At 45.2% G+C, this 144179-nt stretch overlaps 2 protein-coding genes across 2 annotated transcripts; both read right to left on the bottom strand.

The window, feature by feature from the left end:
- Positions 1-7978: 7978 nt before the first annotated feature.
- LOC136631926 (uncharacterized) lies at positions 7979-14447 on the bottom strand. The gene is made up of 2 exons (XM_066606419.1): positions 12713-14447; positions 7979-9285 (listed from the first exon to the last, which is right to left on the bottom strand). The coding sequence occupies exons 1-2, from the start codon at positions 13842-13844 to the stop codon at positions 8687-8689; spliced, it is 1731 nt and encodes a 576-aa protein (XP_066462516.1). The 5' UTR covers positions 13845-14447; the 3' UTR covers positions 7979-8686.
- A 29894-nt stretch (positions 14448-44341) lies between these two features.
- On the bottom strand, positions 44342-142868 carry LOC136631925 (uncharacterized). The gene is made up of 27 exons (XM_066606418.1): positions 142832-142868; positions 122626-123861; positions 122342-122365; positions 122204-122251; positions 120496-120516; positions 119285-119314; positions 109307-109354; positions 109162-109215; positions 105818-105847; positions 98502-98549; positions 98339-98392; positions 94631-94660; positions 92196-92243; positions 92036-92089; positions 86692-86721; positions 75533-75580; positions 75373-75426; positions 67511-68737; positions 67399-67428; positions 60174-60203; positions 59346-59390; positions 58328-58372; positions 57461-57505; positions 56443-56487; positions 48810-48866; positions 44825-44875; positions 44342-44681 (listed from the first exon to the last, which is right to left on the bottom strand). The coding sequence occupies exons 2-26, from the start codon at positions 123590-123592 to the stop codon at positions 44853-44855; spliced, it is 3135 nt and encodes a 1044-aa protein (XP_066462515.1). The 5' UTR covers positions 123593-123861; positions 142832-142868; the 3' UTR covers positions 44342-44681; positions 44825-44852.
- Positions 142869-144179: the final 1311 nt, after the last annotated feature.

Raw genomic sequence — 144179 nt, 5'->3', positions numbered from 1 at the left:
ATTGCTGTGTCGTTCCCATCACTTTCTTGAATTACCCAGATTTTCACAAATGAAAACCTTAGCGAGCATCGGCGATATACAAAAATGCTCGAGTCGCCCATTGACTTCAATAGGGTTCGTTACTCGAAACGAACCCTCGAGCATCGCGATAATTTCGTCCCGAGTAACGAGCATCCGAGCATTTTGGTGCTCGCTCATCTCTACCTGTAAATGTCCAAAGACCACTGTAATGCCAAATCCATTAAATGATGGGGATAACCCTGTACAAAGTAACATCAGCTGTAATCCACGTGAACCCACCCTGCCACGACACATCAGGTAGTGCCCTAAATACATGATTGGTATCCTGCATGTATCCCAGTAATGAGGGAATAAAGGGTTGGAGCTGACTGTCAACCCGTGAACAAATGGGTTCATTCAATGGAAAAGACCTCCTTATTTAACTTGGGGAATGAGTGAAAAATGGGTAGAACGGGGTGCTGCGCCTCAAATTCATCAGCTTGTTTTTGTGTAAGTAGACCCAAACTAACACCTCTGTCTATTAGAGGAAATAAAACTTTCTTCTATTCTTCAGCGGGGTCCCATGGAGCTCATAAGTAAGCACATCAGATAACATATGGAGATTCCAACATCTGTATATAATGGTGTGAATACCTACCACAGCACCACCCTTATGTGCTGACATATGACTACGCCATTCATTGATTTAAGTTCATTAAGTGTCTTTCTCTCCCCAACAGAAAGATCATCACAGCCCTGATCAGGAGTGCTTTTATAAAGCTGTATTAGATCCCTTTCAGCGTATTCCTGGAAAGAATCCAGGACAGGTGGACGGGAATGGACTGGTAAAAACCCAGATTAGCAACATGAAAGGATCTGGCATGACTAGTAACATAGCTTGAAACAGATTAACTTTGCAGATGTTGCAAATTGGAGATCTGAGCTTCAAGTTTAGTGAGATTGTTTTACATTTTCTTTTATCCAAATCATCCATGTACAGACATGGCAAAAATAAAAATGACATTTAACAAGTTATGACAACTAAACTGTAATGTAATTACTATTTACAATTCTGTAATTAGTTATTATCATGCGCCAGTCATGTTAAAGGGACCTGTCACCTACCTAAAGCACCATGAACTAATTGACAGTGCTTTAAGGCAAGATGACGGCGCTGGGTTCTGCATTTTTTATTCTCATCTGTTTTCTGTTTTCCAAGGTGCCCACCACTGAGGTTCATGGATTAAAATCTGACTTTTTCAGAGTCCTGTGTGTGTGATCACCTAAAGACTTGTACAGGAGCGCGTGCGGGAACTCTGAAAAGAGTCATAATTTTGTCCGGCACATGGACTTCAGCAGCGGGCACCGCAGGAACCAGGAAGCAGGTGAGTAGAAAATGCAGCACCCGGCTTCCTGTCACCTTGTCTAACTGCACCATAAGTTAGTATATGGTGCTTCAGGCAGAATCAAAGCTTATCTCAAAACAGTAGATTTAGGAAATTGTGGGAATTAAGTGGGATGGAGGAAAGACGATAAATTTAATTTTCCCCATGAAAGGTTTTTTAAAGCAGGATAAGATGGATGAGATCGCTGATAGATACTCCAAGATTCTGGATAGCCGAGGGGTAACATTTGGGCCATTTGATTGTCAGCATAAACGAGTTACTAAAAATCATGTGATTCCATACCGTAAGTAGTTCAGGCCAAAGGGCCTGAGAGAGCAGGGTGAGGAGGTGGCACGTCGGACCGGCTCAGAAGAGCACAAGAGGATCCTCCGGTGGGCCAGGCTCTGACAGAATAATAACAGGGTCTTTATGGTCTAGGAGCAATCTATTCCACTTGGAGGTGAATTTACAGCCAATCACCAGTAGTGTCTATTTCTTATGAATGGAATTAAAAGTGAGCATGCAAATATTCTTTATAGATCGATCGCGGGCACTTGGCATCACTCGCCCCACTGGGACCAAATTTAACGCTGGGAGTTGGTGTATGACTGGAAGACGCTAAAGAGCACATTTAACAGACATTTTATGCCAAAAATTGTCTCAAAAATTGCAAATTTTGTCGCAAGTCATGTTTAGCATTGAAATTGGCAACTTTTACCTTTTCTTAACATTTTTGAAAATTGGATGGAAAAAAAGTCGAGGGATCAGTGAAAGAGGAAGGGCCTCACACGGCCCATCAGATTTACTAGAAACTGGTATAAATTATAGTGGAAATTTATGGACTTATGGTGTACATTTCCATTTAGGTGTACATGGAGCCCGAGATGCGATGTATTCCTCTTGATATATTAGGCACATCTTAATCCAGTGCCATGCCTGAGCCCTGACAGCGCCGGAGAGGCGAGTATATATGTTTTGTTTTTTTTACACTATCTAAGGATGATTTTTAAGAAAGGGCTTATATTTAAAACTAGAGATGAGCGAGTATACTCGCTAAGGCACATTACTCGAGTGAGTAGTGCCTTAGCCGAGTATCTCCCTGCTCATCTCTAAAACTTCGGGGGTACGGCGCCGGTGACAGGTAAGTTGCGGCGGGGAGCAGCGGGGAGTGGGGCGGAGAAAGGGAGAGAGAGATCTCCCCTCCGTTCCTCCCCGCTCTCCCCCGCCGCTCCCCGAATCTTTATAGACAAGCGGGGAGATACTCGGCTAAGGCACTACTCGCTTGAGTAATGTGCCTTAGCAAGTATACTCGCTCATCTCTATTTAAAACCCTTTCCCAAAAATCACTGCAGGGGTTTCCAGCAGCCCATTGCTTTCAATTGGGCCATCGGCAGCAGCAGCGGCCCCATTGAAGACAATGGACACTGACCTATTTTGACGCGTGTTTTGGCACGTCCATGGATGCGCAGTTTTGTGCGCTCCTATGTGCGCGTGAATGCACGCTTGTCTAAATGAGCCCTTATGCCGCTTTCACATACGGAGTTAACAATGAGTTTTCGCTGGTGGCATCACTGAAAATTCTTCAGCATTTAGGCTGGGTTCTCATGTGGCATATTCCTGGCGGGAATCTTGCAGATTGGCTGCAGCAAAAAAAACCACGAGATTTCCCCCGGGAAAGCGCTGCTTCAAAACCCGCGGCACTCAGCCACGGGGTTTTGGAGCAGCTTGGCCGCACGCTTTTCTGTTGCGGCCGGCGTTCCAATAGATGAGAAAGTGGTCACAACGGAAAAAGAAAAGAATGGAAATACTGTGACTGGCGAATCCGCAACGCAATGCCGGCTTTGCCGCGACGGATTAACTGTCCTGTAAGGACGAGATTTTTGAGAAAACTTGTCCAAATGGCTGTCTAATGCAGGAATTAGCGGCTGCAGGCGGATCTGCCGCAGTGAAATTACGGACAGAAAACGGGGCGTCTCTCTCTGCAGGGGGAGGAGACTGGAAGAGTCGGGAGCAGTGCACTGAGCTCCCGCCCCCTCTCTGCCTCCTCTCCGCCTCCTCTCCGCCCCTCTGCACTATTTGCAATGAGGAGAGGCGGGGCGGGGCTAAATTTTGGGAATTAGCTCCATGCGTAATTGAACTCTTTAAAAAAAAATGGCTGTATGGCAGCTTCTCCGCAATTTAAACATGCCAAATCCGCCTTATTTAGGTGTGATTTGTCTACCACAGATTTCTAGGAAAATTGCTGCACCGATTCAGTTGTGGAATGCCTGCAGCGATTTTGCCATGTGTGAAGGTATGCCAAGAGTTAGGGGTCCCTCACACAGCCTTATGCTATTTTGGTCTGTGAGATACGCAGCATTTTCACGGACCAAAACTGCGTGTATTTACTTTGCATTTGGCCTTTCTTGCTTTTTTTTTTTACGTGCGTATTCACTTTATTTTGATGCACATGACACGCGTGTGTGCGTATATTCTGCGCCTGCAAAACTGCGCACACATATGTCTTTCTGAAGCCGCCCTAAGCGTTTCTTCAATAAGAGCCATGCCTGCTCTGTTGGACCCCGTCCATATATGCAACTTCTCACCCGCCGGCCTCGTGTTTATCGTCTGATCACTGTTTTTAGAGAAGAGGTCGCCTTGTAGTCTGTGATAATGAGACACATAGCCCTGCATAGGAGCTGTATACAGTAGATTGTTAGACTAGATGGAGAGTTGCTTCATTTTCTTAGTTTACATATAATCGAGCAAATCAGGTAAAACAGGATTAATAAGATGCCTTAATATTTTAATACATTTCAAGTGTCTAGAAAATGTGATTACGCAGTTGTGCCACCTAGTGGTCATATACCATATACTGTGCAGCAAACTTCTCTTAAGGTGAATGTATTGTCTATATTTACTTTAGTAATTAAAACCAGGTCACAAAACATTTTCCAGCTTTTTAATCTGTTTTTATTTCCCAAGTAAAGTCTGTACCTGACTGCGCCGCCATCTTCCCTGAGCTGCAGTTTACAGCTGTTTGTGATATGCTTTACAGCAGCCCTACGATCCACAGAAGTAAAATACAGGAGGGGTCTCAAGGAGAGAGTCGAGGAACCAGATAGTGTTGTGGGCATGCTCTGGGACTTGTGTAGGGAGGCGGAAGAGATAGATGACTATCAACTATAGACTTCTATGGGAGAGTGTTGTGTGCATGCTTCATGACTTGCACAGGGCGTCGGAAGAGATGAGATGACTATCGACTGTTAGGTTGTGCGTCTGCGACTTATGGTTCTACAGGTTTCCGTGAGCAAAGGTTCACAGGTGAGGGTTATTTGAGCTGGCTGGGTGTGGTGTTTCTTCAGCCAATCCCCTCTGGTCTGAAGCAGTTAAATATCAGCATCCCTTGGTACTAGATGGTCATTTTACTCTGTTGTAAACCCACTCAGAGCTGGCGTTATGCATGCTTGTCTCGAGTGCCTCTCACCTTCCCTGAGGATCGTCTGGACACCTGTTGTCCCTCCCCTCCTTGCATTCTGGGGTACGTGCATCGAGTAGTGTGTAGTATGTAGTAGGTTCTGCCTGCAGACATCTGATGTCTTATGGGTGTGTCAGATGGATGACGCCTGACACTGTTCCCTGTTATGTCAGCACAATGGCTGACTCTATCCCCTTGGTGGGAGGACACTTGGACTAACTATAGTTTGCTTCCTTAATGCATGCGAGTTCTGGGTGGGATTCCTGTTCTATGTGGTATGCATATCCTTGTGTGTTGGTGTGAACAGCGATCTGTTTTGTATGTTTGTGCAAGGGCCAGACATGAAGTGTGAACTTTCGTGTTCTGTGTTTAGTGTGTGCGAACAGTGTCATATCCTGTGTTTTGTACTTATCTCCAGGTTCCTAAACAGGGATAGCCAGGTCCCAGATGAAGACAATGGGGCTATCCTTATCCGGACAATCACCCTGCTTTTAGGCAGGGGTTCCCCACTTTCCCTGATTAGTAAAGGACATGGGTCCTTCAATTTTTACCTGGAGTGGTGCAATTGGTCTAGTCAACATGATGAGAGCTGTTGCGGTTTTATTAGGACACAGTCTTGTGTCCATGCTGAGGCGTGCCCCATGGATGTAATAATGACTTTATACTTGTACAGGAGAGTGTTGTAGGCATGCTCTGTGACCTGTGCAGGGAAGTGAAAGAGGTGAGCTGTGACCATTACCTATGACTGCTATGAGAGCACTGAGATCCGTACAGGGAGAGAGAAAAAGTATGGCCATAACATTCAGCTGGGAGAGTGTTGTCAGCATTGCTTGAGCGAGCATTGCTCTTAGCAAGTACCTGCCCGCTCGAGAGAAAAAGTGCGGGGGAGCGGTGAGTAGCCGGCAGTCAGCAGGGGTACCGGGGGGGGGGGGGGAGGGAGAGAGAGATCTCCCCTCCATTCCTCCCCGCGCTCTCCCCCGCAGCTCGATGCCCGCCGCCGGCACCCAAACCTTTTCTCTCGAGCGAGCAGGTATTCGCTAAGGGCAATGCTCGCTCAAGCAGTAAACAACCAAAGGTCAGAGGAATCAATAACTGCAGTATCTGGAGAACGGAGCATTTGGGGAATAAACATCTTATGGGTGAGTGCAGTGTTTTTGAACAGATGGAAGCACCCTTTACCATCTCCCCATTGTGCTCTGATTTCTCTGCGCTTTTCTCTGTTGCTCTCCTCCTTAGACTGTTTGTTAGACAGTCAGTACGTAAGACTCTCTGCCATCTGCTGGGGAAAGGTGAACATTACATGGGAGATACCCTCCTATATCCAGCAGATAGCAGACAGCTTCAATATCTGCACATTGTAGTACATAGTATAGGGTTTTCATGCATCTGCTAGGATGAGTGGCTTCAATATGGTTCTTATAAAATGACACAGTGGAAAGTGATAAAAAAATAAACCGTTATACTCCCTGCTCGGATCCCTCGCCGCTCCAGCACCACCATTCTCTTCCTCACTTGCGGTCTTGATTTGTCCGCAGCGGTGACGCTCCATATACACATCTAGTTGGTGCAGCTAATCTCCGACCCTCATTTTAAAGGTTATTTAGCCTAATGAGGTCTGGATGTGTTCTATGTTTCCCAGAATTGCGCAGAGTATTGCGGATTTGCGCTCCTCCCATTGACTACTACGGGGACCTTTGTTGCAAATACACAAAAAGAGCAGGTCCTTTTTTTTCTTATACGCACATAAAATCATTCACGTGAAAGAGCAGATTGACATCAATGGGTTCCGTTCTCTGCGTATTGCGCACTCACGTTTTTTAGGCGCATAATGCGGACTGCTTAACACTATTGATTGATTTGCATTGGGGTATTCAGACGTGTTTCAATGTGGCTTTTAGATGCAGTATGTCCTATTTTGGTTCGTATTAAGGCAGTTTCACATGTGCTTATTTGCGCACGCAAAAAAAAAAAGACGCAGAATGCTGTATTTTAGTGCGCATTTGCGGACCAAAGCATCTATAGGAGTCTACGGGGAAATGCGCAAATACGCACCTGAGATCTGCGCAATTTCACGGGGAAAAGAACACCAGGGACTAATTAGGTTAAATAACGCGAGAGAAAGACGTTTACATGCAGCAGTGGGGAGGTGCGTGTCGGGGGTCAGAATCCAAGATGGCACCCGCTCCCTGTGCTGGCCGCATCCTCTGGAGTAAGTGAAGAGACGGCCACATAAAATGACATGGTGGGCTGGATTCAGCCCGCAGGCCTTGAGTTTGACACGTGTGGGCTAAATTATCTGCCCTCATACAGACAGCACAGCAGAGTTCCACTGACTAGAGCTCCTCACAGGAGCTCAGCCATCTTCTCCCTCACAGCTCTGCACAGGGGGCTGTCCTGTGACTGCCTGCAGCCCCCATCAGTGCACAGCAGAGCTGGATACATGGAGCTTCTCCATCAGCAGGTGGGCAGCAGAGGGAAGCCAGTGCCAGGGCATGAAGCCGGGGTGACTACCAGGGACTCTGGGTGAGCGGACATGTCTGTTACACATGGGGTGGAGACACTGGAGATGGAACAGGTCTTATACCAGCATGAAGCCCCTTGTCTGAGGACACACAGCGAGCTCTACAAATATGGCGCTGGTCAATTCCTTTATCTTCTGGCCACGTTCACAAGGCCGAATATGCCTCAACATTCCAGGCAGTGATCTGTGGGTGAGGGCTTGTTCTGGCGGACATATTTGAGCGCGCAAAACACAGAGAATAGAACCCTTTGATTTTAATGGGTTCCTTCTCATTTCCTTTTTCGGATTTATTTCCCTATGTATTTGCGCACCAGGGGCCCATAGAAGGTAATGAGGGGTGCGCACGCAATACGCAAGGAAATGCGCGAAATACAGCACGAAAATGTGGGGAAAAAAACATAGCTGGATAAATTCTCCTCAGTGTATACACGTACATGTGAGGTAAATTCTCCTCAGTGTATACACATACATGTGAGTTGTAGTCTCCTCAGTGTATACACATACATGTGAGGTAAAGACTGGGGGCATCAGCCTGACTGACGCTCCCTTACCAACTAACCCAAAAAACTTACCAACAACTTCTTTAGTGTCAAATGTGGGGTAGACCACAGCTTTATTAACGCTTTAACCTTTCTACCTATTATTTCTAAAACTCGCTAACCCTTCCCATGCTACAACCCGCTTAACTTAACCGAATTTTAACTTTAAAGTTCCACTGGACGTTTGTAAGCCCGCTTTTCTTGGGCTTGTAAACCTTCCTTCTATCCAGCATGGAAAGTTCAGGCCAAACCAGCTGTGACAACTTCCAACGAATAAAAGTCCTATAAAGTCTCTCCCTGCCCAATCCCCGGGCGGGTGGGTGGGTGTCTTGTCCGGCTCCGTCCTCTCTTCTCCACGCTTCTTCACTTCTGCTCCTCTTCCTGTCTTCTTCCCCCCCTTTCCGCTCTACGCTCCTCCCCCCTCTAGCTCGCTATTAACATAAGCTCCGCCCCCAGTCACCTGCAGCTGCGTTAATTACTATGCTGCACAAGAGACTGGGGGCATCAGCCTGACTGACGCTCCCTTACCAACTAACCCAAAAAACTTACCAACAACTTCTTTAGTGTCAAATGTGGGGTAGGCCACAGCTTTATTAACGCTTTAACCTTTCTACCTATTATTTCTAAAACTCGCTAACCCTTCCCATGCTACAACCCGCTTAACTTAACCGAATTTTAACTTTAAAGTTCCACTGGACGTTTGTAAGCCCGCTTTTCTTGGGCTTGTAAACCTTCCTTCTATCCAGCATGGAAAGTTCAGGCCACGCGGCATGCGCCGTATACTTCACGGCGCATTCCGCCCCACCCCACGAACCCGAGCTAACGCAGCCTCGACTCCATCCTGCAAACCGGACAAAAAAGTGTCCAAACCAACTTCGTTCAGGTGTACCCCGTCACTCCTCAGTGCACCTCTCTCTCTGTCCTCCAACTCCCAGTGGCGTATAGCAATCCCACCCAGGGAATGCACAAACTTTGAAATCCTTTGGTTGACAACCTTTCGAACATTCTCCATTGCTTCGGGGCTTCTAGCCCCCCTCCAACATCTCCTGGCGATAATATCCGACCAGACCAGCACAGATTCCTGAAAACACTCCCTAAAACGGAGCATGTCCTGTTTTATCAGGACGAGTAAATCGCCCAGCTTCAATTTTCCTAGGTCGTTCCCCCCGGCGTGCACGACCAGAATGACTCGCCGGGGGGTCCACCTGCTGATTTCCGTAACGATTCTCAGCAAACTGGGCCACTGTAGGCCTCGAATTCCATACCAGTTTACCACCGTGTCCGTCATTCCCAGACTCCTTCCTAGTGGCCGAGTTGCTGCCCTCTTTTCGGCCCAATACACAAAGGAGTGACCGACAATCCATATTTTCCACGGTTCCGCAGCTGAAAAATAGAAACAAAGAAACAGAAAACCATACCGGCCAAAAACAAAGCAAATTCACCAAGACATATTCCTCACCTACGCGTTCTTATAATACTAGGTCCGGTCTAATGTAGGATTTATAGGCCTGCGACTTCCATCTACCCAGACGTTTTACGTCCTCCTCTTTCCTACCATGTGCGTCAGCCATGGTTGCCGCCCCTATTCTAAACGAATGCGTACCGAATTCGGCCGCATTCGTACCTGCCGCGTGTAGGGCTGACCGGAATACCGCCGAAAATTGGAACCGGGTAAGGGGGGTGCCCGACGAATGGACAAAAAATTGATCACAGATGTTACGCGAGCTCATATACTCACGTACCGTGGCTACCGGGCACCACTTGGAGCCAAGGCTGTTAATTGTTATCCATTCGCCTCTGCCGTACAGGTCCGTTTTGGACTTTCTAATGCATACCCGCAACGCCTCTCCCGATGAAACAACGTCGCTGTGGCGAAGGCCGCCCGGCTTGTTTTTACTTGCCGGGACCAACTCGCCGATACGTAATGCCGCGAAAAACGCCACCGAAAAGGCTGCACTGAATAGCAACGCTTCCGAGCTGTTGTCGCAAACACTCTCTAATATTTCTAATAGCCTTATTAACAGGGAAAACGTGATCGGTCGTCGTTTGTCAATGCGCGTCTTCTCCTTTTTCCAACCGCGTATTATTTGGCGGAAAATAAACTCCTTCATGACATCCGCCTTGCCGTGCAATTTTAACAAAAACGCTACGCCGGCTAAATGTTTCTTCGCTAATCCGACGGACCGCTGTTTTTCCCGCAAAACTGACAGCATGTCCAGCGTGGCTGCCCGCGCCTTGTCGCCGTCGACCACACAACCGCCTGACAATGAAAGCCAATGTAACCAAATGGAATTATAACTGTTCCACGTCGCACGCGTGACCGATGCCTCCACCAGCTTCAGCAATCCTGCTCTGCCAGCTTCCATAAGTGAGGGGGGCATCGTGCCCCCTCGGCCTCCGCCTGGGGGTGACTGTCCCTGAACGCCTCCATCTGTAAACGAGAGAGTGCGTCAGCCGCCCCATTGTCACGACCCGGAACATGCCTGGCTCGCAAGTAAATATTGCTTTGAAGACATTTCAAAACCACATGTCTCAACAATGCCAGCACGGGAGGAGAAGCCGCGGTCTGTTTATTGATGACATGTACCACCGCAGCATTATCTGACCAGAAACATACCTTGCGGTCCTGAAGCTCAGAGATCCACAATTCCAAAGCTACCACCAACGGAAAGAACTCCAACAGTGTCACGTTTTTTGTCCACTTTCTGTCCAGCCAACTCTGAGGCCAGGGCTCCCGGCACCAATGGTTATTAAAGATGACCCCAAAACCTCCTGATCCCGATGCATCCGCAAACAGGCATATGTCGTTTCCGGTCACCTCCTCCTTCGGGCATATCACCTGCCCGTTGAAGGATTGCAAAAACACCTTCCAGATGTGCAGGTGTGCTCTTATACCCTGCGTCACGCGCACAAAATGGTGGGGTTCCCGAACCCCCGCCATGGCTAAAGTCAGTCTTCTCGAGAAGACCCGCCCCATGGGGATGACTTTACACGCAAAGTTAAGCAGGCCTGCCAGCCTCTGGATCTGACGCAGGATGACCTTCCTGCAGCTGGACACTTCATTGACCACTTGGTGTAACCTCGCTATTTTCTCAACTGGTAGCCTAAAAACCATCTCCTCGGAGTCGATCTCGATCCCGAGGAAAGTGATCCGTGTTAATGGGCCCACCGTTTTCTCTTCTGATAACGGGACCCCCACCCGACGCATGAGAGACTGGAAAGTTTTGAGCAAAAATACGCAATCGCCCGATTTTTCCGGGCCCACGAACAAAAAATCGTCTAAGTAATGTATCACCGATGAGACGCCCGTCTCGTGCTTGAGTAACCACTCCAAAAAAGAACTAAACAATTCAAAATAGTAACACGAAATCGAGCATCCCATCGGTAGACACATGTCTATGAAAAATTGATTTTTAACCCGGCACCCCAGGAGGTGGAAACAATCGGGGTGTACTGGTAACAAACGGAAGGCGGACTCAATGTCCGTCTTCGCCAGCTGGGCTCGCTTGCCCGCCGCTCTAACCAAACGCACCGCGCAATCAAATGACGTATACGTCACCGCCGCCTGCTCTTTCGATATACCGTCGTTAACCGAATCACCGGCAGGGAAAGAAAGGTGATGAATTAAACGGAATTTACCGGTTTCCTTCTTAGGTACCAAACCCAAGGGGGAAACCCGCAAATTGGTAAAGGGCGGTGTCTCGAAGGGGCCGGCCATGCGGCCCAGCTCCACTTCTTTAAGCAACTTTTCTTTAACCAAATCAATGTTATCCAATGCCGATTTTAAATTCGGGGAAAACATCGACGCGGGGGAAAAAACGAACGGAATCACAAAACCTTCAGAAAAACCATCCTTAAGCATTTTTGCCGCCTGCTTCCTGTGGTAACTGTCTAACCACAGATGCAGGACCCGGCTTTTCACTGGGGTGCGGTGCTCCACCGGCACCACCCACTGTGGCAGACGCTCTTTGTTTTTTAAAGCAGCGAACTGCTGCATGCTGGCCACCGCAAACCGAGCATTCATGTCGGAATTTGCAGGTGGCGTAAAATCTGCAATGGCCCTCGTTATAGAGCCAACATGTGCCGTTAGGTCTCTGTGCTGCCGCAGGGGGCTGTTGCCCGCCTCCCGCGGCTCCCGTCGGAAAGGACGTTCTGGCGGGCCGTTGTGCCAGGATCAGCTGGATCCACACATCGGTTGCTTTTGTGGCCCAGCTTATGTGGCTCATTCCCGATACCCGCCTTCGGAAATCCTCATCATAGCGCCACCAAGCTGACCCACCGTGCAGCTTATAGGCGCTGAATATTGTATTTAAATAGACCATCAACTCCGGTCCTTTACCCGGCTGATGCTGACACACCACATGAGCCAAAACCAAATAAGCTTGAAGCCAATTGCCGAACGTCTTAGCAATCTTCGGCTTCTTTTCTGTACCACGTTCAGACAACCGCTCCTTGTCGACCATAACGTGGTCCACCGACAATAAGGACCAAATATCCACATATACACCTTTTTTGATCCGTTCCATAACATCATCCGCCAAACCTACCCCTAACGGGGCAACACCGCAGAACATCGAATCTGCATATCTTAAACCTTCCGTTGGGTCACCCTCTGTACACAACATTGAGCTTCCAGACACATTACTCACCGGTGGGCCTCTGCCCCCCGGTGAACCACAGGACCCTGCAGGCCCTTCTTGCGGGTCCACCTTGCTCAACAATGACCTTAAAACCGTTACTAAATCTTGTTTGTCCGCGCCCTTCGCGGGATCCATCACATTACACCAAGCATTATGCAAAGTCAACTCACCAGCTCGACCGACCTCCGGCAACGCCAAGGGTGATGTCCCAGCTGTATTCCTCCTCCGGATCCTGTGGTCTGGCGTGGGCTGACGACTGTCCTTTTGCGTAGCCTCCTGCGCCCTCTGCTGATGGGCCAAACCAGGCTGGTGTCCGCATGACCGTCCTTGCGAGTGGCCTTTACTTCTGTAGCTCCTGTAGTCTTTTGAAGTTTGCTTGGCTTGTAAATCGAGTGGGTGCCGACGTTCTTCTGAGTCCCGTCCATTTTCTTCTGAGCTGCTCCTATCTATCCTGCTATCTCCCCTTGCCCTGCCGCTGCTGCTACTTGAAGCGCTGCTCGCCTGCTCTAGCTGCCTAGAACGCCTGGCTTCTTGTCTTATCGCCCTGGCTCTGTCCCTGCGCCTACGCCTAGCGCCCTGCCCTTGGCGGCTACTGCTAGCGTGGTTGTCAGATACTTGGGACGAATAACCCAGCGTTTCTTGCAGCCGTGGGTCTAGGTATCTCGGGTTAACGAAACACCGGCGCTGCATGACCGTAGCGGGTGGCTGCAACAGTGAATTGTGTCCGCTAGGCCTTTGGGTGGGGTATACCACCTCCTGCTGTCCCGGATATAGGGAAGCCTCCTGTCTATGACAGAGATGGTAAGCAGACATGCTGCGACTATGTCCAGTGTGGCTAGCTGCATGGGGGCCCGGGGTCGGGCTACGTGACCCCGAAAAAGAGCTACCCCCTCCTCTATGTGCCCTCCTTGGAGCTAAAGTGGCAGGGCCTGGGCTGCTTACAGGGCTGCTGGCAGGGGTGCTAAGGGGGGCTGCTGCTCGTGTGATGTTCACCCTTCTACTTGCCCCCCCTCCTTTCTGTCGCCTACCTTCCGCTGCGCTGCGCTCTGGCTGCGATGCTGCATAATCCTGGCGGGGTACGCGCCCTCCCCGCGTGTTCCCTCTCTCCTCTGTCCGAACTGTAGACTTGCCTCTCCTTCTCTGCGTTGCCTCGCGCTCCAGCGCTAACTGCCCTGCCGTTGTGGGGGCTGCTGCTGCCGCTGCTGCTTGTTGTAGCTCCTCTCTTCTGCTCCCGCTCGCCGGCGGTGAGCGCTGCCTCGTGGCGGGCCGTTTTCCCGCCACACGATTTGAACCGGGCGCCATCTTGTTTCCGGTGCCAGCGGCTCCCGCCGCTGTTTCTTCTCCTCTGCTGCTCCTCCGTCCGCGCCGCTTGTTCGCTGGGCTCGGGCTGAGCCTCGCTGGCGGTTGCTTTCTTCTCTGCGGTCTTCCCGCCGCTGCTCCTCTGCTTCCGGCGGCGCTTCACTGGCTCCGCTCTGCTGCGTCCCGGATTCTTCCAGCTCGGCTGCTCCCGCGGTCGTCCTGCAGCTCGACAGAAGTTCTTCGAGCCAGCCGGTGCCGTCCTGCCTGACCGCCGCCTGGATTCTCGCCCGCAGGTCCTCCATTGTCGTCTTCTTCTTTCGCTTGCCGGCTCTCTTCTTCTCCGCTTCGCCCGATGTCTCCCGACCTCCGCTGTAAGTCTTCTGGTTTTCTTCTGCTCCTCCGCTCAGCTTGCTCTGTTTTTAGAATTGTAATCCACGAGTTTCTTCTGTCTTGTCCGGCTCCGTCCTCTCTTCTCCACGCTTCTTCACTTCTGCTCCTCTTCCTGTCTTCTTCCCCCCCTTTCCGCTCTACGCTCCTCCCCCCTCTAGCTCGCTATTAACATAAGCTCCGCCCCCAGTCACCTGCAGCTGCGTTAATTACTATGCTGCACAAGATTCTCCTCAGTGTATACACGTACGTAGGAGGAAGATTTTCAGTGTGTACACGTACATGTGAGCTGTATTCTCCTCAGTGTATACACGTACATGTGAGGTGAATTCTCCTCAGTGTATACACATACATGTGAGTTGTATACTCCTCAGTGTATACATGTACATGTGAGTTGTATTCTCCTCAGTGTATACATGTACATGTGAGTTGTATTCTCCTCAGTGTATACATGTACATGTGAGCTGTATTCTCCTCAGTGTATACATGTACGTGTGAGTTGTATTCTCCTCAGTGTATACATGTACATGTGAGTTGTATTCTCCTCAGTGTATACATGTACATGTGAGCTGTATTCCCCTCAGTGTATACATGTACATGTGAGCTGTATTCTCCTCAGTGTATACACGTACATGGGAGGAAGATTCTCCTCAGTGTATACACATACATGTGAGGTGAATTCTCCTCAGTGTATACACATACATGTGAGCTGTATTCTCCTCAGTGTATACATGTACATGTTAGCTGTATTCTCCTCAGTGTATACATGTACATGTGAGGTGAATTCTCCTCAGTGTATACACATACATGTGAGTTGTATACTCCTCAGGGCGCCCACCCACTGGCAATTTTTTTTCCCTGTGAAATTCGCAGCATTTTTTTCTCTGCAGGGGTCTATGGGACTTGTAATGTTAAAATCGCGATCGCGCAAAATTGCGATTTCGCGGTAAATTGCGATTTTGCGCGATCGCGATTTTAACATTACAAGTCCCATAGACCCCTGCAGAGAAAAAAATGCTGCGAATTTCGCAGGGAAAAAAATCGCCAGTGGGTGGGCGCCCTAAGTGTATACATGTACATGTGAGTTGTATTCTCCTCAGTGTATACATGTACATGTGAGTTGTATTCTCCTCAGTGTATACATGTACATGTGAGTTGTATTCTCCTCAGTGTATACATTTACATGTGAGCTGTATTCTCCTCAGTGTATACACGTACATGGGAGGAAGATTCTCCTCAGTGTATACACATACACTACCGTTCAAAAGTTTGGGGTCACATTGAAATGTCCTTATTTTTGAAGGAAAAGCACTGTACTTTTCAATGAAGATAACTTTAAACTAGTCCTAACTTTAAACAAATGCACTCTATACATTGCTAATGTGGTAAATGACTATTCTAGCAGCAAATGCCTGTTTTTTTTGTGCAAAATCTACAAAGGTGAATAGAGGCCCATTTCCAGCAACTATCACTCCAGTGTTCTAATGGTACAATGTGTTTGCTCATTGGCTCAGAAGGCTAATTGATGATTAGAAAACCCTTGTGCAATCATGTTCACACATCTGAAAACAGTCTAGCTCGTTACAGAAGCTACAAAACTGACCTTCCTGTGAGCAGATTGAGTTTCTGGAGCATCACATTTGTGGGGTCAATTAAACGCTCAAAATGGCCAGAAAAAGAGAACTTTCATCTGAAACTCGACAGTCTATTCTTGTTCTTAGAAATGAAGGCTATTCCATGCGAGAAATTGCTAAGAAATTGAAGATTTCCTACAACGGTGTGCACTACTCCCTTCAGAGGACAGCACAAACAGGCTCTAACCAGAGTAGAAAAAGAAGTGGGAGGCCGCGTTGCACAACTAAGCAAGAAGATAAGCACATTAGAGTCTCTAGTTTGAGAAACAGACGCCTCACAGGTACCCAACTGGCATCTTCATTAAATAGTACCCGCAAAACACCAGTGTCAACATCTACAGTGAAGGGGCGGTTGCGGGATTTTGGGCTTCAGGGCAGAGTGGCAAAGAAAAAGCCATATCTGAGACTGGCCAATAAAAGAAAAAGATTAAGATGGGCAAAAGAACACAGACATTGGACAGAGGAAGACTGGAAAAAAGTGTTGTGGACGGATGAATCCAAGTTTGAGGTGTTTGGATCACAAAGAAGAACGTTTGTGAGACGCAGAACAAATGAAAAGATGCTGGAAGAATGCCTGACGCCATCTGTTAAGCATGGTGGAGGTAATGTGATGGTCTGGGGTTGCTTTGGTGCTGGTAAGGTGGGAGATTTGTACAGGGTAAAAGGGATTCTGAATAAGGAAGGCCATCACTCCATTTTGCAATTCCATGCCATACCCAGTGGACAGCGCTTGATTGGAACCAATTTCGTCCTACAACAGGACAATGACCCTAAACACACCTCCAAATAGTGCAAGAACTATTTACAGCAGAAGCAGGCAGCTGGTATTCTATCGGTAATGGAGTGGCCAGCGCAGTCACCAGATCTGAACCCCATTGAGCTGTTGTGGGAGCAGCTTGACCGTATGGTACGCCAGAAGTGCCCATCCAACCAATCCAACTTGTGGGAGATGCTTCTAGAAGCGTGGGGTGCAATTTCACAAGCTTACCTCAACAAATTAACAGCTAGAATGTCAAAGGTGTGCAATGCTGTAATTGCTGCAAAAGGAGGATTCTTTGACGAAAGCAAAGTTTGATGTAAAAACAATGTTATTTCAAATACAAATCATTATTTCTAACCTTGTCAATGTCTTGACTCTATTTTCTATTCATTTCACAACGCATGGTGGTGAATAAGTGTGACTTTTCATGGAAAACACAAAATTGTTTGGGTGACCCCAAACTTTTGAACGGTAGTGTACATGTGAGGTGAATTCTCCTCTGTGTATACACGTACTTGTGAGGTGGATTCTCCTCGCTGTGGATACGCGTACGTGTGAGTTGGATTCTCCTCGCTGTGGATACGCGTACGTGTGAGGTGAATTCTCCTCTGTGTATACACGTACTTGTGAGGTGGATTCTCCTCGCTGTGGATACGTGTACGTGTGAGGTGGATTCTCCTCGCTGTGGATATGCGTACGTATGAGGTGGATTCTCCTCGCTGTGCATATGCGTACGTAGGAGGAAGAGTCTCCTCGCTGTGCATACGCGTACGTGGGAGGAAGGGTCTCCTCGCTGTGCATACGCGTAAGTGGGAGGAAGGGTCTCCTCGCTGTGCATACGTGTACGTGGGAGGAAGGGTCTCCTCGCTGTGCATACGTGTACGTGGGAGGAAGGGTCTCCTCGCTGTGCATACGTGTACGTGGGAGAAAGGGTCTCCTCACTGTGCATACGTGTACGTGGGAGGAAGGGTCTCCTCGCTGTGCATACGTGTACGTGGGAGGAAGGGTCTCCTCGCTGTGCATACGTGTACGTGGGAGGAAGGGTCTCCTCGCTGTGCATACGTGTACGTGGGAGAAAGGGTCTCCTCGCTGTGCATACGCGTACGTGGGAGGAAGGGTCTCCTTGCTGTGGATACGCGAACGTGAGAGGAAGGTTCTCCTCGCTGTGTGATGCCACCCTAAGGACGGTTTAGACAACCTTTTACGCTATTGTGCATACTTCAGCGCAATGTATTTGCACAGTTAACAAGACTTGATGAGGTAAATTTGCACGTATGTCTGCACTAAGTACTGTGTTTTTGCACATTTAGGGCAAGTGGAATTGCGTTATTGCGTGGATATTTAGTTCGTATTTGCGTACCACCTATAGACTTCCATGCGGCCCTTGGTGCGCAAACACCTATGATAATCCGCCCTATTTTTTTTGCGCGTATGGGAAATGAGTGCAAAAAAAAAAATCGTTCTTGAGAAGGAACCCATTGATGTTCACGCATATTATTCTCTGCGTATTGCATGCATATATTACACCTGCAAATATGGTCATCTGAATCCGCCCTAAATATATATGTGAGGTAAATTCTCCCAAATGTTTTGCCCGGACCCGAAAGATGTGTTAGAAGACTTATAAACTACAGTATAATTTCTCAGGTTCCTGTCTTAGGGTGGCTTCAAATGGACGTGCATGCGTCCGCAATAATCAGAGAATTGAACCCATTGATTTCAGTAGATTCACATTCTCTTTATGCACGCACATATTTTTCACGTTCGTCTAGCCCCACCCTCTCCCCGCTCTTGGGGTAGCCCTATAGCCACCCCCCTCTTTCTCCCTGCTACAGTGGAATCACCCCATAGCGGTGGGAGAGAGAGAGAGAGAGAGAGAGCGCGAGAGATGAAGGAAAGCTCCAGGTGAGCCTCCTTCTCTGCGGGCTTCCCTTCATCTCAGCAAGGCTGGAGGGATAACCCTAGAGGCGAGACATTGGTTCACCTGCAGGGGAGAGTAAAGAAATCCCCAGCAGCCAGGGAATCCCTTATTCTCACTTGCTGGCAAACCCTGGTCTCATCACTGCTGGGGATATCCCTCCACCTCCAAGGAGATAAAGGGAAGCACCGCATAGAAGGGGGTTCCCCCGGGCCTTTTCTTCCCCTCTCTCTCCTTCCGGAGCAAGAGTGTTTTTTTTTAAAGCACCGCGCAGCTCCCAATAGAGTAAATGGGAAATTCCACCATTAATTAAGCTCATGCCTTGATTATGGGAAATCGTCCACTCCCACTATTTTTCACGCAGGCATGTTTTGGTTGCGTGGCTAACTTCGTCAGGAATTTCCTTCTTGTGTAAATTAGTGATTGGCGGTTGGTGGTTGTTGTTTTGCTTTTTTTTTTTGAAGTGAGGACTGTTACCAAGTCATCCACGGGCACCTTGGTCAACCGTGTACAGGAGTACCAGTCAGCAGTGGCCCGACACAGTGACCTTTTTTTCAATCATGTGTAGTTTGTAAACCTGCACCAAAATTCATGTGCGACTTTTCACAGCAGAATAAGTGAAAAGGGTTTGCCTTCTGCAGCAATTCTGCTGGCTGTGAACTAATCCTAAGACTTGGGTCACACAGGACGGGAATGCTGCGGAATTTCCATGCAGACTCTCCGCATGCATTTTTTAAACTGAAACTAAGCACGAAGTGAATGAGGTTTGCAAAAAAAATACTCATTTCGCAGGCACCATCCCTGTCTCTCTCGCTGCTCTCCATGTGCATTGGCAATTGTCCTTGTCATCCTCAGCGCTGAAAGAGCACTCTATTCCTGGTAACGTGGGTTGAATACCCTGTCTCCAGCAAGAGAATGCTGTGATTGGCTCAGGCCCGCCTGAGCCAATCACAGTCGATGCTTGATGAGCCAATCTCAGCTCTTCAGTGAATGACCTCATAAACCCCTTTCATGTGGCAACCTCTCGTCATACAGTGCGGGCGTCAGCTGACCCGCGGGCAATAGCCGCTAGCGGCCGCGCGGCCGATCGCGGCTGTTAACCATTTAAATGCCCCGAACGCCCCCCCGCGTGGTGAGATCAAAGGAGCTGTGCACGTGTCATGGCAGCCAGGGGCCTAATGAAAGGCCCCAGGGCTGCCTTAAAGGGGTTGTCCCGCGCCGAAACGTTTTTTGTTTTTTTTTTCAACCCCCCCCCCCGTTCGGCGCGAGACAACCCCGATGCAGGGACCTAAAGAAAGCTTACCGGAGCGCTTACCTTAATCCCCGCGCTCCGGTGACTTCTATACTTACCGGTGAAGATGGCCGCCGGGATCCTCTCCCTCCGTGGACCGCAGCTCTTCTGTGCGGTCCATTGCCGATTCCAGCCTCCTGATTGGCTGGAATCGGCACGTGATGGGGCGGAGCTACACGGAGCCCCATAGAGAACAGGAGAAGACCTGGACTGCGCAAGCGCGGCTAATTTGGCCATCGGAGGGCGAAAATTAGTCGGCTCCATGGGAACGAGGACGCTAGCAACGGAGCAGGTAAGTATAAAACTTTTTATAACTTCTGTATGGCTCATAATTAATGCACAATGTACATTACAAAGTGCATTATTATGGCCATACAGAAGTGTATAGACCCACTTGCTGCCGCGGGACAACCCCTTTAACAGGCTGCTTATGAAGCCATCCCCCTGGGGTGGCTTGAAAGACTGCCTGTCAAAAAGCAGTATGACGTAATGCTATAGCATTATCAAAGCATCGCATCTTAAAGTCCCCCAGCGGGACTTCAAAGTAATGTAAAAAAAAATAATCAATAAAGTTTTTTTTTAATTGAAACAAAAAAAAGTTGTAAAAGTTTAAATCACCCCCCTTTTGCCATATCTATTATTAAAAAATCTAAATAATAAATTAAAAATATCTATTTGGTATCGCCGCGTCCGTAAAAGTCCGAACTATCAAAGTAGCACATTATTTTTCCCGCACGGTGAACGTCGTCCGAAAAAAAAAATAAAGAACGCCAGAAATGCACTTTTTTAGTTACCTGTCTCCCATAAAAAATGCAATAAAAAGCGATCAAAAAGTCGTATGTATTCCAAATTGGTGCTATCAGAAACTACAGGACATTATGCAAAAAATGAGACCTTGCTCAACTACGTCGACGGAAAAATAAAAAAGTTATCGAGCGCACAAAATGACAGCAGAAAATAATTGAAAAAAATTTTATGTCTGAAAAAAAAAGAGGAGTATAGTAAGAAAAACCTATACAAGTTTCGTATCATAGTAATCGTACCGACCCATAGAATAAATTTATCATGTCGTTATTGTTGCCGTTTGTGCGCCGTAGAAACAAGACGCACTAAAAATGGCGAAATGTCGTTTTTTTTTCCATTTTACTCCACTTAGAATTTTTTAAAGGTTTTTCAGTACATTATATGGTACTTTAAATAACACCATTGAAAAATACAACTCGTCCCGCAAAAAACAACAAGCCCTCATACAGCGACGTCGATGGATAAATAAAGAAGTTACGATTTTTTTAAAGGGGGGAGGAAAAAACGAAAATGGAAAAAGAAAAAGGGACGCGTCATTAAGGGGTTAAATGGCTGTGTTTGGCTCATCAAGCGCCGTCTGTGATTGGCTCAGGCTGCGGTGCTGAGCCAATCACAGCATTCTCTTGCTGGAGGCAGGGTATTCAACCCACGTTACCAGGAAGAGAATGCTCTTTCAGCGCTGAGGACTACACGGAAGACTGCCACAGTGCCTGGAGAGCAGCAAGAGGGACAGAGAAGGCGTCTGCTAGGTAAGAATTAAGAAAATGACACTGCCTCTTTTGGGGCAAACATTAATATAAGACAGTGTCTTATCTTCAGGGAAACACAGTAGCACAGCACAATGTAATATCACTTCAGGTTAAGAGTTGGGCTAAAGAGTAATGGTCTGTTTACACGAGACAAGCTGTTGGGTAAACGATACTTGACACTTATCTCAATGATGCTCGCTCCTATGCTGTTAAACAAGAGCAAGTTTCACTAGCATTGCTCAGAGCGCTGTAGGCGTACAGGCGGAGTGATCCGAGGAGCGCTCTTCCCCCGCCCTCCTCCATTTACTGTAAGCTGACTGTTGATCAAAAGTGATTGACTGCTGTTTATACTGAATGGCTTTTCATTCAGTTTTCTGCATGTAGAAACGGTACGACTGAACAACTCTCGTTCAGTCGCTGCTTGCGATTACATGGGATGAGTATTACTCAAATTTGCATGGGAGCTTGGGAATCTGAATGATTCTGAATGATATATTATCCCATGTAAAGGGCCATAACCGATCTATACTTTCACATGTAGTGGAAATGCTGCAGATGTTCTGCAGCAGAAAATCCGTGGCAGAATCCGCAGAATTTCTACATCAAAAACTGCATCCAAATTCGCACCATCAATGGAGCTTGTGTAGGTAAAAATCAGTAGCGACTCTGCAGTTGAATCCAAGTCAAAAATCGGTACCAATGGTTTTGGATGAGTTAATGCTGCGGATTTTCTGCAGTTGAAAATCTGTGGCAAAATCCGCAACATTTCCGCCCTTTGTGAACATACTGTAAAGGATTTTTCCAATACTCTAATGTTGATGACTTATCCTTGAGGTAGGTCATTAATATCAGAACTTCCACCTATTAGCTGATTTTTAGAGGTAGGAATGATTAGACGCATGCTGTGGCATCTTCAGACAGTAGATCGGTGGGGTCTGTCCTAAGGCGACATTTGCTGCACAGTACAGATTTAGGCCTCGTTCACACGGGCCCACCATCGCCATGAGGAAATCGTAGCGATATTGCATCGCTGGTCCATGCGATAACGCTGCAGTTTCTCACAGTGATACCATGACTTTAAATCACATGCAAGAATTTTTGGGGGAGGGGGGCTTGAAATATAAGCCCTACACTGAAAATAAGCCGTACCTGAAGAAAAATATTTTAAAAAGTATACATCACATGGAAGAGCTGTCTATGACTCCGTTGCGGCTTCTCCCCGGGACCCGACACTGGTCATCTTCATCTCTTTTGGCTAGGGATTGAAAAAATCCTGTCCTCCTGGAAGTGCTGGCTGTGATTGGCTGACGCTTAGCCATTCAGAGCCAGCACTTGATGAATGGCTGGAATTGGTTCATCGAGTGCTGGCTGGGATTGGCTAAGTGTCAGCTAATCACAGGAGGCGGGGATTTTTCAATCCTCAACCAAAAGAGAAGAAGACCAGAATCGGGGAGAAGATGTGGCCAGGCTGACAGCGCTTCTAAGGTGATTTATACTTTTTAAAAAATTTTTCCTTCAGCTAGGGCTTAGGTTATGGCTTGGGCAGTAGGATTTCCTACTGTCAAAGTTGCAGCGCAACACACAAAAACTGCGTTTTCATGCGATGCAACAAAGAGGAAGGCTCCATAGAGAAACATGGGCTTCAAAACCTCACGAATCGTGTGCATATTGCGGGACTTGCGAGGTTTTTGTGTCAGGATGTTGCATGCTACAAAACATTGCATGTGTGAATTAACCCATAGGAAAGCATGGGCTTCACATACATGTGATTTGTAGCAACGCAACAAAATCGCATGACTTTTTCGCCCGTGTGAACGAGGCCTTAGCAAAAGTTGACTAGACACTCAATGGGTTAGGCAACATTCACATGGGGGAGCGTGATGTGGGCCCTAGATATTCCGGCCTGATATTGCACTAGTCAACGCGCATTTTCCCTGCAGATGCCTCTCTTCACTTCTGTGAAGTGCCGATCTTGTTTCAAGTGCTTCGGAGGATCGGCAAGTGTTTCCCATTGTTTTCAATAGGAAACATCACATCGCGCGATATGCATGTGTTTGAATGTCCCATTGAAAACAGTGGATGATGCGTTCCAAGGGACGCGAAAAATAGGCCATGCCGCTATTTCTATTACCTTGCGGCATCACTGTGAGAGAAAGCATTTCTGATGTGTATGACTTGATTCAAAACAATAGAGCTCATATTCGTGCAAGTTTTGTACATCTTGCAATGCACAAGACTCGCATAAGATTCACGCTCGTATGAATGTAGTCTTAACTGTATGAATAAGCATCAGTAAATATATTTGCAATTTCACGTTAGAGTTTTGCATCATTTTCTCTGTATGTTGGATGGATTGGACCCCTTTACTTTTCCTATTTAGGACCTAAAGAATGGTCGTGCCAAATTTCATGTTTGTACGACACCGGGAAGTTACATTACATAGGGGTGCCAATACTTTTGCACTTAGCATTGAATAATCAACTTGTGACCCCTTTACTTCTCCCATTTAGGACATAAAGAATGGTCATGCCAAATTTCATGTTTGTAAGTCACCAGGATTGGAGTCCGTTGAGTCAAGTCATTGTAAGTGTTTGTTGCTACATATTGTACTTCATGATGTACTAAGCTGCAGTTCTACATTCTTCTATAACTCTGCAAGTTTATATTACATATATTACGTGTTTTTATGTATTATGCATTTGCTATATAAGAATGATACTGTCATGGATATCACACAACTGAAATAAGCAGTGCAAAACCGAAAAACATGGATGGAGCTTGCCTTCAGGGTCACTGAGGGTCGTAAAGGACTAAATAGTTAACAACATTATATAAGAAAGGTAGATTTGTGAATCATCAGCATAAAGGTAGTACTGAACACCATGGGATTTTATATACAAGTCTAGCTCAAAAGGTGTAGATTGATTTTGATTTTTTTTTTTCCACCTGAGGGGCTCCAACATAGACTGTGCAAGTAACTGAAGTGATGTGCAATTAGGAAAGGCCAGAGAGGAGGCCTGCAGGGCGATGGATGAAGACTGGACATGACGGGGTTAACTGGAAGTGGGAAGGAAGGGGTTAACAGGAGGGGAAAGGGGCGGTGTTTGGAAGTGCAAGAAAGGAAAGAGGAGGAGAAACAAAAGAGCGGGAGCCACAGTTGTAATAGGAAGACAGAGGAGAGAACATCAAGCGTCAAGAAGCAAGAGACAAGGAAGCTTTGAAGTTAGAAGAATAAACAGAAGCCCCACTCACGAAAACCTATGGAAACCCTCATCAAGAAAATCCGGGAAGCAGCATCGGAAAGAGAGACAGCCTGGATGGAATGCACGCTGGAGGAGGCCATTGTAAGAGGGCAGCAGCCTAGTCCAGGAGCACTCTAAATAGGTTCAGGGGAAGCACCTGCAGGAGCACATGGAAGAGAGATGAGAAGGGGATGCACGCCGGTACACTACAGCCCTGACGTCTACCTCTAACACCATTGCCTGTTGCGCAGCCCCTCTTGTCCCCCTTCTTGATGATTGGTTATGCATTGGTCAAGAAGGTTGCGTACAATTCATTATTTAAGTAATTGGTTATCCAGAAGTCTATTCATTGCTTAGAAAAATTGTAATGCTTTAGGTCTAGCCAGCTCGCGTTCTGCATGCGGTGATGCAGTTTTTTGGATGATTCTTTATGCTCTGGTCGGGCCTGCGGTTGGCATATATGTTGCTATGCCAACTGCGGGTCTTGCATGCTGATTTCCTCGTTACACACTATCCAGACACAGCTACAGCGGTGAGTAGAGCAGGGACCTAGACCCTGCAACCGAGCCACAAGGGCTCCATGGAGTATGCTTTCAAAAACCATGATCTAGAGCAATCTAAAAAGTTTAAGAAAACTTGAAAAGGATAAACAGGCTCTGGAAACTGAACGTAATGAGTTGACCAATAAGGTAAAGCTACTATTTCAAGGCAAGAGTGACTCTAAACACAGGAGGACAAAAGGTAGAGGCTCAACTTCAAGAACTGCAAATAAAAATCACTGAAGGTGACAGATTACAGACAGAGCTGTCTGAGGAGACAAATAGACTGCACATAGAATTGGATAATGTCACAATACTGCTTTCTTAAGTAGGCAACAAATATATCCAATTCACCAAAGACTTTTTTACGTTGGAATCTCAACTTTAAGAGTCTCGGAAACCTTTGCAAGAAGAAACTCGTCAGAAGCTTGGCCTTAGTACCAAACTGGAAAAAAAGGAAGCGAAAAGAACTGTGTTCCTTGAGCAACTAGAGAAAAATGAAGAGCGAAAGAAAAACTTTCAAAGTGGATTTCAACAATTCAGACTCAAATGGCAGATATGACAAGAACAGGGTGAATACTGCACCCATGGACTTTGTTGACGAGCAAAACAGAAAACTTAAAAAAGAATTAGAAGCTATAAATCAACTGTATGAAGAAAAAGCAGCTGCTTATGATAAACTAGAGAAGACTAAAACTAGGCTTCAGCAGGAAGTAGAAGAAATGAGTGTGGATCTTGATCACCAACATCAGATTGTGTCCAACTTGGAGAAGAAACTGAAATTTTATCAGTTTGATCAGAAAACCATTTCTGCTAAATATGGAGAAGAATGTGGCCGTGCTGGAAAAGAGACTCATGAAAAACAAACCAGAGCGCTTTCCTTGGCACGTACCCTGGAGGAGGCCCTTGGAGTAAATTGCGCACAGAAATACAGGACTTGGTTAGCACCAAGAAGGATACCAAAAATAAAGTTCTGGAACTAAAAAAAGTTCACGAGTGTGTTCAAACAGCAAGTGGAAGATAGGAAGACCCTGATGGGGGATCTTAGAGATGAGTTACAAACAGCAAAGTATGCCAGGTTGTGCTTAGAATTGAGCTGGTTGGCTATATGTAAACAGTTCATGAAAAATGAAAACAATCTTGGTCTCTGCAAACCATAGTAGAAAAGAAGCTGCATGAGGTGCAGGAGCAGCTGAAGAGTTGCCAAGGAGTTGGAAGACACTAAGGCATCCAGAGATGATATGAGGACTCAGATTAAAGAAGCAGATGAGTGATGCCAGTCTGCAGCTAAAAACTACAAACTGTGGACAAAGCTGAGGAGCGTTTGAAGCAGAAAAAACTGTAGGAAGTGGGTAAAAAAGACGACTTCAACCAAAAAGGAAAGGAAAATCGCTTAATTGAAAGACAAGAGAAAAGAGTATCTACAGAACTGGAAGCCTAAGGCTAATTTCACACAGGTGAGTACAATATTGTGTCGTGATTCATATCCCAATATCGTGCTTCTCAACATGCATTTGTCTGCGGATGCAAAGAGTTTTTACGACAAAACTGCATTGCGTCACTTCAGGGAAGTAACAAACCTCCGGCACTGCGGACAGCTGCGGCACAGGATTGCCCCATTGTTTTCAATAGGGAAACCTGTAATCGCATCACACCGCGTTCACCTCGCATGTGGTGTGATGCTACCAAGCCTCCCCATTAAAAACAATGGGCTATGCAATGCGCGGGCATGCCCAAAGATAGGAACGTGCCGTAATCTGATTCCGGCATCGTGTGCGATGCGTAAAAAAAAAATTTGCTCGTGTGTATGACCCCATGCAAAAAGATAGGGTTCATATTAATGCAAGATTTGTGTGTCTGACAATGCACGAATCTCACGCGATTTTTCTCAGCAGTGTGAAAACAGCGTAAAGCTGAAAATGAGTGAAAGACATGGACAGCGTTAGAATTTGTAAAAGAGAGAGCTGGATACTATGCTGGAAATGGAAACTTCTAGTACTCTTAAGCAGGGCTCACATGACTGTATCGTAATACGCAGTGTAAAATTTGCAGCATTCTTGAGCGTGTATGTTTGCGTATGTACTGCGTATTTTATGCATGCAAAAATGAACGCAAGCAGAAAATGATGTCAGATGTTGTCCAACTCCATGGAAACATCCTTTTAGCGCTCAAATGATGACATAAGCGCCATTTTCTTGTGCTTTCCTGTGTTGGTGAGAGTTTTTAGCGGCGCTCTAAGAACAATGACGTCATTATAGGAAGATTCTTTCCTGGCTTGCCTGGATTTTCCACTTTTGCGCAGCCATGTACGATGCATCAGAGCAATGAGTCTGCCCATATTAAAAGTAGCCATGGTATTAGTATGGCCTTCAATATCCACAGACACCAGCTTGGATTTGTGCGATGCCCCCTAGAGGCTCCCGCACTGCCTGCCTACAACTTCCTGCTTCTTTTTTAACATCCATCACGTCTCCTAGCAAGATGTGCAAAAACAAAAGTTTCCAATACGCAAAATAATTGCATATGATTTGCGTTCGGTAAGTACCTGTAGAGAATAGGGCGCTTATGGCAATAATATGTGGAAAAATAGAACATGCTGCGATATGCATTAAATATATGCAAGTGTGAGTGAAACAATGAAAAGCAATGCACTTTCGTTGATACCATTTTGCATGTATTACACGCATGACATACGGACTGAAATAAGTTCACCTGCTGCTTCGGAAGTGCAAACTAAACAAATACTCCTGTAGCAGGTGAACCGGTGAGGGAGACTCAATCTGAAGTCTCTGACGTGGAAACGGAGGAGGTTACAGGTTCAGTTAAAATACAGGATGATGAAGGGGTCGGTACGTCTGTAACTGAAGAGCATATGGAAGAACTTCCTACTATTAATAAGGCCGGGCACCCACAACTGTAATTCCCAGCATGCCCCCGCGAGAGGCAGACATTGACATTGCGTACTTGCTGTGGACACCCATCATCAAGTACTTTATTGCCATATATGAGCTGCAACATGACTGCCTATGGGAAATTGGGCCCACATGCGGAATACACGCTGTGAGCCCGACCTAATGTACACACAGAAAAAAGTTGTTTTGAATGGTTATAAAATGCTGACACATAGAAATTCCCAAGCTTGGAGTCTTGACCTAGCGGGGTTAGGTCCTGTAAAAAGACCTATGGTCTTTGTCAGAGGGGAGCTTTATGTGTAGTGTAGTATGAAGGATGGCCGGCAGAGAAGATAAAGCCTCCAAACATACTGAACTTTGTGGTTACTCCCTGGAATGGATCCTTGTGAGACCTTGAGAGAGAAGACCTGAGAGTGAGCTAATGCTAGCTGAAAAAGCCATGAACCTGAGGTAGTTGACCAATAGGTTGAGACTGTGGATAGGTAAAAGTTGCTAGACACTATGTATTGGAGGCACCTTCCAGTATGTAGAGCGAGAATCTTTGTTATTTAGTGGTCAGATAGCCAGGAATGTGTTTGCAAATACTGTGTAAATAAGACCTACCCCTGAAGGTGAGCCCTACCCTGATTTTGAGGGAGGCTTGAAATATAAGCCCTACCCCAAAAATATTCCCTAGCTAGACTACATAAAAGAAAAAAAACATATATACATTACCTAGCAGGCGCACTGTTCTGCGAAGTTCCATAGCTTCGCCGTGCATCCTGTATGCCTCGGCTGGCACTGTTGGGGTCACTCTTACTACTGAGGCTACTGTGGGGGACACTATTGTTACTGAGGCCACTGTGAGGGTCACTATTACTACTGAGGTCACTCTGCACATTGCAGCATACCTCAAGCTGACTCAGGGTATTCTTACACATGGTGAAAACGCTGCGGAACGTCCGCAGCAAAAATACAGTAAAAATCTGCACTATTGCAATGGATTTTGACGAAAATTCTGTTGCGTAGCCACAGCTGATTTCATACTATACGGTGCTCCCCCTCACCTCCTTCGAAGGCTTCCAAATGTCAGCACTCCCCAGCTTATGGTTCCCAATGGCATGGTCATTTAATTTTTTTTCAATTATTTTCTGACGCCATATTCTGCGCGCAGTAACTTTTTTATTTTTCAGTCTATGTGGTGGAGCAAGGGCTCCTGTAGTTTCCGTTAGTACCATTAGTATTTTGAATACACATGACTTTTTGATCGCTTTTTATTGCATTTTTTCTGGGAGACAGGGTAACTGAAAGTGCATTTTTGGCGTTCTTTATTTTTTTTTTCGGACAACATTCACCATGCGGGGTAAATAATGCACCACTTTTATTGATCGGACGTTTACGGCTATGGCAATACCAAATATGTATTTTTATTTTATAATTTTCATTTTTTTTATTATAGATATGGCAAAAAGGAGGTGATTTAAACTTTTACTCCTTTTTCTTAACAATCAATAAATCTTTATTGATCTTTTTATTACTTTTTCTTTTACATCCCCCTGGGGAACTACAACAGGCGATGCTTTGATCGTTCCTGCAGTATGACGTAATGCTATAGCATTACGTCATACTGCATTCTGACAGGCAGCATATCGTGCCATGCCACGGGGATGGCTTCAGAGGCAGTCTGTCAAGGCAGCGCTGGAGCCTTTCAGAAGGCCCCCGGCAGCCATGACACCTTCACGGCTCCCGGATCTCACCACGGGGGGGGGGGGGGGGCGTACGGGGGATTTAAATGCTGCTGTCAGAATTGATAGTGGCATTTAAAGTGTTAATAGCCGCGATCAGCCATATGGCCATTTGCAGCTATTGCCCACGGGTGTCAGCTGTAATAAACAGCTGACGCCCGCTCTGTATGAAGAGAGGTCGCCCCGCGCTCTTTCTTCATACATACCCCGATGCTCCTAGACGTAAATGTACATCCTGGAGCCGGAAGGTGTTAATGGCACTTTAAAATATACAATAATAATTAGCTAAAACTTCTTTGCAAGGCCTCAAAAGATTGAATGCATCTGTTTACAGATAAGTCCCCTACATATTGTATACCATGCTCTTCAGTTGGCCCACTGTCTTAACTGGATAGAAAACATCCACTGTCCATCTGGTACAATACACAGAAAGCTGTTATTAATTTAGCCTTTCTAGAAGATAAATGGAGACCACCAGTAACAATACTCAAAAAGATGGTGGAAAAGACATTTCTAAAAAATCTAACAAATTTTCTAGTAATGTGAAGGTCATTACTTGTATATGTTGATATGTGCCATTAACTATGGGCAATCTTTTATGGTCCTTAATCCCTTCAAAATGCACATGGCTATAAAACAGCATAGATCCAAATAAAATCACTATTTTGGTATGTCTTTGTGTCGCTTGGTGTTTTAAGTGTTTTAATCCAACCATTTTATGTCTGTACCTTATAAATGCTTCTTCATATATATCCTATTACTGCTGGATGAAGAATTCTAAGTAGAATCGAAAGCTTGCTGTAAAATCATCTCTTTTGTTAGCCATGCAAAAATGGATCATATCTACAAGCTATCTTTAGTTCCCTTACTGAGAACAATCACATTTACTGCACTGGCTAACACAGTAGCAAACCTTTTGGTTTATTACCAGTCACAGTCTTCTGATATCCCAACAACTAAGAATGTTTGGAATGACTTGGTTGGGTTGTAGTCACTTTGGTTGGTCAACCACCCTAAAAACACAAAACAAGTCCACTGTCCACCTAGTAGAGTGCACAGAATGCAGCTTTACATTGAGACCATTTTAGAAGTTAAATGGAGACCTATGGTAAAAATACTCAAGAAGAGTTTTCCCTAGTGGCCAATAAGATGGAGTAGAGAAATAGTTCAAAAATCTAGCAACTTTTCTACTAATATAAAGGTCATTACTTGTACATGTTGATTTGTGCCATTAACTATTGGCAATATCTTATGGTCTTTAGCCCCTTCACATTGCGCATGGTTATATAACATCATAGATCCAAATAAAACCACTATCTGGTATGTCCTTGTGTCACTTGGCAATACAATTTATGTTCAAATATTACCATGGCAAGTAAATTCCTGGTGAGAATAGGGAGGGGGGACGATGCAAGGCAGGTTGAACTTTAAACTGAGGCAGTCAACGTCTATATGACTACTTAACTAAGACTAGAGATGAGCGAACGTACTCGCCCGAGCTTGATACTCGTTCGAGTATTAGCATGTTCGAGATGCTCATTACTCGTGACGAGTACCACGCGATGTTTGGGTTACTTTCACTTTCATCTCTGAGACGTTAGCGTGCTTTTCTGGCCAATAGAAAGACAGGGAAGGCATTACAACTTCCCCCTGCGACGTTCAAGCCCTATACCACCCCCCTGCAGTGAGTGGCTGGCGAGATCAGGTGTCACACGAGTATATAAATCGGCCCCTCCCGCGGCTTGCCACAGATGCATTCTGACATAGTTCAGGGAAAGTGCTGTCTTGCTGGAGTTGCTATAGGGAGAGTGTTAGGAGTTATTTTAGGCTTCAAGAACCCCAACGGTCCTTCTTAGGGCCACATCTAACCGTGTGCAGTACTGTGGAGGCTGCTTTTTGCAGTGTTGCACTTTTTTTTTTTTTTTGAATATCGGCCGTGCAGAGCATTGCGCCCTGCAGTAATTAGACATAGTGCAGGGCCAGTAGTGGTGAGGCAGGGACAGAAGACATATATTGTGAGGCAGGGACAGAACACATATATTGTGAGGCAGGGACAGAAGACATTAATTGAATATAGGCAGTGGGCCTTTGCAAAAACATTTGGGGAAAAAAATCTATTTGGGCTGCCTGTGACTGTCCTCAGTGTTCTGGGTCTCTGCTGGGTGTAGTAGTCCTCCTAATTCATACGCAGCCAGCTAAGTGTTACAGCAGGCTTGCGCAAAATTATTTCCTGGCGTTCCGTGTTGGCTGTTAAATCACTGCTGTATTCCAGTCCACAGTGCAACACTCTGCAGTTAATTGACATACTCCAGGGCCAGTAGCGGTGACGCAGAGAGAGAAGAGATATATTTATTGAATATAGGCAGTGGGCCTTTGCAAAAACATTTGGGGAAAAAAATCTATTTGGGCTGCCTGTGACTGTCCTCAGTGTTCTGGGTCTCTGCTGGGTGTAGTAGTCCTCCTAATTCATATGCAGCCAGCTAAGTGTTACAGCAGGCTTGCGCAAAATTATTTCCTGGCGTTCCATAAGCGAAGTCAGCCTCCAACCACAGGCCAATAAGCGGCACATTTAATTACAGCGTTCTGTTTCTGCACTACTGGTAAGACACCATGCTGAGGGGTAGGGGTAGGCCTAGAGGACGTGGACGCGGGCGAGGACGCGGAGGCCCAAGTCAGGGTGTGGGCACAGGCCGAGCTCCTGATCCAGGTGTATCGCAGCCGACTGCTGCGGGATTAGGAGAGAGGCACGTTTCTGGCATCCCCACATTCATCTCACAATTAATGGGTCCACGCGGTAGACCTTTATTAGAAAATAAGCAGTGTGAGCAGGTCCTGTCGTGGATGGCAGAAAGTGCATCCAGCAATCTATCGTCCACCCAGAGTTCTGCGCCGTCCACTGCTGCAACTCTGAATCCTCTGGCTGCTGCTCCTCCTTCCTCCCAGCCTCCTCACTCCATTACAATGACACATTCTGAGGAGCGGGCAGACTCCCAGGAACTGTTCTCGGGCCCCTGCTCAGATTGGGCAGCAGTGATTCCTCTCCCACCAGAGGAGTTTATCGTGACTGATGCCCAACCTTTGGAAAGTTCCCGGCGTCCGGGGGATGAGGCTGGGGACTTCCGGCAACTGTCTCAAGACCTTTCAGTGGGTGAGGAGGCCGATGACGATGAGACACAGTTGTCTATCAGTGAGGTAGTAGTAAGGGCAGTAAGTCCGAGGGAGGAGCGCACAGAGGATTCAGAGGAAGAGCAGCAGGACAATGAGGTGACTGACCCACCTGGTTTGCTACGCCTACTGAGGACAGGTCTTCAGAGGGGGAGGCAAGGGCAGCAGCAGGGCAGGTTGCAAGAGGCAGTGCGGTGTCCAGGGGTAGAGGCAGGGCCAGACCGAATAATCCACCAACTGTTTTTCCCAAAGCGCCCCCTCGCGCCATGCCACCCTGCAGAGGCCGAGGTGCTCAAAGGTCTGGCAGTTTTTCACTGAGAGTGCAGACGACCGACGAACAGTGGTGTGCAACCTTTGTCGCGCCAAGATCAGCCGGGGAGCCACCACCACCAGCCTCACCACCACCAGCATGCGCAGACATATGATGGTCAAGCACCCCACAAGGTGGGACGAAGGCCGTTCACCGCCTCCGGTTTGCACCGCTGCCTCTCCCCCTGTGCCCCAACCTGCCACTGAGATCCAACCCCCCTCTCAGGGCACAGGCACTACCGTCTCCTGGCCTGCACCCACACCCTCACCTCCGCTGTCCTCGGCCCCATCCACCAATGTCTGTCAGCGCACCATCCAGCCGTCGCTAGCGCAAGTGTTGGAGCGCAAGCGCAAGTACGCCGCCACGCACCCGCACGCTCAAGCGTTAAACGTGCACATAGCCAAATTTATCAGCCTGGAGATGCTGCCGTATAGGGTTGTGGAAACGGAGTCTTTCAAAAGTATGATGGCGGCGGCGGCCCCGCACTACTCAGTTCCCAGTCGCCACTACTTTTCCCGATGTGCTGTCCCAGCCCTGCACGACCATGTCTCCCGCAACATTGTACGTGCCCTCACCAACGCGGTTACTGCCAAGGTCCACTTAACAACGGACACGTGGACAAGCACAGGCGGGCAGGGCCACTATATCTCCCTGACGGCACATTGGGTGAATTTAGTGGAGGCTGGGACAGAGTCAGAGCCTGGGACCGCTCACGTCCTACCCACCCCCAGAATTGCGGGCCCCAGCTCGGTGGTGGTATCTGCGGCGGTGTATGCTTCCTCCACTAAAGCACCCTCCTCCTCCTCCTCCAACGCAACCTCTGTCTCGCAATCAAGATGTGTCAGCAGCAGCAGCACGTCGCCAGCAGTCGGTGTCGCACGGCGTGGCAGCACAGCGGTGGGCAAGCGTCAGCAGGCCGTGCTGAAACTACTCAGCTTAGGAGATAAGAGGCACACGGCCCACGAACTGCTGCAGGGTCTGACAGAGCAGACCGACCACTGGCTTGCGCCGCTGAGCCTCCAACCGGGCATGGTCGTGTGTGACAACGGCCGTAACCTGGTGGCGGCTCTGCAGCTCGGCAGCCTCACGCACGTGCCATGCCTGGCCTACGTCTTTAATTTGGTTGTTCAGCGCTTTCTGAAAAGCTACCCACGCTTGTCAGACCTGCTCGGAAAGGTGCGCCAGCTCTGCGCACATTGCCGCAAGTCCCACACGCACGCTGCCACCCTGCGGACACTGCAACATCGGTTTCATCTGCCAGTGCACCGATTGCTGTGCGACGTGCCCACACAGTGGAACTCTACGCTCCACATGTTAGCCAGGCTCTATGAGCAGCGTAGAGCTATTGTGGAATACCAACTCCAACATGGGCGGCACAGTGGGAGTCAGCCTCCTCAATTCTTTACAGAAGAGTGGGCCTGGTTGGCAGACATCTGCTAGGTCCTTGGAAACTTTGAGGAGTCTACCCAGATGGTGAGCGGCGATGCTGCAATCATTAGCGTCACCATTCCTCTGCTATGCCTCTTGAGAAGTTCCCTGCAAAGCATAAAGGCAGACGCTTTGCGCTCGGAAACAGAGCCGGGGGAAGACAGTATGTCGCTGGATAGTCAGAGCACCCTCCTGTCTATATCTCAGCGCGTTGAGGAGGAGAAGGAAGATGAGGAGGAGGGGGAAGAGACAGCTTGGCCCACTGCTGAGGGTACCCATGCTGCTTGCCTGTCATCCTTTCAGCGTGTATGGCCTGAGGAGGAGGAGGAGGAGGATCCTGAAAGTGATTTTCCTAGTGAGGACAGCCATGTGTTGCGTACAGGTACCCTGGCACACATAGCTGACTTCATGTTAGGATGCCTTTCTCGTGACCCTCGCGTTACACGCATTCTGGCCACTACGGATTACTGGCTGTACAAACTGCTAGACCCACGGTATAAGGAGAACCTTTCCACTCTCATACCCGAAGAGGAAAGGGGTTCGAGAGTGATGCTATACCACAGGACCCTGGCGGACAAACTGATGGTAAAATTCCCATCCAGCAGCGCTAGTGGCCGAAGGCGCAGTTCCGAGGGCCAGGTAGCAGGGGAGGCGTGGAGATCAGACAGCATGTACAGCCCAGGCAGTGCAACAGTCTTTAAGGGCCTGGACAGTTTTATGGCTCCCCAGCAAGACTGTGTCACCGCTCCCCAGTCAAGGCTGAGTCGGCGGGAGCACTGTAAAAGGATGGTGAGGGAGTACGTAGCCGATCGCACGACCGTCCTCCGTGACGCCTCTGCCCCCTACAACTACTGGGTGTCGAAGCTGGGTTTCACCTGCCCTCTTGGTTGGGCATGGGCAATTTTTCTGAGGTACATTAGTACTGTTGGTACACCAATTTTTGGGGGCCCTCGGCTACAGTGTAATCAAATTAATTTTTAGCCCACCTGCATTACAGCTGACGTTACATCAGCTGTGTTGGGCACTGCAATGGCATATATTTATGTACCGTCGGTGGCTTCCTGGCACCCTCCCATGCTGTCCGTCCACACGGAGTTCTAACTGCATGTGTCCACTTCTAAAGAATCCCAGTCTGACTGGGGCATGCAGTGTGGGCCGAAGACCACCTGCATTAAGCGCGACATTACCTCAGCTGTGATGGGCACTGCAATGGGATATATTTATGTACTGCCGGTGGGTTCCAGGGAGCCACCCATGCTGTGGGTGCACACGGAATTCCCATTGCGGAGTTGTACCTGCCTGTGACTATTTATAAAAATACGCGGTCTGACTGGGGCATGCAGACACCTTGACAGAATGAATAGTGTGTGGCACCTTGGTTCCCCATTGCTATGCCCACGTGTGCAGCTCCAGATGGAGGTGGCACAGGATTGGATTTCTCATTGCTTCTGTACAGCATTGTGGACTATCGCCCCGCCTGCCTAGCCGTGCCAACCCTCTGCAGTGTGTGCCTGCGGTTCCTCCTCATGGCAGACGCACTTATAAATAGACATGAGGGTGGCGTGGCATGAGGGCAGCTGAAGGCTGGGCAGGGACAGTTTGGTGTGCGCTGTGGACACTGGGTCGTGCGGGGGGGGGGGGGGGGGTTGGTCAGCATGTAACCCAGGAGAAGTGGCAGCGGAGTGTCATGCAGGCAGTGATTGTGCTTTGTTGGAGGTAGTGTGGTGCGTAGCTAAGGTATGCATTGCTAATGAGGGCTTTTCATAAGTAAAAATTGTTGGGAGGGGGGGGCACTCTTGCCGCTATTGTGGCCTAATAGTGGGACCTGGGAACTTGAGATGCAGCCCAACATGTAGCCCCTCGCCTGCCCTATCCGTTGCTGTGTGGTTCCCATCACTTTCTTGAATTGCCCCGATTTTCACAAATGAAAACCTTAGCGAGCATCGGCGATATACAAAAATGCTCGGGTCGCCCATTGATTTCAATGGGGTTCGTTACTCGAAACGAACCCTCGAGCATCGCGATAATTTCGTCCTGACTAACGAGCACCCGAGCATTTTGGTGCTTGCTCATCTCTAACTAAGACCCTTCACAGTTACAGACAATTAACATACAAAACCTTATTAAGTTTTTGATTCAAATAATTACTGGGCCAACAAAATCAGACAAACAAAAAAAGACGCCAAGCATATATCCCTCACAGCTCACTATATTAATTGGAGCCAGATAGGTCACTATCCATATAGGGATATTGCTTGTATCGGCTTGCCTCATGCAGAGCTTGTTGTGGCAACCCAAGGTCAATGGAGACTTTAGAGTGGATTTATCCAGACAGAAATGGTTGGTGTATGATGTCCGCAACAGCTCTGTTATTTGAAACAATGAAGCAAGTCAAATAAATAATAAAATTCCTTTTGATCCAAAAACTGCCAGTAAGGAAGCAGAGATTAAATAATAATCTGCTCAAAGGGTGTGAGGTAGCCAGACTAGCAAAGAGGCCTGTCTGTTTACTCAAAAAACTAGTTCTAAGTTCCCACAGGGGCATAGGGTGTATAATGCCTCACTGTTGGAGATGTGGGAAGATCCAACTATTGTTTTAATAAGCTGATCCCACTAGTAATTGTTCGAGGTTCGACCCGTTTCTATATCTAATGCAGACATTTCATCAGGAACCACCAATCCCAATGTTGAAATACACAATGGGTTCAGAACATTGACAGTTAAATTTTAGGGAGAGCTGCCATTAGTAAATGCGCAGCAGGGATATCTATACATTACAGGCTTAGGTAACTGGCCTGACCAGCTAGTTTGTACAATGTATCAGGGTGTTAAGGACCTAGTGCTACAGCCAGGGCTGCAAAAAACAGCTTGCAGCTGTTAATTCACTTAGGTCACAGAGTGGCCTATGCTACACTAGCTTAGATGACTAGCTAGTTAAGGTTCTAAGACTTGGAGGCTAACGACCTATCCCAGCAGCTGTGGCAAAGTACAGAGTATGCTGCCATTGATTCTCTTAGGTCACAGCACCTTCAGATGGTTGCTGTCTAATGCTACCTAAAGGCTAAGTCTCCTGATTGAAGATGTGTAGGTAACTGCAGCTAGAACCATATAACCTAAATTCCCCTACGATCAATTTTCAATTTCCCCTTAGATATTCAGAAAAAAGTAAAAATAAAAAAGAGTGAGAGATAGAGCCTTTGGCCTTGATGGTAGACTGAAAGTAGACCTTTTGTTTGAGTGAATGGGAATTTGTGAGGTTTTGTGAATAGATAGGACCTTTATTTTCTTTGTGACGTCGTTAGGACACAGGGATAAGCTATTTCTGTAGCACTAACAAACTCACTGGTGCATAGGAACATATTTACCATGAGGCAAGTTCAGTCTTTCGCCTCAGGCAGCATCCCACACGTCTTCCAAGGGAATGGTAATAAGGCAAGGCAAATAGATACTGGCTGGATACGTGCTAAGTATTGGGAGGGACCTATAGTCACTATCATGTAATCAGCTCTTTAGAGGGGCGGTACCGTGGCAAGGCTAAGAAAGGCTGACTGGATATAGAAGTATTGGGAAGGACCTGTGGTGATATCATTATCATGATGATCAAGTGGCAGAGTTCAGCAGTGTAGATGACAAGTGAAGGTGAAGAGCCTACAATGATGGCACTATCATGTGATCAGGATGCAAAGCTCAGCAGTGTAGACAAAAATGCTAATGAAGGACCTGCAATGGTCATGTGACACAAAATAGCATATAGCCAAACTGCAGCAGGTGCTATGGAGCACAGAAGATCAGGGGGGGGGGGGGGGGGGGGGACTCTGGTACATGTGATACCCAAGTAAACCTACTGTATATAATTACAGGCTAAAACTTTCAATAGTCTGTAGATCCAGTAAACTGTTGCCTGAACTTGCTGAACCACTGTAGTATGATTGTTAATTCATCATTGTCTCCAAAGTTCCATATGGACTCTCTTACAACAAAGCTAAGCATCCCGAGGACAGGAACAATTATGTCACTTATAGTTAGAATTGTTGAGTTGTCAGCCAAGTTAAAGTGAAGCTTAAAGAAGTTGTCCTCTTTCTGCTACTTTTTATTTAGTAATAGAATAGGAAATTATAACATTTTCTAATATACATGTATTTAAATATCTGCTCACATCCCTTTCTTAGGCCGGCTTCACAGGAGCGTGAATATTCCGCAGTGAAGCCCGTCACGGCGCCCCCCAGAGACCCCATACTTACCAGCGGAAGATAGCGTGAAGACGCTTCCCCGCCCACCGCCGTCGCGTCATGTGACACGCCCACCGCGTCACATGACGCGGCCGGCCGTGTCACGTGACGCGCCGGCCGCGTCATATGACGCGGCGGCGGTAGGCGGGGAAGCGTTTTCACGCTATCTTCCGCTGTGTTACAGCGGGAGATAGCGTGAACGGACGGCTTCCATTGACTGCAATGGAAGCCGTCAGCGCGTACACCAGCGGCAAATAGAGCATGCTGCGGGTGAGGACGGGAGATTTCACGGTGCGAAATTCCGTGGTGGAATTCCGCATCGTGAGCATTGTGCTATTAGGTTCAATAGAACCTAATAGCAGGGGGCAACGCAGCGGATTTTTGCCGCAAATTTACGCGTCGTAAATCCGTTCGTGGGAAGGAGGCCTTATACCAGTGTAGTAGCCCTTATCTACTGGACTCTCCATAGTAATGGCCGTCAGTCATGTGACCCCTGTTATTCAACTAACACTAATCAGGTATCTTACATGTGAACCGTAGATTATTGAGCAGCAGAACTCACAGTATTACTTGCTGCAGCGTCATAATGTCTGTCAGTGTCTATGGAGATGCAGCTCTTATATTCTTCTCTCTGTTTCCTCTTTATGGTGTTTGTTTTTTTCCAGTTGACTTTATTAACAACAACATGAGAAGATCACATAGAGACAGTTGCGTTTGTCTTTTTATATTAACAGTAGAGATGATCGAGCACGCTCGGATAAAGCGGTTACTCGAGTAAGCATTGTTCTTCTCGAGTAACTGCTTACTGGTCCGAGCAGACTTGGGGGAGGGGGGTGAGCGGGGGGGGGGGGGGGGGCGTGTTAGCGGGAGGTAGAGATGATTTCATTTCATTACATTTTTTGTTTGCCTTGAGGGCCTCAAAAGTTATCAGGTCTGGTTATGGTCTTCAGGAAATGGGCAAAGAGCTATTGGCTCCTGAAGGGCCAATTTCTGCCCTTATCTACTAATATAAAAACATTTGGTAGACCTGGCTTCAGAGGGAATGTAGAACATCAGAGACCCCCTGGGGTGGAAGTGTAACAGCCTTTGCTGGAGTCTACTTCAAAGGCATTTCTGCACTCAGCTTTCCTGGATGCTGAAAAGAATTTAACTCTTACACAGGAGTTTGCCAAACCACATGGAACTATGGTTGCCACCTCATCCTGCATGGGCTAACATAACAATGGACGCTGAGACACACAGAATGTCTGACAGGCTAAGTTTTTACAATATCTATCTAACAATATATATATATATATATATATATATATATATATATATATATATATATATATATATATATATATATATATATATATATATATGTCTATCTCTCTGGTATCTATCTACCTGTCTAATATCTATCTATCACTTTATCTAGTATGGACAAATTCAATGGGGAAGCATGTCAACTCTGCTCTCCTAGTATCCTGAATGTCCGTTGTTTGATACTGGATAGCTGGGGGGGACACTTTATTTATCTATTTATATTACACTCGCCACCTCCCGTGGTAACCTGTTCCACTCATTGATCACCCTCACTGTCATAATGATTTTTTCTAATATCTAAATTATGTCTCCTTCCTTTCAGTTTCATCCCATTGCTTCTAGTCTTTCCTTGTGCAGATGAGAATAGGGCTGATCCCTCTGCACTGTGAAAGCCCTTCAGATATTTGTGGACCGCTATTAAGTCTGCTCTCAGCCTTCTTTTTTGCAAGCTAAACATTCCCAGATCCTTTAACCATTCCTCATAGGACATGATTTGCAGACCGCTCACTATCTTGGTAACGCTTCTCTGAACTTGCTCCAGTTTATGTTTTTTTTTTTTAAGTGGGGTGCCCAAAACTGGACAAAGTATTCCAGGTGAGGTCTGACTAAGAAAGAGTAGAGGGGGATAATTACCTCACGTGATCTAGACTATATGCTTCTCTTAATAAATCCCAGAATTGTGTTTGCCTTTTTGGCTGCTGCATAACATTGTTGACTCCTGTTCAGTCTATGATCTATTAGTATACCCAAGTCTTTTTCACATTGCTTAGCCGAATTTCTCACATACTGTATGTGCTTTTTTTCATTTTTCTTGGTGTATGATGAACTCTGGTTCATGTTGAACTCAAGCCCCAGAAAAATGATGTTCTAACCTGGTATTCTGGAAGATTTGTGGTGGTTGACTATCCACCCAAAACTGAACAGAGTGTTTAGGGTGATATGTAGGCTCTAGAGATTAGCTGAGTTAGATAAATCCTTTATTAGATAAGGTCCTTTATCATCTAGGTGGAGAAGCACCGTCAGCAAAGCCAGAACCTTGGAGAAAAGTAGTAAACCTGATGCACTTGATGTAGGGGAATATGGAGGTAAGTATCCTTGGGGAAAAGGATTTGTTTTTTGTATAGCGCCATCTTGTTCTGCTTTCAGGTAATTTATTTATTACCCCCCACCCCAGCAAGCTGTGTACTCATTTTACTGACCTGAAGGATGGAAGGCTCAGTCAAACCTTGAGCTGACTACCTGAACCATTTGGGGATTGAGTGAGTGCTTAGGATTGAATATTGCTGTCTTAACACACAAGGCCCCTAGTAGAAATGAACGTGGGCATCAGACCTGGCTTTAGGTGTCTTGGGGTCACGAGCCCATGGGCGCCAGGTGGGTCGTGGCTTAAAAGAAGGACCCTGCCTGCAATCCTGCAACCTTCAGTTGCTCTCTGAGGCTCGAGGGTCAGCCAGCAAGAGAGGGAAAACTAGACCTCTTGCACTGGGCGGTTCTTACACTCCTGAGTCTGTTTTGGGGCAGGAAAAAACTCTTGCCTCCTGTTGCGTCCACTATGATTACATCCAATTTGGCCCCAAAGAGTTTGGACCCAGCAAAGGGCAGGCCAATAAGGGCTTTTTTGGATGAATCCTCTACCTCACATCATTTCAACCACAGGGTGCGATTTGTAGCGACCGAGGCTGCAGAAACGCGGGAAAAGCGTCTTGTACTATCCAGGAAAGCCTCACAAATGAACTTCCTGACCTGACCCATCTGGGAAGCCAGATTGCCATGTTCCTCCACAGAGGTTCTAGACTGGGGGCATCTGCACATCAACCTGGCCCTATCTGTTGTGGCCTTACCCACCCAAGTGCAGGTGAACACCGGTCTGAGGGACGACTCTGTAGCCCCGAAATAAGTCTTGGCAAGGGATTCAATTTTCCTGTCCCGTGGATCAGAAAACACAGCTGCATCAGGAATGGTGGTTTGTTTTGATAAATCAGACACCAAAAAATCTACTACCAGAGGTACCAACCACCCTTTTACCAGCTCTTCCGGGAAGAAATATGTTGTATTGAATTGGCTCGGGAGGTACAAGGTCTGTTTTGCACATTCCACGGTGTTTGAAAAACCTCCGCAAACTCTGCATGACACCGAGGGCGTCTGAAAGAAAACCCAGTCTTTGTGACAGGCAGAGCCTGGTTGAACACTTGCAGCACCTCTGTGATGACTGAAATTAAGCTGTCCACCCTAGAGGAGAGCCCAGATACCTGTTGTGCCTCCACATCCGAGTTAGAGGAGGACTCAAAAAACTGCTCCTTTGCCCAACTACTACCAATGAGGAACCCCTGCAGCTGACTCCCTGGTATGGCTCATGAGGATGAAGCTGGAGAGCCCGATGACTACCTCAAAAGAGAGCATCTGTGTCTCTTAGGTGGGCTACCAGGTGACGGGGCCCACCATTGACAGCCCTCCTCGTCGGAGACTGGTTTGACCGATGGGACTGCTAATTGGTCCAATCGGTCCAGGATCGCCACGGAGGACCTGGACAGGTTCGCCACTGCCTGAGACAGGGGAGCACCCATTACGGTTCACTGACCTGCAAAGGTTGCATGGAAAAAGAGCCTGCTGCCACAAAATATAGGTGCCATAATGGTGTGTGTGTGTGGGCGGGGGGGTCGCAGGCACCGCTAGTGTTGCCTACTTACCGGTCTTTTTCCTCCCTTGAAGGTAGAGAACAGGTTCTCGCTGCTTCCAGCAGGGTCCCCCTACCCACACCTCATGAACCCCAGAGCGTGAAAGGAGGGGCTCCAGGAGGACCCTATAGCTGGTGGATCACATGCTGGAACCTAGCCATGCCATGCCATCTTGCCTTCAAAGGCAGGGGAGGCAATGGGCAGTAATCCGCTGCACCTTCACCCTCCTTGTATGGGGGTAGAAGGGAGAGTAATATTACTCTCTCAACCTCTTTTGAGCATCCCAGGAGAACTGCCATCCGCTTGTCCATCTCATACAGACACTAAGCTAAAAACTGATTTGCTGAGTGCCTGCAGGGGGTATATAGCAACTGGGAGGAGCCAATTCATTTTCTATTTAGTGTCCATCTCCAATTGGCAGTTGCTGTATACCCATGTTCAAGCTACGTCCCCAATGATACGAATGAGAAAAATTATTTCCCACCTTTTTCTCCACTTTTCAAAAATGTCTTGAAAAATGGGCCTGGCTTGTTGCTTGGTCAGAATTTAGAGACATTTATGAAATGCAATGTTTTAATAGTCGCTAAATTTGTTGCAATCTCACTCCAGTAGCTGGGAACGTACAAAGTGACTCCAAATATTTTGGCATATTTAAAGATGTGATACATTTATCAATATAGGGTGACATTTGAGAATATCTTTGTTGCACTTTAAACTGGAGATAGGAAAGCAGAAAGTGTCATCAAAAAATTCCCCTGCTGATGAATTCCCTCCATTGAGTAAATTATATCAAGACAATGGGGAAAATTTATTAAAACAATCTAAAAGAAAATGTTTTCGCTGCCCATTGCAATCAATAATGGAGCATCTTTAATTTCTTACAATGGCCTTGAAAAAATTCAAGCTGCGCTGTGATTGGTTGCTATGAGAGATAGAGAAAGTTTCATTTTAGACAGTTTTGGTAAAGCTACCCCAAAGTGATTACATAGTTGTGCCATCTAGTAGTCCCATCCCATGTACTGTGCAATAGTACATGAACCAAAGTGGCAGCAAACGTTTGTCAAAGGTGGTTAAGCACATTTACCACGTAGAGGACATGACATGTGTAACCATTCACTATACAGTAATACAAGAGCTGTGAATAGAGGCAGAACTTGGGACTCCTAGGCTCCAATTAAAAAATCTGTACCAAAGCCCTCATCTAATAAGTGTCATTTATAATACTGGTGTCATATATGATAAAAGGGCCCCCTCAGTAAACAGGACCTGGGATTTACTTCTCCTGTACCTCTGCACCCCTATGAAGTTCTAAGCTCTTCATGAACAAATAAAGTGGAGCTGTGATCTCATTGTCTTACATGTATCTTTCATTCAAGTACTTTACATACAGTTCCATCATGATGTGGGGAAAGTAATCACCGCAAGGAACACAATTCATTTATTAGTCTACAATTTTAATATATTTTGCTGCATCAGTTATACTATTGCTACTATTATTACATTACTTATTGCTATGTAGAATATATTCTCATCCAAGATCTGATTACATCATTGTGTGACGACAGTCGTTATCACCAATTTATCAGGAAAGTGAAGATCAATTATTGCATTATTATAGTGAATATATATTTGTGCCCTCCACCCAGTTTGTGTCTGTGTTGTTGATTTCCAGTGATGACGTTCCTCTGATCTCTCGGCTTAGACCAGGAATTACACTTCTCAGAGTCGTTGTAGTTCTTGTAGTTTGGAAGTTGCAACACAGAACCTGCGGTACAGAGATAGTGATTAATGTTATATTTATGTAGGTGAGGAAAGACGGGATCTCAATATTAAAACAACCAAGCTGAAGGATTCTATAACGATGGAAGGATGGATAGATAGATAGATAGATAGATGTATTATACTCACATTACATTATTCCCAGTTCCACTAAATGCTAGTCATCTTCATCTCGAAAAGCTACAATACAAAACCAAGTCATGTGATCTCATGAATCAAAAGTCTCTTTACTTTTCCTATAGTGACTGATAAAGTAGAAGGAGCTTAGACCATACATGACCTCCCTCCCTGTTCTCTATTTAGGGTTTACACTAGAAGGATTTACAGTAATTGAGGATTCGTATGAACACTGATAGAGTGGCTGCAGGCTGGGGAGGGGGAACTGCAGACCACTGGAATCTGAGGAAGATGCAACTTTCTCCAATGACATATGTAGATGTAACAACCACTGAGAGAATGCGCATGGTACAATATTGAATGTTCATATTACATATGCCCTAGTCTACCATCAAGACTACGGGTCCTGCTTTTCTGTTTGTTATTTTAATGGCTACTGAGATATAGGTAGAGTGATCGTGCTATCTGCTAGGGAGGGAGACTATGCTATTAGAGGGCCAGAGCTATTGTGTTCCTTAGGGGTCATTTTAACAATTGCTATGGCTACGTTGAGGACTCCAAAACAATCTAGTCTCATGTAAAGACCTTAAAAAAAAAGCTGCAACTCATACTGCGGCTCCAGATTTATGGGTCTGCATCCACCTCCTGTTAATTGCTCATTCATATAGTGACGAAGAATGATTGGTTAGGCAGCTTTACTCATTTGGACAAGTCAGGCTAAGATACGTATTTGCCTTATTGTCGTAACCCCTGTACCGGTGGTCTCTCCTAATATCGTCTGCTTACCCTACCCCTATCTCAGTATATAACCTCTGTCACCAACTGCAATATCCTAGCAGACTGGTCCTCAGACATTAATCCTTGAAGAGCTATCTTTAAATTAATGTTCAGGTCTGATATAGGGCTCTGCTATTGCAGTTATATTCCCTTTTAGAGGCTCTTACCACTAATATTGTGTTAGCTTGGTATGAGTTGTCGTCTATACAGTTATAGGCTCTCACTATAGGCTCCTCAGTTCCTGATGAACCGCAGGCTTAGCGGAGAAACACGTTGAACCTGAACTTTTATAAACTTTGAATCTTCAACTTGAGCTACTACAAACCCAAACTTTTGAACCTGGGCTTTTACATCTCTTGAACATTAAATTTTGGGTCTGACTTAAGATCTTCATCTTAAACCTTTATCTGAGAGTATACCTGCATATCAGAAGTTATTTTTACATAATTTTTTTTATTTATTGTAGAAATCCACCAGTATACCCACCACTTATGTCTTCGCCCCAATTTACTCAGATGATCGCTCAAAAGTCGCTCAAACGACAGTTTGAGTGACAGTTTTGAGTGGTCATCTTTGCATAGTCTATAATAGCTACTTAAGAGCTATGCAGGGGGAGTTGGAAATTGCCATTATTGCTCGCGTCCCGTTGTAAACTACCAGCTCGCGTCCCGCTGTAAACTACCAGCGCGACACGAGCTGAAAGAATCTTATCAGCGCTGTCGAATGTGATAACAGCCTGCACCGCTGATAAGAGTTCATCGCTCAATTCAGGAAAACTAAAAAACTAGAACTGAGCGAGGAACGACTCGTGCAGGAAAACTGCACATTGTCCATGCATTTAGATGCAACAGTTATCACTCAGAAGACAGCTTTGAGCTCATTTTGAGTGAGAATTGTTGGGTCTAAATGGGCCTTTATACAGCTCTATACACTAAGCTATTTAGTGTGGACCATACATATGGTCTGGGGACCTGGTCTGACAGTATACACTACCGTTCAAAAGTTTGGGGTCACCCAAACAATTTTGTGTTTTCCATGAAAAGTCACACTTATTCACCACCATGCGTTGTGAAATGAATAGAAAATAGAGTCAAGACATTGACAAGGTTAGAAATAATGGTTTGTATTTGAAATAACATTGTTTTTACATCAAACTTTGCTTTCGTCAAAGAATCCTCCTTTTGCAGCAATTACAGCATTGCACACCTTTGACATTCTAGCTGTTAATTTGTTGAGGTAAGCTTGTGAAATTGCACTCCACGCTTCTAGAAGCATCTCCCACAAGTTGGATTGGTTGGATGGGCACTTCTGGCGTACCATACGGTCAAGCTGCTCCCACAACAGCTCAATGGGGTTCAGATCTGGTGACTGCGCTGGCCACTCCATTACCGATAGAATACCAGCTGCCTGCTTCTGCTGTAAATAGTTCTTGCACAATTTGGAGGTGTGTTTAGGGTCATTGTCCTGTTGTAGGATGAAATTGGTTCCAATCAAGCGCTGTCCACTGGGTATGGCATGGCGTTGCAAAATGGAGTGATAGCCTTCCTTATTCAGAATCCCTTTTACCCTGTACAAATCTCCCACCTTACCAGCACCAAAGCAACCCCAGACCATCACATTACCTCCACCATGCTTAACAGATGGCGTCAGGCATTCTTCCAGCATCTTTTCATTTGTTCTGCGTCTCACAAACGTTCTTCTTTGTGATCCAAACACCTCAAACTTGGATTCATCCGTCCACAACACTTTTTTCCAGTCTTCCTCTGTCCAATGTCTGTGTTCTTTTGCCCATCTTAATCTTTTTCTTTTATTGGCCAGTCTCAGATATGGCTTTTTCTTTGCCACTCTGCCCTGAAGCCCAAAATCCCGCAGCCGCCTCTTCACTGTAGATGTTGACACTGGTGTTTTGCGGGTACTATTTAATGAAGATGCCAGTTGGGTACCTGTGAGGCGTCTGTTTCTCAAACTAGAGACTCTAATGTGCTTATCTTCTTGCTTAGTTGTGCAACGCGGCCTCCCACTTCTTTTTCTACTCTGGTTAGAGCCTGTTTGTGCTGTCCTCTGAAGGGAGTAGTACACACCGTTGTAGGAAATCTTCAATTTCTTAGCAATTTCTCGCATGGAATAGCCTTCATTTCTAAGAACAAGAATAGACTGTCGAATTTCAGATGAAAGTTCTTTTTTTCTGGCCATTTTGAGCGTTTAATTGACCCCACAAATGTGATGCTCCAGAAACTCAATCTGCTCACAGGAAGGTCAGTTTTGTAGCTTCTGTCACGAGCTAGACTGTTTTCAGATGTGTGAACATGATTGCACAAGGGTTTTCTAATCATCAATTAGCCTTCTGAGCCAATGAGCAAACACATTGTACCATTAGAACACTGGAGTGATAGTTGCTGGAAATGGGCCTCTATACACCTTTGTAGATATTGCACAAAAAAACAGGCATTTGCAGCTAGAATAGTCATTTACCACATTAGCAATGTATAGAGTGCATTTGTTTAAAGTTAGGACTAGTTTAAAGTTATCTTCATTGAAAAGTACAGTGCTTTTCCTTCAAAAATAAGGACATTTCAATGTGACCCCAAACTTTTGAACGGTAGTGTATATATTGTATATATCTATCCTTTCGAAGCTTTACACTAAAGGAAAGATTTGTACTCCAAGAAAAAATAGCTTAGAACCGTGTCTGAGTGTATTTATGCTATTTGTTCGTTTGGTCTATTTAGGTGCCCTGTTTTTTAGCCATTTAAAAAAAAATAGTTTTATATATTTCCATGTCTTTTCTGTGCAGGTTCATATTACACTATTTGTGTTGTGCATTCACCATTGACCTTGTATTGTAGCGACTCTGCTACATAAATTGCACATGAATGTTTGATACATCTGTATTCTATGTATTCAAGTGCCCTTCTGCTCTGCTTCAATGAAAACAACAATTATGTTGCAGAGATCATTTTTTTTAGCTATTTGTAACAAAGTGATCATTCTATCATCTTATTGTGGCAAATAACAAACTCAATTCTGCTTCATTCAGTGAACTCTGCCCTACTAGATCAGAGCCTTGGGACATGACATCCACAGCCAAATCAGCCTATTTCATTGAGATTTCCCCATGTTAGAATCCTAAAATAGGTGACAACTGATACAATGTTCTGTGGACAAGCGGCCCACCATGGCAGATGTACAGTTTACACATACACCACTGCTTTATACTTACTTGCTTTCATTGTGGACTTTTCTGAGGCCTTTGGTGGAACTGTTATTAAAACCTTTTCTGAAATAGAAATTTTACATTATGAGGTATCTTATAAGGGGACAAGATATGTCATAGCTGAGGACTATAGCAGAGAGAGGATACGGATGCGGCTTAACTCCTTGACATGTATGACTTCCAGCATCTGGGTTTGCTGGAAGTCATAAAATTTGCTATTGTTGTAATTATACTGACTTAAAGAATAAAGTTATCATGACATTTTTGGCACAGTATGTATGCCATAAAAACTAGACTCTCACAAAGATGGTAAAATTGCATTTTTGTCCCATTCCAGTCAAAGTTTTTCAGCACAGTATATACATCGCAAAAGACAACTATGTTGACATAAAAAACAAGCTTTTGGTACTTAACGTACAATCTCTTTGTTATCTCTGTCATTGGAGGACACAGCTTAAGACCTTGGGTATGGCTACTAACACTAGGAGGCGAACACAAAACCGAAAAAGTGCACGCACCATTCTGACTAATTTGTATGCAAGAAATAGAAGCAGCCAAGTAGGACACTGTTAGAGCAGTCTGCTGGGATCTGTTTTACTACATGGTTTCCAGTAGCTCAGCTCCACAGGTGCTGGTTGATTGAACTGGCTGGGTGCGGATTTCTTCAGCCAGCCAATCCTACAGGTGTGTTGCTCCTATATTCCAGCTCCTCCTCTTCCCTCCGTTCCTCCCCGCTCTCTCCCGCTGCTCCCTGTTCCGCGGCGGCCCCCGAATCTTCAGGGACGAGCAGGGAGATACTCGTCTAAAGCACATTACTCGAACGAGTAGTGCTTTAGCTAGTATACTCGCTCATCCCTAGTCATATTCCATTGTGCCTCTGCAAGTTTGGGTTCAGTTGTTTTCTTAGTGTAGGGAACCGTGAGACGAGGGCCCTTGAAGTGGGCTTGTAGACTTAAATATCTTGGCCAAAATACGAACCAATATCTTGTATATTCTATAGTTATTCCATCTGGCTAGGTGTGCAGGTATGCAGGTGAGTGTTTTAAGTGCTTGTCAGTGTTTGATATATATCTGTTTCTGAGTTATGTCTGTATCGAGTCCAGTACGGCATTTCCATCTGAATTCACCTGTTCGGCGTGTATGAGGTCCGTTTCACAGTTTGGTCTGAGATTGCCAGTTCTTGGGTGTAAAGGTTTGTAACCGAAGTTACACGGATGATGTGTATATCTGTGCTGTGTATGTGTTCTGTGTGCTAGGCCGTATGGATAAGTCTCATGCATCCTTTTGTCAGTCTGCGTTATCCCTGTTTTCTGTTCTAAGTGTCAGAGCAATGAGTTGTCCTTTTGGTCATTCCGGCACCTAGCCTCCTGTTGCTATTTGCAGCTTTGTTGTTTAGTGGACTGTGGCCTGTCAGTTCAAATTGATTCTGTTCTGTATATTTGTCCGTGTGCCTCTGTGCTGGGCCTACATAAGGCCTTCTGATCCTCTGTCTTAATCTTTATATTGTTGTGTCTCTGAGGATTGTTGTTTCTCTATCCTGTATTGACATCTGTATCCTGTATCTTTGTCTGTCTGTACCATTCCCTGTCCTGTTATTTGCTAGGTCCCTGCTCCATTTAGTACCCATCTGCTATCCATGGGTACTGTCTCTGCCCCAGTTTTTGGCAGTACCTCCTGCCTGTTGGCATGGTGCTTCTGACCCCCATGAGTCAGCTGCCAACCACAGGGGGACTACTCCAAGAGTTAGCAGCTCTCCACTATAAGGCCAGATCCCTGTACGGGGGTTAAATGGTAAGGAGAACACCCTCAGTCTTAGCCTAAAGTCAAACCTATTGGTTGGCGCAATAGGTCCTCACTTGCTGCTTCGTAACAGATACCACATGACAACAACATTAATAAAAAAACGGAACACTTCATAGCACCATGTGCAACTGCAAATAGAAAACTCTCTGACAAGGAGGAAAATAATCAATAAAAATACTAATAACAGCATGGGTTGTGTGCTGTGTCCGCCAATGAATGAGACGAGAAAAAGATTTTATGTTAAGTACAAAAATCGTGTTTTCTCATCTGTATCTTAGGGGGACACAGCTTAAGACTTTCGGACATTCCATAACATTCTCTCAAGGGTGGGAAAATTATAGAAGTATGCATGCAGTCAGTTTATAGCTGTTGGTAAAACTCTTTGACCGAGTGAGGCGTCTGTGGATGCAAGGTATGCACACAGTAAAACTTTGAAAAGGTGTGCAGTGAGGCCCATGGAGCAGCTTTACACACCTGCATAGTTGAAGCCCCATTACATTCCCATTGGAAACCCCATGAGGCCACCATTGCCTAAGTAGAATGTGCTGTAACACAGAGTGGAGGTGCTTTGCATTTAGGATGGTATGTCTCTATCACTGTTGACTGGATACCACTAGAAACTACTACCTTGGACACCGCAAGACCACAACTTGGGCCATCAGGAATCCCAAGCAGAGAGTCAGAGCATTTAAAAGATGCCATCTGAGAAAGGTAGATCCGCAAGGGTAGCATGAGATCCAGTTTGTGGAGAGCACATTTTCTCGGATGAACTGCAGATGGACAAAATAAAGGCAGAACAATATTTTCATTGATATGGAATGTTGACACCACCTTAGGTAGGGTGGAAAGAAGGCACAGGATGTAGGACCACTTTGTCCTGATGAAATACGGTTATTGGAGGCTTGACTTATAAAGCTGCAAGCTCTCAGACCTGTTGGATCGATGTGACAGCTACCAAGAATAACACCTTGCAAGTCAATAAACAAGTTGGAACTTCTCTTAATGGTTCGAATGGATGAGACTGCAATGCATCCAGTACAAAATTAAGGAACCAAGGAGGGACAGGTGAACGGTATGGAGGAGCAGCATGAACAATCCCCTGTAGAAAAGATTGGATAGCTTACTTTGAAGCCAGTGGACATTGGAAAAGCATGGATAGTGCAAAGACCTTGCTCTTTAAAGAACTAAGATTCAAACCCATATCCAAACCCTCTTGTAGGAAATTTAGGATTTGGGATAAAGAGAAGCAAATAGAATGAAAATTACACTGTACACACCAGCTAAATACATTTTTCAAAACACGATAATAAACCCAAGAAGAAGAGTGTTTCCTAGTCTTCATCATGGTTGTAATAACAGCTTTCGTAAATTCATGGGCTCTCAAGACCACGGTTTCACCCTCCACACCATTAAATGAAGCATAGGCAAATTCGAGTGGAAGAGAGGACCCAGTTAGAGTTAATTATCTCAAAGAGGAAGACAACATGTAAAGTCGATGAGCATGTAGACTAGTACTGCATACCACGCAATGCGGAGCCAATCTGGGGCGATGAGAATCACTAGTAGGCCTTTCATCTTGATCTTCTTGAGAAGTCATGGTATTAGTGTTAATGGGGAAAAGACAGAGGGAACTGCAATTATGCCTGTGGAACTACTAGAGCATCTTCTGCTCAAGCTTGGTCTTCAGGTGTGGCCACAAAGATTGGCAGCTTGCGATTGATTCGGAGGTCGATTTCTGGATGACTCCACCTACAACAAAGGTCCCAAAAAAGTTTGGGATGTAATTCCAATTCTCCTAGGTCAACTATCTTCCTGCTAAGGACGTCTGCTTTCCAGTTATATGTGTCCCAGTATGTTGACTACAGAGAGTACTGGAAAATACTCTTCATCCCCTCTTTGATGATTTATGTATGCAACACCCAAGGAATTGTCAATTTGGACCCGCACTAATAGTTCCATCAGCTGGAGTCCAAAGTGAAGAAGGGACAAGAGTATGGCCTGAAGTTCCAACACATTTATCAGTAGTTTGATCTCCTTTGTGGACCACAATCCTTGTGCCAAGAGATTCTTCAATGTACCCCTGAAACTGGAAAGGCTGGCATCTGCAGTGAGTATTTGGCATTGGAAGATCATAAAGGAACATCCTAGATGGATCTGCAGGGACCTCAGCCACCAAAGCAGAAAGTACTGAATGCGCAGAGGTAGTCAGATCTTCCTTTCAAGGGAGGTCACAGACTTGTCCCATTTTCAGAAAATGGTCCACTTGAGAGGCCGTGTGTGAAACTGGCTGCAGGCACTCATCTCCAAGGAGGAGACCATTAGCCCCAGCAAACTCATGCAGTGACAAATTGTCTTGGGATTCAGGGTTTTCAAAGAATATACATGTTTCTGAATTAGAAATGTTTTTGATGTTGGCAATAGTACATGAGCTTGATTCATGTTGAGACGATAGACCCAGAAAATCTAGCCATTGTGACAGTGTGAAAAAAGACTTGAAATTATGGATGATCCACCCAAACCTGGAAAGCATGTCCAGAGTGATGTGGAGACTCTCCAGGCTGGTCAATACGGTCAGGGTTTGTATCAACATTTTAACCAAAGTGTCTGAAATATAGGCAAGTCAAGCTTCCCTGAATAGGGATAATTGCCCAACCACCACCCTGAACTGATCACGTGGGGCCCACGCTTCATACAGAAGCTTTTGTGAATGGAATCTTGTAGGACAGGATGGTCTCCTTTCAATTGAGGGCCTTTGCTTCTACTTCTGCATGGGTTTTTTTAATATCTGAGTTTTGGGGGCTGGAGCTGCAAAAGGAACGAAAACAAGTTATTTTCCTTTGCAACGCTTTTGTACATCTAGGTCTGCTTTGGGACGAGATTCTTACCCCCAGTAGCCTCCTAAATAATTTAATAAAGCCTGACTCTAAAAATTCCTGATACAACAAATGGAAGACCTGTTAAGGACTTTTTACCAAAGCCACCGACATGCAAGCTAGGAGTATAACCATATCCAAGAAAGCTTCACATTTAAACTTCCTTGCTTGAACTGCTTGTTGTGCCATATCTGCTAATTCTTCCAGAGAAGATCCAGAAAGAATACCTTGTCTTTGTTGCTTAGCCCATTCAGTAAATGTCCTACTGACCCAAGTAGAGGCAAAAACTGTCCTGAGTGTTGATCCCACAGCCTCAAATGAGGTTTTGACTAGTGATTTTATCTTCCTGTCATGAAATGTCTTGAAAAGATGAAGTATCAGCCATAGAGAGAGTAATGTTTTTTGCCAAATGGGACACTGGTGAATTTACTGCTTACAAAGACGACCACTTTTTTACTAAACCATTCAAAAAGGATACATAATATTGACTCCTTGTCGATATTATGTAAAATGAACACCACGGACAAAAACTCCCACTGATCATGAAAATTTGTTGCACCCGTCTACCACAGCTGGCTCAATAAAGAGATTCAAGTGTCCGATCTAAGGGAAGGGACTTAGCGGGCCAGCGAAGAAACCCTTGCAACCAAAACACAAAAATGCAACCATAAAATCCTGCTGGGATTTGTAGTAGCCAGAAAAAGAAGGGAGGGAAATACAGGCAAGAGGAAGAAGATACTGACTTCTATACAGGAGAAATACTTATCTCCTAAGAGAGGAAAGCACATGGAATCCTTAGTTCAAGCTGTTTGCATCCCTGTCTCACCTGCATTAAGTAGGAAGGGAATGCTCTGCTATAAAAGGGGATTGTGTAGCGGGTTGGTCACGTCCAAGTTAAAGGGGTTGTCTCGCGAAAGCAAGTTGGGTTATACACTTCTGTATGGCCATATTAATGCACTTTGTAATATACATCGTGCATTAAATATGAGCCATACAGAAGTTATTCACTTACCTACTCCGTTGCTGGCGTCCCCGTCTCCATGGCTCCGTCTAATTTCGGGGTCTTCTTGCTTTTTTAGACGCGCTTGCGCAGAAGGGTCTTCTCCTTCTGGTCGGTCCGGGCATGAGCGGTGTTTTGGCTCCGCCCCCTTCTACGCGGCATCTCGTAGCTCCACCCCGTCACGTGTGCCGATTCCAGCCAGTCAGGAGGCTGGAATCGACAATGGACCGCACAGAGCCCACGGTGCACCATGGGAGAAGACCCGTGGTGCATCGTGGGTGAAGATCCCGGCGGCCATCTTGGAGAAGGAAGAAGTAGGAAGAAGGAAGAAGTCGCAGAGCGGGGATTCGGGTAAGTAATATTTTTTTTTTATTTTAACACATCCCTTGGGTTTGTCCTGCGCCGAACGGGGGGGCTTATGCAAAAAAAAATAAAAACCGTTTCGGCGCGAGACAACCCCTTAAGACTTGGATGTGCCCTCTTTTCATCCGGGGTTAGGACGGACAACAGCATGGTTAACTCTGTTAACTCGTCCCCCTCACTAGGGTAACTGGGAGATTACCGATTCCCTGCATTCCCTGAATCCAAGAGGTAGTTGAGGAGTGGCGAGAACAATGTCTACCTTTTACGGACACTAAGCTAAAATGTTAGAATAATGCCTGCAGGAGAGGTATAGCTAGTAGGAGGAGCTAACACTTTTTTGTTTAGTATCTGCCTCCTATTAGCAGTAGTGTATACCCAAGGTCTTGAGCTGTGCCCCCCATTGATACAGACGAGAAATAAAAGAGTTATGACTTTTTTGAAAGTGGGAAGAAGAAACCGGAAATATATATATTTTTTTAAAGCGACCTTAAAGGATTAAAGGTGATGTGCCATGATTTCTCGTTATCTCCTATCCACAGGACAGGGGATAGCTTGCCGATAAGTGGGAGTATGACTGCTAGGACCCCCACCAATCCTAAGAACTGAGGCACCACGCACCCCACCATGTGGACAGCAGGGGTCACACATGAGTACTGCCTCTCTATTCACTTCAATGCAACCACTGCAGATGGCCAAATTCAAGTGCTCAGCTCCAGCATTCTAAATGAAGTTAAAACAACAGCAACACATGTGTGACTGCTACTGTCAACATTTCGAGATGTGCCAGAGCCGTGTTCTCAGGTTTGATTGGAGACCCAGTGGTAAGCCCTACAACCATCTGCAAGTTATCCCCTATCATGAGATAGGGGATAACGTACAATCAGTTCACAATGTCTTAAACCTCTTAACGCTACAGGTCGTACAGTTACATTCTGCAGGCTCAGGGTGTATGGAGGGGAATAAAAAAAGTAATAAAATTTTTAACCTCCCTTTTTTGCCATACTTATAATTAATGAATCTAAATATTGAAACAAAAAAATATTTATTATCAATGCATCCATTAAAAAGTCTGATCTATCAAAGTAATGCATCATTTACCCCACATAGTGAAAAAAATATAAACACCAAAATTGTGTTTTTTTTGGTCACTCTGTCTCCAAGATAAAGGATATTAATAAGAAATCAAAAAGTTGTATCTACACCAAACTGGTACCAATAGAAACTACAGGATGTCCAGCAAAAAATTAGCCCTCGCACAGAATGATAAAATAGTTAGGGCTCTCAGAAAATGGTTGAAGAAAATAAAAAAAAATTAAATATCTAAAAAATAAAAGTAGTACAGCAAAAAAACTATAAATTTGGAATAGTGATAATCGTACTGACCCATAGAATAAAGTTATCATGTCATTTGTGTTGCAGTTTGTATACCGCAGAAACCAGACGCACCCAAAAATGTCACTCCCCTTAGAAGTTCTATGTCTACATACCATTCAACCTATGTCCAGACTATGTACAGTGACAACTGATACAATGTTACGTGGACAAGCGGCCCACCATGGCAGCTATACAGTTTACACGTAGACCGCTGATTTATACCTACTTGCTTCAAGTGTGCCTTTTCCTGAGGCTTTTGCTGGACCATGTTCTGAAACAGAAATTTTACATTATGAGGAAATTTAGAATGAATTAGAATTTAGGTACAAAGGGATATGGTGCACCATAGCTGCGGACTACAGCAGAGCCTAGCTTAACTCCTTGGCATTTTTGGGCATACATGTACAACCTCCAGCATCGGGGTTGGCATCAAGCAGTATCGAAGCTGATTCCTCTCCAAACATGGTAGGTGACAGCTATTTCTGACACATAGCGGCAACAGCTGCAATCAGAGCGAGCACTGGTGGCAACTGTTAACCCTTTAAATTCCCCATTTGGTGTTTAGGAGTCTCAAAGGCCCCCACCCTCCCATGATGAGATCGCAAGGGGACATTTGCTTGCCATAGGGCTACCATGAATGAATGCCTATAAGGAGCACCTGGCCCATCTTCATAAACTACGGTATTACATTATACTATATGAGCAATCAAACAATCACAAATTCAAGTTCGAAATGGGGACGAAAAAATAAAGGAAAAATTGGTTTCCATCAGCCATGTCTTTCTTCATCCCAGCAGGTAGCACAGTAGTGCTGCAGGCTGCAGCTTGATGTCCTCAGATGTCAGCAAGGGGCCATGATGGAGTAACAACAGTGGCCTAAACAAATTCCAGAGGACTTCCTGGGACAGCACAACAGCTCCAGAATTCCAGGACTGTCCTGCTGGATCCAGGACATTTGGGAGCTCTGGTATATACAGTCCATATACAATCTATATACAGACTATATGCTACATATATACCATCAATATATAACATATACAGAATCAATAAAGTCTATATACAATGAATGTACTATCTACACATACCATCTATATACAAAGTACATACTAACTACTGTCTATAGGACATCTATATTCAACCTATGTCCAGTCTATGTACAGTGACAACTGATACAATGTTACATGGACAAGCGGCCCACCATGGCAGCTGTACAGTTTACACGTAGACCGCTGCTTTATACCTACTTGCTTCAAGTGTGCCTTTTTCTGAGGCTTTTGCTGGACCATGTTCTGAAACAGAAATTTTACATTATGAGGAAATTTGGAATTAATTAAATTTTAGGTACAAGGGGATAAGGTGCGCCATAGCTGCGGACTACAGCAGAGAGGGGAAACGGATGCGAGTAGAGATGAGCGAGCACGCTCGGTTAAGGCAGACACTCGAGTGAGCATCGCTCTTCTCGAATATCTGCATACTCGTCCGAGCAAATGCGGGGGAAGGGGGGGCGACGGCAGGGAGAGTGAGAGAGAACTTTCTCTCGGCCGCCCCCTCCCCCCCATTCACCCCCGCCTCGCCACCGTATTTGCTCGGACGAGTATGCAGTTACTCGAGAAGAGCGATGCTCGCTTAAGTATCTGCCTTAACCGAGCGTGCTCGCTCATCTCTAGCCGCGGGCTGCAGCTTGATGCCCTTAGATGCCAGCAAGGGGCCATGATGGAGTAACAACAGTGGCCTAAACAAATTCCAGAGGACTTCCTGGGACAGCACAACATCCTCAGAAATCCAGGACCGTCCCACTGGATCCAGGACATTTGGGAGCTCTGGTATATACAGTCCATATACAATCTATATACAGACTATATGCTACATATATACCATCAATATATAACATATACAGAATCAATAAAGTCTATATACAATGAATGTACTGTCTATACACGGTCTACACATACCATCTATATACAAAGTACATACTAACTACTGTCTATAGGACATCTATATTCAACCTATGTCCAGTCTATGTACAGTGACAACTGATACAATGTTACATGGACAAGCGGCCCACCATGGCAGCTATACAGTTTACACGTAGACCGCTGCTTTATACCTACTTGCTTCAAGTGTGCCTTTTCCTGAGGCTTTTGCTGGACCATGTTCTGAAACAGAAATTTTACATTATGATGAAATTTAGAATGAATTAGAATTTAGGTACAAAGGGATATGGTGCACCATAGCTGCGGACTACAGCAGAGCCTAGCTTAACTCCTTGGCATTTTTGGGCATACATGTACACCCTCCAGCATCGGGGTTGGCATCAAGCAGTATCGAAGCTGATTCCTCTCCAAACATGGTAGGTGACAGCTATTTCTGACACATAGCGGCAACAGCTGCAATCAGAGTGAGCACTGGTGGCAGCTGTTAACCCTTTAAATTCCCCATTTGGTGTTTAGGAGTCTCAAAGGCCCTCACCCTCCCATGATGAGATCGCAAGGGGACATTTCATTGCCTTAGGGCTACCATGAATGAATGCCTATAAGGAGCACCTGGCCCATCTTCATAAACTACGGTATTACATTATACTATATGAGCAATCAAACAATCGCAAATTCAAGTTCGAAATGGGGACGAAAAAATAAAGGAAAAATTGGTTTCCATCAGCCACGTCTTTCTTCATCCCAGCAGGTAGCACAGTAGTGCTGCAGGCTGCAGCTTGATGACCTCAGATGCCAGCAAGGGGCCATGATGGAGTAACAACAGTGGCCTAAACAAATTCCAGAGGACTTCCTGGGACAGCACAACAGCCCCAGAATTCCAGGACTGTCCTGCTGGATCCAGGACATTTGGGAGCTCTGGTATATACAGTCCATATACAATCTATATACAGACTATATGCTACATATATACCATCAATATATAACATATACAGAATCAATAAAGTCTATATACAATGAATGTACTATCTACACATACCATCTATATACAAAGTACATACTAACTACTGTCTATAGGACATCTATATTCAACCTATGTCCAGTCTATGTACAGTGACAACTGATACAATGTTACATGGACAAGCGGCCCACCATGGCAGCTGTACAGTTTACACGTAGACCGCTGCTTTATACCTACTTGCTTCAAGTGTGCCTTTTTCTGAGGCTTTTGCTGGACCATGTTCTGAAACAGAAATTTTACATTATGAGGGAATTTAGAATGAATTAGAATTCAGCTACAAGGGGATAAGGTGCGCCATAGCTGCGGACTACAGCAGAAAGGGGAAACGGATGCGGGTAGAGATGAGCGAGCGCGCTCGGCTAAGTCAGACACTCGAGTGAGCATCGCTCTTCTCGAATATCTGCATGCTCGTCCGAGCAAATGCGGGGGAAGGGGGGGCGGCGGCAGGGAGAGTGAGAGAGAACTTTCTCTCTGCCCCCCCTCCCCCCATTCACCCGCGCCTCGCCACCGTATTTGCTCGGACGAGTATGCAGTTACTCGAGAAGAGCGATGCTCGCTCAAGTATCTGCCTTAGTCGAGCGTGCTCGCTCATCTCTAGCTGCGGGCTGCAGCTTGATGCCCTCAGATGCCAGCAAGGGGCCATGATGGAGTAACAACAGTGGCCTAAACAAATTCCAGAGGACTTCCTGGGACAGCACAACATCCCCAGAAATCCAGGACCGTCCCACTGGATCCAGGACCGCTGGGAACTCTGGTATATACAGCCCATGTACAATTTATACACAACATATATACTATCAATATATAATATATACAGAATCTATACTGTCTATATACAATGTATACACTATCTATACACAGTCTATATACAATGTGTACACCATCTACTCACAGTATATATTCCATGCATATACAGTCTAGATACTATCTATATATGATCTAGAGTCAGTCTATAGTATATACAACTTATATACAGGGTTACTACTGAGAGCAGATGAAGATTACCAATAATCGTCTTGAATGAAGCCTTCAGTACTGAAAAAAAAACAGGTTGTGTTCAGTATTTGTGAGTCTCTGCCGTTTTTTGACTTCACCTGTCTTATATTCTATACTTGGTGTGTTCTAACTCTTCACTTCTAGTCGTTAGTGTAGCGTTGGCTCCTACATTTCCTTCCCGTCAGCTTTTCCTAGATTTTCATACCTTTACTCTTTCTATTTCAATAAGTATAGTTCTCACTTTGGAAACCCTTTCTGTTCTTATAACTTAATAATAATAATAATCTATATTTGTATAGCGCCAACTTATTCCGCAGTGTTTTCAAGCATGGGAGAAACGCTAACAATACAGCAATTAGAATGTGCAATACAATCAGTTTGAAACAAATGGGGTGTGGGTGGTACAGGAGGTACAAGTGGGGCGGCGGGGGGGGGGGGGGGGCATGGGGAACACAGGCAGTCGGGGATTTCATGTGGAAAACAGTTATTAGAAAGCAAACGGGTTTGGGTGGTAAGGAGGTGCAGGGGTAGAGGTCGTATGTGATAGGCAGGGTGGAAGGTGTGGGGAGCCATAGGGAGGGGCGAGGGACTAGGTAAGGGGATTTGGTATGCCTCCCTGAAGAGGTGTGTTTTTAAGGCGCATATGAAATTCCGTGCATTCATCCGGATGCCTTGGGATAGAACGTTCTGGAGGACGAGGGCTGCTCTGGTGAAGTCCTGTAGGCTTCCATTTTAGTAAACACTGTATGTTTATTATCAAAATGCTAACGACTACCTGTCTGTGAGTGATTGAGTGATGAGTGACTGTGTGAGTTACATGAGATGTTGTCACTACGATGTGATCAGACACTGGGGCTCTGAGCTCCACCCCTGATCACATGATGGTGATGTCATCACAGGTCCTAAAATATGCAGATCATGTGATCAGTCACGTGTGTCACATGCATGTAGCAGAGCTGTACTCTCTGTAAAGTATGCGTAGCAGAGCTGCGTGTGAGTGACATGCATGTAACAGAGCTGTGTGTGACATGCATGTAGCAGAGCTGTATGTGTCTGTGACATGCATGTAGCTGAGCTGTGTGTGTGATGTGCATTTAGCTGAGCTGTGTGTGTGATGTGCATGTAGCAGAGACTCCAATAAATGACACCTCACAAATGTAAACATACATAGCTGGCGGTGCATATTGACAAACAACATTGAAGCATAATCCTCATCAAGTGTCCTAATGCTGCCAACACTAGTCGAGCCTTCATCTAATCATGAAGCATTTTCCAGTGTTGGACAAGCCGTTGCTGTCGTGCAAACATGTCACCACAGAAGGTTCAACGCTGCTGTGAAGCTAATGCAGCTTACAGCTTACTATTTGCATACAAATATTCTGACCAACTCCAATCCCAATCACAGAAATTACAGATGTAGCAAAGCTGAGTTGTACTTATTAGTTGATTTTGTGAACAATGATGAAATCATGTGAATGTATGTTAACTGACATAAACAGCTCTGTAGTATCTGAGAGCCATATTATTCCTAAATACCGATTCAGTTGATTATTTTCAATCACCCATCTCATAATCATTACCTGCCATGAAATGTGTTACATTAACTACTAGAGATGAGCGAGCACCAAAATGCTCGGGTGCTCATTACTCGGGACGAAATTATCGCAATGCTCGAGGGTTCGTTTTGAGTAACGAACCCCATTGAAGTCAATGGGCGACCCGAGCATTTTTGTATATCGCCGATGCTCGCTAAGGTTTTCATTTGTGAAAATCTGGGCAATTCAAGAAAGTGATGGGAACGACACAGCAACGGATAGGGCAGGCGAGGGGCTACATGTTGGGCTGCATCTCAAGTTCCCAGGTCCCACTATTAAGCCACAATAGCGGCAAGAGTGCCCCCCCCTCCCAACAACTTTTACTTCTGAAAAGCCCTCATTAGCAATGCATACCTTAGCTAAGCACCACACTACCTCCAACAAAGCACAATCACTGCCTGCATGACACTCCGCTGCCACTTCTCCTGGGTTACATGCTGCCCAACCCCCCCCCCCCACGACCCAGTGTCCACAGCGCACACCAAACTGTCCCTGCCCAGCCTTCAGCTGCCCTCACACCACGCCACCTTCATGTCTATTTATAAGTGCGTCTGCCAGAGGAAAAGCAGGCACACACTGCAGAGGGTTGGCACGGCTAGGCAGTGACCCTCTTTAAAAGGGGCGGGGCGATAGTCCACAATGCTGTACAGAAGCAATAAGAAATCCAATCCTGTGCCACCTCCATCTGGAGCTGCACACGTGGGCATAGCAATGGGGAACCTATGTGCCACACACTATTCATTCTGTCAAGGTGTCTGCATGCCCCAGTCAGACCGCGGTTTTTTATAAATAGTCAAGGGCAGGTACAACTCCGCAATGGGAATTCCGTGTGCACCCACAGCATGGGTGGCTCCCTGGAACCCACCGGCGGTACATAAATATATCCCACTGCAGTGCCCAACACAGCTGATGTAACGTCAGCTGTAATGCAGGTGGGCTAAAAATTCATTTGATTACACTGTAGGCGAGGGCCCCCAAAAATTGGTGTACCAACAGTACTAATGTACCTGAGAAAAATTGCCCATGCCCAACCAAGAGGGCAGGTGAAATCCATTAATCGCTTTGGTTAATTTGGCTTAATTGGTAACTAGGTCTGGAGACAGCCCAGTTAAAATAAAAATTGGTTGAGGTGAAAGTTTCAACGCTTTAATGAGCATTGAAACGTATAAAAATTGTTTACAAAAATTATATGACTGAGCCTTGTGGGCCTAAGAAAAATTGCCCGTTCGGCGTGATTATGTGAGGTTTCAGGAGGAGGAGCAGGAGGAGGAGGAGGAATATTATACACAGATTGATGAAGCAAAAAGGTCCCCGTTTTTGATGGTGATAGAGAACGATGCTGCCATCCGCGGGTGCAGCCTACGTATTGCTTAGGTATCACTGCTGTCCGCTGGTGAAGAAGAGAAGTCTGGGGAAATCCAGGCTTTGTTCATCTTGATGAGTGTAAGCCTGTCGGCACTGTCGGTTGACAGGTGGGTACGCTTATCCGTGATGATTCCCCCAGCCACACTAAACACACTCTCTGACAAGCCGCAGGACAAGCAAGCACCTTCAGGGCATACAGCGCGAGTTCAGGCCACGTGTCCAGCTTCGACACCCAGTAGTTGTAGGGGGCAGAGGCGTCACCGAGGACGGTCGTGCGATCGGCTACGTACTCCCTCACCATCCTTTTACAGTGCTCCCGCCAACTCAGCCTTGACTGGGGACCGGTGACACAGTCTTGCTGGGGAGCCAGAAAGCTGGCAAAGGCCTTGGAGAATGGTCCCCTGCATGCGCTGTACATGCTGCCTGATCTCTGTGCCTCCCCTGCTACCTGGCCCTCGGAACTGCGCCTTCGGCCACTAGCACTGTTGGATGGGAAGTTTACCATCAGTTTGTCCACCAGCGCCCTGTGGTATAGCATCATTCTGGAACCCCTTTCCTCTTCGGGAATGAGAGTGGAAAGGTTCTCCTTATACCGTGGGTCGAGCAGTGTGTACACCCAGTAATCCGTAGTGGCCAGAATGCGTGTAACGCGAGGGTCACGAGAAAGGCATCCTAACATGAAGTCAGCCATGTGCGCCAGGGTACCTGTACGCAACACATGGCTGTCCTCAATAGGAAGATCACTTTCAGGATCCTCCTCCTCCTCCTCCTCTGGCCATACACGCTGAAAGGATGACAGGCAAGCAGCATGTGTACCCTCAGCAGTGGGCCAAGCTGTCTCTTCCCCCTCCTCCTCATGCTCCTCCCCCTCCTCCTCCTCCTCCTCTGGCCATACACGCTGAAAGGATGACAGGCAAGCAGCATGTGTACCCTCAGCAGTGGGCCAAGCTGTCTCTTTCCCCTCCTCCTCATGCTCCTCCCCCTGCTCCTCCTCCTCAACGCGCTGAGATATAGACATGAGGGTGCTCTGACTATCCAGCGACATACTGTCTTCCCCCGCCTCTGTTTCCGAGTGCAAAGCGTCTGCCTTTATGCTTTGCAATGAACTTCTCAAGAGGCATAGCAGAGGAATGGTGACGCTAATGATTGCAGTATCCCCGCTCAGCATCTGGGTAGACTCCTCAAAGTTTCCAAGGACCTGGCAGATGGCTGCCAACCAGGCCCACTCTTCTGTAAATAATTGAGGAGGCTGACTCCCACTACGCCGCCCATGTTGGAGTTGGTATTCCACTATAGCTCTACGCTGCTCATAGAGCCTGGCCAACATGTGGAGCGTAGAGTTCCACCGTGTGGGCACGTCGCACAGCAGTCGGTGCAGTGGCAGATTAAACCGATGTTGCAGGGTGCGCAGGGTGGCAGCGTCCGTGTGGGACTTGCGGAAATGTGCGCAGAGCCGGCGCACCTTTCCGAGCAGGTCTGACAAGCGTGGGTAGCTTTTCAGAAAGCGCTGAATCACCAAATTAAAGACGTGGGCCAGGCATGGCACGTGCGTGAGGCTGCCGAGCTGCAGAGCCGCCACCAGGTTACGGCCATTGTCACACTCGACCATGCCCGGTTGGAGGCTCAGCGGCGCAAGCCAGCGGTCGGTCTGCTCTGTCAGACCCTGCAGCAGTTCGTGGGCCGTCTGCCTCTTCTCTCCTAAGCTGAGTAGTTTCAGCACGGCCTGCTGACGCTTGCCCACCGCTGTGCTGCCATGCCGCGCGACACCGACTGCTGGCGACGTGCTGCTGCTGACACATCTTGATTGCGAGACAGAGGTTGCGTAGGAGGAGGAGGAGGGTGGTTTAGTGGAGGAAGCATACACCGCCGCAGATACCACCACCGAGCTGGGGCACGCAATTCGGGTGGTGGGTAGGACGTGAGCGGTCCCAGGCTCTGACTCTGTCCCAGCCTCCACTAAATTCACCCAATGTGCCATCAGGGAGATATAGTGGCCCTGCCCGCCTGTGCTTGTCCACGTGTCTGTTGTTAAGTGGACCTTGGCAGTAACCTCGTTGGTGAGGGCGCGTACAATGTTGCGGGAGACGTGGTTGTGCAGGGCTGGGACGGCACATCGGGAAAAGTAGTGGCGACTGGGAACCGAGTAGCGCGGGGCCGCCGCCGCCATCATGCTTTTGAAAGCCTCCGTTTCCACAAGCCTATACGGCAGCATCTCCAGGCTGATCAATTTGGCAATGTGCACGTTTAACGCTTGAGCGTGCGGGTGCGCGGCGGCGTACTTGCGCTCGCGCTCAAACAGTGGCGCTAGCGACGTCTGGACGCTGCGCTGAGAGACATTGCTGGATGGGGCCGAGGACAGCGGAGGTGAGGGTGTGGGTGCAGACCGGTAGGCACTCGTGCCTGTGTCCTCAGAGGGGGGTTGGATCTCAGTGGCAGGTTGGGGCACAGGGGGAGAGGCAGTGGTGCAAACCGGAGGCGGTGAACGGCCTTCGTCCCACCTTGTGGGGTGCTTGGCCATCATATGCCTGCGCATGCTGGTGGCTCCCCAGCTGATCTTGGCGCGACAAAGGTTGCACACCACTGTTCGTCGGTCGTCAGGCGTCTCTGTGAAAAACTGCCAAACCGTTGAGCACCTTGACCTCTGCAGGGTGGCATGGCGCGAGGGGGCGCTTTGGGAAACAGTTGGTGGATTATTCGGTCTGGCCCTGCCTCTACCCCTGGCCACCGCACTGGCTCGGCCTGTGCCCACACCCTGACTTGGGCCTCCGCGTCCTCGCCCGCGTCCACGTCCTCTAGGCCTACCCCTACCCCTCAGCATGGTGTATTACCAGTAGTGCAGAAACAGAACGCTGTAATTAAATGTGCCGCTTATTGGCCTGTGGTTGGAGGCTGACTTCGCTTACGGAACGCCAGGAAATAATTTGGAGGACTACTACACCCAGCAGAGACCCTGAACACTGAGGACAGTGACAGGCAGCCCAAATAGATTTTTTTCCCCAAATGTTTTTGCAAAGGCCCACTGCCTATATTCAATCAATATGTCTTCTGCCCCTGCCTCACCGCTACTGGCCCTGGAGTATGTCAAAGAACTGCGGAGTGTTCCACTGTGGACTGCAATACAGCCGTGATTTAACAGCCCAGACAGAGCAAGGAAATAATTTTGCGCAAGCCTGCTGTAACACTTAGCTGGCTGCGTATGAATTTGGAGGACTACTACACCCAGCAGAGACCCAGAACACTGAGGACAGTCACAGGCAGCCCAAATAGATTTTTTTCCCCAAATGTTTTTGCAAAGGCCCACTGCCTATATTCAATCAATATGTCTTCTGTCCCTACCTCACCGCTACTGGCCCTGGAGTATGTCAAAGAACTGCAGAGTGTTGCACTGTGGACTGCAATACAGCGGTGATTTAACAGCCCAGACAGAGCCAGGAAATAATTTTGCGCAAGCCTGCTGTAACACTTAGCTGGCTGCGTATGAATTTGGAGGACTACTACACCCAGCAGAGACCCAGAACACTGAGGACAGTCACAGGCAGCCCAAATAGATTTTTTTCCCCAAATGTTTTTGCAAAGGCCCACTGCCTATATTCAATCAATATGTCTTCTGTCCCTGCCTCACCACCACTTCTGGCCCTGGAGTATTACTGCAGGGTGCAATGCTCTGCACGGCCGATATACCAAAAAAAAAAAAATGTGCAACACTGCAAAAAGCAGCCTCCACAGTACTGCACACGGTTAGATGTGGCCCTAAGAAGGACCGTTGGGGTTCTTGAAGCCTAAAATACTTCTAACACTCTCCCTATAGCAGCTCCACCAAGACAGCACTTTCCCTCCTCTGTGTCAGAACGCATCTGTGGCGAGCCGCGGGAGGGCCGATTTTTATACTCGGGTGACACCTGATCTCGCCAGTCACTCACTGCAGGGGGGTGGTATAGGGCTTGAACGTCGCAGGGGGAAGTTGTAATGCCTTCCCTGTCTTTCTATTGGCCAGAAAAGCGCGCTAACGTCTCAGAGATGAAAGTGAAAGTAACCCGAACATCGTGTGTTGCTCGTTACGAGTAACGAGCATCTCGAACACGCTAATACTCGAACGAGTATCAAGCTCGGACGAGTACGTTCGCTCATCTCTATTAACTACACACATGGAGAAGCTGTGGATGAATCATCCTCATTATCACTGCCCACAGTTGCTGCAAAATTACTAGTTTTTCATATAAAATTTCTACAATTACTGTTATTTTGGGTCCAAGTAAAGTATAGCTGTGAATTACCATGTGACTTGCGTGATGAACCTCCAGGAGCTGTAAAGAAAGCATCAACAATAGTTAAGACAAGTTCTAAATGCACCGAAATGTGAGATGAAAAAGAATACAACATACACACCTTGTATAGCTGCTGCCTGTGACCCATAGGCCTTATTCATTGAGTAACCAATGTTTAGGAGTCCGAAAGGTGTTGAGGAATGGTGCAATGTGTTGGAGCTAGAGCCACCACCGTAATTATATTCTGCCCAGGAATATTCAGATTGAGGGAACGCCTTCCACGTAGCATCTTTTAGAGTCTTTCCATTAAATGTGATTTCTGGTCCCTTTGATGTTTTTGCTACAATTATGGCCAAATTATTGTCAAAATCCTTCTGTCCAATGAGATTATATGTTAAGTCGAAGCTCTCAATGTCTGGTATTACAGTCATGAAAGGGCCAAAGGGTTTACCTTTAAATGTTCCACCAGTACCATGAAATAAAACCTGAATTTTCTCTGTGCTGTGGATGGATAAGGGTGAGGACCCAGAGACATTTAATGTCATAATTTTTCCTGCTTCTACATTGGAGTTTATGATTTTCTCACCTGACTTGTGCTGAATACAAGTTTTTTGACTACCCGAGATAAAAACCAGGTCATTTGCCCCCTGGAAGGACAGGCCTGGGACAAAGTAGGAATTACCCCATTTTTCTTTATCTCTGAGATAATCATATATATGGCTACAACCTCCATTACTAGGAGCACATGAATGACCAGATATGACAGCAACAGTGTGATCAGAGGATATCATGGTCCCTGATAGGTCATCTTTACTCTGAATCTGCAGAAAATGGAATGGCTCCAGTTTCACAATCATCCTGTCACCCTTTTGATAATTTTTCCCATTGTATTGGATAGCTGCACTGAGCAGAATGGTGACTGTTGTTGGAATTTCATGGGCAAGAACACCGAACTGTGCATAATGCTTTGAAGGTCCATTGATAGGGGTGATTATGTGGTATTCATTTCCCCAGTGGTCAACTGGATAAATCAAAGCAACATCTCCACTGGTTTTCTTAAAGTTCCTGGACATAACAGTGATATCGGCATCAGCTTTGATGATGATTCCATGAGAATAAATCCCAGATCCTTTGTTCTCCATGGTGTTTGGAAGCTCAACTGTCGCTGTTTCTCCTTTTCCAACTTGGATTTTCTTCTTGAAATCAGCATCATTCATGGAGATAGTTACTGTAGTGCTACGTAAAGTCCCAGTCACCAGGATTTCATATACAGGCGCATCAGCGGAGAATGTATTTTCTAGAAAAGCTGTAACAAAGATTCTTCCTTGTGCGGTCCTTATAATCCAATCTGTGAATGAAACTTGTAGTTAGATTTACATTTAGGAGTCTCTTTTCATTTGATACTACTGTCTTGAATCTCAATTGCTCAGTGGAGCCTGAATGTTTAAGAGGTTATGCAAAAAGATCTATACTTCACTAAATGACTGGCTCAGCCTGTAGTATTGTATAGATAGTTGAATAAAGTGATTTCTTATATCTTTAATTTGGTCAGGATAAAACTAATGTGAACTGTAATTGACCTGAGCCTGTAAGACTCGTTTAGGTATGCCTATTGTGTAGATCCTGTAATCTAATGGAGCAAATATATATCCTGTAAACCAATGGAGCTTTGTAATCAACTGACAATGAGCTATCAATTACCGAATGGTCTTGTGACCTTTAACAATGTAATTATCTGGCACTAAGCCATCAATTCTCTGAAGGGTCTTGTGACTTTGACACGTAGATGCCTGAGGGATTGGCCACCTACAGGTGTGTAGGACTCAAAGTTGTCAATAGCTGCACGTACACATTTTTCTGTGTATGTAAGCTGGGGCAGAACGAAGATGGTCAGAGCAAACTGGACCTGCACTAGGGATGCCTTATGCAGTGTGGAATTGCCCAGGAGAAACTTTGATCCTTTTCGCTGGTGCTCTCCCAGCTGATGGTAAATTGGACAGATGATGGAAAAAGACTCCTAGGTGATAGACTCTGTCCAGTGGTGGGTATTAGTCCAGCTGCAGGGGCAGCATGCATGGCTGCATCTGAGGCTCCCAGGTCCCACTATTAAGCCAAAATGGGGGCAAGAGTTTGGTGTCACCCCCCTAACAATTTACTTGGGACAAACCCTTATTAGTAAGGCACATGCACTGGCACATCTTAGCTAAGCACCACACTACCTGCAACCAGGACAATCATTGCCTGCGGGTGATGCCGCTGCCTCTTCTCCTGGGTTACATGCTGGCATTGCTGTCCAACACCCCTGCACGACCGTGCATCCACAGCGCACACAAAAGTTACCCTGCGCAGCGTTCAGCTGCTCTCATGCCACACGCTCACTTCATAGCCACACCACCCGCATGTCTATTTATAAGTGCGTACTGGATGAGGAAGAACCGGAGGCACACACTGCAGATGGTTGGCAGGGCCAGGCAGCGACCCTTTTAGGAAGTGTGGGCGATAGCCCACAATGCTGTTGAGAATTGATGATAAATTGATGTACGATCATCATTCCAATCCCATTCCACCTTCGTCACAAAATTGTCAGGCGCTGCAAACGTGGGCATAAAGGGGACTCAGTTGCCAGCACTTCTACACATCTCCACAATGCAACAATAGTCTGTGTGGGAAGCACGTGAGCGGGCCAAGGGTCAGGCTCGGTCTCAGCCTCCACCTTGTGTGACCCAAGGTGCCGGGAGTTACATAGCAATGGGAAATCCATGTGTCCCCACACAATTCATTCTGTGTAGGTGTCAGATAGCTCAACACCACAATGGGAAGTCTTTGAGTTCCTTGGGCTCTCCTATGGCAGAGTTTCACCCTGCCAAGGACCTCAGCCCAGATTTCTACCCTAGTCAGTCAGTGTATTTGTGCCAGACAGGTAAAACACCACAATGGGAAGTCTTTGTGCACCCACAGCATAGGCAGACCCCAGTAACATTTCTGTAGCAAAAGTATAGGCAGACCCCTTAAACCATTCAGTAGAAACTGCATAGGCGGACCCCAGTAACATTTCTGTAGCAAAGGTATAGGCAGACCCCTGTAACATTTCTGTAGCAAGAGTATAGGCGGACCCCAGTAACATTTCCATAGCAAGAGTATAGGCGGACCCCAGGAACATTTCCGTAGCAAGAGTATAGGCGAACCCCTCAAACCATTCAGTAGAAAAGGTATAGGCAGACCCCAGTAACATTTCTGTAGCAAGAGTATAGGCAGACCCCAGTAACATTTCTGTAGCAAAAGTATAGGCAGAACCCAGTAACATTTCTGTAACAAAAGTATAGGCAGACCCCTGTAACATTTCTGCAGCAAGAGTGTAGGCGAACACCTGAAACATTGGTGTACCAAGAGTATAGGCGAACCCCTGAAAAAATTTGATTACCAAGAGTGTAGGCAAAGGCTGGAAAAATTAGTTAGATAACAGTATAGGCGAGGGCCAGAAAAATTGGTGTACCAAGAGTACAGGTGCACCCCTGAAAAATTGCTCAACCGCGAGGGCAGGTGAAACCCATAAACATTTTTTAAAGATACAGCTCGCTGTTGCTTAATTTTTAGCAGAGCCTAGAGGCAGCCCTGTGAAAAAAATTGGTGTCTGTTAAAGTATCAATACTTTTGAAACGTTGAAAAACTGCAAAACACTTTTAAACAGAGCCTTTTGGGCCGCAGAAAAGTTGGCAGTTCAGCGTGATGACTTGCTGTTTTAGGAGGAGTAGGAGGAGGAGTAATAATATCCGAGAGTGACTGACAAAGCTAATTTCCCCCTTTTTTTTGGTGATAGAGGATGCATTTTTCTCCTGTTGCAGTGAAAAGAATCATTAGGTTCCGCTGCTTTCCCCCGGTGGAGAAGAGAAGTCTGGGGAAATCCAGCCTTTGTTCATCTTTATGAGTGTATGCATGTCGGCACTGGCAGTTGACAGGCGGGTACGCTTATCCGTGATGATTCCCCCAGCTGCACTAAACACCCTCTCTGATAAGACGCTAGCAGCAGGGCAGGCCAGCACCTCCAGGGCGTACAGCGCAAGTTCATGCCACGTGTCCAGCTTTGACACCCAATAGTTGTATGGAGCAGAGGCATCACGGAGGATGGTGGTACGATCGGCTACATACTCCCTAACCATCTTTTTACAGTGCTCCGTCCAACTCAGCCTTGACTGAGGAGTGGTGACTCAGTTTTGCTGGGAATCCATAAAGCTGGTAAAGGCCTTGGAGAGTGTTCCCCTGCCTGCGCTGGACATGCTGCCTGATCCCCGCTTCTTCCCTGCTACTTGGCCCTCGGAACTGCGTCTTCTGCCACTAACGCTGTCAGATGGGAACTTTAGCATCACTTTTCCCAGCAGAGCCCTGTGGTAGTGCATCACTCTTGTACCCCTTTCCTTTTCGGGAATTAGAGTGGAAAGGTTCTCTTATACAGCGTCGAGAATGGTGTACACCCAGTAATCCGTGTTGGCAAGAATGCGTCTAACACGAGGGTCACGGGAAAGGCAGCCTAACATGAAGTCAGCCATGTGTGCCATGGTGGATAGGACGTGTGCGGTCCCAGGCTCTGACTTGGTCCCAGCCTCCACCAAGTTCACCCAATGTGCTGTCACAGAGATATAGTGGCCCTGCCCGCTAGTACTTGTCCACGTGTCCGTGGTTAAATGGATCTTCCCAGTAACTGCGTTGGTGAGGGCATGATTCATGTTGTAGGAGACATGCTGATGTAGGTCTGGGACATCACACCGGGAAAAATAGTGGCGACTAGGGACCGAGTAGTGCGGGACCGCCACCGCCATCATGTTTTTGAAAGCCTCTGTTTCCACAAGCCTGTACGGCAGCATCTCCAGGCTGATTAATTTGGCAATGTGCATGTTTAAAGCTTGTGCATACGGGTGGGTGGCGGCATATTTGCGCTTTCACTCCAACGCTTGTGTTAGCGACAGCTGAACGCTGCGCTGAGAGACTATGCTGGATGGAGTGGAGGTGAGGGTGTGGGTGCAGGCCGGGAGGCGCTCATGCCTGTGTCCTGGGAGAGGGATTGGATTTGTGTGGCAGGTTGGGGCACAGAGGAAGAGGCAGTGGTGTGACCCGGAGGCGGTGAATGGCCTTCGTCCCACCTTGTGGGGTGCTACTGCTTGGCCATCATACGCCTGCGCATGCTGGTGGTGGTGAGGCTGGTAGTAGTGGCTCCCCGGCTGATCTTGGTGTGACACAGGTTGCACACCACTGTTCGTCGGTCGTCCGCACTCTCACTAAAAAACATCCACACCTTTGAACACCTAGCCCTCTGCACGGAGGCTTGCCATGAGGGGGTAATTTGGGAAACAGTTGGGGGATTCTTCGCTCTGGTTGTGCCTCTCCCCCTGGCCACCCCACTGTCTCTTCCAAGCTGTCCTGCTGCTGTACTTGCCTCCCCCTCTGAAGCCCTGTCCTCAGTAGGCTTAGCAAACCAGGTGGGGTCAGTCACCTCATCGTCCAACTGCTCTTCCTCCGAATCCTCTGTGCGCTCCTCCCTCAGACTTGCTGCCTTTACTACTACCTCACTGATAGACAACTGTGTCTCATCATTATCATCCTCATGCACAAAAAGCTCTTGAGACAATTGCCGGAAGTCCCCAGCCTCATCACCCGGACTCTGGGAACTTTCCAAAGGTTGGACATCGGTCACGACAAACTCCTCAGGTGAGAGAGGAACCATTTTTTCCCACTCATGGTAGGGACCCGAGAACAGTTCCTGGAAGTCTGCCTGCTCGGAGTATGTCATTTTCATCGAGTGAGGAGGCTGGGAGGAAGGAGGAGCAGCAGCCAAAGGATTCAGAGTTGCAGTCCCTAGGCCGGGAGTAGTGGACTGCATAGAAGACTGGGTGGTCGATACATTCCTGGATGCATTTTCTGCCATCCACGACAGGACCTCCTCACAATGCTCTGTTTGTAATAAAGGTCTACCACGCAGACCCATAAATTGTAATATGAAGCTGGGCACCCCAGAAACTTGCCTCTCTCCTAATCCCGCAGCAGCCGGCTGTGATTCACCATGCACAGGAACTCAGCCTGTGCCCACACCCTCACTTGGACGTCCGCGTCCACGTCCTCGACCCTTACCCTTACTCATCATGGCAGATTAAGAATAGAGCAGGGCACAAATAAATTACCCCACTGTACAGCGCTGACAACTGTGGCTCAATTCACCGCATACAGAGACTTGTAGATAGCGGAGGCTCTATGCTGTGACTTGAAAAAAGTTAACCCGTTGTCATGCGCTGATACCTAGGGGTAATTTACTGCTTGCAGTGACTTGTAGATAACGGAGGCTGTGTGGAGCCAAACTGATTTGTCTTAAGGCTAAATCTCAGTGCATAATTTTATAAATGTGGCGTTATTTATTTATTTTGATGAAATGACTGGAAAAAGTATTTATTTAATTTTCACATTTTTTGTAATAATTTTAAAATCTTTATTTTACATATTTTTGCTATATTTTTTAGCTCAACAAGGGGACTTGAACTTTGCAATCATTTGATTACTCTTACAATATACTGCAGTATATTGTACATTTAATGTAATTTTAAAGCCAGAGACAGTAAAAGAAAAAAAAATCCATGGCAACCCTGGGAGCCTTTACTATGCCCCTGACTGCCATGGCACCCAAAGAGCACCCCATGATTTAGTTGTGGGGTTTGACCAGTCAGGGGAATAAAAAGACATCTCAACTATTTAAATGTCATTGTCAGCACTGACAGCAACACCTAAGTGGTTAAACAGCCAAGATCTGAGTGCCCTACAGCTGGTTCCCACCTCGTATGGAAAGGGCTCGGCCTCTAAGCCTGTCCAAACAAAGGCATCTGAGTTTTGGCCTATAGGTCTCTACTGCCTGTAGGTCAACCTGCCTGTTTAGAATATTAGTTGATTGGTCCAGTAAGATTACTGTGTAAGGGCTCTTTCACACGGCCATATGCATTTTTAAAATCGTCTGATCGCTACTAATAATAAGCGTCAAGGGTTAATATGTGCTGTTTTACACATTATGTTCTGCTTCTCTTTCCTCTGATCTCACCCTGACAGGAGAGGGGAGGAAAGAGGGGGGGGGGGAGATGCTGAAGCGGTGCTAACATGCTGAGAAAGTTTGTAGTATACAAACCTTTCTTCCCATCACTGTGATTGGCTGACAGTAATGATCTAATAACAGCCTCTTCACTTGTTTTACCCACCGTGGAGGTGGGGTGGGGGGGTAAGACATAAATCTACATCGCTGTTACACAGAGTCCAGGCAAAAGTGACGTAAATTTACCATTGGCAGTCGTGAAGGAGTTAAAATTAATACAACTTCATTCACTAAGAAGCCCAAACATTCTTCAATAACTTTTTAATTTTTGCATGGTTCCCGGTGAAAATTGACACAGACAAAGTTTTGTGGAGCAGATTTATGAAAACTGTTTAAAATAAAATCGGGCTTTGCTGTCCATGGCAACCAATCACAGAGCAGATTTCATTTTTCATGAGCACGATGAGGCATGAAAGCTAAAATTTGATTGGTTGCCATAGGCAACAAAGACAGTTTTTGTTCTGGACATTTTTGTAAATCTCCCTCTGTAACTATGAAAGCATCACACCTGTTATCGAAATGGACTGTACCAATGACATTGAGATGACAAAGTTTTACAACACATTATATATTATATATACACCAGAGTGGAGACATTAAAATACATGACTTGTCCCAAAAAAACAAGACCTCATATGGATTTTTTAACGAGTCATGGTTCATGCAATGTGACAATGAAAATCTCATGGATCTTAAAGTACAAAATAGGCCGGTCTGTAAAGGACTAAAGGTACGAAATGTGTCAAATTATAGAGGAGAGTACAAAATATGGGAATATGACAGATTACAATGATGCAAATATGGCTGTGATATGTATAGAAAAGAATACACAGGCTGATATTCTGCTCATACAATGTACTCACTTAATGGATTTTGCATCATTCCACCTATTTGTCCGAAGTCCATCGGCTGTCCATCTGTATGAGAAATAAAATACTTCATAAAATTCATAGTCCCACCTGGGACATGAGAACAGTCACATGTGATAACCGCGCTTCTATATCTCAGCTTGGGACTACTCACTCATGTTAGTCTGCATCGACCATTTTCCGTTCCATGACGGCCATCCTCCTGTTCAGAGAATGAAATAAAATATCAAGAAATTAAATATGTTTTTCATGTTCAAAAAGATTTACGATTATTTTATCTTCTTTTTCTAAAATGTTTAGGCTCCTCCTAGATCTGTCAATGATGATGATGCTGTTGTTGTTAGGGTATATTCATACATTATATGGACAACAGAATTTGGACACCGCAAGTTTTTCAGAAAAGGTGTTTTTCTATGTTATTTAGTAACATGTCGGCCCTCCTTCTGCTTGTATTACAGCGGTAACACGTCGAGGCATACTTTCCACAAGTTCTCTGTAAGTCTGGGCAGGAATAGCTCACCATGTATGGCTGTGAGAAGAGATGGTTTTGAAGATGGGTGTGGGTGGCGGTGTCGTACCCGTTGCTCCAGTTTGTCCCACAAGCACTCGATGGGATGAGTGAATAGTTATTATAATATGAGCAGCTTCGTATTTTACCCATGCCCTTCCCAGCATACCATTCGGCAAACTCAGTATTTGCATATTTGCTGTTTTTTCTGCAAATACTCTTGTCCCCATAATGTACTTGGTCTTTTTCTTTGTTAAACACAACTGCTTGAACAATTGCATGAAATGATATTGATTAACATTAGTTATACCATTCATTAGTGGATTTGGTTCTTTATCCGGTTGTGACTGGGCCGCTGTCCACACTGCAACTTTTGTTTCCATTTTTTGGAAATATTTTTTCAAATGCATACAGTAAGGGCTCAGTCACATGGGTGTTTTACCGTGCGTCTGTCAGTTGGACTTGAGGTCTGCAACTATATAGAGTCAATGCTTTTCAATGGGAGTGTGAATTTTATATGCGCAGTGTTTCACACATATCCTTGCATTTGTGCATGCATTTGCGCACCCCCCCCCCCATTGAATTCTATGGGGACCTATGGTGGGCAAATACAGAAAAAAATAGAACTTGTTCTGTACTTTTTTGCACTACTGGAATGTGCATACAAAATACAGAAATGTGAATGAACACATTATAATCAATGGGTTCTATTTCTTTTATATTGCTCACCCATATCTTGCGTGCACAAATACGTCAGTGTAAAGACGGTATAATTCTCTATTGGTAACTTTGAGCATTAAAGCTGATGACTATTCGGGATGCTCGTTACTCGTAACGAGCACCACGCGGTGTTCTGGTTACTTTCAGTTTCCTCTCTGAGACGTTAGCGCGCTTTTCTGGCCAATTGAAAGACAGGGAAGGCATTACAACTTCCCCCTGTGACGTTCAAGCCCTATACCACCCCCCTGCAGTGAGTGGCTGGGGCGATCAGATGTCACCCGAGTATAAAAGTCGGCCCCTCCCGCGGCTCGCCACACATGCCTTGTGAGTTAGCTGAGGGAAAGTACTATCGTGCTGGTGCTGCTGTAGGGAGAGCGTTAGGAGTCAGTGTAGGCTTCAAGAACCCCAAAGGTCCTTCTTAGGGCCACATCTACCTGTGTGCAGGCTGCTGCTAGCAGTGTTTTTTGTTTTTTTTCTTCTCAAAATCGGCAGTGCAGAGCATTGCGCCCGGCATTAGGGACAGAAGTGGTGCATAGGCAGGGAGAGTGTTAGGAGTGAGTGTAGCCTTCAAGAACCTCAACGGTCCTTTCTAGGGCCAAATTTAACCGTGTGCAGTACTGTGCTGGCTGCTGTTAGCAGTGTTGCATTTTTTTTTTTTTTCTAAAAATCGTCTGTGCAGAGCATTGCACCCTCCATTGATACTACAGGGACAGAATTGTGTAGGCAGGGCCACAACACAGTTATTGTTCATTGAATATACGCAGTGGGTCCTTCCCTTTGCAAAAAAGGAAAATAAATTATATTTGGCCTGCCTGTGTCAGTCCTAAGGTCTCCGTGTACGTGTGTGCTGCGTGGACAACGTACAAAAATCAGACGCAACCAGCTACGGTTTACTGCAGGCTTGCGCCATTGTCTTTCCTGACTGGCAAATACCTGCTCTGCTAGAGTTAATAACTCTGCTATACTAAAGTTGTGTGTCACTTTTTCAGGGCCACACTACAGTTCTAAAAGTTATTGTTCATTGAATATACGCAGTGGGTCCTTCCCTTTGCAAAAAAGGAAAAGAAATTATATTTGGCCTGCTTGTGTCAGTCCTAAGGTCTCCGTGTACGTGTGTGCTGCGTGGACAACGTACAAAAATCAGACGCAACCAGCTACGGTTTACTGCAGGCTTGCGCCATTATCTTTCCTGACTGGCAAATACCTGCTCTGCTAGAGTTAATAACTCTGCTACACTAAAGTTGTGTGTCACTTTTTCAGGGCCACACTACAGTTCTAAAAGTTATTGTTCATTGAATATACGCAGTGGGTCCTTCCCTTTGCAAAAAAGCGAAAAAATTATATTTGGCCTGCAGGCTTGCGCCAATTTATTTCCTGCCTGGGAAATCAAATCACTGGTAATACAGCATGCTGAGGGGTAGGGGTAAGCCTAGAGGACGTGGACGTGGACGTGGCCGAGGACGCGTAGGCCCAAGTGAGGGTGTGGGCACAGGCCGAGCTCCTGATCCAGGTGTGTCGCAGCCGACTGCTGCGCGATTAGGAGAGAGGCACGTTTCTGGCGTCCCCACATTCATCGCCCAATTAATGGGTCCACGCGGGAGACGTTTATTAGAAAATGAGCAGTGTGAGCAGGTCCTGTCCTGGATGGCAGGAGCGGGAACACTCCCAGGAACTGTTCTCGGGCCCCTGCTCAGATTGGGCAGCAGTGGTTCCTCTCCCACCAGAGGAGTTTATCGTCACTGATGCCCAACCATTCGAAAGTTCCCGGGGTCCGGGGGAAGAGGCTGGGGACTTCCGCCAACTGTCTCAAGAAGTTTCTGTGGGTGAGGAGGGCAATGACGATGAGACACAGTTGTCTTGCAGTGAGGTAGTAGTAAGGGCAGTAAGTCCAAGGGAGCAGCGCACAGAGGATTCGGAGGAAGAGCAGCAGGACGATGAGGTGACTGACCCCACCTGGTGTGCAACGCCTACTGAGGACAGGTCTTCAGAGGGGGAGGCAAGGGCATCAGCAGGGCAGGTTGCAAGAGGCAGTGCGGTGGCCAGGGGTAGAGGCAGGGCCAGACCGAATAATCCACCAAGTGTTTCCCAAAGCACACCCTCGCGCCATGCCACCCTGCAGAGGCCAAGGTGCTCTAAGGTCTGGCAGTTTTTCACAGAGACGCCTGACGACCGACGAACAGTGGTGTGCAACCTTTGTCGCGCCAAGATCAGCCGGGGAGCCACCACCAACAGCCTCACCACCACCAGCATGCGCAGACATATGATGGCCAAGCACCCCACAAGGTGCGCCGAAGGCCGTTCACCGCCTCCGGTTTGCACCGCTGCCTCTCCCCCTGTGCCCCAACCTGCCACTGAGATCCAACCTCCCTCTCAGGACACAGGCACAACCGTCTCATGGCCTGCACCCACACCCTCACCTCCGCTGTCCTCGGCCCCATCCAGCAATGTCTCGCACCGCACAGTCCAGCCGTCGCTAGCGCAAGTGTTGGAGCGCAAGCGCAAGTACGCCGCCACGCACCCGCACGCTCAATCGTTAACCGTCCACATAGCCAAATTTATCAGCCTTGAGATGCTGCCGTATAGGGTTGTGGAAACGGAGTCCTTCAAAGCTATGATGGCGGCCCCGCGCTACTCAGTTCCCAGTCGCCACTACTTTTCCCGATGTGCCGTCCCAGCCCTGCACGACCACGTCTCCCGCAACATTGTACGCGCCCTCACCAATGCGGTTAGTGGCAAGGTCCACTTAACTACGGACACGTGGACAAGCACAGGCGGCCAGGGCCACTACATCTCCCTGACGGCACATTGGGTGAATTTAGTGGAGGCTGGGACAGAGTCAGAGCCTGGGACCGCTCACGTCCTACCCACCCCCAGAATTGCGGGCCCCAGCTCGGTGGTGGTATGTACGGCGGTGTATGCTTCCTCCACTAAAGCACCCTCCTCCTCCTCCTCCTCCTCAACCTCTGTCTCGCAATCTAGATGTGTCAGCAGCAGCATGTCGCCAGCAGTCGGTGTCGCGCCGCGTGGCAGCACAGCGGTGGGCAAGCGTCAGCAGGCCGTGCTGAAACTACTCAGTTTAGGATTTAGGAGGCACACGGCCCACGAACTGCTGCAGGGTCTGACAGAGCAGACCGACCGTTGGCTTGCGCCGCTGAGCCTCCAACCGGGCATGGTCGTGTGTGACAACGGCCGTAACCTGGTGGCAGCTCTGCAGCTCGGCAGCCTCACGCACGTGCCATGCCTGGCCCACGTCTTTAATTTGGTGGTTCAGCGCTTTCTGAAAAGCTACCCACGCTTGTCAGACCTGCTCGTAAAGGTGCGCCGGCTCTGCGCACATTTCCGCAAGTCCCACACTGACGCTGCCACCCTGCGCACCCTGCAACATCGCTTTAATCTGCCAGTGCACCGACAGCTGTGCGACGTGCCCACACGGTGGAACTCTACGCTCCACATGTTGGCTAGGCTCTATGAGCAGCGTAGAGCTATAGTGGAATACCAACTCCAACATGGGCGGCGCAGTGGGAGTCAGCCTCCTCAATTCTTTTCAGAAGAGTGGGCCTGGTTGGCAGACATCTGCCAGGTCCTTCGAAACTTTGATCAGTCTACCCAGGTGGTGAGCGGTGATGCTGCAATCATTAGCGTCACCATTCCTCTGCTATGCATCTTGAGAAGTTCCCTGCAAACCATAAAGGCAGCTGCTTTGCGCTCGGAAACAGAGCCGGGGGAAGACAGTATGTCGCTGGATAGTCAGAGCACCCTCCTGTCTATATCTCAGCGCGTTCAGGAGGAGGAGGAGCATGAGGAGGATGAGGAGGAGGGGGAAGAGACAGCTTGGCCCACTGCTGACGGTACCCATGCTGCTTGCCTGTCATCATTTCAGCGTGTATGGCCTGAGGAGGAGGAGGAGGAGGAGGAGGAGGAGGAGGAGGATCCTGAAAGTGATCTTCCTAGTGCGGACAGCCATGTGTTGCGTACAGGTACCCTGGCACACATGGCTGACTTCATGTTAGGATGCCTTTCTCGTGACCCTCGCATTCAACGCATTCTGGCCACTACGGATTACTGGGTGTACACACTGCTCGACCCACGCTATAAGGAGAACCTTCCCAGTCTCATTCCCGAAGAGGAAAGGGGTTCGAGAGTGTTGCTATACCACAGGACCCTGGCGGACAAGCTGATGGTAAAATTCCCATCCGACAGCGCTAGTGGCAGAAGGCGCAGTTCCGAGGGCCAGGTAGCAGGGGAGGTGCGTAGATCGAGCAGCATGTACAGCCCAGACAGTGCAACAGTCTTTAAGGGCCTGGCCAGCTTTATGGCTCCCCAGCAAGACTGTGTCACCGGTCCCCAGTCAAGGCTGAGTCGGCGGGAGCACTGTAAAAGGATGGTGAGGGAGTACGTAGCCGATCGCACGACCATCCTCAGTGACGCCTCTGCCACCTACAACTACTGGGTGTCGAAGCTGGACACGTGGCCTGAACTAGCGCTGTATGCCCTGGAGGTGCTTGCTTGTCCTGCGGCTAGCGTCTTGTCGGAGAGTGTGTTTAGTGCGGCTGGGGGAATCATCACAGATAAGCGTACCCGCCTGTCAACCGACAGTGCCGACAGGCTAACACTCATCAAGATGAACAAAGCCTGGATTTCCCCAGACTTCTCTTCTCCACCAGCAGACAGCAGCGATACGTAAGCAATACGTAGGCTGCACCCGCGGATGGAAGCTACGTTCTCTCTCACCATCCAAAACGGGGACATTTCTGCTTCATCAATCTGTGTCTAATATTCCTCCTCCTCCTCCTGCTCCTCCTCCTGAAACCTCACGTAATCACGCTGAACGGTCAATTTTTCTTAGGGCCACAAGGCTCACTCAAATAATTTTTCTAAACAATTTTTATATGTTTCAATGCTCTTAAAAGCGTTGAAACTTTAACTTGAACCAATTTTTCGTTAAACTGGGCTGCCTCCAGGCCTAGTTACCACTTAAACCACATTAACCAAAGCGATTAATGGGTTTCACCTGCTATCTTGGTTGGGCATGGCCAATTTTTACTGAGGTACATTAGTACTGTTGGTACACCAATTTTTTGGGGCCCTCACCTACAGTGTAATTATAGCAATTTGTATGTTCTTCGCCTGCACTCATGGTACAGAAGTGTGTGTGGGGTTGGCCTACACTTTAGCTACATAAATGTAACTTGGGCCTTGGCTATACTGCAGCTACTGAAATGGAACTAAGACTGCGCTCCCACTATACTGCTGCTTCGGAATTGTTACTGGGGCCTGTCTTGAGTGCTACTATTGCTGACATGGAACGAAGACTGCGCTCCTGCTATAATGCTGCTAGTGATATGTTAGTGGGGCCTGTCCTAATGCTACGGCTGAAATGTTACGAATTCTGGGCTCTGCCTATACCGCTGCTAATGGTATGTCTCTGGGGTGTGGAAACAGAGGCTTCCCAAAGACATGATGGCGGCGAGGCCATTTCCCACCAACGCGGTTACTGTTAAGGTGCATATAACCACGGACACGTGGAGAGGACACGTAGTGCCTCAAAAACATCCCCCTCCTCCTCCAACAGGGAAAACATTCTTGGCAAATGCCTTTGCATTGGTTCGGCTGGTGGCAGTCCAAGAATTTCACCTTTACCGACACTACAAGAGAGCCCCCACACCATCCCCCCGCCACGGCCCACTTAATCCTGGCCGCATTCCGAAAACCAACAAAATAAAACCGCACTACTAGGTCCGCAGTCACCACCACATTACCACCAACGCGGTTAGTGTTAAGGTGCATATAACCATGGACACGTGGAGAGGACACGTAGTGCCTCAAAAACATCCCCCTCCTCCTCCAACAGGGAAAACATTCTTGCCAAATGCCTTTGCATTGGTTCGTCTGGTGCCAGTCCAAGAATTTCACCTTTACCGACACTACAAGAGAGCCCCCCCCCCCACCATCCCCCCGCCACGGCCCACTTAATCCTGGCCACATTCCGAAAACCAACAAAATAAAACCGCGCTACTAGGTCCGCAGTCACCACCACATTACCACCAACGCGGTTACTGTTAAGGTACATATTACCAGTCTGACTGGGGCATGCAGAGACACCTTGACAGAATGAATAGTGTGTGGCACATAGGTTCCCCATTGCTATGCCCACGTGTGCAGCTCCTGATGGCGGTGGCACAGGATTCTATTTCTCATTGCTTCTGTACAGCATTGTGGGCTATCGCCCCACCACTTTTAAAGAGGGTCGCTGCCTAGCCGTGCCAACCCCTCTGCAGTGTGTGCCTGCGGTTCCTCCTCATGGCAGACGCACTTCTAAATAGACATGAGGGTGGTGTGGCATGAGGGCAGCTGAAGACTGCGCAGGGACACTTTGGTGTGCGCTGTGGGGGGGAGGGGGGGCGGTTGGTCAGCATGTAACCCAGGAGAAGTGTCAGTGGAGTGTCATGCAGGCAGTGATTGTGCTTTGTTGGAGGTAGTGTGGTGCTTAGCAAAGGTATGCCATGCTAATGAGGGCTTTTCAGAAGTAAAAGTTGTTGGGAGGGGGGGGGGGCACTCTTGCCGCTATTGTGGCTTAATAGTGGGACCTGTGAACTTGAGATGCAGCCCAACACGTAGCCCCTCGCCTGCCCTATCCGTTGCTGTGTCGTTCCCATCACTTTCTTGAATTGCCCAGATTTTCACACATGAAAACCTTAGCGAGCATCGGCGAAATACAAAAATGCTCGGGTCGCCCATTGACTTCAATGGGGTTCGTTATTCGAAACGAACCCTCGAGCATCGCGAAAAGTTCGTTCCGAGTAACGAGCACCCGAGCATTTTGGTGCTCGCTCATCTCTACTGATGACCAATATTGTTCTTCCTGATTGTCAAGGTGATAAAATCACGATAATTATTGCTGAACCATATTGGATCATCTTGATCTGATTTTTAGTAACAATCATCAAAATATTGGCTCTCTGCTTTGAGCAGAAAGGACAGGTTGGCTGACTAAGCATTTCTGCTTTGCAGTGCTGGAGTTCAGGGCTTGAATCTGCCCTTGACCAAAATTTGAACCTGGGACCCCACCACTGCAAGACAGCAATGCTAACTACTGGGCCACTGCCATCTCCCCCATTAATGTTCATGGAAGCCAAAGTAAATATTCCAATTTTTACTCCTATTCGTGTTAATGGAAGTTGGAATCAATAGTCTGGATTCATAATATTTTTTTTTAATTTTAATAATCACTGAACACTGCTAATGGCAAAATTCATTAGTTAAAAAAAAACACCAGGATTCTGTCATCAAATGTTGTAATTGTGCTGCAAGTGACATTTTACTGTAACTTTTTGATTTTTTTTTTACCAGTGTCATCACTTGTAACTATTAAAATATTGGTCAATATCAGAAAAAAATAATACAAGAATTACTTCTATATGGTCATCTCTCAAAACGTCAAAAATAATAGAAAAATGTACACAATTTAGTTCTTTTTCTCCATTCCTCCCTAGTAAATTTTTTAAAGGATTCTAAACACATTGCATGGAACAATAAATTGCACCATTAAAATATACAATATGGTCCAAAACAACAAACCATCATATGGTAATGTTGATGAAACAAAAAAAAATGTTCAGCTCTTGCATTTGAAAATAAATGAAAGATGTCATCACCAAAAATGGCTGTGATGGAAATGAGTTAACGGGGGTGGTCCCAAGAAGAGAACCTCTGTTTGTATGCACTATAAGGGTGGCTTCCCATGAGCGTGTGCCATACATAGGTGCACGCAAAAGTGCGCACCCACGTACTTGCACAAACACGCTTGAATGCAGCTCCATGGCCAATGCCTTTAATGAGGCTGTGGCTGCTGCTGATGGCCCCATTGCAAGCAGTGGGCTGCCAGCAACCCCTGCAGTGATTTTTGGGGAAGGGCTTTAAATATACGCCCTTCCCTGAAAATCATGCCTGTTTGTGTAAAAAAAAAAATTATATATACTCACCTCTCCTGCCATGTAAATATTCCCCACGGGGAGTCCCCTTGTCACTGAAAACTGTGAAAGCACTGTCACAGTGATCAGTGCCGAGATGACTCCCCACGGGGAGTAAAGAATCCCCTGCCATAGCTGAGTTTTTCATCTCCACAGGGAGAAAAGAATCACCCGCCACAGCTATCACAGCTGTGACAGCGGTGGCAGAGGATTTCTTCATCCCTGCGGGGAGTAAAGAATCTCCTGCCACAACTGTGGCAGAGGAACGCGATGTTCTCTCATTGCTTTCAATGGGACCAGCACTTTTGCAGTCCCATTGAAAGCAATGGGCTGCTTCCAAGCCTTGCAGGGATTTTTAAAATATGCCCTTCCCTGAAAATCATCCCTAGAGTGTGTTAAAAATAAAAAAAATATATACTCACCTCTCAGCTGCCGGGACTCAGGCGCGTCTACCCTATTTCTCCCTGCACTGCTCTGGAGCTTTTTCAGCAGATGGGGATTTAAAATCTGAACTACATGAATGCACGAGCCAGCACTGGTTTTTATGTTGGCTGAAATTGAATGATGAGCAAGAGCCTCATGATTCTCATTCGTTGTTCAGTCATTGGCCTGTGTTTAAAGTGAATGATTATCATTCACTTTCATTCGTTTGAACAATTTTGTGAATGTTAATCGTTCCGTCTATACAGATCATAAGTCCCAAATGGTTAGCTGTGTGATGGGGTCAACTAGAACCATGTGGCTCCTTATTATAATTTTTTACAACCCAGTTAGAGACTTAATTTAATTGGTAGTTAATCTATCATACATAATGGCTTAATCACTGGGTAGCTCTCCAACCTACCATCAGGGTTGGAGACTCTGCTTCGCCGTCCTTTGTTATTTCTATTTTTATCTATGGGGCTATGGGGGGAAAGAATTTAGCCTTATCTTGGGGCGCTATATGTATCATTGCTAGTTTATGTGGCTAGGTCCAACTGAGCCGAGACTATTGAAAATAGGACAGAGCAACATAGGCAATCTTTCACATATGCTTCGCCGTCCTTTGCTATTTGTATCTATCGGGCCATAGGGGGAAAGCATTTAGCTACACCATGAGGCGCTATATGCATCATAGCTAGTTTATGCAGCTAGATCTAACTCAGCCGAGACTATTGAAGATAGGACAGAGCAGCATAGGCAATCTATCACATATGCTATTTGGCATCTAATAATTGAAGAAGCCACATATAGGGGTCCTATATCCATCTTGGCGAAATTAATACTGTAGTGCTTCTTATATCCACATCATGCTAACACTGGTTTCATATGACTAGTTCTGTATCCAAACACCATTTATGGTTCCTGATGAGCCCTTGTGACGAAACGCGTTGAACAACCTAATAAACAGAACTGAACTATATAATAAACTAACAACCTAAGAAATAGAACTGAACAATATAATATACAGAACTATATATACACGAAATGACAATGACATGTAAGAAAGCTATATAGTCCTGATTGTTTCCGCCTCAACTACAGGCAGGGGATATTTATCATTCCACAGCCGTGTGTATTTTTCGGAAAGCTACTGTTGGACAAAAACAAAGATAACAATAGCTAGACAATATATGAACCTAAATTCAATAAGCAAGAGAGCTGCATAACTCACCTGATTGCTTTTGCCCTATGGACATGCAGTGGCTGTTTATCATTCCACTGGTGTGCTCCATATGGGGAACTATTGTTTATGTTAATTAGCTCTCTGCCCTTTACACTCAGAGGATTAGTGAATAGAGATAAGGGTCCCAGCAATATTGACAGGGCCCCCATCCCTCCCCCTCTGTTTTATTCTTTCTTGCACTTTGATATTTTGTCAAAAACTTCCTCTATTGTCACTTGTTTTTTTGTTGGTTTCTTGGTCTTTTTATGTTGATTCTATAATAGAATTTTAATTAAATCTATAATAAAAGTTATATTTCAAGGGGTCCCACCCAGTGATTACGCTATATTCCCTTTTTGGGATCTCTTGCGCATCAGTGACTTTTTTTTATCATACATAATAGTCCTCAACTCATGAATGTGTCAGATTCAAAATCTAAAAACATTAATATATACTTAATATAACTATACCTGGTTGTGGTAAAGGTTCTCCCTCTGCATCTGAAAGCACAATTTTAGGAATAAAATAATTTCACAAAAATTTATCAATTTTACAGCAAAATTACCAGGATTAAAATAACTTGTTTCAATTAATAAATATTTTAAAGACAATGTTATGCAATGCATTGGAGGGGACTTTAGTGCGAATAAAAATAGCTGTTAGTATGGAACAAAAGTGTATTGAACTACATATAAAATAGATTTAAAATGATAAGGTGAATGTTGTGAATGGGAAAAGAAAGATTTTAGGAAACGTATTAAAAAATTGCTTCAAAATTAATTGCATTAAAACATACACTGATCACAAAAAGAAACAAAGCTAAGTTGTCAGGGCACGGATGTGGATCCATTTTGTCTCCAAACTGCTTCCAAACTGATTTGTCTTAAGGCTAAGTCTGAGCGCTAAACTTTACAAATGTGGCGTTATTTATTTATTTGGATGCAATGACTGTGAAAAGACTTTCTTTAATTTTTTTTGTAATTTAAAAATCTTTATTTTACATATTTTTGCTATACTTTTTTAGCTCCCCAAGGGGACTTGAACTTGCAATCATTTGATCGCTCTTAAAATATACCACAGTGTTTATTGCAGTATATTGTACATTTAATGTCATTTTATTAAACCCACAGACAGTGAAAGGAAAAAAATTCATGGCAAGCCTGGGAGCTTTTACTAGGCCCCAGACTGCTATGGCAACCAAATAGCACCCTATGATTGTGTTGAAGGGTTTGACCAGTCAGGAGAAAAAGACAACTCATTCTGTTCAGCTATTTAAATGTCATTTTCAGCACTGACAGCAGCATCTAAATGGTTAAACAGCAAGGATCTCAGTGTCCTATAGCTAGTTCCCACCTCTTATGGAAAGGGCTCAGCCTCTAAGTCTGTCCATACAATGGCATATGAGTTTTGGCCTATAGGTCTCTTCTGCCTGTAGGTAAACAGGGCTCTTTAGAATATTAGTGATTGGTCCAGTAAAATTACTGTGTAAGGGCTTAGTCACACAAGCATTTTTTCGCACAATTTTTTGTGCGCAAAACTAATGCGCTCAAAAAATCGCGTGACCGAAGCCAGAGTCACAGCAGAAAAAACGCTACTAGCAGCATTTATCCGCCCAAAGGGCTCCATCACATGGGCATTTATACACTCAAAAAGAGCGCTGCCCACTATCCTCTGCCCCAGCTGTGGCAGAGGAGAGCAATATTCTCCCATTGAATTCAATGGAGCCGCCAATAAAGCCAGCTCCATTAAAAGCAATGAGCTGCCGGCAATCGCTGTATTAATTTTCGGGGAAGGGCTTTAAATATAAGCCCTTCCCTGAAAACCATACTAAAAAAGTGTAAAATTTTAAAAAAATATATACTTGCCTTTTTTGCAGCTGCCGGGGCTCAGCCACGTCCAGCCAGCTCTTCTCCAGAACTGCTTTCAGTAGTATTCAGAAGGCGGGGATTTAAAATCCCCACCTGATGAGTGGTCTGCCTCTGATTGGCTGAGCACTGTGACCAATCAGAGGCAGCTCTCAGCAATTAAATGACAGCTGAGAGCTGCCTCTGATTGGTCCCAGCACTCAGCCAATCAGAGGCTGCACTCACTCACCCATTCATGAATTGGCTGAGGAGAAGAGAACGATCTTTAGTATATGTTCTCAATGGGGTCGGCGACCCCATTGAGCTCACATACACAGAACACAAGGATTTGTTGCAGAACGCAGTTACATGAGTTCTGCGAATCGTTGTGTCCTATAATTTTTGCCACATCCGATTAAAAAACGGACATGTGACCACTCCCATTGCAAAGCATTGGGTCTATATAGATGCGGATCGCACACGCACCTGTAAATCGTGCGAAAAAAAGCCTGTGTGACTAAGCCCCAAGGCCTCTTTCATACGGTTGTATGCATTTTTACAATCATCTGATCGCGGCTAATAATAAGCAGAAAGGGTTAATGTGTGCTGTTTTACACATTAATGTCTGCTTCTTTTTCCTCTGATTTCACACTGACAGGAGGGGAGTAAAGAGGGGGGAGATGCTGAAGCAACGCTAACATGCTGAAAAAGTTTGTAGTATACAAACTTTTCTGCCAATCGCTGTGATTGGCTGACAGTAATGAAATAATAACAGCCTCTTCACTTGTTTTACCCACCATGGGGGGGCTAGATATGAATTTACGTCGCTACTACACAGAGCCCACGCAGAAGTGATGTAAATTTACTATTGGCAGTTGTGAAGGAGATAAAATCAATACAAGTTGATTATCTAACAAATCCAAACATTCATCAATATAATTTTAATTTTTGCATGGTTTCCGGTGAAAATTGACACAGACAAAGTTTATGGAGCAGATTTATGAAAACTGTTTAACCCCTTGAGGGGCACGCCCGGAAATTTTCTGGGATGAGCTCCACTGCCCATAGTGATATAGCCTGGAAGATTTCCGGGCTATGATTCACTATGGGAGCTGCAGAGCCCAATGCCATAAGCTGTGGTATTGTGCTCTGCCTACACAGACCCGCACAGAGCAGTGCAGGACTGTGAAAAAAAGAAGCAGGAAAATATTACCGATCTGCCGGCAACTTCCCGCTTCTATTTTTAAACTCCTGCACTGCTTTGTTTACAGGTTGCCATGGAGATCATCGGCTAAGCCGATGCTCTCTGTGGCAGGGAGGGCTGGTGCTTGGCTGTCAGAGGATAGCCAGGCACCAGCTCTTACACAGCAGAGAATGGAGAAAACCACCGATCTCTGCTGTGTTAACCCTTTGCATGCTGCGGTCTATGCGACTGCAGCATGTAAAGGGCTGTCACCATCGGACCCCCGGAATGTGATCAGGGGGTCCTGATGGGTCTCTTGGAAGTCCCCTAAAGGGACAAAAAATTTTGAAAAGTTAAAAAAAAAGTTAAAAAATTATTAAGAAAATAAAAACACTTTTCTCCTTTTACTTTGTAAAGAATTAAAAACAAAATTACACATGTAGTATCCCTGAGTCGTAATAACCCAGAGAAGGAAGTTAGTACAATATTTAACCTCTTTTTTCCCCCTTTTCTTTTTTTCTTCCCCCCGTTTAAAAATTATTACTAGAGATGAGCGAACGTACTCGGATAAGCACTACTCGTCCGAGTAATGTGCTTTATCCGAGTACCTCTCTGCTCGTCCTGAAAGATTCGGGACGCGCTGCGGAGCGGGGAGCTGCAGGGGAGAGCGGGGAGGAACGGAGGGGAGATCTTTCTCTCCTTCTCTCCCGCCCGCTCTGCCCCGCTCCCCGCTGCGACTCACCTGTTAGCAGCGGAGCGCCCCGAATCTTTCAGGACGAGCGGAGAGATACTCGGATAAAGCACATTACTCGGACGAGTAGTGCTTATCCGAGTACGTTCGCTCATCTCTAATTATTACTCCTTTATTTATTCATCGATGTCGCTGTATGAGGGCTTGTTTTTTGCGGAACGAGAAATTTTTCAATGGTGCTATTTAATGTACCATATAATGTACTGAAAAACTTTTACAAAATTCCAAGTGGAGGAAAATGAACATTCCACCATCTTTCAGTGTGTTTTGTTTCTACGGAACACAAACTGCAACAAAAATGTAATGATAACTTTTTCCTATGGGTCAGTATGATTACTACGATACCAAACTTGTATAGGTTTTTTTTTTTGCTGTATTTTTTTCAAAGACATTTAATTTTTTAAAATTATTTTCTGATGTATCTTCTGCGCACAATAACTTTTTTATTTTTCAATCAACGTAGTTGTCCAAGGGCTTTTTTTTTTGCAAGATGTTCTGTAGTTTCCGTTGGTGCGATTTCGGAATACATACGACTTTTTGATCGCTTTTTATTGCTTTTTTTCTGGGACACAGTGTTAATTGAAAAGTGCATTCCTGGCGTTCTTTTGTTTTTTTTCGAACTACGTTCACTGTGCGGGGGTAAATAATGCACTACTTTGGTAGATTGGACTTTTACGGACACGGCAATACCAAATTTGTATTTTTCTTTAATGATTTATATTTTTTTATTAAAGATGTGGCAAAAGGAGGATGATTTTATTACTTTTTTTTTAAAACTGTGAAAAAGTTGCGAAAAAGAAAAAAACTATTACAATTTGGTATTGTTATAATCGTACTGGCCTGTATAATTACTTTATTATTTATACTGCTGAGAGCATGCAGTGAAAAATAAAAATAGAAACATGCCGGAATTACAGATTTTGTTAATCTTGCCTCTAGAAAAAAATGGGATAAAAAGCAATCAAAAATTAGATAAATGAAGACTAGAGTTCATCCCGCAAAAAAAAAGGCCTTCTAGAGCTCTGGCAATGTCAAAAAATGAATACGGCTCTTGGAATGTGGCGACACAAAAGGAAAACCTTTTAAAAAAAATGTTTTAAATGTACAAAAATAGCAAAACCTAAAATAACAGTATAAGCTTGGTATCGCCGGAATAATCGTGTGACTCAAAGAATAATGTTATCACATTATTTATTCTGCACACTGAACGCCGTAAAATTAAATACAAAAAACAAGTGGCAGAATTTCTTTTTTTTCCCCCCAATCTCCCTACAAATGTTTCTACAAAAGTCATGCAATACATTATATATACCAAAAAAAATGCCATCAAAAAGTACAACTTGTCCTGCAAAAAACAAGCCTTCATATGGCCGTGTCAATGGAAAAATGAAAACGTTATGGCTCTTGGAACGCGACTGGAAAATTAGTTGAAATTAAATGTCACATTTAAAAAAACCTGCCCTGGTTGGCACGACAGGGTGGTAAGAAACCCGCCACTCAAGGGGTTAAAAGAAAATTTGTCTTTGCTGTCCATGGCAACCAATCACAGAGCAGATTTCATTTTTCATGAGCACTATGAGGGATAAAACTTCAAATGTGATTGGTTGCCATAGGCAACAAAGACAGTTTTTGTTTTGAACATTCTCGTAAATCTCCCCCTGTACTATCAAACCATTACACCTGTTAACGAAATGGACTGTACTTATGACATTGAGATGAGAAAGTTCTACAACACATTATATATTATATGTACACCAGAGTGGAGACATTAAAATATATGACTTTTCCCAAAAAAAACAAGCCCTCATATGGATTTTTTAATGAGCCATGGTTCATGCCATGTGACAATAAAAATCTCTTGGTTGCTAAAGTACAAAATAGGCCGGTCTGTAAAGGACTAAAGGTACGAAATGTGTCAAATTATAGTGGAGAGTAAAAAATGTGGGAAAATGACAGATTACAATGATGCAAATATAGCTGTGATATGTATAGAAAAGAATACACAGGCTGATATTCTGCTCATACAATATACTCACTTAATGGATTTTGCATCATTCCACCTATTTGTCCGAAGTCCATCGGGTGTCCATCTGTATGAGAAATAAAATACTTCATAAAATTCATAGTCCCACCTGGAACATGAGAACAGTCACATGTGATAACCGCACTTCTATATCTCAGCTTGGGACTACTCACTCATGTTAGTCTGCATCGACCATTTTCCGTTCCATGACGGCCATCCTCCTGTTCAGAGAATTAAATAAAATATCAAGAAATTAAATATGTTTTTCATGTTCAAAAAGATTTCCGATTATTTTATCTTCTTTTTCTAAGATGTTTAGGCTCCTCCTAGATCTGTCAATAATGATGATGCTGTTGTTGTTAGGGTATATTCATACATTATATGGACAACAGAATTTGGACACCGCATGTTTTTCAGAAAAAGTGTTTTTCTATGTTATTTAGTAACATGTCGGCCATCCTTCTGCTTGTATTACAGCGGTAACACGTCGAGGCATACTTTCCACAAGTTCTCTGTAAGTCTGGGCAGGAATAGCTCACCATGTATGGCTGTGAGAAGAGATGGTTGTGAAGATGGGCGTGGGTGGCGGTGTCGTACCCGTTGCTACAGTCTATCCCACAAGCGCTCGATCGGATGAGTGAATAGTTATTACAATATGAGCAGCTTCTTATTTCACCCATGTTCTTCCCAGCAAACCGTTTGGCAAACTCAGCATTTGCATATTTGCTGTTTTTTCTGCAGTGTCCAAATACTCTTGTCCCCATAGTGTACTTGGTCTTTTTCTTTGTTAAGCACAACTGCTTGAACAATTGCATGAAATGGTATTGATTAACATTAATTATACCATTCATTAGTGGGTTTGGTTCTTTATCCAGTTGTGACTGGGCCGCTGTCCACACTGCAACTTTTGTTTCCATTTTTTGGAAATATTCCTTCCAATGCCTACAGTAAGGCCCCCTGTCCACAGGCGTTGCGAAGTCCCGCAGCGAATCTCTGCCGCGGGAGCTGCTGTCCAGGAGCAGGGGCCGGCAGATGAATCTCTGCCAGTCAGCCTATCTGACTGCCGGTCGCGAGCGGAGAATCACAATGATTCTCCGCTCGTGGACACGTGGTCGGCGCTTTCCAAAGCAACGCTATGGAAAAAGCTTCAGATGGCGTGATTCGTCGGCGATTTACCGCTGGCGAAATCATGTCCGTGGACAGGGGGCCTAAGGGATGAGTCACACATGCTTTTACTCCTATTCATGTTAATGGAAGTTGGAATCGATAGTCTGAATTCACAATTATTTTTTTTTAGATCAGATCAGTCACTCTCAGCCCGATTATTTCAATAATCACTGAACACTGCTAATGACAAAATTCATTAGTTTAAAAAAAACATCACCAGGATTCAGTCTTTAAAAAGTTACAATTGTGCTGCAAGTGACATTTTACTGTAACTTTTTGACTTTTTTTACCAGTCTCATCACTTGTAACTATTAAAATATTGGTCAATAGCAGAAAAAAATAATGCTTGAATTACTTCTATATGGTCATCTCTCAAAACATAAAAAATAATAGAAAAATGTACACAATTTAGTTATTTTTCTTCACTCCTCCCTAGCAATTTTTTTTAAGTATTCAAAACACATTGCATGGTACAATAGATTGTACCTCTAAACTATACAACATGGTCCAAAACAGCAAAGCATCATATGGTAATGTTGATGAAACAAAAAAAATTTCAGCTTTCGCTCTTGAAGATAAATGAAAAATGTCATCACCAAAAATGGCTGTGATGGGAATGAGTTAAAGGGCATGTCCCAAGAAGAGAACCTCTGTTCATACACACTATAAGAGCATATTAACGTCACAGTACATGGTTCCCCACTCGAGACCCAAATCTCCTGTTTAGCCAGGCTTGAAGCTGCCTTTGTATCACAGGATTGCTATTTTTCTGAATGTCCATCATATAATACTATATTTCCCATGCAGGGAAAATACTGGACTGATTATGTGCTCAGTCTTAGTTTTTTTTAATAATGCTTGGTAACCTATATAAGCTTTTACATGAGCTGAGAATCCACTGATTTTCATTTACCCAAGTGAACAAAGGGTGATGTCCTCACCAGCTGGTCAACGTTGGGGCAGACGGTTTAGACCGCACAATTCCCATTAAGAATCATGCAGTTCTCGTGTACTAAGCGTTCAGTGTTTCATGTACCTATGTGAAATACTGAAAAATCACTTTTTTGAACTGCACAAGAAGAGCACGAGCCAGCCCTAGTCTTTATGGCGGCTGAAATCGACGAGCAGGAGCCTCATGATTCTCATTTGTTGTTCAGTTGTTGGCCCGCATTTAAAGTGAATGATCATCGTTTAGTTGTTATTGCTTTGAACAATTTTGTGAATGATAATCGTTATATCATCTATACAAACCATAAGTCCCAAATGGTTAGCTGTGAGATGGGGTCATCTAGAACTATGTAGTTCCTCAATATAATTTTTACAACCCAGTTAGAGACTTCATTTAATTGGTAGTTAATCCATCATACATAACTATCCTCAACCCATCAAGATGTCTGATTCAAATTCTGAAAACATTAATATATACTTAATATAACTATACCTGGTTGTGGTAAAGGTTCTCCATTAGCATCTGAAAACACAATATTAGGAATAAAATAATTTCATAAAAAAGTCTCAATTTTATAGCCAAATTACCAGAATTAAAATAACTTGTTTCAATTGATAAATATTTTAAAGACAATATTATGCAATGCATTGGGGGGGGGGGGGGACTTTAGTAAGTACAAAAATAGCTGTTAGTATGGAACAAAAGTGTATTGGACTACATATAAAATAGATTTAAAATGATAATGTTAATGTTGTGAATGGGAAAAGATAGATTCCATTAGGAAAACTTTAGGAAACATTTAAAAAATTGCTTCATAAGATCACAAAAAGAAACAAAGCTAAGTTGTCAGGGCAGCGGATGTGGATGCATTTTGCCTCCAAACTGCTTCAAAAACTGATTTGTCTTAAGGCTAATTTTTACAATCATCTGATCGTGGCTAATAATAAGCCGGAAGGGTTAACTTGTGCTGTTTTACACATTAATGTCTGCTTCTCTTTCCTCTGATCTCATACTGACAGGAGAGGGGAGGAAAGAGGGGGAGAGACGCTGAAGTGGCGCTAACATGCTGAGAAAGTTTGTGGTATACGAACTTTTCTTCCCATCGCTATGATTGGCTGACAGTAATCTATATATATAAAGACGAAAGCCCTCACTGATTCACTCACTCACTGATTCACTGACTGACTGACTCGCCACTAATTCTCCAACTTCACGATGTCGTAGAAACATAAAATTTGGCACAAGCATTGATTATGTCATAAATAGGAAAAGCTAATGGGTTCCAACTCGATTATTTAATTCTAAGCGCAATACAATTAGCGTCCAAATTTTACGTATGGAATCTAATTCTCTCACTTCCCAATGTCATAGAAACGTGAAATTTGGCACGAGCATTGATTATGTCATAAATAGGAAAAGATAATGGGTCCTAACGCGATTATTCAATTCTAAGCGCAAAGTAATTAGCATCCAAATTTTACACTCGGAATCTAATTCTCTCACTTCCCAATGTCATAGAAACGTGAAATTTGGCACGAGCATTGATTATGTCATAAATAGGAAAAGCTAACGGGTCCCAACTCGATTATTCAATTATAGCGCAAAAGAATTAGCGTCCAAATTATACGTACATAATCTAATTCTCTCACTTTCCGATGTCATAGAAACTTGAAATTTGGCACGAGCATTGATTATGTCATAAAGAGGAAAACTTAATGGCTCCCAACTGGATTATTCGATTCTAAGCGCAAAATAATTAGCGTCCAAATTTTACGTACATAATCTAATTCTCTCACTTCACAATGTCATAGAAACGTGAAATTTGGCACGAGCATTGATTATATCATAAATAGGAAACGTTAATGGGTCCCAACTCGATTATTCAATTCTAAGCGCAAAAGAATTAGCGTCCTAATTTTATGTACGAAATCTAATTCTTTCACTTCCTGATGTCATAGAAACTTGAAATTTGGCACGGGCATTGAATATGTCATAAATAGGAAAAGTTAATGGGTCCCAACCCGATTATTCAATTCTAGCGCAAAAGAATTAGCGTCCAAATTTTAAGTACGCAATCTAATTCTCTCACTTCCCGATGTCATTTTATATAAAGGAAAAGTCGCATGGTTACCTCCACATGGTGTTTCCTGGGTAACGCAAAGAACCATGCAAAATAGTGAACATAGTTTTTTCTCAGTATCTCTGAAGTAACGACTACTTCATGAGATTTTCCGTGTGAACACCAGATAAACACCAGTACCAAATTAACTTGGGCGAAGCCGGGTATATCAGCTAGTGATGTAATAATAGCCTCTTCGCTTATTTTATCCACCATGGGGGTTGCCAGACATGAATTTACATCGCTGCTACAAAGAGCCCAGGCAGAAAGTGACGTAAATTTACCATTGGCAGTCGTGAAGGAGTTAAAATGAATACAACTTCATTCTCTAAGGAATCCAAACATTCTTCAATAACATTTTAATTTTTGCATGGTCCCCGGTGAAAATTGACACAGGCAAACTTTATGGAGCACATTTATGAAAACCGTTTAAAAAAAATCTCTTTCCTTGCAACCAATCACTTTTCATGAGCACTATGAGGGCTGGAAGCTACAATTTGATTGCTTGCCGTAGGCAACAAAGACAGTTTTTGTTCTGGACATTTTCGTAAATCTCCCCCTGTACTATCAAACCATCACACCTGTTAATGAAATGGACTGTACTAATGACATTGAGAGGACTAAGTTCTACAACACATTATATATTATATGCACACCAGAGTGGAGACATTAAAATATATGACTTGTCCTAAAAAAAACAAGCCCTCATGTGAATTTTTTAACGAGTCATGGTTCATGCAATGTGACAATGAAAATCTCTTGGTTCTTAAAGTACAAGATAGGCCGGTCTGTAAAGGACTAAGGGTGGCTTCACACGTGTTTTTGTGCGTACATAGGTGCGTACATAAGTGTGCACCCATGTACGTGAAAAAACACGCGTGAATGCAGGTCTGTGCAATGCCTTCAATGGAGCCACGACCACTGCCGGCAGCTCCATTGAAGGCAATGGTCTGCTGGCACCCCATAATTGTTTTTCACGGAAGGGCTTTAAATATAAGCCCTTCCCTGAAAAACAAGAAAAAATAGTGATAAAAACTTTTTAAAAATCCATACTCACCTTTCTTCAGCTGCCAGGAATCAGCCGCGTCCAGCCTGCTTTTCTCCTGCACTGCTGTGAGGAGTATGCAACAGGCAGGGATTTAAATATCTCTGCCTGCTGAATGGGCTGCTTCTGATTGGCTGAGCACTCTGACCAATCAGAGGCAGCTCTCAGCTATTGAATGACAGAGGCGGATCATTCAGCAGATGGGGGTTTTAAATCCCCGCCTAATGAATACTCCTCACAGTAGTGCAAGAGAAGAGTCGGCTAGACACGACTGATCCCCGGCAGTTGAGGAAAAGGGAATAAAAATTTTATTTTATTTTTATCACCATTTTTTCTTGTTTTTCAGGGAAGGGCTTAAATTTGAAGCCCTTCCCTGGAAAACAATTACTGGATGCCAGTAGCTTGATCCGCTACCGCAGCTGTCATCTGTGACAGCTGTGGTAGGGAATTTTTTATTGCTGCATCTGTCACAGATGTGCCAGGTGCAGCAGGGAATTCTTTTTCCCCCGCGGGGATGAAGAACACATCTGCCGCATGCAGCAGATGTGTTCTTAATCTCCGCGGGGACACGGCAGTGGTGGACAGGTACGTTTTGGGTTTTTTTAACACTAAAATTCTGGTTTTTTTAGGGGAGGGCTTATATTTAAAGCCCTTCCCTGAAAAACAATTACGGGGTGCCAGCAGACCATTGTCTTCAATGGAGCCGCTGGCAGCAGCCGCACCTCCATTGAAGTCAATGCATGCATTCCTTATTGTGCACGCATGTCCTATTTTTACTGGCACGCACCTGTAAAACACAGACATCTGAACACACCATAGGGAATGCATTGCTTGTAATAGGTGCGTGTTTTTGTGCGTGCGTATGCATGCACAAAAACACGCTCATCTGAAGCCACCCTAAAGGTATGAAATGTGTCAAATTATAGAGGAGAGTAAAAAATGTGGGAACATTACAGATTACAATGATGCAAATATGGCTGTAATATGTATAGAAAATAATACACAGGCAGATATTCTGCTCATACAATATACTCACTTAGTGGATTTTGCATCATTCCACCTATTTGTCCGAAGTCCATCGGCTGTCCATCTGTATGAGAAATAAAATATTATTCCATAAAATTCATAATCCCACCTGGGACATGAGAACAGTCACATGTGATAACCGCGCTTCTATATCTCAGCTTGGGACTACTCACTCATTTTAGTCTGCATCGACCATTTTCCGTTCCATGACGGCCATCCTCCTGTTCAGAGAATTAAATAAAATATCAAGAAATCAAAAATGTTTTTCGTATTCAAAAAGATTAGCAGTTATTTTATTTTCTGAGTTTAAAATGTTTATGCTCTTCCTACATCTGTCAATGATGATGATGCTGTTGTTAGGTTATTGTTAGGAATAGGGCTACCGCTGCCATACTTGGGCCACGCTCCCTCCGGCCAGCCGCATGGCTCTGTGTATAGTACACGGCCCTGGGGAGAGCCGGTCTTATCATCTCCCCTATAGGCGTGTCACCTTTCAAATATAAGGATGCTGAGTGCTAGCAGAGGTTGCCAGTGTTTGGTTAGACTTTGCTCTGCTAGCACCTGCATTTACTGTTCTTGTTTGTTCTGGGTTTTGACCCATTTATGCTTTAGACTCCGCTCCTGTGTTGCTCCTTTTTGTACTGTGCATGTGCCTCCCCGGTTTGGCTTGGTATTCCCTGACTACTCTCTGTGTTACCCTTTGTTGTCTTGCTCTCAGTAGGTTTTGACCTGGCTTGTTTGACAATCCATCTCCTGGTTCTCTCCCTTGGGGGTCCCTGTCATTAGGTCAGAGCAGGGACCGCCACCCAGTTGTCGCGCAACGGGGCAAGTAGGTAGAGATACGGGAGTGGGCTGATTGTAGGGACCCCCCTCTGATCATCTGTCCTCTACCAGCCTCCTAACAGTTATATTCATACACTATATGGACAATAGTATTTTGACACTGCATGTTTTTCAGAAAAAGTGCTTTATTGTGTTATTTAGTAACATGGCGGCCCTCCTTCTGCTTGTATTACAGCAGGGCCAGAGCCAATAATCCCCCAACTGCCCACAGCACCCCCTCGCAGCAAGCCTCGGTGCTGATTGGATCTTTTTAGTGAATGTTTCTTAGTGAGAGCGTGGATGACCAACGAACAGTGGTGTGCAACCTGTTCTGCACCAAGATCAGCCGGGGAGCCACCACTACCAGCCTCACTACCAATAGCATTCGCAGGCATATGATGGCCAAGCACCCCACGAGGTGGGACGAAGGCCATTCACCGCCTCTGGTTCACACCACTCCCTCTTCCCCTGTGCCACAACCTGACACACAGATCCAATCCCCCTCCCAGGATGCAGGCACAAGCGCCTCTCAGCCTGCACCCACACCCTCACATCCACCATCCTCCATGGCCTCTAGCAATGTCTCCCAGCACAGCGTTCAGCTGTCGCTAACACAAGCGTTGGAGCGAAAGCAGAAATACGCCGCCACCGACCCGCACGCACAAGCTTTAAACATGCACATTGCCAAATTAATCAGCCTGGGGATGCTGCCATACAGGCTTGTGTTAAGGGAGACCTTCCGCAGCATGTTGGCGGCAATCGCTACTTGGTCCCCAGTCGCCACTATTTTTCCCGATGCGCCGTACCCGTCCTACACCAGCACGTCTCCCGCAACATAAACCGTGCCCTCACCGACACGGTTACTGGGAAGGTCCACCTAACGACGGACACGTGGACAAGTACTGGCGGGCATGGGCACTATATCTTACTGACGGCACATTGGGTGAACTTGGTGGAGACTGGGACCGAGTCAGAGCCAGGGACCGCTCACGTGCTACCCACACCGAGCATAGCAGGTCCTACCTTGGTGATGGTTTCTGCGGCGTATTATGCCACCTCCTCCAACCACCCCCCCCCCTCCTCCGCCAACTCTCTCAATTAAGAAGTGTGAGCACGTCGCCAGCAGTCGGCAGTGCGCAGCATGGCAGCACAGTGGTTGGGAAGCGTCAGCATGCCATGCTTAAACTAATCAGCTTAGGTGACAAGAGGCACACAGCCCCCGAGCTGTTACAGAGTCTGACAGAGCAGACTGATCTCTTGCTTTCGCAGCTGAGCCTCCAACCGGGCATGGTCGTGTGTGACAATGGTCGTAACCTGGTGGTGGCTGTGCAGCTTGGCAGCCTCACACACGTGCCATGCCTGCCCCATGTCTTCAATCTTGTGGTTCAGCGGTTTCTGAAAAACTACACCCACTTGTATGACCTGCTCGGCAAGGTGCGGCGTGTGTGCCAACATTTCCGCAAGTCCACGATGGTTGCTACCACCCACAGGACCCTGCAACATCACTTCCAGCTGCCAGAGCACCGATTGCTGTGCGACGTGCCCACATGCTGGAATTCTACGCTACACATGTTGGCCAGGCTTTACGAGCAGTGTGAACATTCTTCACAGAGGAGTGGGCATGGATGGAAGACATCTGTCAGGTCCTCAGAAACTTTGAGGTGTCTACCCAAATGGTGAGCGGCCATAATTAGCGTTACCATCCTGCTGCTTTGCCTGCTGAGAAGTTCGCTGCTAAGCATAAAGGCCGACGCTTTGCGGTTAGAACAGGAGATGGGGGATGACAGTATGTCGCTTGATAGCCAGACCACCCTCAGGGCTGTATCTTAGCGCGTTTTGGAGGAGGAGGAGGAAGAAACTGCTACCCACACTGCAGAGGGTACCCATGCTGCTTGCCTGTCATCGGTTCAGCGTGTATGGACTGAAGAGGAGGAAGAGCATCCTCCTAATGAGGACAGCGATGTGCTGCATAATGGGACTCTGGCACACATGGCTGACTTCATGCCTTTCCCGTGACCCTCACGTTAGATGCATTCTGGCCAACACAGATTACTGGGTGTACACCCTTCTAGACCCACGATATAAGGAGAACCTTTCAACTCTCATTCCCGAAGAGGAAAGGAGTATGAGAGTGATGCAATACCACAGGGCCCTGGTGAAAAAAGTGATGCTAAAGTTACAATCTGACAGCGCTAGTGGTAGAAGACGCAGTTCAGAGGGCCAACTAGCAGGGGAGGCGCGGGGATCAGGCAGCATGTCCAGTGCAGGCAGGGGAACACTCTCTAAGGCCTTTGCCAGTTTTATGGCTCCCCAGCCAGACTGTCACCACTTCCCAGTCAAGACTGAGTCGGAGGGAGCACTGTAAAAAGATAGTGAGGGAGCATGTAGCCGATCGTACCACCATCCTCCTCAATTCCTCTGCTCCATACAACTATTAGGTGTCAAAGCTGGACATGTGGCAAAAACTTACGCTGTACGCCCTGGAGGTGCTGGCCTGCCCTGCCGCTAGCGTTTTGTCAGAGAGGGCGTTTAGTGCAGCTGGGGGGATCATCACGGATAAGCATACCCGCCTGTCAACTGATAGCGCCGACATGCTTACACTCATTAAGATGAACAAATGCTGGATATCTCCAGACTTCTCTTCTCCACCAGTGGAAAACAGCAAATCTTAAAGATTCTTTTCGCTGCAACAGAAGAAATATGCATCTTCTATCACCCCCCAAAAAAGGAAAAGTAACTTGGTCTATCCCTCTCGGATATTACTCCTCCTCCTCCTAAAACAGCGTGTCATCACGCTGAACTGCCAATTTTTAGCGGGCCAAATGGCTTTGTTAAAACCAATATTTTTAGAGGGCTACCTCCAGGCTGTGTTAAATTAAGCAACAACAAGCTGTATCTTTACAAAATGTTTATGGGTTTCAACTACCATCAGGGTAAAGCAATATTTCAGGGGTACACTTGTACTCTTGGCACACCAATTTTTCAGGCTCTTGCCTATACTGTTAGCAAACTAGTTTTTCTGGGCTTCGCCTATACTGTTGGTACACCAATGTTTCAGGGGTTTGCCTATACTCTTGCTACAGAAATGTTTCAGGGGTTCACCTATACACTTGCTACATAAATGTTTCAGGGGTTCGCCTACACTCTTGCTACAGAAAGGTTTCAGGGGTTCACCTACACTCTTGCTACAGAAATGTTTCAGGGTTTCGCCTACACTCTTGCTACAGAAATGTTTCAGGAGTTTGCCTATACTCTTGCTACAGAAAGGTTTCAGGGGTTCACCTACACTCTTGCTACAGAAATGTTTCAGGGGTCCGCCAATACTGTGGGTGCACAAAGGTTTCCCATTGTGGTGTTCAGCTATGTGACACATACACTGAATGACTTGGGCAGAAGCGTGGGCCGAGGCCGAGGTCCTGGGCTGGGTGAAACCCTGCCATGTTTCGGCACTCTGATTTCTTCATGTTTATTACTGTCCTTGGGTTTTATGCGCTCGCCTATGCTGTGGGTGCACAAAGGTTTCCCAGCGAGGTGTCCAGCTGTCTGGCACAAATACACTGAATGACTTGGGTAGGGTGCAGAAGGCTTTCCCATTGCAGTGTTCAGCTATCTGACACATACACAGAATGAATTGTGTGGGTACACATGGGTTTCCCATAGCTATGCAACCTACGGCACATTGAATCACACAAGGTGTAGTCTAGGACCAAGCCTTACCCTGGGCCCGCTCACATACTTCCCATACAGAGGATTGGGGTCCTACCTCGGTCACGGTTTCTCGGGCTTATTATGCCACCTCCCCCTCCTGCTTGGGGTCTGGGGATCAGCGCTGGTTGCCAGGTATTTGCTCTTGTGTTACCACAGCTATCTGAGACACTGGTTGAACCAATCCAAAGAAGCGTAACTGATTTAATGAGACGTTCATAGCAGTACTAGCACCTGAGTCCACTTTGTGCCCACGTTTGTTGTGCCTAGTAGTGCCCACTAGGCTTTCGCAAGCAGCCCGGCTGTATAACAGGTCAACTCATTGTACACTGCCTGTTTTTGGGTGTCCGCTGACGTATAATGCCCTGAGTGGTAAACAGCCGGATTGGTTTAGGTGTGATAAACACACGCGTCCCTGGGGGTCAGTGCTGGTTAGCATTTATTATTTCTCGTGTTTCGTGTTACCAGAGTTATCCGAGATACAGGATTGAAGTGTTCAAAGGAAGCGTAACTGATTTAATGAGACTTTCACAGGGTCACTGTATACCTGTGGTTGCTACTTTTCTGACATCTCCTGCTTCAAACCAATCTTTGGTGTTAATATGTGCTGCTGCATTGGGGAGATGTGTAGAAGTACTGGCATCTGAGTCCCCTTTATGCCTATGTTTGCGCCTCCTGACAATTTTGTGACGGAGGTGGCACAGGATTGGAATTCTGATCGTGTAAGTTAATTTATCAGCAATTCTCATGAGCATTGTGGGCTATCGCCCACACTTTCAAAGAGGGTCGCTGCCTGGCCATGCCAACCGTCTGCAGTGTGAGTCTCCGGTTCCTCCTCATCCAAGATGCAGTTAAAAATAGACATGAGGATGGTGTGGCTATCAAGCGAGCATGTAGCATGAGGGGAGCTGAACGCTGCGCAGGGAAAAATTTGTGTGCGCTGTGGACGCAGGCTCATGCGGGGGATTGGACAGCAATGCCAGCATGTAACCCAGGAGAAGAGGCAGTGGTGTCACCCACAGGCGGTGATTGTCCATCGTTGCACCTAGTGTGGTGCTTAGCTAAGATGTGCCAGCGCATGTTCCTTGCTGCTTGTGGTCTGTCCCAACTAAATTGTTAGGGGGGTGACCGCCATGCTCTCGCCCCCAATTTAGCTTAATAGTGTGACCTGGGAGCCTCAGATGCACCTCAGTCATGTTTCCATGACTTTCTGATGTTTTCAGATGATTCCCACAACATCCCCTATGCGGAGCATGGGTTAGCTTGAAAAATGCTCGAGTCTCCCATTGACTTTAATGGGGTTCGTTACTCAAAACGAGCTCTCGAGCATTACGAAAAGTTTGACTCGTGTAACGAGCACCCGAGCATTTTGGTACTCGCTCATCTCTAGTTCTATTTTATCTTTATTACTCCCGTAAATCTTGTGTGCACAAATATGTCCGTTTAAAGACAGTATAATTCTCTATTAATAACTTTGAGTGTTAAAGCTGATGATCAGTATTGCTCTTCCTGATTGGCCAGGCGATGAAATCAGGAGAATTATTGCTGAACCGTATTGTAACATCTAAATCTGATTTTTTTTTAGCTACAATCCTCAAAATATTGGCTCTCTACTTAGAGCAGAAAGGACAGGTTGGCTGACTTAGCATTGCTGCCTTGCAGTGCTGGAGTTATAGGCTTGAATCTGACCTTGACCGAAATTTGAACCTGGGACCCCACCACTGCAAGGCAGCAATGCTAACTACTGGGCCACTGCCATCTTCCCCATTAATGTTCAAGGAAGCCAAAGTAGATATTCTAATTTTTACTCCTCTTGATTTTAATGGAAGTTGAAATCGATAGTCTGAATTCACAATTATTTTTTTTAAATTGGATCAGTCACACCTGATCACTGAACACTGCTAATGACAAAATTCATTAGTTAAAAAAACATCACCAAGTCATAATTGTGCTGCAAGTGACATTTTACTGTAACTTTTTCATTTTTTCACCAGCCTCACCCCTTGTAACTATTAAAATATTGGTCAATAGCTGAAAAAATAATGCAAGAATTACTTCTATACGGTCATCTCTAAAAACATAAAAAGTAACCCAAAAATGTACACAATTTTTTTATTCTTTTTTCTCCATTCCACCTTAGTAAAAAAAATGTAAAAGATTCAAAACACACGGCATGGTACAATAGATATTATCATTAAAATATATAACATGGTCCAAAAAAACAGACCATCATATGGTAATGTTGATAAAACAATAAAAAAAAGTTCAGCTTTAGCTCTTGAAGATAAATGAAAAATGTTATAGTCGAATACGGCTGTGATTAAAATGAGTTAACTGGGGTTGTCCCAAGAAGAAAACCTCTGTTTATATGCACTATAAGAGCATATTGAAGTCACAGTAAATAGTCCCCCACTCTAGAGCAGCCTTAATGGGGGGGGGGGGGGGTCTGTAAAAAATCTCCAGTTTAACCATCTTTGTATTACAGGATTGCTATTTTTCTGAATGTCCATCATATAATACTACATTTCACATGCAGGAAAAACACCGGACTGATTATGTTCTCAGTCTTAGTTTTTTAAAATGCTTGATAACAACCTGTATAAGCATTTCCTTTCTATACTGTGTACAGTGTTAGAAAGCAAGCATTGGATACCAATCCAATCATGGCAAACAGAATAAGTACAAATATGCACTAGAGGCCCTCTTATGTGAGCCGAGAATTCACTGATGCACAACTATTTTCTAAATGTTAATCGTTCTGTCTATACAAATCATAAGTCCCAAATGGTTAGCTGTGTGATGGGGTCAACTATAACCATGTGGCTCCTCATTAGAATTTTTATAAGCCACTTAGAGACTTCCTTTAATTGGTAGTTAATCTATCATACATAACGGTTTTCAACCCATCAAGATGTCTGATTCAAAATCTGAAAACATTAAAATATACTTAATATAACTATACCTGGTTGTGGTGAAGGTTCTCCATTGGCATCTGAAAACACAATTTTATGGATACAATAATTTCACAAAAAGTAATCAATTTTATAGCCAAATTACCAGGATTAAAAAAACTTGTTACAATTGATAAATATTTTAAAGACAATGTTATGCAATGAATCTTTGACATTGAATATTATTATCTCCATCCATTGTCATTTCTCAGGCATTAAACTAAAGGATATTTCCTATGTCCCTGGCAGATTAAATAATACTGCTTTTAAAACAAGTATATGATAACCAATCATAAAGTTTCAGCTGTCATACAGTGCCAGATTAGTCATATAGTAATAAGTCAGAATGTGTCTTATACCCAAATAACATAATTAAATGTCATTTCATTTAAAACAGCAGTGATATAACAGAGATCATGGGGGGTGGGGGGGGGGTAAGTGGTGGTGGGTGGGCAGGACATTTTCTGGACTTCCTGTCATCCTTTCATTGCAAAGCGCTTTTAACTAGTTTTCCCATACCAAAAGTAGCAAGTAACTACACAATATAGAAATTAGATTTAACATGACAAGCTGAAAGTTGAAGGTGGGAATTATCAAACACCTTAGAAAAATTTTAGGAAAAAATATGTAATTTTCAACAATTTTGAAAAAAAAATATAACAACTAAAGGCATTAACAAATCTTAGCATTTATGTATCTCAAAATAGTTGTGTTCCTGTAAAAAAGTTACTTTCATTTTGTTTAATATTTAGTTAATTAACCCCTTAAAGGCCAAGCCTGTTCATGTCTTAATGACCAGGCCAAATTTTGCATACCTGGCGTAGTGGCATGTGTCACTTTAGCAAAAAATAATGGCCCTTTTACACGGGACGATTATTGTTCAAAATCATTCATATTCTCATGCATCCACGGGATTCTAAAAGGATAATCGTCTTGTGCATATGCTTGCAGCGACTCAACGAGAATTGTTCAGTTGTTCAGTTTCTGCATGGAGAAAACTGAATGGCATGCCGTTCAGGGTGAACAGCAGTCGTTCACCTTTCAACAGCTGGCTCCTCAGGGCGCTTCCACACAACAGTTTTTATGTTCAGTTTTTTGTGAATCAAAACCATTAGTTGGTCCAAAATACGAAAAACATCCAAATCTTTTCATTATACTTTCTCTCCACTCCTGGTTTTAGCTCACAAAAAACTAAACTTAACTGTCATGTGAAAGCGCCCTTAATGTGAATGGAGGCAGATGGGATGAGAATGCTCCCCGACTCGCTCTGCTTCTATTCTGGCAGCACTGTGAGCGATGGCATCAATACTCGCTCCTATGTAACACCACCTTACAAGCACCACTGGGACGAGTGTCGAGCATCATTCCTTCTGAAAGGAGCATTAGGGCTAAGTCAGACGAGCGTTTTCTACATGCGTTTATTCGCGCGTGAAAGAAAAAAAATATAGGCGATTGTAATAAAAGGGGTTAATAGGGGGTTAATAAGTGGAAAGGGTTAATGTGTGCTGTTTTACAAATTATATTCTGCTTCTCTTTCCTCTGATCTCACACTGACAGGAGAGGGGAGGAGAGATGCTGAAGCGGCGCTGACATGCCAAGAAAGTTTTTATTAGATAAAGTTTCCTAGCCATCGCAGTGATTGGCTGTTAGTAATGATGCAGTAAGAGGCTGCTTTGGTATTTTACCTGCTGATTGATGGTGGTGTGCTCGACATAAATTTACGTCGCTGCTACACAAAGCCCAGGCAGCAGTTACATAAATTTACCATTGACAGTCGTGATGGGGGTCCCAAGCGTTCCTCAATATCTTTTTAATTTTTGCATGATTCCTGGTGAAAATTATCTCCCTTATTTGTATATTACCCGGAGAAACATGAATGGCCTTTTGAGTCTCCTCACTCACCGTCTAGTTGCTCTCCCTAAGGAGAAAAGATAGCATTTCTGACCCCCATCCAAGACCTCTCACTAGCAAAGCCAGACTCCTACTGTACGCCGATGAAGGGCAAATACCCTGAAACAGCTGTATGTACATGGAGTCTGGCTTTGCTTTTAATTCCCAGTCATTGTTACAAGGCTTGTATAAAGAGTCAAACTTTGGCTTAAAGGAATACTGCCATCCAATAGGTGGCACTGTGGAGGTATTATTTCATCTCTCTTATTTGGTGAAAATTGACATGGACAAATATTATGGAGCAGATTTATGAATACTGTCTGAAAGAATATCTATCTTTTATTGCCCATAGCAACCAATCACAGAGCAACTTCCGTTTCACATGAGCACTATGAGGGATGAAAGCTGAAATGTGATTGGTTTCTATAGGCAACAAAGACGGGTTTGTTCCAGACAGTTTCATAAATCTTCCCCAATTGCTATCAAACCATCACATCTGTTAACGAAATTGACTGTACCTATGACACTTAAATGCAACTGGCAATAGGTGTGGGATTCAGTGTGCCACAAACATGTTCTTAGTTCAACAATGTGTGTTTATTGTTTGTGAATATTGGCAAATGGGTTAATTTAAATAAAAAAGCAATCCCTCTTTAACCTCTCACCACTCTGCAATGTGATTGCAAGATACCAATCGGTTTCCATGGCAGTGGGAAGCCTGACAAAGGCCTCTATGTCTGCCATGTAACTCAGCCTATTAGGCCTTGCCTCTTACAGACTTTAATAGGCTACTGTCATAGACATAATAGAATGCCCTACATAAGTAATGCAGTGTACTATTCTAGCGATCCAATAATCGCATCCTGCTATCCCCTTCAATGACTCAAAAACACTGTCCAAAAAATTCAATAATGTTAAATATAAATTTTGAAAATTTATTTAAAACATATGCATTTACCCCTTACAAAAATACATTTTAAGGGTGCAGTCAGATGAGTGAATTTTTATGCATTTATAGGTGCAGGAAAAAAAATCACACATCGCATGTACAAAAAAAATTGCGTGACCGGGTGTATTTGTACTTACATGTCCTATCTTTTGCAGGTGCAATTTTTTTTAACGCATTTAAAAATTGAACATGTGACCACTTTCATTGGAAAGCATTGGTTCTATTGGAACCTATTTAAAAAAGGCATCTATACATGCACAAAAAAATTACTCATCTGACTGCACCCTAAATGGTTTAAAATACCAAAAATTTAAAAAAAACACAATACATAACAGGCATTACCACATTCATCAAGACCCAGATAATGAAAGTATTTTGTTATTTATCTTGCTTGTTGAGCTTCGCAAAAATAGTTTAAAAAATAATAACTAGAATTGCTATGATGATGCAAGTGTAGCGGTGGTATCTATAGGAAATAACTCACAGACAGGCATTCTGCTCATACAACGTACTCACTTAATTGATTATGCATCATTCCACCCATTAGTCCGGTGTCCATCGGCTGTCCATCTGTATGAGAAATAAAACATTATTCCGTACAGTTCATAATCACACCTGGGACATGAGAACAGTCACATATGATAACGGTGGGGCTACTCACTTATATTAGTCTGCATTGACCATTTTCGGCTCCACGATGGCCATCCTCCTAGTCAACGAATAAAATATCATTAAATAAAATTTTGTTTTAGGGCTCAGTCAGACTAGCAAATTTTTCAGCATGTATGGGCGTGTTTTCAAAACAGATCTATTAGAACAATGTTTTCCAATGAAAGCGGTCACATGTCCATTTTTTTAGAAGTGCTTAAAATTTGAACCTGCAAGATAGTACATGTAAGTGCAAATGCACCTGGTCACATGATTTTTTTCTACATGCGATGTGCGATTTTTTTTTTCCCCACACCTGTACATGCGTGAAAAATGCGTTTGTTTGACAGATCCCTTACATGTTAAAAGCAATATGCAATTAATTAATTATATATATATTTTTTTATATTTATGCTACTCCTAGAACTGTCAATGATGTTGTTGTTGTTGGGTTATATTTAGAGATGAGCGAGCACCAAAATGCTCGGGTGCTCGTTACTCGGGACGAAATTATCGCGATGCTCGAGGGTTCGTTTCGAGTAATGAACCCCATTGAAGTCAATGGGCGACCCGAGCATTTTTGTATTTCGCCGATGCTCGCTAAGGTTTTCATGTGTGAAAATCTGGGCAATTCAAGAAAGTGATGGGAACGACACAGAAACGGATAGGGCAGGCGAGGGGCTAAATGTTGGGCTGCATCTCAAGTTCACAGGTCCCACTATGAAGCCACAATACCGGCAAGAGTGCCCCCCTCCCAACAACTTTTACTTCTGAAAAGCCCTCATTAGCAATGCATACCTTAGCTAAGCACCACACTACCTCCAACAAAGCACAATCACTGCCTGCATGACACTCCGCTGCCACTTCTCCTGGGTTACATGCTGCCCAGCCCCCCCCCCCCCCCCCACAGCGCACACCAAAGTGTCCCTGCGCAGCCTTCAGCTGCCCTCATGCCACACCACCCTCATGTCTATTTATAAGTGCGTCTGCCATGAGGAGGAACCGCAGGCACACTCTGCAGAGGGTTGGCACGGCTAGGCAGCGACTCTCTTTAAAAGGGGTGGGGCGATAGCCCACAATGCTGTACAGAAGCAATGAGAAATATAATCCTGTGCCACCGCCATCAGGAGCTGCACACGTGGGCATAGCAATGGGGAACCTATGTGCCACACACTATTCATTCTGTCAAGGTGTCTGCATGCCCCAGTCAGACCGGGCTTTTTAATTCATAGACACAGGCAGGTACAACTCCCTATTGTGAAGTCCCTGTGGACCGACAGCATGGGTGGCTCCCTGGAACCCACCGGCGGTACATAAAAATATCCCATTGCAGTGCCCATCACAGCTGAGGTAGTAATGTCATGTTTAATGCAGGTGGGCTTCGGCCCACACTGCATGCCCCAGTGAGACTGGGGTTCCTTAGAAGTGGAAACCAGATGCATTTACAACTCCCTGTGGACCCACAGCATGGGTGGGTGCCAGGAAGCCACCGGCGGTACATAAATATATCCCATTGCATTGCCCAACACAGCTGAGGTAGTAATGTCGTGCTTAATGCAGGTGGGCTTCGGCCCACACTGCATGCCCCAGTCAGACTGGGGTTCTTTAGAAGTGGAAACAGATGCATTTATAATTCCCTGTGGACCCACAGCATGGGTGGGTGCCAGGAAGCCACCGGCGGTACATAAATATATCCCATTGCATTGCCCAACACAGCTGAGGTAGTAATGTCGTGCTTAATACAGGTGGGCTTCGGCCCACACTGCATGCCCCAGTCTGACTGGGGTTCTTTACAAGTGGACACATGTAGGTTAAACTCCGTGTGCACCTACAGCATGGGTGGCTCCCTGGAACCCACCGGCGGTACATAAAAATATCCCATTGCATTGCCCAACACAGCTGAGGTAGTAATGTCGTGCTTAATACAGGTGGGCTTCGGCCCACACTGCATGCCCCAGTCTGACTGGGGTTCTTTACAAGTGGACAGATGTAGGTTAAACTCCCTGTGGACCCACAGCATGGGTGGGTGCCAGGAAGCCACCGGCGGTACATAAATATATCCCATTGCATTGCCCAACACAGCTGAGGTAGTAATGTCGTGCTTAATGCAGGTGGGCTTCGGCCCACACTGCATGCCCCAGTCAGACTGGGGTTCTTCAGAAGTGGAAACAGATGCATTTATAATTCCCTGTGGACCCACAGCATGGGTGGGTGCCAGGAAGCCACCGGCGGTACATAAAAATATCCCATTGCATTGCCCAACACAGCTGAGGTAGTAATGTCGTGTTTAATGCAGGTGGGCTTCGGCCCACACTGCATGCCCCAGTCAGACTGCTAATATGTACCTTAACAGTAACCCCGTTGGTGGTAATGTGGTGGTGACTGCGGACCTGGTAGCGCGGTTTTATGTAGTTGGTTTTCGGAATGTGGCCAGGATTAAGTGGGCCGTGGCGGGGGGATGGTGGTGGTGCTCTCTTGTTGTGTCGTTAAAGGTGAAATTCTTGGACTGCCACCAGACGGACCAATGCAAAGGTATTTGCCAAGAATGTTTTCATTGTTGGAGGAGGAGGGGGATGTTTTGGAGGCATTATGTGTCCTCTACACGTGTCCGTGGTTATATGCACCTTAACAGTAACAGCGTTGGTGGGAAATGGCCTCGCCGCCATCATGTCTTTGTGAAGCCTCTGTTTCCACACCCCAGTGACATACCATTAGCAGCGGTATAGGCAGAGCCCAGAATTATTAACATTTCAGCGGTAGCATTAGGGACAGGCCCCACTAACATATCACTAGCAGCAGTATAGGGGGAGCGCAGTCTTAGTTCCATTTCAGTAATAGTAGCACTCAAGACAGGCCCCAGTAACATTCCCATTGCAGCAGTTTAGGGAGATAACAGTCTCTTTCACATTTCAGTAGCTGCAGTATAGACAAGGCCCCAGTTACATTTATGTAGCTAAAGTGTAGGCCAACCCCACACACCTTTCTGTACCATGAGTGCAGGCGAAGAACATAGAAATTACTATGATTACACTGTAGGTGAGGGCCCAAAAAAATTGGTGTACCAACAGTAGTAATGTACCTCAGAAAAAATTGGCCATGCCCAACCAAGATGGCAGGTGAAACCCATTAATCGCTTTGGTTAATGTGGCTTAAGTGGTAACTAGGCCTGGAGGCAGCCCAGTTTAACGAAAAATTGGTTCAAGTTAAAGTTTCAACGCTTTTAAGAGCATTGAAACGTATAAAAATTGTTTAGAAAAATTATATGAGTGAGCCTTGTGGCCCTAAGAAAAATTGCCCGTTCAGCGTGATTACGTGAGGTTTCAGGAGGAGGAGCAGGAGGAGGAATATTAGACACAGATTGATGAAGCAGAAATGTCCCCGTTTTGGATGGTGAGAGAGAACGATGCTTCCATCCGCGGGTGCAGCCTACGTATTGCTTAGGTATCGCTGCTGTCCGCTGGTGGAGAAGAGAAGTCTGGGGAAATCCAGGCTTTGTTCATCTTGATGAGTGTTAGCCTGTCGGCACTGTCGGTTGACAGGCGGGTACGCTTATCTGTGATGATTCCCCCAGCCGCACTAAACACCCTCTCTGACAAGACGCTAGCCGCAGGACAAGCAAGCACCTCCAGGGCATACAGCGCTAGTTCAGGCCACGTGTCCAGCTTCGATACCCAGTAGTTGTAGGTGGCAGAGGCGTCACGGAGGACGGTCATGCGATCGGCTACGTACTCCCTCACCATCCTTTTACAGTGCTCCCGCCGACTCAGCCTTGACTGGGGAGCGGTGACACAGTCTTGGTGGGGAGCCATAAAGCTGTCCAGGGCCTTAAAGACTGTTGCACTGCCTGTGCTGTACATGCTGCTCGATCTCCACACCTCCCCTGCTACCTGGCCCTCGGAACTGCGCCTTCTGCCACTAGCGCTGTCGGATGGGAATTTTACCATCAGCTTGTCCGCCAGGGTCCTGTGGTATAGCAACACTCTCGAACCCCTTTCCTTTTCGGGAATGAGAGTGGAAAGGTTCTCCTTATACCGTGGGTCGAGCAGTGTGTACACCCAGTAATCCGTAGTGGCCAGAATGCGTGTAACGCGAGGGTCACGAGAAAGGCATCCTAACATGAAGTCAGCCATGTGTGCCAGGGTACCTGTACGCAACACATGGCTGTCTTCACTAGGAAGATCACTTTCAGGATCCTCCTCCTCCTCCTCAGGCCATACACGCTGAAAGGATGACAGGCAAGCAGCATGGGTACCGTCAGCAGTGGGCCAAGCTGTCTCTTTCCCCTCCTCCTCATCCTCCTCATGCTCCTCCTCCTCCTCCTGAACGCGCTGAGATATAGACAGGAGGGTGCTCTGACTATCCAGCGACATACTGTCTTCCCCCGCCTCCGTTTCTGAGCGCAAAGCATCTGCCTTTATGCTTTGCAGGGAATTTCTCAAGATGCATAGCAGAGGAATGGTGACGCTAATGATTGCAGCATCGCCGCTCACCACCTGGGTAGACTGCTCAAAGTTTCCAAGGACCTGGCAGATGTCTGCCAACCAGGCCCACTCTTCCGAAAATAATTGAGGAGGCTGACTCCCACTGCGCCGCCCATGTTGGAGTTGGTATTCCACTATAGCTCTACGCTGCTCATAGAGCCTGGCCAACATGTGGAGCGTAGAGTTCCACCGTGTGGGCACGTCGCACAGCAGTCGGTGCACTGGCAGATTAAACCGATGTTGCAGGGTCCGCAGGGTGGCAGCGTCCGTGTGGGACTTGCGGAAATGTGCGCAGAGCCGGCGCACCTTTCCGAGCAGGTCTGACAAGCGTGGGTAGCTTTTCAGAAAGCGCTGAACCACCAAATTAAAGACGTGGGCCAGGCATGGCACGTGCGTGAGGCTGCCGAGCTGCAGAGCCGCCACCAGGTTATGGCCGTTGTCACACACGACCATGCCCGGTTGGAGGCTCAGCGGCACAAGCCAGCGGTCGGTCTGCTCTGTCAGAGCCTGCAGCAGTTCGTGGGCCGTGTGCCTCCTATCTCCTAAGCTGAGTAGTTTCAGCACGGCCTGCTGACGCTTGCCCACCGCTGTGCTGCCACGCCGCGCGACACCGACTGCTGGCGACGTGCTGCTGCTGCTGACACATCTTGATTGCGAGACAGAGGTTGCGTTGGAGGAGGAGGAGGAGGAGGAGGAGGGTGCTTTAGTGGAGGAAGCATACACCGCCGCAGATACCACCACCGAGCTGGGGCCCGCAATTCTGGGGGTGGGTAGGACGTGAGCGGTCCAAGGCTCTGACTCTGTCTCAGCCTCCACTAAATTCACCCAATGTGCCGTCAGGGAGATGTAGTGGCCCTGCCCGCCTGTGCTTGTCCACGTGTCCATTGTTAAGTGGACCTTGGCAGTAACCGCGTTGGTGAGGGCGCGTACAATGTTGCGGGAGACATGGTCGTGCAGGGCTGGGACGGCACATCGGGAAAAGTAGTGGCGACTGGGAACTGAGTAGCGCGGGGCCGCCACCGCCATCATACTTTTGAAGGACTCCGTTTCCACAACCCTATACGGCAGCATCTCAAGGCTAATAAATTTGGCTATGTGGACGGTTAACGCTTGAGCGTGCGGGTGCGTGGCGGCGTACTTGCACTTGCGCTCCAACACTTGCGCTAGCGACGGCTGGACTGTGCGCTGAGAGACATTGGTGGATGGGGCCGAGGACAGCGGAGGTGAGGGTGTGGGTGCAGGCCAGGAGACGGTAGTGCCTGTGTCCTGAGAGGGGGGTTGGATCTCAGTGGCAGGTTGGGGCACAGGGGGAGAGGCAGCGGTGCAAACCGGAGGCGGTGAACGGCCTTCGTCCCACCTTGTGGGGTGCTTGGCCATCATGTGTCTGCGCATGCTGGTGGTGGTGAGGCTGTTGGTGGTGGCTCCCCGGCTGATCTTGGCGCGACAAAGGTTGCACACCACTGTTCGTCGGTCGTCAGGCGTCTCTGTGAAAAACTGCCAGACCTTAGAGCACCTCGGCCTCTGCAGGGTGGCATGGCGCGAGGGTGCGCTTTGGGAAACAGTTGGTGGATTATTCGGTCTGGCCCTGCCTCTACCCCTGGCCACCGCACTGCCTCTTGCAACCTGCCCTGCTGCTGCCCTTGCCTCCCCCTCTGAAGACCTGTCCTAAGTAGGCGTTGCAAACCAGGTGGGGTCAGTCACCTCATCGTCCTGCTGCTCTTCCTCAGAATCCTCTGTGCGCTCCTCCCTCGGACTTACTGCCCTTACTACTACCTCACCGATAGACAACTGTGTCTCATCGTCATCGTCCTCCTCACCCACTGAAAGGTCTTGAGACTGTTGCCGGAAGTCCCCAGCCTCATCCCCCGGACCCCGGGAACTTTCCAATGGTTGGGCATCAGTGACGATAAACTCCTCTGGTGGGAGAGGAACCACTGCTGCCCAATCTGAGCAGGGGCCCGAGAACAGTTCCTGGGAGTCTTCCCGCTCCTGAGCATGTGTCATTGTAGTGGAGTGAGGAGGCTGGGAGGAAGGAGGAGCAGCAGACAAAGGATTCGGATTTGCAGCAGTGGACGGCGCAGAACTGTGGGTGGACGATAGGTTGCTCGAAGCACTTTCTGCCATCCACGACAGGACCTGCTCACACTGCTCATTTTCTAATAAAGGTCTCCTGCGTGGACCCATTAATTGTGCGATGAATGTGGGGACGCCAGAAACGTGCCTCTCTCCTAATCGCGCAGCAGTCGGCTGCGATACACCTGGATCAGGAGTTCGGCCTGTGCCCACACCCTCACTTGGCCCTCCGCGTCCTCGGCCGCGTCCACGTCCTCTAGGCCTACCCCTACCCCTCAGCATGCTGTATTACCAGTGATTTGATTTCCCAGGCAGGAAATAAATTGGCGCAAGACTGCAGGCCAAATATAATTTTTTCCCTTTTTTTTAAAGGAAAGGCCCACTGCGTATATTCAATCAATAATAAATGTGTTGTGGCCCTGCAAATGTGTCACAGAACTGCAGTGTTGCAGAGTTATTAACTACAGCAGAGCGGTGATTTCCCAGGCAGGAAATAAATTGGCACAAGCCTGTTGTTAAACTTAGCTGGCTGCGTATGATTTTTTTTACGTTCTCCACCCAGCACACACGTACCCAGAACGCTGAGGACTGTCAGAGGCAGGCCAAATAGAATTTTTTCCCTTTTTTTTTAAAGGAAAGGCCCACTGCGTATATTCAATCAATAATAAATGTGTTGTGGCCCTGCAATGTGTCACAGAACTGCAGTGTTGCAGAGTTATTAACTACAGCAGAGCGGTGATTTCCCAGGCAGGAAATAAATTGGCGCAAGCCTGCAGGCCAAATAGAATTTTTTCCCTTTTTTTTAAAGGAAAGGCCCACTGCGTATATTCAATCAATAATAAATGTCTTCTGGCCCTGCCTACACAATTCTGTCCCTGTAGTATTACTGCAGGGCGCAATGCTCTGCACGGCCGATTTTGAAAAAAAAAAAAGTGCAACACTGCTAACTGCAGCCTCCACACTACTGCACACTGTTAGATGTGGCCCTAAGAAGGACCGTTGGGGTTCTTGAAGCCTACACTAACTCCTAACACTCTCCCTGCCTAACCACCACTTCTGTCCCTGTAGTATTACTGCAAGGCGCAATGCTCTGCACGGCCGATTTGGAAAAAAAAAAATGTGCAACACTGCTAACAGCAGCCTCCACACTACTGCACACGGTTAGATGTGGCCCTAAGAAGGACCGTTGGGGTTCTTGAAGCCTACACTAACTCCTAACGCTCTCCCTACAGCAGCTCCGGCACCAGCAGCACTGTCCCTCAGCTATCTCACAAGGCATCTGAGGCGAGCCGCGGGAGGGGCCGACTTTTATACTCCGGTGACATCTGATTTCCCCAGCCACTCACAGCAGGGGGGTGGTATAGGGCTGGAACATCACAGGGGGAAGTTGTAATGCCTTCCCTGTCTTTCAATTGGCCAGAAAAGCGCGCTAACGTCTGAGAGAGGAAACTGAAAGTAACCCGAACATCGCGTGGTACTCGTTACGAGTAACGAGCATCCCGAACACGCTAATATTCGCCCGAGCATCAAGCTCGGACGAGTACGTTCGCTCATCTCTAGTTATATTCATACTTTTTTTTTGTTAAATGCAACTGCTTGAATAATTTTATGAAATTACATTGATTAACATTAATTATACTATTTGTGGATTTGGTTCCTTTTTTTAGGTTGTGACTTGGCTTCTGTCCACAATGCAACTTTTATTTCCATTTCTTGGAAGTATTTCTTGCCAATGCATACAGTATCTCTCTATTAATTTCTCTGAGGCTTAAAGCTGATGACTAGTTTTGGTTGTCATGATCAGCCAGGCAATTGGGTGATCCTGATCTGATTTTTAGCAAAAATCATCAAAATATTGTCTCCCTGCTTTGACCAGGTTTGTTGACTAAGCATTACTGCCTTGCTGTGCTGGAGCTCTGTATTTGAATCTGACCTTAACAGAAATTTGAACCTGGGACCCCACCACAGCAAGGCAGCAGTGCTAACCACTGAGCCACTGCTACCTCCCCCAACGTTGTTCAAGGAAGCCAAATTAGAGAATCCAACTTTTACTCCTATTGATTTTAATAGAATTTGAAACCAATAGTCTGGATTCATGATTATTTTTTTTAATCAAATAATTCACTCCCAGTCCCATTATTTCAAAATTCTTTGAACACTTCTGATGACAAAGTCCATCAGTCAAAAAAAAACCCATCACCAGGACTCTGACATCAAAAAGCCAGAGCCACATTATGAAAGAGGTCATTTCTGATGACACAACCCTTTAACCCCTTGAGTGGCAAGTTTCCTACCACCCTGTCGTGCCCACCAGGGCAGGTTTTTTAAAATGGTCTAATCATTGAATTTCAACTAATTTTGCAATTGCGTCTCAAGAGCCATAACTTTTTCATTTTTGACATGGCCATATAAGGGCTTGCTTTTTGCGGGACAAGTTGTGATTTTTTAAACAGGGGGGAGGAAAAAAAGAAATGGGGAAAAAAGAAAAAAAGGGGCCATGTCATTAAGGGGTTAAATAATGTATTAACTTCCTTCTCTGGGCCATTACGACGCATGGATACCACATGTGTGATTGTATTTTTGATTTTTTACAAAGTAAAGGGAGACAAGTGTTTTTATTTTTTTTTTTATTATTTTTTTACTTTTTTTTTTTTTTTTTGTCCCTTTAGGGGACTTCCACAGGGACCCATCAGGACCCCCTGATCACATTCTGGGGGTCCGATGGTGACAGCCCTTTACATGCTGCAGTGACAGCCCTTTACATGCTGCAGTCACATAGACTGCAGCATGTAAAGGGTTAACACAGCAGAGATCGGAGGTTTTCTCTGATCTCTGCTGTAAGAGCTGGTGCCTGGCTGTCCTCTGACAGCTAACAACCAGCTCTCCCTGCCACAGAGACCATCGGCTTGCTTCTGACAAGCCGATGGTCTCTATGGCAACCTGTAAACAAACCAGTGCAGGAGATTGCCGGCAGATTGGCAATATCTTCTGCTGGTTTTTTCAAAGCCCTTGTACTGCTCTGTGTGGGTCTGTGCAGGCAGAGCACACTGTCACAGCTTGTGGCATTGTGCTCTGCAGCTCCCATAGTGATGCATAGCCCGGAAATCTTCCGGGCTATGTTGCTATGAGCAGTGGAGCTCGTCCCGGAAAATTTCCGGGCGTGCCACTCAAGGGGTTAAAGGAATGATTCACCTTCATTAATAGGGGTATTATACCATAGGTGGGAATCAGTAAAGATCCTATTTTCCCTGACCACCCTGACTGTTCATCTAATCTTGCGGTGCTGTTTTTAAGTTTCCTGTAGAGTTGAATGAGGAAAGCGGCATAGCCGCATGACCACCTTTCCATCTGCAGTGGAAGTCAGGGGACCCCAATTCTAATAAGTTCTACGTCCCAAAAGTGAGCAAATGTTTCTTTCCTATGAGTTTAGAAGTTACCTCCGTTCAGTGAGAATGTTTGTCCAAAATCTACAAGACTAAAACAGTTAACATTGGCAGATGAATTTCATTAAAGGGGTTGTCCCGCGCCGAAACGGGTTTTTTTTTTTCAACCCCCCCCCCCCCGGTCGGCGCGAGACAACCCCGATGCAGGGAGGTAAAGAAAGCTTACCGGAGCGCTTACCTTAATCCCCGCGCTCCGGTGACTTCAATACTTACCACTGAAGATGGCCGCCGGGATCCTCTGTCTCCGTGGACCGCAGGGCTTCTGTGCGGTCCATTGCCGATTCCAGCCTCCTGATTGGCTGGAATCGGCACGTGACGGGGCGGAGCTACACGGAGCCTGCATTCTGCACGAGCGGCTCCATAGAAGACTGCAGAAGACCCGGACTGCGCAAGCGCGGCTAATTTGGCCATCGGAGGGCGAAAATTAGTCGGCACCATGGAGACGAGGACGCCAGCAACGGAGCAGGTAAGTAAAAAACTTTTTATAACTTCTGTATGGCTCATAATTAATGCACAATGTATATTACAAAGTGCATTATTATGGCCATACAGAAGTGTATAGACCCACTTGCTGCCGCGGGACAACCCCTTTAAGTGGTAAAAGTTGTGTCTTGATATAAAAATTCCAATTTGCATTGATCCTGCCCACCCCCACTATTCTCATGTACTTATTGCTATTGCCAATGCTACTTAACTTGACTCTAGTAGCACAGTATATTAAAAGTTATGTCATTAACCTTCCTTAGACCTCGATTAGACTAGCGATTTTTTTAGCGTATGAATAGCCGCGCAAAGAAAAAATGTGAACATTGCAGGTGAATTTGCACTCACATGTCCTATCTTTTGCAGGTGTGATTTATTTATCGCCTCTAAATAACATACATGTCAACGCTTTCATTGGAAAGCATTGGTTCTAATAGAACGGATCCTTAGGCTCCTATTCATCCGCTAAAATGTTGCTCGTCTTACCGAGGCCTAATGAACATTTATTATGGGCTGGAAATCGAGATGCATTTTTATTTATGATTAGCATTGATTGAGACTTTTTTGCTCCTCTATAAACACATAAAATGCTATATTTAATCATTTAGTTTTAAATAAATATAAATAAAATGAGAAAATACCTTTTGATAAAAAAATAAAACCTTATTTCCCTCTAATGATAATTTATGTTTAAGGTAAAAAGTCACTATAAAGTAAAATACCTGGAAGTTCACCAGCACCATCTACAAGAGGGAAGCAACAAAAGTTACATAAAGGCCAGTAGAATTATTTAGTTTCCTTCATCATGTCTAATTTTAAAGAGGCTCTCTGAAGATCACCTGAACAGCATAATACAGGGAAACATGCACTTCTGCAGTTGAGCAGCCCCTTTATTGAGTTGGAGGAGTTTTCTATTATAACACAGATGTTTCAGTTGAACAGATTACTTTATATACAAGTGGCACAACCAAGCATATTTTCCTGTGCAACAAGACAACACTCCCTGGCCAAACAGTGGCAAAATACAGTCCAGTCCAAGTCCTTAGTAATGGTGTACTGGCCCCTTAAGGATTGTGTAGGAATAACTGCAGTTGTAACATAACAGTAACTTCCAATAACAATGGGATGAACACAAGCAGAATATATTGATAATTATTTATAAATATGTCTCGGTTAGTCAGGAAGAGGGGTGGATCACCATAAACTAGGCTCAATGCTACCATTATCTCACTCCAGGCTCCATCTCCACAGGCAGTCCCTATATGGCAGTCCCTAGTACAGATCCACTATTTGCACTTGACAGGTCCCACTGGAGCAAAATTTTGTCTGCTAAAGTGCCATATACTTGGGTATAACTGTTTCTTTGTAACCCCTACACTTCAGACAAACTAATCGCCAACCCACCATCATCTGAGCTCCTCCCATTTTTATCTTCTTAGGTATTTCAACAGTCAGCAGACTGTATGTTGGTGCTGGCTTTTGTGTAAGCCCACAGTGATGCTCTTCTCCTCCTTATTACTCCTATTGCCAAGGTAAAACTGTTCCATAGTGATGACCCATGCTTGCTGGAGGCTGTCAGTGCAGGCCAGTTAGGCCACATCACCAACACTTTTGAGTACCCAACACTCTGTCAGGAAGCAGCTGATAACAGGAAACAAGTGACAGAACACACACACATGGGAAGAGGGAAAAGACAAAAGAAGGATGAGAAGATACGAAGATTGACTTTTCTTGGGACTTCAGGATAGTCTAATAATGGACAGAAGAATTTAGTCACTTTTCCACCCCTTGTTTGATAAAAATGCACTTTCTACGAAGAGAGGTATTTTGCACAGGTCTTTGCCACCTAGTAGGCAAAGGGGTAGAACTAACCATGGTTGAACCCATCCCTCCAATGGTAACATAGTCATTGCTCTGCCTCTTTAGTATGTATGCTAAACCTTTAGTGCGCCCACATTGAGACAAACGCCATATATGCCAAAAATACTCGTTGTTTTGAAGTGCCAAACTTCACAGTCAAAACCCAGCATTCCTATACCAGTGCTCTATGTTTGACAATGCCAAGCTGTAATACCTCTACTTATGGTGACTAAATGTCACATGGTTAGGGCAGCCAATCATGGCATAGAGCTGTGAATGCTGATAGCCGTCACAGTCCTAAGATGTAATATCACTGTGGAAGATGTATCACAAACTGGCCTTGAAAGCAAAGCCTGGCAGTACAAGAACACTAAAAACAGATTTAAAGGCAACAAAATACATGTAAAGGTTCCCTTTAAGATGTACTAGTCCTAATGTGCCTCAGTCTAGGAAATCCCTATTAAGTGAGCTTTCTGTTTTATATTAACAATCTACATATGCATAATTTAGATCTATGTGGCTCATACCATTTTTCTTTTATTGTAGGGTATTAGGAAATGGCATACTCACTCCAATTATATTGTGTAGGTCTACTTTCAAACTGAAGATTCCATGTTCCTACATGTAACATGGATGAAATATCCCTTAGTGAATATGAACATTATATAATGTTTGAGTTTCAAAAATAGTAAAGTAGAATTGTTTTACCTTTTCTCGCTGGATATTCTGCTCCTACAAATATTAAATAACAAGTAATTCGTTAATCATTTGTAGATTAAAGGAACACTCTCTGGGAACAATACACCATGTTATGCCTATAGCAGGAGGTGAGAGGTGGTGTGTGACACAGGGACTCTCTATTTGGTATTCTTTGAATCCCCCTGGATGCTCTTGGGTCCTGTACTAGGCATAATATAGTGTTGCTTAGAGTGTTCCTTTATGTCAACAAGACGTTCAGTTAAAGGAATATAATGAGTTATTTCATAACGTACCTTTAAAAGAAGGAGCTACAGATCCATAGGCCGAGTCTAAGGTAAAGCCAATACTTAAGACTCCGAACGGAACTGTAAGATGTTCAATGGTGTGAGTTTTAAAGCCACGGCTGCCATTATATTCTGCCCAGGAATATTCAGATCCTGGGAATTTCTTCCACACAATATCCTTAATATTTTTGATAATTTTTTTATCAAGTTGTATTTCTGGAGCACTTGAGGTTTTGGCTATGATAATGCCCAAATTTGTATCAAAGTTTTCTTGTCCAATTAGACTATAGCCAAGACCAAATGAGTTGTTATCCTGAATGCGTGTAAGGAATGAACCAAAGGATTTGCCTCTGTATGTCCCACCACGGCCGTGAAGAAAAACTTGGATACCATGAGTGCTTTGGATGGATAGTGGTGAAGATGCAGTTACATTAATCTCAATTAGATCTCCAGCAGCCACCTGTTTGGTCACACTGTTTTTGACTGTTCCAGACTGGTGTGTGATGGAAGTCTTTTGGGAAGCCATAATGTATACAGTGTCATATGTAGATTGGAAGGACAAGCCCGGAACAAGGAATGAGGTTCCCCAACTCGGAAGGGGCTTAAGTTGTTCATATACATGGCCACAGCCAATATTATTCTGAGCACAAGTGTGTCCAGCTATGATAGCAATGTTATTGTTGGCTGCCACTCTAATACCTGAGAGGTCATCCGTACTTTGCATTTGGTAAGTCTCAAATGGTGCCAGGTTCAATGTGATAGTGTCCATTTTTGAATAACTTTTTCCTTTCAAGGTGATGGATCTCTTTGGGTAGATGTTAACCATAGCAGGATATTTACAACATATTATAACAAACTCTTTGTATTGATCTTTGGGTCCATTTGGTGGGGTGAATATATAATATTCTTTCCCCAACTGATTTACTGGGTAGATTAATGCCATGTCGCCACTACTGTTTCTGTAATTCTGGGACATGACGGTGATATCTGCATCGGACTCAATTTTCACAGACTGTGTGTAGTTTATTGTCTCCTTCAGCTTTGAGTCGGTGACTATAGGAATTGTTACGGTTTGTCCTTTCCCAACCGTCACTTCCTTCTTAAAGTCAGACTTGTTTAATGTAACTGAAACCTTGGCGGGAGATAAAGCCGCTGTCACCAGGATTTGTGTCCGAGAGTTTTTTCCATAGTTGCCATTCTGCAAAAATGCTGTGATGAACTTTCTTCCAGAAGATATCCCTTGGCCTGTGGATTAATTTGTATAATATTATATCTCTGCTGCATTATATAGTTATATGAAATGGCATATCTATCAAGTTTAAGTAGGAAAGGAGGCAGGGGGAGGTGAAAGGAAATGGGGGGGGGGGTTTGGTCACTGCCAAGATTTAGGAACATTTACAGAGAATCTAAGTACAGAGAATGGATCATTGCAGGCTGCTGGAAGGTCAGGAAGTCACTTTTCACCCAAAAGATCCAATAAAAAATATTGAACTAACTTTAAGAACTCTTAAAATATAATGAAAACATTAACTTAGTCTTTTACAAAGATGAAGCTAAATATTCCATCATATGTCGTATTCAGTCAGTCATTTTTTTTTAGGAAGCCACGCCACTCTTGTACATCATCATGTTCAGTATTACCATATTCAAATAAATGGGCCTGAGAAGCAATTCTAGACATTGGACCGTGAACTTGAATTGTTCAGTTTCTAGTATAAAAGCAAACCCTCTTAGCAATAATGAAAACATCTTTAACCCTTTCAAATCCACTGTCTGACATTTGAAGACATTCTGATTGAAGGCTGTACAGCTTAAATGTCAGAAGACATCTGGCAGGGTATTCTTACTGTATATTACTGGCTGCTCTGCTGTCAGGGTGCCTCTCCAGCATGTCCAATACCACAGTACTGGCTCTAGCCAGCAGATGGTGCCATTGTATAATGGCAGAAAGAGAAAGCTCCCTAGGAAACCCTGAATCCAAAATTGGATTGCAAAGGGTTAAGGGCAAAATAAATTTATAACTACCTTTTAAAAGATTGTTATATGAAACTGTTCTCAGTGATTAGATTCATTTTTATTCTAATATATCAATCATGCTCTCAAGTCCATGGCCATACCTGGTATTGCAGTTCAGTCCCATTCCCAACATTTGTAGAGAGGTTGTTCCACTTCTACTTGTTTTGCTACAGGAAGCAGACAGCTTTGAACATTACAGTGTCCCTGGCTAGTACTCCAGGCTGAGTACTATTCACTTCAATAGGACTCAGCATGCAGTACCAACCCTGCCCACTGTGCAATGTAAAGAGCTGTCTGCCTCCTGCAGCAAACCTGCTCTTCACAATAAATTTTCAGCACTGAGTAGACCCTAATAGGAAGAGATGTACATTCACAGTGGAGGGATTGTGTAGGCTCAGGAGGTGAGACTCTGCAATCAGCCGTAGTTGCAACTGTAGCATGCAGCTGACACCATGTTGCAATGGTCTGCTAGCTAGCTCCGATCCTGTTCATCCAAAACCTTAGATACCAGGGTCCATAATAACTGCAGTATAAAAACAGTTAGGGCTCAGTCAGAAAAAAAAAAAAAACACCGCAGGTGCGGATGAAAATCCACAGCTGCTAAAGAAAGAACTTATGGGTGGTAATGGAGGTGGTCATGCAGATTTTCGTCCACATGCGGTGCAGACGTTTTTCCACGCGGGAATATGCGCAGATCGCTGCTCGTCTGACTGAGTCCTGAGAGGAAGGAGGCAACTTCATCTACTCCATTAGCCCACTGGCAATGGTGCAGATTTATTTCTATAAAACTGAAGACCCAACAAAGGTTTACGGAAATGTTTTAGAATAATCAAATACAATTGAGTGAGCTTGGTAATAAACTACAAATTCACACTACTTTAATGCCGAAGTGCACCATGCACCTTAAATTAAAATGGTCACATTATCTGGGCAGATTGATTTTGCGGGGTGGTTTGCGATTGTCTTCCACAGTTACTTTTAAACACCCCCACCCCCAACCCCACCCTCACACACACACAGCAAGCTGGGTACTCATTGTACCAAACTTGGAAGGAGATATAGCTGAGTCAACCTTGAGCCGGCTGCCTGGACCATGCAGGGATTGAACCTGTAACCTTCTTAATTCTTTCATCTCTCAGTTATTTAAGAATTTGGAAATAAAAGTTTTCTATTTCTAAATAAAATATCTTTCATAGAATATTTCAATGAATATATTTGCATGTGATTTCTTTGTTCTCACCATTTCCCATCTAGCTCGTCTTGCTGAATCACTTTTGGCATGGAGAGAACTACAGCCTGGAGCCTTTTAAGCAATAAGCAGCATTGGGCCACTTGTAACATTTATGTTAAGGGAGGAATAGACTGTCAAGTAAAATGCACAACCAGAATCAGTCTTGGTACAGGCTACCCCATCTAGCAACATCTAAAGACCATAGGTCTCCACCCTTCAACTCCTCCAAGCAGGATGTGATCTTTAGCTGCTATGAATGCCAGGGGTGCGTCACTAGAGCAGCCACTGGCCGATACCATAAACAAGCGTCAAAGTTTGAAATGAACTGTAAATTGACCAAAATGCCTGAAACTGGTGCATAACACTGTCTAAGAATCAGAAAAGTCCCAGATAACACTCTGCAAGACTTTTACAGGGCTTTAATGGTTCTTAGACAGCTGCAGCTGTTGAAAATACAATGAGCTCTGATCATCCAAAACTGTAAAATCCTTTTCCTGCTGAACAAATTCAGTTTGTTCTAAACTGCGGGACGGGTAAACAAAGTTGCACTAATGTTTTAATGAAATGTGGCTTTAAAAAATGTTTCAAAATTGATCACAATAAATTCACACAGGCGAACACTATAACGGGCCGAGAAACCCGGCCTGATATCACGCTTGCCAATGTCCGATTTTCACGGTAATGCAAGGTGTTTTTGATTAAAAATTGCATTATTTCTGTGAAATTCAGGTCTTCACATGAGTGTTTCACACACATGAGAGAATTACAAGTGTTTCCCAATGATTTAAATAAGAAACATTGCATCACACTTGCATCTACATTGCACAGCATGCGCGTGCCATGTGATGTCTATGAAGGTCCTACTGAAAACAATGGGTTAGATGGTCCGAGGGATTGCCCAAAGATGGAACATGGATTTCATAATTGTGCAAGTTTTGTGCACATCACAAAAAAACTCATGCAAGAATATCGTTCGTGTGAATACGCCCATACTAATCTGTTTTTAAATCACTCCAGATGTTCCAGGAAATCTGACTACATGAAAGTGAAAGAACAAATGCCATTTCTTCAAAATGTAAAAAAAAAAATTCTGTTAAAAATCTTTGTTTTGAGTGTTTTCAGCATAGCAAATAGCAAGAAGTTCAGAGCATCTTTATTCCCTCCCAGCAAATAGACAGCAACATGTTTCAACCTTGAACAAAGGTCTTTCTCAAGAAGGCAATATTTCCGTTAAAAATCTTTCCTTTGCGTGTTTTTACATGACATAAGACGTGGATGCGTCTCACTTTGAACATTAAAAAAATTGCACTTTAAATCAAAATGTTCATATTGACCAAATATAGTTTTCTCACAAAGCTAAATAGTTGTTTTACATGGGAAGATTTGTCTTGCTGTGTACATCTTTGATCACCCCTGGTGTTTCTGGTAGACCATATCCTCCAGCTACATTAATTAAAGGAGTTGTCCCGCGAAAGCAAGTGGGGTTCAGCACTTCTGTATGGCCATATTAATGCACTTTGTAATACACATCGTGCATTAAATATTGGCCATACAGAAGTTATATACTTACCCCCTCCGGTGCTGGCGTTCCCGTTTCCATGGCGCCGACCAAACTTCTCCTCTGGTCGCACGAACAGTCGCACTTGCGCACTGAAGATTCCTCTTCTGGATGGTCCGGGCTCACGAGCTGCGTCCTGACTCCTCCCTCTTCTTCGCGTCATCGCATAGCTCCGCCTCCGTCATGTGGTGCCGATCAGCCAATGAGGTAGCTGGAGTCGGCAGTGGAGCGCAGACTGGAGAAGAACATCCACAGTGCACCATGGGAGAAGACCCGCGGTGCACCGTGGGAGAAGACCAGCGGCGTCATCTTGGAAAGATGATTCTTCAAAGCTGCAAAACGGGGATCCAGGTAAGAGACTTTAAAAAAAAAAAAAAAAAAAAAACAAATAGATGCGCTTTTACTGTGTACTATGTGGGGGTCTGTGCAAAAAAAAAATGTTATGTTTCGGCGCGGGACAACCCCTTTAAGGCTTGAACAAAAATCAGTTTATCACTTAGTCTTTCACCTAAATTTTAACACCTGTTTTTATAATAATGGATAGAAAAATGTTGAAATTAAGTTTCTATTAGTTAACACTCACTTATGCCAGTTCTTGGTATTCCAGGCAATTACAAAGGGAATATTGAAAAAAGTTGTATTGCTTTTTCCAATGAAATGCTGCTTTAAGAAATGTTTAAAACTGAACATACTTAGGCTCCATTCAAACAAGTGTTTGTGTTTTTTCGCATGCATTTGTGGGGAGGTGGAGGGATGAGGGGGGGGGGGGGGATAGGGGAAGGGAAGTAGACCACAGTAGAGTGCCCCTGACTGCAAAATAACCCCAGTACATGTGGATAAAATTATCCATACCCCCAAAACCCTGTATTGCATTTCCACTACAGAAGCCCTGAACTTGAAATCACAAATTGAGTTGCAGTGAGCCACCAGTGTTGAAGACATACAATAATATACACCCTACACTTGGCTAAATATAAGTGACCCTGCTGAAACAAAGCCTTTGGTAGGTCCTGATGAGAGCACTTACCTTGCAGTACATGCAGCCAAATCTTAAAACAAGAAGATAGTAAGCCACAAAATGTCTTTAAAAAGTAACTTTGTGACCTCCAGAAGTGAGACATCATGTATGGTCACATTTTATTACTGATATCTCTGGGGACCCCAGGGTGTAAAACTCTGTATTTGACAGAACTCCCATATTACATCACTACTCAATACTATAGATCTATAACCTCTGACTTCACTGATATTGCTGAATCCCCCAGTTACAATGCATCCTGAGTAGACCTACACACACATTGCAGTCCACGCAAAATTATGCAGAGATACCAACCCAGCTATGATAAATAGACCCTGTGATGAGATGCACACATTCCCTTTAATAAGAGCAGATGCATCCTGTTAACACCTGAGGGCCGCTGGACATTTTTTCTGTGGGCCCACGGCACTAGATTATGGAAAAATATCTATGGAAGACTGACGGCAAAACCCTTCAGGAAGCCAGATCAACTCAGCCATGATGCAAACCAAAGGCAGAAAAGACAAGTCAACCTCAAACTCCCTACAAGATCCCTTGCAACTAGCCAAGTATCAGTGTATTTCACCAAACTCCATTCAGGACAATGACTCTGCATCTCCCTAGTCATCTCCAAGCCACAACCCTATTCATTCATTGACCCTTGAGACCCCTCAGGCCCCCTTAGTGGCGCAAGAAGTATCAAGACTTTTGATGCCAATGTTTGACAACAGACTGGAGATGCATCATACCTTAATCAGCTCTGCACTGTTCCTCATCACAAAATGCGCAAAAAAACACAGACCTAGAGAAGAAAGTGACCACCTACAAGATAAAAGTTTCTAACTTGGAACAAACAGTCTCCAGAAGTCAAGCAAATCAACTTGAGCTGAGAAAGAAACTGGAAGACCTGGAGAGCAAAAGCTGCAGGAATAATCGGCGCTTTGTGGGTATTCTAGAAAACATTGTGGGAGATGACCTCACTGTCCTGCTGACTGAAGAACTCCCCAAAGCTCCTGCCTCAGAGATCCCGCCTGATAAAACTAGCATAGAGCGAGCTCACAGAATAGGGCCCCCCAGATCATCTGATTAAGATGAACCACAATTGTACAATGCACAACCCAAATCACTTATCATGATGACAAATATAGAAGACACAACAGGACAAAAATACTGAACTCCCACTGACATTAAGATGGTGTTATGGAATGTAACAGGCCTTAACACACCAATTAAATGAAAGAAGGGTCTGACGCACTTGAAGCATCTTCAACCCAATATTGTCTACCTGCTGGAGATGCACTGGAGGTCCAACACGGTGACCCATTTGCGGGCTTCCTGGATGGACTCCTGCTACACTTCAAATCACACCTCAAACTCTCGAGGAGTAGCCATTCTCTTTCATATGGGCCTGCCATATTCCATTGAAGAACTGATAGACAAGGAGGGTAGATACCTACTCCTAAAAGTTTGTATTTACAATGATTACACCTTTCTTAACATATACACCCCAAACTAATCCAGTACAGACTTTTTTTTTACAAAGCCCACTTCCTCAAGAGTCCAATCTCATTATAAGAGGAGACATTAATACCATGATTCACCCAATCCTAGATAGATATTCACAAAATAATATGCACACACAAGCCTCTAGGGATCTCCTACTTCTCACGGAAACACTATCGCTTTGTGACACTTGGCGAATGGTTAACACTAACTCAAGAGAATACACATGCCACTCTTCAGCGCATCATAGCTTCTCAAGAATAGACTTTTTTCCTGTCATTTCTCCTATTTGAAAAATTCTCAGATGCCTCTATACTCCCTATTGTAAATCCGGACCATGCCCCGATTCTGTTATCCTTGTTATCCTTTCCTTCATACTTATATAACTCTAAAAATTTCAGGAACTACTTAAAAATACACTGGACTAATTATCTTGATAATAATATTAACCACATAGATGACACCGCCTTATTCTGGGCCGCATCCGAGTCAGTAATGCAAGGGCACATAATAAGCTACAGTTCTTATAAAAGCAAATAGAACCGATTACAATTCCCTAAACTGCAACTCTTCCTACTTTCTGCCCAACAACAACATGCTCACTGTCCCTCTCGGCATAATTAGGAATCTTATGACCAAACAAAGCAAATATTGGAGTATTTTGTCCAAAGCCAAGCATTATGTCTCACAAAATCAGACCAAAATAAATGTTATCGACAAGCCAACAAACCAGGCCAACTGTTGGCCCAAGAAACCTAATGCACAAACAAAGCATAAACCAATTGTAGCTCTAACCTTCCTCGTAACAGGTGACAAGCACTTTCAACAGGGAGACATAGAAGAAATTATGCAGACCTATTTTGAAGACTTATATAAGGCATTCCCCACTAACACAAATGATATTGAAGCCTGGCAAGACACCCTTAAGCTACCCAAACTCACGTCGGAACAAGCCGACCTCCTGGAATCACCATTCTCTGAAGAGGAAATATGAGAAGTGGTGACAACCTTGCCAAATAGCAAATTGCCAGAGCCTGATGGCTATAGTAATGAATACTACAAAATTCTATAAACAGAACTAATACCCACATTAACAAAATTGTATAATGACATTTACATCCATAATGCTCAAGTTGGCACGCTACTTGACTCTAGAACTGTTCTTATACCTAAACCCAACAAAGACCCCACGTCGGTATCATCATACCACCCAATTTTGTTATTGAACTGTGACTATAAGTACTTAGCAAAATGCCTGACCAATTGCCTCCAAAAGATACTCCCGAACATTATTCACCCATCTCAAATAGGCTTTACTGCCCAAAGACAATTCAGCAAAAATATCTAAACCACCATTGTAGCCACCATTGAGGCTAAGTGCCCAAATGCCCCCCAAATACTCCTGCTAAACGTAGACATGGAAAAAGTGTTCCATAAGGTATCCTAGCCCTTCCTGCATTCCACCCTATGAAGGAGATGCTTTGGCCCGAGCTTTTGTAACCTCATTCACCATATCCAATCTAATGTATTCATCACCCTTACAATAAATGGGTATAATACACAGTCCAAAGAAATAGGGGCCAGACATAGATGTCCCCTTTCACTCCTACTATTTAACCTCTCACTAGATCCCCTACTACACAATTTCCATCTGCAAACCATACAACAAACAACCCACCCATATCACGCCAATGTCTCAGCTTTTGTAGATGACGTCCCTTTGATTGTCAAAAACCCAACTGACACTCTCCCTCTGGTTCTCGTGAACCCTCAAAAATTAGGACCATTATGGGGATACATCCTCAGCTTAAAGAAAACAGAGGCCCTTTTAATAAATGGCCTATCACAACCAGAATGGACCCTTCAATGTGTTTCAGTGGCAGACAAGTTACATCATGTACCTAGGCGTACGCATATCTAAATCCTACCACAAACTATACACGGTTGACATCAAACTCTATATTACATTATTAGGGCTCAGTCACTCGGGCGCATCAGCACCCATACACAGGCGTCGATGCGCCCGTGTGACTGAGCCCTCACTGCAGGAGGAAGGCGGCTGCACCTCAAGACGGACATCTCTCTGCAGCGCTGAAGAAAGAACACATGGGGGGGCGTGGCCTGGAGAGAGACCGAGACGGCTGTGTTCACATAAACTTCGCTCGGTAACGACCCTCAGCAACATATAAAGCAACGGAGGGCTTTCTTTTCTCACCAACCTGCAAGGGGAAACATCAGAGAGCATGGCGGCATCCAGGAGGAGAACTTCCAGGGCAAATCCGACGCGGCTGGAGGAGTTTTTTGTGCCGCACGCTCCCGTCCCTGTAATGGCGGCGGAGGAAGCATCAGCACCTGAAGCCGACGGCCCGGTAAGAGATGCCCGCACGTCCCCCGACCTGCCGCCTTTGTGCAGCGAGGAGGAAGGCAGTACAAGTGAGGTGACAGCGAGATCGGGTCAGGAGGTGAAGGAGGCAGAGAGGGAGAATAGTTAGAAACCGGGACCCCCCTCTGGCCGTACTGTAAAAAACAAAATGGCGGCGGCAGCGCTGCAGGGAGGACACTCTACCTCTAATAGCCCTGCCAAACAGCGACAGAAAATGTCTGAGGACATAGAAAGAGATAGCCCTGAGGATAGTTCTCCCCTCACCACAAAAGATGGAGAAATAGATAACTTATCAGCATCAGATAAACCGGCCTCAGAATTTTACATTAAGGAGGCTATAATGGCCTTGAGAAACACGATACAGGCAGAACATAAAAGTTTAACCCATCACGTGGATACTTCAGTCCTAGAGGTTAATAACAGATTGAACAACACAGAAAACAAAATGGAGGAACTTGTTAAATCACATAATGATCTCATAGATGCGCATTATGACCTAGAAGGAACTGTCACCAAACTACAGAAGAAAACAACTGATCTTGAAGACAGGAATAGGCGTAATAATATTAAAATTCGAGGTGTTTCTGAGAAGATTTCTAACACTGAAATACCTGAATATGTTACTCGTCTGATTCAAAAAGTTCTTCCGAACATCCCTGAACATGAGCTCAAGATCGACAGAGCACACAGACTTCCATTACCAAAATTTCTGAAGGAAAACAGCCCAAGGGATATTATAGTGCGTATCCACCATTATAGCACAAAAGAGGCCCTTATGAATACTGCAAGGAAGTTGAAGGTCTTGCCTAGTCCTTATGCGGACATACGTCTATTTATTGACCTCTCTCAGGCCACCATGGAGGCGAGGCGTAGTTTTGCAGGCGTAACCCTTGCCCTGAGAGAGGCGAAGATCCCATACAGGTGGGGCTTCCCCACAAAGATTACAAGACTACAAAAGAGAACTCTTCACATGTCTTTCAAGACCCTGCCTCAGCTAAGGCCACTCTGAAAATGTGGGGCATTAAGATAAAAGACCCCTCGCCCGCCCGCGCTGACGATGGCCCCCGAAAAACCCGGGAGAGAAAATCCTAACCATCCAACCTCGATAGAGGATGCAAGAGAAAATAAAGGTACCCCGTATGTAAGCAGGACTTTTATTCCACATCAATCTAGCCCTGCGGTAACATGGAACCGCAGGTTTGAGTGTTGCGCTCACACTCCTACGAACTCTTATACCCCAAAATGATACCGCAAGCACCTGCTTGCCAACCCTACTTCAGCATGCCATGCTGTTTTTTTCTTATATGCAGCATGTCTTTGTTTTCTGTTCCACCACTATACAGTTGTATGTATTTCTGCATATCCAAAGTTTGTTTTCCATGTAGTTTTGTTTTGACAGGCATTGCTCTTTTTTCAAGTTCCCCTGCTCCTAGCTCCAGATCGCTGTTTCCAGTAAAATGGCGATGAAAATACTGTCACTGAATGCCAATGGTGTAAATTCCCCACATAAGAGAAGCTCCGTCTGGAAAGAGGCTCTCCACTGTAATGCTGAAATCGTATGTATCCAAGAGACACATCTATTAGACACAGACAGTTCACGCATGGTTCATAAAAAATTTCCCCACATTATACACGCCTGTGCTCCAAAAAAACAGGCTGGAGTACTGGTAGCAGTTAGAGACTCCACACTGTTTAATGTTGAAAAACAATTATGCGACCCTAAAGGCCGATATATAGTCTTGGTGGGGACTCTGAAGGGATCACAAATTACATTAATTAATATTTATGCCCCAAATAAAAAACAAATACGTTTTTTGAACAGGCTCATGAAAAAAATTTCCAAGTTGGCGAAGGGTCCATTGATCCTCTGCAGAGATTTTAATTTGGTGCCTGAAGGAAGCGCTGATTCCACCCACCAATCCACAAGGAGGGGAGTTTTTCTTAACCACTGGCTACGGAAAATGGCACTATTTGATACCTTCCGTTGCCTTAATGCCTCGGCAAGGGAGTATACCTTCTACTCACCCCGGCACAGAACATTTTCCCATATTGATTTGTGCCTAGTTGACAAACAACTAATCACCTCAGTGGCAAAAGCGGAAATTGGCACGGCCACATGGTCAGATCACGCCCCGATAGTGACAACAATAGCCCTGGGTAGCTCCCGACAAGAAGCCAGAATGTGGAAAAACAATACATACTTAATGAAAATCCCTGAATACAAAAAAGAAATAAAAAACAACCTGGAGGAATTATTTGCATTAAACGACACCCCAGACATAGACCCTAGTGTTCTATGGAATGCCCATAAGGCTTTCATGAGGGGGGTCCTTATAAAACTAGGTGCCAGGTATAAAAGAACGAAGCTCAGCAAGACAGAATCCTTAGTGACCAATATTCAACTCCTAGAAAATGAGCTGCAGACAAAACCTTCCACGCTTACTCACGACAGGCTACTTAAAGCAAGACTCGAGCTCCGAAAAATTTTACAATGCGACTTCGATAAGGAAGTCACAGCACATAGAGCCAACATATATTCGTCACTAAATAAACCGTCAAAATGGATGGCTAACTTGGTAAAAAAAAGACTATTAAAGCCACCATCCCCTTCGTGTGGAACTCTAAAAACAAAGAGTTTAAAGTCACTCATCCAAAACAAATTGCTGACAAATTTCGCTCATATTATAGCGAACTGTATAATTTGAAAGACGACCCCTCTACAGACCAACCAAAAAGCGCCGCGATAGATGAATTCTTAAGCAAACTAAATCTTTCAAAAATAAATATCCCACAGGCGGAAGAGCTTGATAAAGAAATGTCCATATCTGAGGTTATTGAAACAATTTCATCTATGAAAAATCAAAAGGCTCCAGGACCTGACGGTTTTTCAACCGAATATAATAAATTATTTCAAGGTCTGGTGTCTCCTTACCTAGTTAAAAATTTCAATATACCTATGCAACGGGGCATGTTCCCGGCGGAGTCTCTCCAGGCAACTATAGTAGCCTTGCCTAAACAGGGAAAATCCCCCGACGACCCTTCAAATTTTAGACCAATTTCATTATTAAATACAGGCGTAAAAATATACTCCAAGACCCTTGCAAGGAGACTTCTCAAAGTCCTCCCTGAGATAATCCATTCCGACCAAGTCGGCTTCGTTAAGGGGAGGCAGGCCTCGGATGGCACGCATAAGACAATAAACCTCCTACACTCCTTGAAAACGACACGATCACCCGCGGTCTTGTTAGCACTTGATGCCGAAAAGGCTTTCGACCGCTTCCACTGGGATTATGCATTCAAAACTTTGGAGAGGTTTGCAAATAAGGGAGATGGAATAAATCCTCCACAGTGCCACCTACTGAAAGGCAGCATTCCTTCAAGTCAAAGTGGGACTTTTTATACAAGTCTTGCTACAATGACTGGGAATCAAAAGCAAAGCCAGACCCCATGTACATACAGCTGTTTCCGGGTTATTGCCCATCATCAGTGTACAGTAGGAGTCTGGCTTTTGCTAGTGAGAGGCCTGGGACAGGGGTCAGAAACGCTCTTTTCTCCTTAGGGAGAGCAACTATATACTATAAATAAGTGAGGAGACTCAAATGGCCACGCACGCTCCTCTGGGTAATATGCAAATAAGGGAGATGGAATAAATCCTCCACAGTGCCACCTACTGAAAGGCAGCATTCCTTCAAGTCAAAGTGGGACTTTTTATACAAGTCTTGCTACAATGACTGGGAATCAAAAGCAAAGCCAGACCCCATGTACATACAGCTGTTTCCGGGTTATTGCCCATCATCAGTGTACAGTAGGAGTCTGGCTTTTGCTAGTGAGAGGCCTGGGACAGGGGTCAGAAACGCTCTTTTCTCCTTAGGGAGAGCAACTATATACTATAAATAAGTGAGGAGACTCAAATGGCCACGCACGCTCCTCTGGGTAATATGCAAATAAGGGAGATGGAATAAATCCTCCACAGTGCCACCTACTGAAAGGCAGCATTCCTTCAAGTCAAAGTGGGACTTTTTATACAAGTCTTGCTACAATGACTGGGAATCAAAAGCAAAGCCAGACCCCATGTACATACAGCTGTTTCCGGGTTATTGCCCATCATCAGTGTACAGTAGGAGTCTGGCTTTTGCTAGTGAGAGGCCTGGGACAGGGGTCAGAAACGCTCTTTTCTCCTTAGGGAGAGCAACTATATACTATAAATAAGTGAGGAGACTCAAATGGCCACGCACGCTCCTCTGGGTAATATGCAAATAAGGGAGATGGAATAAATCCTCCACAGTGCCACCTACTGAAAGGCAGCATTCCTTCAAGTCAAAGTGGGACTTTTTATACAAGTCTTGCTACAATGACTGGGAATCAAAAGCAAAGCCAGACCCCATGTACATACAGCTGTTTCCGGGTTATTGCCCATCATCAGTGTACATCTGACCCCTGTCCCAGGCCTCTCACTAGCAAAAGCCAGACTCCTACTGTACACTGATGATGGGCAATAACCCGGAAACAGCTGTATGTACATGGGGTCTGGCTTTGCTTTTGATTCCCAGTCATTGTAGCAAGACTTGTATAAAAAGTCCCACTTTGACTTGAAGGAATGCTGCCTTTCAGTAGGTGGCACTGTGGAGGATTTATTCCATCTCCCTTATTTGCATATTACCCAGAGGAGCGTGCGTGGCCATTTGAGTCTCCTCACTTATTTATAGTATATAGTTGCTCTCCCTAAGGAGAAAAGAGCGTTTCTGACCCCTTTGGAGAGGTTTGGCATGGGGGAGGTGATGCTGCGTGCCATCCGAGCCCTGTATTCTACGCCATCAGCCAGGACGTTGGTGGACGGAACATTATCTGAGCCCTTCAAGATAACGAATGGCACAAGACAGGGCTGTCCGCTGTCCCCCATTTTATATGTCCTTTCGATAGAACCACTGGCTGAAGCTATTAGGTCGTCGCTTGAAATAAAAGGGATCCCCCTAAACCTCCGGCAGCACAGGATTGGACTCTTTGCGGACGATGTAATTCTCACCTTGACACACCCGCTAAGCTTCTTAAGGGCAGCTCAACAAATTTTGCAAACTTTTAGTAGTGTCTCACAATATAAGCTCAACATCAACAAATCGATGATTCTGGGAGTTAATGTCCCTAATGACTTAAAAGAAGCAATAAAGAAAGAATTCCCATTCGAATGGAGGGAAAGAGACCTACCACATATCCACATATCCCCTAGTACAGGTGACCTTGAGAGAATTAATTATTCCTTGTTGCCACACAGAAAGAGATAGACCGATTGGTTGGTCTTACATGGTACGGCAGAATCATGACTTATAAAATGAAACTCCTACCTAAAATTCTGTATTTTGTTAGAGTCCTGCCGATTGACATTTCAAAAGCTACGCTGTCCAAATTGCAAAAACAACTATCGGAATATGTCTGGGGAGGTAAAAAAACCACGCCTGGCACTGTCCATCTTAGCAATGCGCCGGTCTAGAGGGGGTGCGGATATCCCTAACTGAGAAAAATACTTTAAGGCTTCTCTCCTGAACCAAACCAGGAACTGGATCCTACAAAATGACAAGATGGGTTGGGTGGGCATGGAGAGCAGTTTTGCGATGCTTTCCTCGTGTAGACCCCTCCTTCTCGCGGCGTCCTTGGAAGCTATGTCATGTCGTTCAAACTTGAAAACAAAGCTAAAAGTAGACACGAAGCTTCTCCCCCCTACTATGATTGCTTCACTCAGAGTCTGGAGAGACCTAACTGAAAAGGTGACCTTGGGTGATACTTTAAGGACCCCTCATATACCTCTTGAAACTTTGTGTTCATTTGTACCAGATCTGGATTTGAGAGACTGGAAAAGAAAAGGAGTACTAAATGTGTCCGACTTGATGCTGGGTAATACTACTAAAACCTTTAATGAACTCAGCTCCTTATATAACTTACAACAACAAGATTTTTACAAATATTCTAGGATAAAACATTTTTTGTCCAAATCCCAAGTCCACAAAATAAAGATACCACTAAGCATTATAAATAAGATTTTCTTGGTACCCTCCTTGGATAAATCTGAAACGAGGACCTTCTATGATATACTGACAGGCTATAACAACCTAACTAAAAAAGCCCATATGATAAATTGGGAAAAAGAGCTGAGGTCAGGTATTCCGATTGAATCCTGGAATAGCGCATTTAGATTGGCTGGAAAAGCTACCAAGGGGTTGGGAATACTGGAGGTACAGGTAAAAATAAACATGAGATGGTATTACACCCCTGCACTGTTATGTAATAGACTCCGGAGGGGCGATGGATCATGCTGGAGGGAGTGTGGATGTAAAGGCTCTCTCTCTCACATATTTTGGTCCTGCCCCAAATTGAACAACTATTGGCACAAAATATTAAATCTTTTGGACAAAACTCTACACATCCGCATACAAAGAGAAGCAAAGCTTATCTTATTGCTGGCTGATCTAGACGCCCCCCCCCCCCAACTAGATACCTGGTAGGTCATGCTCTGATGACCGCAAAATCTTTAATTGCAATGCATTGGAGGGGGCTTGAACCCCCACTCTTCCGAGAGTTTATAGATCGGATGGCTGAGCAGAAGGTGTTTGAGAGATGGCTGGCATTCAGGGATAATGCTATGGCAAAACATGAGGAGATGTGGAGCGCGTGGAGGGAACCTACATAACTTCGTAGCAGTTATGTGCTTTAAGATGCCTAGTTTTTCTTTTACTGTTTCTTAGTTACCTGTTTAATCCGTGTAACCTATGTTGTTATTTCGTAGTATAATCTCAAAAAAGGGACAATATAGCAAGGAGATTGCGTACAATCCTTAATAATAAGAATAATAAACAAGTCCCCCTTTTGTTGTTGCAAAGATTTATTGAAAAAGAAATATGGAAAATACAGAGGAAGGAATTGTATTGTATGCCATCTTCACTTCCAATTTGTTACGATCTTGTGTTTTGTATTGCATTCAACATTTGACTATGTAACAATTTCCTTTTCCTCAATAAAAAGACTCAATGATTAAAAAAAAAAAAGAAGGAACACATGACCGGCAATGAAGCCGGTCACATGCTCTTTCTCCCGACGCTGCAGAGAGACGTCCATCTTGAGGTACGGCTGTCTCCTTCCTGCAGTAACACGGGCACCGATGCGCCCGTGTGACTGAGCCCTTCAAGCAAACACTGTTAAAGTGGTGCCAGCTCCCAATGTCCTGCATAGACAGGTGCCACCTGATCGAAATGGTGGATTTCCATCGTCTCCTACATATACTCCATGCTCTTTCAATATATCTTACTCCCAAAGATGAAAAATCAATAAATAGCTTGATACGTTAATTTTTCTGGAAGGGAGGTAGATATTAGATACCTTTTAACATTTTAAGACAGCCAAAATCCAACAGCAGGATAAACCTTCCCAATGTGCGGATACACAACATAACAACATTAACAAAAATAATAACCAATTGGATGCAACAAACATCTGTATTTGTAAATACGGATATCAAACAAAAACTAATTCAATTGATCAGTCTCCCCAATTTCCTACATCTTCCACATCCAATGATTCTGGAGGAATGCAGGGGCAATCCCTTACTAATAACAACATGGAAGGCATAGCAAAAACTGTGGAAAGCAACCTCCTTGCATGCCAATTTCTAACGTTGCTGAAAAACCCAAGCTTTCAACGCAATGCACCCTACAGAGAATTACATCAATGGCAGACAGGAGGAATAATTAATATTAAATGTCTGCTAAATGAAAACACCCATGAGATGCTATCTCTCCCAGATCTGCAAAACAAACACCCCCAAACCCCCATAACCTTTTTTCTCCAATCTACCAGCAAAAATTACATAGACAGAATCCTGGCCAACATGGCCTCATACGAATGGTCAAAACTAAACCACATATGCATGACACACCCCTCTAATATGCGAGGTCATACAATCAGAGCTTACCAACATCTACACACTCCAATAGACTATGCCATGTCCCAAACAGCACTCGTAAAATGGACCACGGAAATTTCAGAGTTAACCATCCCATGCCTATTGAAGACACTGATGTACAGTTGGTGCTGCCTCCCCTCAAGTGAAAATGACTCTACAACTCTATCATAGGACATATATCACTCCTCAAAGAGGATTGAAATTGGGAATATACAAAGATGATAGCTGTTCCTGATGTCGAAAGCTGAACCACACATATGTACCACAATGCTTGAAAATGTATGCTAAAGATCTAGTATCCTATTGTATCTCTATTACTGTATAAAATGTATCTACGCTAGAGATGAGCGAACGTACTCGGTAAGGGCGATTTCGCAATCGAGCACCGCAATTTTCGAGTACTTCACTACTCGGGTGAAAAGTACTCGGGTGCGCTGTGGGTGAGCAGGGGGTTGCAGCAGGGAGTGGGGGGGGGGGAGAGGGAGAGAGAGAGGGCTCCCCCCTGTTCCCCGCTGCTACCCCCCACTCCCCTCTGCAACCCCCTGCCCCACAGCGCACCCGAGTACTTTTCGGCCGAGTAGTGATATAATCGAAAATCGCAGTGCTCGATTGCGAAATCGTCCTTACCGAGTACGTTCGCTCATCTCTAATCTACGCCTTACCCTACTTATAAAAAGTGTAAAAGAATCCATTTTTTATGTTTAAAAGTTGTTTTTTGCATGTCTTAAAATCATAGAAGACACTCATAGCCATTGCTCTGTCCATGAAAATATAATCACTTTAAATTAAAATGTTCACATTGACCATGCATATTTTTTCATAAAGTGGAATGCTTGCTGCACATGGGAAGATTTGCTCTACTGTGTAAAGCAATCACTCAGAATATCTTTTATCCCTACATGACCCACATCTAAAAAAAAACTTTAAAAAGGCAAGGTTTAAACCTAATCTTGACTCCATTTCTTGTTACTGCAGAAACTTTTCCGAAAAATGAAATTTGGAGGTTTTATTTAAATGGTCGTGTCATGATGGGGTACTAAAGGACTCCACATGTTTAATCCTTTCAGACTAAATGCCAATATCTATCTATAAAGGTGCATTTAAATTGTAAGCAATGGGTTGCCGGCAACCGCTGCAGCGATCTTCAGGGAAGGGCTTAAGATATAAGCCCTTCCATAAAAATCATCTCTGGTTTGTGTAAAAAAAATAAATATATATATACATGTGTGTGTGTGTATGTATATATATATATATATATATATATATATATATATATACTCATGTCTCTGCCACTGCCATGTAAATATTCCCTGTGGGGAGTCCTCTTGTCACTGAACACTGTGACAGCACTGTCACAGAGTTAAGTGACAAGGGGACTTCCCGCGGGGAGTAAAGAATCACCCTGCTGTGGCCAAGGATTTCTTCATCTCTGCAGGGAGTCTTCTCATCACTGAACACTGTGACAACACTGTCACAGTGTTCATTGACAAGGGATCTCCCTTTGGGGCTGAAGAATTCCCCTGCAACAGCTGTCACAGCTGTGGCAGAGGATCTAGATGTTCTCCCATTGCTTTCACTGGGACTGGAGCTTCTGTAGACGCATTCAAAGCAATGGGCTGCCTGCAAACCCTGCTGGGATTTTCAGGCAAGAGCTTCAAATTTAAGCTCTTCCCTAAAATCATCCCTAGAATGTGTTAAAAATCAAAAAAATACATACTAACCTCCCAGCAGCTGCCGGGGCTCAGGCACGTCCAGCCGTGTCTTCTCCCTGCACTGCTCCGAATCTCTGTCAGCAGACAGGGATTTAAAATCCCAGCCTTCTGAAAGGCTGTATCTGATTGCCTCAGCACTCAGCCAATCACAGGCAGCACTCAGCAATTTAATGAATGACAGCTCAGCGCTGCCTGTGATTGGTCACTGCACTCAGCCAATCACAGGCAGCGCTCGGCCATTCATTTAATTCAGTGGGGAATATTGACATGCACCATATACCTATGGTTCATGTATGTCCTATGTTTTGCAGGTACGTGCGTTTTCACGCCTGTAAAACATGTACATGTGAACACACCATAAGAAACCAATGGTTCTAACAAAGGAGTGGTTTTGTGCGCACGTATGCACACACACTTGTCTGAAACCACCCTCATCCAATCCAATGTAAAACTAACTTAGCTACCTTCCCCTTAATAGTAATACCGACACCTATTCTATCCTATCTAAGAAATTTGGCCTTATCTAATGCTTAATCTTTAGCAAATGACAGGTTCAAAACATCCTCCAGGTACTACTTTTCAAAAAAAATACCATGTTAAATTCACAACTTTGGTTTCAAATGTCTCATTCTTAGTTTAAGCATATTTCAAATGTTTACATGGTCTAAATGTCAGCTTTAAGAACAAACTCAGCAGGTGGCGGGTATGGAACAATATATATCCCTGTCTAGTTATTGGATTACAAAATCTGTTAAACTCCAATCCAGAGCCGATTTCTTTGATCTCTATATTAAGATATACAACCCAAATGCTGCTTTAAAAGCCTTGAAAATTGATTATACATACTGATTCCTCCTTCAATTCCTCCATTTATTCCAGGTATTCCACCTGCAATTAACATTTTAAAAAATGTTAGAATAGCATTTATTTTTAATTCAAAAGAATCCATTTTTTACATTTAGGAGTAGAGATGAGCGAGTATACTCGCTAAGGCAAACTACTTGAGCGAGTAGTGTCTTATTCGAGCACCTGCCCGCTCGTCTCTAAAGATTCGGCTGCCGGCAGGGGCGCGGGGAGCGACAGGGGAAAGCGGGGTGAAACGGAGGGGAGATCTCTCTCTGACTCTCTCCCCTCCGCTCCTCCCTGCTCACTCCCGCAACTCACCGCTCACCCGCGCCAGCAGCCGAATCTTTAGAGATGAGCGGGCAGGTACTCGAATAAGGCACTACTCGCGCAAGTAGTTTGCCTTAGCGAGTATGCTCGCTCATCTCTATTTAGGAATAGTCTTCTACTTGTCTGAAAATTGTCAGAGACGATCATAGCCATTGCTCTGAGCATGAAAATATTATTGCTTTAAATTTAAATATTCACATTGACCATGCATATTTTTCTCACAAAGTTGAATACTTGCTGCACATGGGAAGATTTGTTCTACTGTGTAAGGCAATCACTAAAAATATATTCGATTTCTACATGACCCACATCTAAAAAAAACTTTAAAAAGACAACCAAGTTTTAAAACTGATTTTGACTCCATTTCTTTTAACAACAGACTTTTCTAAAAAAAAAAACAAAATTTGGAGCTTTCGTTAAAATGTTCGTGCCATAATGGGGTAATAAAGGACTCCAAATGTTTTGTCCTCGCACACTAAATGCCAATATCTATCGGCAATCCGCCTAATCTGTGTATGTTTCACACTATAATGTAAAACCAACTTGGCTACCTTCCCATTATTACTATTACGATCTCTTACTCTATCTTATCTAAGAAATTTGGCTTTATCTAGTATTTAATCTTTAGCAAAGGACAGGCTCAAAACATCCTCCAGGTACTACTTTTCAAAAAATTCCTTGTTAAATCGGCAACTTTGGTTTCAAGTGTCTCGTTCTTAGTTTAAGCATTTTTCAAATTTTTACATAGTCTAAGTGTCAGGTTTAAGTACAAACTCAGCAGGTGGTAGGTATGGAACAATATATATCCCTGTCTAGTTATTGGATTCAAAATCTGTTAAACTCCAATCCAGAGCCGATTTCTTTGATCTCTATATTTAAATATTCAACCCTATCTTAACTGATATGGGCAACAAATCTTTAATTATGATCACTAAAACTTAATTCTTCCAAAAAAAATCCATTTGATCTTTAGCTCCACCCCATAAAATAAATGCATCATAAATATATTAATGCCAGAGTA

Source organism: Eleutherodactylus coqui, chromosome 6 (genome assembly GCF_035609145.1).
Source record: "Eleutherodactylus coqui strain aEleCoq1 chromosome 6, aEleCoq1.hap1, whole genome shotgun sequence".
NCBI lineage: Eukaryota > Metazoa > Chordata > Amphibia > Anura > Eleutherodactylidae > Eleutherodactylus > Eleutherodactylus coqui.
Note: the sequence above shows the minus strand (reverse complement) of the source record. Positions and strands in the feature narration are given on the sequence as shown.

Bases quoted from the DNA above. Each gene is read 5' to 3' on its own strand.
- LOC136631926 (XM_066606419.1), bottom strand. From the start codon at position 13,844: ATGGCGCCCGGTTCAAATCGTGTGGCGGGAAAACGGCCCGCCACGAGG. The intron at 9,286-12,712 runs GTGAGTTGACTT...TCTATTTTTCAG, and splicing joins GCCGGAGGTCGGTCGAGCTG to CTGCGGAACCGTGGAAAATA.
- LOC136631925 (XM_066606418.1), bottom strand. From the start codon at position 123,592: ATGTCCCAGAATTACAGAAACAGTAGTGGCGACATGGCATTAATCTAC. The intron at 109,355-119,284 runs GTAACTTCTAAA...TTCGTTGACTAG, and splicing joins AACATTCTCACTGAACGGAG to GAGGATGGCCATCGTGGAGC. The intron at 57,506-58,327 runs GTAGGTATAAAG...TTTCTGTTTCAG, and splicing joins AAAAGGCACACTTGAAGCAA to AACATGGTCCAGCAAAAGCC.